The 144,179-nt window shown below is 37.7% G+C and overlaps 5 protein-coding genes across 10 annotated transcripts; 2 read left to right on the forward strand and 3 right to left on the reverse strand.

Moving 5' to 3' along the window:
* Window positions 1–5,096: 5,096 nt before the first annotated feature.
* stxbp6 (syntaxin binding protein 6 (amisyn)) lies at window positions 5,097–36,535 on the reverse strand. The gene is made up of 6 exons (XM_056768502.1): window positions 36,330–36,535; window positions 29,854–30,031; window positions 11,588–11,718; window positions 11,332–11,497; window positions 7,228–7,385; window positions 5,097–7,045 (listed from the first exon to the last, which is right to left on the reverse strand). Exons 2-6 carry the CDS (start codon window positions 30,005–30,007, stop codon window positions 7,022–7,024), a joined length of 633 nt encoding a protein of 210 aa, XP_056624480.1. The 5' UTR covers window positions 30,008–30,031; window positions 36,330–36,535; the 3' UTR covers window positions 5,097–7,021.
* Window positions 36,536–38,739: 2,204 nt separating this feature from the next.
* fermt2 (FERM domain containing kindlin 2) lies at window positions 38,740–73,309 on the reverse strand. Of its 4 annotated transcripts, XM_056767258.1 has the most exons (17): window positions 73,049–73,309; window positions 72,097–72,254; window positions 61,807–62,040; window positions 58,878–59,006; window positions 56,854–56,880; window positions 54,407–54,632; window positions 54,228–54,330; window positions 53,754–53,861; window positions 50,799–50,933; window positions 50,210–50,259; window positions 47,167–47,291; window positions 46,956–47,062; window positions 46,459–46,677; window positions 43,997–44,017; window positions 41,406–41,530; window positions 41,181–41,322; window positions 38,740–40,549 (listed from the first exon to the last, which is right to left on the reverse strand). In XM_056767258.1, the coding sequence occupies exons 2-17, from the start codon at window positions 72,251–72,253 to the stop codon at window positions 40,376–40,378; spliced, it is 2,082 nt and encodes a 693-aa protein (XP_056623236.1). In that variant the 5' UTR covers window position 72,254; window positions 73,049–73,309; the 3' UTR covers window positions 38,740–40,375. The 4 variants fall into 4 exon arrangements, with proteins under 4 accessions (XP_056623236.1, XP_056623237.1, XP_056623238.1 ...); XM_056767259.1 differs by lacking the exon at window positions 43,997–44,017 and having other exon boundaries at window positions 73,049–73,308; XM_056767260.1 differs by lacking the exon at window positions 56,854–56,880 and having other exon boundaries at window positions 73,049–73,307.
* Window positions 73,310–75,096: 1,787 nt separating this feature from the next.
* On the reverse strand, window positions 75,097–89,538 carry ddhd1a (DDHD domain containing 1a). Of its 2 annotated transcripts, XM_056767698.1 has the most exons (14): window positions 88,355–89,538; window positions 87,692–87,868; window positions 85,706–85,801; window positions 80,724–80,852; window positions 80,387–80,534; window positions 80,006–80,115; window positions 79,655–79,761; window positions 79,279–79,541; window positions 79,089–79,164; window positions 78,854–79,003; window positions 78,698–78,762; window positions 78,347–78,519; window positions 78,020–78,187; window positions 75,097–77,763 (listed from the first exon to the last, which is right to left on the reverse strand). In XM_056767698.1, exons 1-14 carry the CDS (start codon window positions 89,022–89,024, stop codon window positions 77,597–77,599), a joined length of 2,499 nt encoding a protein of 832 aa, XP_056623676.1. In that variant the 5' UTR covers window positions 89,025–89,538; the 3' UTR covers window positions 75,097–77,596. The 2 variants fall into 2 exon arrangements, with proteins under 2 accessions (XP_056623676.1, XP_056623677.1); XM_056767699.1 differs by lacking the exon at window positions 85,706–85,801 and having other exon boundaries at window positions 77,368–77,763.
* Window positions 89,539–89,851: 313 nt separating this feature from the next.
* On the forward strand, window positions 89,852–102,967 carry vps39 (VPS39 subunit of HOPS complex). 2 transcript variants are annotated; one of them, XM_056768382.1, is made up of 24 exons: window positions 89,852–91,329; window positions 91,663–91,728; window positions 91,807–91,871; window positions 91,999–92,041; window positions 92,194–92,288; window positions 92,411–92,506; window positions 92,915–93,007; window positions 93,231–93,414; window positions 93,582–93,702; window positions 94,300–94,420; window positions 94,522–94,651; window positions 94,944–95,086; window positions 95,161–95,301; window positions 95,387–95,528; window positions 95,754–95,840; window positions 95,984–96,057; window positions 96,137–96,353; window positions 97,160–97,288; window positions 97,369–97,471; window positions 97,994–98,039; window positions 98,122–98,271; window positions 101,383–101,517; window positions 101,806–101,897; window positions 102,006–102,967. In XM_056768382.1, the coding sequence occupies exons 1-24, from the start codon at window positions 91,257–91,259 to the stop codon at window positions 102,082–102,084; spliced, it is 2,625 nt and encodes an 874-aa protein (XP_056624360.1). In that variant the 5' UTR covers window positions 89,852–91,256; the 3' UTR covers window positions 102,085–102,967. The 2 variants fall into 2 exon arrangements, with proteins under 2 accessions (XP_056624360.1, XP_056624359.1); XM_056768381.1 differs by having other exon boundaries at window positions 89,858–91,329; window positions 92,408–92,506.
* Window positions 102,968–117,974: 15,007 nt separating this feature from the next.
* LOC130437163 (polypeptide N-acetylgalactosaminyltransferase 16-like) lies at window positions 117,975–133,059 on the forward strand. The gene is made up of 7 exons (XM_056768366.1): window positions 117,975–118,387; window positions 123,986–124,167; window positions 124,875–124,973; window positions 126,052–126,119; window positions 128,771–128,836; window positions 129,141–129,262; window positions 131,843–133,059. The coding sequence occupies exons 1-7, from the start codon at window positions 118,229–118,231 to the stop codon at window positions 131,996–131,998; spliced, it is 852 nt and encodes a 283-aa protein (XP_056624344.1). The 5' UTR covers window positions 117,975–118,228; the 3' UTR covers window positions 131,999–133,059.
* Window positions 133,060–144,179: the final 11,120 nt, after the last annotated feature.

The raw sequence follows: 144,179 nt of genomic DNA on the forward strand, positions 1-144,179 counted from the left end.
AGAACACTTGCTAATGGCATTCATGAAGGAATTCATGTGGAACGACCCTTCACACCGTGTTCTTTAAGTGTATAAAGATGCCATTAGGAATTCCCCCATGTTTGTTTTAACTAGATGGCTGTGGTTACACTTTTATGTTTGCCAAGAGCTTCTTTCAGCACCAAATATATCAATCAGCACAGTAATCACATTTTGAATCAAATGCTTATTTCTCTTTTAAGGACCATTGTGTCATTTTAAGTTGCGAATTGCAACCACCGGCTGACTCCACCCCTGCCTTTCCAGGCATTCTGGAGCCTGAGAGAGGACTTAGATGCCGTCACGTTTTCGCTTCTTTCCAGAATGAGATAACGTATTTACGCAACGTGTTCTGTTGAGCAGTTTGTCTGTTTAGGGCTACTGTAGAAACAACATGGCGGTGTGGTAACAACATTCCATGCAAGCAGTCCTGCGCTGTATATGGATAGAAATTGCTAATCCTAAGGTCTGAGGTAAGAAATACATAACCCTGCATTACATGAGGTCTTTATATAACTATGAATAGTTATGTATATCATATTCCATTTCTGTCAATATATCCTCCAAAATGTTACACACTGAACCTTTAAGAGAACCGAAAATACAGGAAGATTTCAGGAATGTAACCACAGATTTAAATACTATATTAAAATATGTTACACTATATAATAATGGTCCTATTGAAAATAGGATCTTTATGGCAATGATCAAATAATTAATTCAGCGTCAGAAATGTGGCAAAGATCCAACAGATTCATACATTTGTCTTAGCCTGGCACCTTATCTCATCAAATGCAAAGGTGTAAAAAAAGAGTAAGAGACCAAAATGTGCAGGAAAGCTGACTGTAAAGTGATACCGCAGAGAGAGAATGAAACAGCTCAGCTCAATTCTGCACCCTGTGAACTTCTCGACTGACGCCACTGCTGCTGCTGAAGCTCAAGTGAAACACTGCTGCCCCTTAGCGGTGAAGAGTAGAAACACAAGAGCAAACATTTATCTTGGCAATGAGTGATCAGGACACAAAAAAGTGCTGTTTTATTAAATTAATATAACTTGTTGTAGAGTGGGTATTTAGTCTTATGTCACAGGCTGCAAAGAAGTTTTATTTAATAACGCAAAAAGGCTGTTTAAACATTAGCCATATATGTACCAAAAAAATTGAACTTATAGTTCACCGAAGAATGGAAAATGTGTCTCTAGTGTCTTTGCGCACACAAAGTATTCTCATTGCTTTATAAAAACCACTGGACTTTTCTAATGATGTAACTAACTTAAAGCTCCCGGACATCTTCGAAACTTTCTTCATGTTTGAGTTCAGATAACAAATGTTGTGGCTACTTCCAGTTGTGGAAGAACGTGAGGGATTATTCACGACAGCATTTTCATTCTTCTGTGACATTTGGGCCCTCACGAATATAGCTAAACCGTGTTTCTGAGTTGGTGTGCAGTGTTGCACATGCAGTGGATTAATGATTTGTCCAGCACAGCTGACATTGCACACATCAGGAAGTCAAAGACACTATGGCCGCCCTGGTGCTCGTGTAGAGATGCCAGCTGCTTAACGCCGTGTCACTTCTCACACCTGCCAGATAACACACTGGGCAGACTTTATAAGTATCCAAGTCCACCCACAGTTTCAATGCACATAAACACACACATTAAAAAAAATTGTGCTCATGCGTGAATATCTGCCGCTAAACAACACAAATACATTATGAAAAAATAAAGAGAATTGTTTGATGCCAGATATCCATCCATCCATTTTCTACCGCTTATCCGAACTACCTCGGGTCACGGGGAGCCTGCGCCTATATCAGGAGTCATCGGGCATCAAGGCAGGATACAGCCTGGATGGAGTGCCAACCCATCGCAGGGCACACACACTCACTCATTCACTCACACCCTACGGACAATTTTTCCAGAGATGCCAATCAACCTACCATGCATGTCTTTGAACCAGGGGAGGAAACCGGAGTACCCGGAGGAAACCCCCGAGGCACGGGGAGAACATGCAAACTCCACACACACAAGTCGGAAGCGGGAATCGAACCCCCAACCCTGGAGGTGTAAGGCGAACGTGCTAACCACTAAGCCACCGTGCCGGTTTATTTAAATAAACACTCTAAAGATGCTATCGTTTAATGTGACCACAAATATTAATATTAATCTATTATAAATATATTGCATGTTGCAGTGGCACCGCCATCTTGGGAGGATAATACTCCACTGCCATTATTGTTGTGATATGTACCGTTACTCCGTTTGTTTGATACATGGAGAAATCGAAAGGGAAAGAACCATGGGCTTTCCTCCCAAGATAGCGTGCCCTCCTGGGTGGCAAAACATTCAGTAAAATGACTGCTTACAATATCAGGAAACGCAATTCCGCGTAACATTTCAGTGTCCATGATCACCTGATTCCTCTGTAAGTCGAAGTGAAGCAGTAAGCGTAACTTAAGAAGGGCCGTTTCTAGCTGTTTGGGGGCCCTATGCGAGATACTATTTGGGGGCCCCTATTTTTTCAAACTCTGAGGTAGAGATTCCTAACTTTTTCATATTCTGTGACGATGCAGCAGTCTGTTAAAAATAAGTAACTAAACTTACTTAAATAAGTAAATATGTTTATCTCTACATTATACTAGTTAATTAATCAAAATGAATTTTGAACGAGTGATGAGCACCATATGATATGAAGGGAATATTTTTGCAAACATCGTGAGGTGCATTACAAAGTGGACAACTAGCAGTGAAGTACAGGACACTTTAAATGTACAGGTTTGTTCAAATGAGTAAACTACATCGTCACAATAAATATCCTAATAAATTTAGCAAAGGGAATATAATGAAGTCAACAGATTTGTCCAGTAACCAAACCACAGTAAATAAAAATACAATAGAGCAAAGAATTGAATAATATTTCATTAAGTGATCATTTAGAATTCATAGTGCTATAAAAATAACCCACTGTTATACTTCTACTACTACTACTACTAAAAGTAACAATAATCAGTCTGATGATTATTGGTTTTATTTATAAAATTGTAGCACAGTTATATGCTTGAGACACGTTTATTTGAGCCTTTTTGTAAAGCAAACTCTGGATAAAGCTGACTTTTTGACATACAAACAAACAATCATAGCCCGTTAGCTGAGGTAGCTCACATTTATCTGAGGCTATGACAGCATGACAAAAGTAGCTTGTTCACTAACTTGTTCAAAAGTTAGCATTATGTGTCCCCCTCCACCCACATCAAACGCCTCACCTTTATACTGTGATCGTTTTTCTTCTTTGTGCGTTTCTCTGCACCAGACGAATAAGTATGTTTCGATGACATTGTAATTAGCGTCTACCGATATTCTCATCACTTCAGTGGAAGGTGGGCGGCTGTCAATCATCCCGTTAGACCTGTCGGCAGACGTCACTTACCACGTGACAGCCCAAAGGTGATTTTGACCTGATTACCCCATGAACACCCACATGCTTTGCAAATGAATGCATGCGATACATGCAAATAAATACAGTTACTTTTAATTCTACAAAATATAAAAAATATGAGGCTGAACCTGCAGTTTAGGGGCCCCTGGTGGCTGCGGGGCCCTATCCAGCCGCATAATATAGAATGCATGAAACTAATTCATAAGAGAATAAGGGTGCATTTAATAATTCATGTTCAAAGTGAAGTGATCAACCTTGTCGCTACCCGATCCGTCCCGGAAACACGATTTGTTCCGCGCATGCGCGAAAGTGCGTCTACTTCCGGTAATTCCCATTTTAACGACAGTCGACTCGATGCGTTCTAATTGGCGCCACTTCCTGTTATCTTAGATGTTTTACGACAGTCTGTTAGTGGCGATGTTGGAGAGTACAAAAATGGTTGACAGCGCTATGGATTCGTTTGTGTTTTATGAACGACTTCAGAAATTTCTCTAGTCAGTCCTTCAGAGCGTCGTTAGGTTGACTGAGTGGGTGGGTGGGGTTTGGGTGGTTGTTTGGAATAACCAAATGTGTAAATAAATGTAATAAATACATAAATAACTTTTTCTGTGTGTTTCTTAAATGCAGACATTTGTTAAAATATTAGAAAAGTAAGGTCAATGCCCTGTTCCTTAATCAGCAATTTAAGTAAATGAATAGATGTTTGATTGTGTGACTGAGAGAGGCTGGGTGGGAGGTTGAGATTTAGAGAATGACTAAAGAAAATAAGGAACAAATGTAAAAATAAATTGGATGAATTCTGAAAATCCTGCTTGTCAAGGGCAACCATGTAAGAATTTCAATAATCTAATTAGGTTATCAATTTGTGCCACATATTAACCTTGACATATTTTGCCAAAAAAAAGGTTTTAAGAGAATCACTAATAAACATATTCATTTTAAGTTTTATAGTTTTTCTATAAATAAAGCAGTATTTTTATATATAAAAATCAGTTTCTCACTCCTGACATATAATATTTTGTCATATTGTATTTTCTTGGAATCAAAAAATATAATAAAAAGAAAGATAAAGATTATTAGAGAAAAACTACTTTTCACTCTTTACAGGATTCCTTGTGTATCCCTCCGTACGTTTCACCAAACCATTATCATTTGTAATATGTTTGATGTCTTTTGATGTTAATTGCTCTTTTTTATACAGAGTTTATTTTAAAAAATATTTCCGGTATGGACAAACAACTTTTTTATTAAAACTGCCGTAAATTGTTTGAACAGAAGTAGACGGAGTTAAACGCATGCGCGGAACAAATCGTGTTTGCCGTAAATTATTTCGGCCGGAAGTAGACGCACTTTCGCGCATGCGCGGAACAAATCGTGTTTCCGGGACGGATCAGGTAGCGACAAACCTCATTCACGAGTTCCGCTGGTACGGCACTCGTGCAACGTAAGCAATGACGCACATCCGAGTCAACGAGACTGAGGGAAGTTTGCGTAAAACCGTAAGTCAAAACCGTTACACTAGGATGCATACGTCACGATACGGAAAAGAAGTCTATCGCAACTTCCGCTTCATGGTGACTAAATGCGACCGAATTACAATTCAACATATTGTATATTTAATAAAATGAACATACAACAAAATTCAACAAATAATTTATTTGATACAATTATTATACAGTTAAATTATACAAATTAATATGAACTAATAAAATATAGATAGTTATCATTAGACACTAGCTGAACACAAACCGTAGGTTTACTGTGGGTCTTATGAAACGGTCTAAAGACAAATATTATTAAAATATAGTTATGGACAAATAATGAAACATAAATATAAAAGGGTTAGGTATTAAAAAAGTACACATTTTAGTATGACAAATAATAAGGCAATGCATTTTACTGTGATACAGGAGCTAGGTACAATACTAACAAAACTTTGGTCCTTTTCATTCCCTTTAATGTATTTGCACTCAAATGATTTCACTTTGCTCACTCCCCCGCCCCCCCCCCCCAAAAAAACGCATTTAGACGTATGAAAAATTATTATGAGAATGTATAAAGAAAAAAGTTGATTTTATTATGTTAGTCATGCGTTTCATGTGTGCTCTTATAAAAAGACACACGGGCACATAATGAAGAAAAATAAAGGCAGTCTTTTGATATCTGCATATTTTGAAAAATTGTGAGAAAACAGATGTTTTTTTCTAACTTCTCAGAGATCATCAGAATTTCCCAAGACCATGATGAAAATTAATATTCTGCCGTTCTTGTGGTGTGAGAGCATGTGTTTATACAGTAGCACATCTAATGAAAATATACACATAGAGACCACCCATGAAAACCTCTTACTGTCACATCATTCCAATTTGAAACAGATGTTTTTATTACAAATGTTATTTGCTGAATTACGCCTTGAGTTGAAGAAGCGGAATTGCAAACAGTACTTAAATGTCAATATTGACAGCACTAGAGCATTCAGAGATTCCAAATGTGTGTGCTGAATCCGTTGATATACAGTATGTTATTCCAGCATCATCTAAAAAGGATCTACAGAGCAAGAAAACGTGACCTTTTCTAAACTGTTAACAGAAACTGAGTGTATTGCAGAAACATCCTAACATAGAAATATATCTGTTTAGAATTCTATCCATTTGGAAAGTCCAGTGATTTCAATCTCCCATTTCAAAAATTAAAATTGAGAAGTTTCTTTAACGTGACCCTGATTTAAAAATATCTTTTGATCTAAAGCTGTCAGATTTAATGTTTCAAATTAGTTCTATAGACAAAAATGCAATTGTACAAATTTGTCATTTCATTACAAACTAAAATCTTTATTCTTAAAAAATGTTTATGGATGACATGGACCAAATAATGAGTAAAAGCTGTCAATTGGAGGTCATAGATGTAAACTTTTTCAATACTGTTATTTATATAAAAATTGCCATAAAGCTAAACTCACTTTTTTGTTTATGAATACAGTAATTTGACATATTTCTGTCATGAATAGGGATGATCTCAAAGTACAATCTCATGACAGTTAATCAATATGTATTTTATGAGGTGGATAATTCGTATGAATTCATATTCATATCTTTTACAATTCCTGTTTATTTGAATAATACAATTAAATCAGCAAAATACATTATTTACCACAACTAAAACCAACTAAATGATGTAACGTTTTGGGTTGTCTTTATAAACGAATGTTACTGTGAAATGTTTCTGTGATGGCACTTTTCAAACACATCATATTAAACAAGAACACAAATCATTTAAAGAAAACCATGGTCAGCAGACATTTAAAAAGACTCTTTCAAAGGACTTTGAAAGATCAGTTCGGATCTTTTAAAAATATCATTATCAAGTTATGATGAGAAGACTAGAATACTTCTGAAGTGATTAGTAAACTCCATCCACCATTAGAAGATTAACCATCTTATGTTAAAATCTTAAGTCACAGCGTGACGTACATCTTCAACGGTTCATGACATTCTATACAAATCCACAACAGTCTCTGACAGTAGATGTTGAGCATAGAAACAGTAGCCCAAACATCCCAAAACATCTTAACACTTGTGCTTCATGGCGAGCTAGAGAGAGAGAGAGAGAGAGAGAGTTAATGTATAATTAACATATAAAAACCTCTCTCTCCAGTACATAGACTACACATTTAATACAAAATAAACACAAAATGTGATAAAATAACACTGCACCACTAATGCCGATTTTATTTTTTTTTGAGAATAAATTAAAAAATTTGTATTTGTTTGACCTTGTGTGCTGTATCAGCGAAGTGTTGAGCGCTGTTCATCATCTCTCCCGTTTTCTCTTCGACTCGTCCCAGTTTCTCGCCACGTTCATTCAGAGCCTGACTGGCCTTCTGTACGGCGCTGCTCACACTGTCTGCTGCATTGTGCAGGAGGCTGTTACCTGCGCAGACACACGTCACGAGAGGTACATTAAAAAAAGTATATTGCTTAAGCATTACATTTACATCACATTTAAACAGATTCAGTTTTCTATATTGTTTGTCACATCTGTATGTATAACTAGTTTTAACTGTGTATACTAAACTTTTGCGATACTAAATAAATACATTTGTAAATGCAGAAATCTTGCCACCATGATCTCTTGAAAATACCCAAATAAACAGCACAAGCAGCACCATATGGCTATTTGAAGCTGACACAGACTTTTTTTCATCAGTCTTTAAAAATGGCAAAACACACAAAACTAATGGATTTATTATACTTGGAATGTTTAATTTTTTCTACATACAGCACATGCACATTCTACAATCTACAACTGTTATATACATTTACATTTAGTCATTTGGACTTCTATCCAAAGCGACTTACAGTGCACTTATTACAGGGACAATCCCCCTGGAGCAACATGGAGTAACGTGTCTTGCTCAAGGACACACTGGTGGTGGCTGCTGGGATCGAACCAGCAACCTTTGATATACTTTCTTTGTATCATAGTTCAAACACAAGAAAATATGGCAAGATTTTCAAAGCTTTACAGAATTCTCCCAACTGTTGTTCCAGTTTTTAGCCAGCAGAGGGTGCTCTTTGATACACATTTGAAATTTGGAATAAAGAAAGAATTCAGAAGACAAACTTTTAACCTCTTTTTATTGTGTCTGGATTTGCGTATAATAAATAATTCATTGCAATACTAGGATTTTATCGAGTTTTTCAAAGCCAACATATACAGCTCAGTCTCGTCTCACTCAAAAACTTTGTTTCAGACGTTCGGACTGTGTGAATGAGAACAGGATACTGGTGGGCTGCGACAGATGTAGCCAAACATTCTTTATTCACATCATCAATAACATCACTGTTCAGGAGTTATCCAGGGGTCCTCAGTGGAAAATGATAAATGGATTTCTGAAAAATATGAGCAGATCCAGGCCATAGAAGCTGGACACAGCTGTTTGACTCAAGCTCACTCAACAGTCCGAGTAAACCTAGTCAGAGTATGCAATTCAACAGAAGTCCTTTTCAAACTTGCCTGCAAAAAGCATTATGAAATCACCTCCAAGCACAAGCACATTTGTGGCTTTACATCATTTATATACGGTAGAAAATAGAACAGGGCAAAAATATTCATGCTGTCTGAAAGGAGCAAATAGCTGACTTATGGTGTTCAAGATAAAAGAAGACCTCAAAAGAGACCTCAACTGTAATTTTAGCTAAATTTCAGATGTTTGTTGTTTAATGCGATGTGCAGAATAAAGCTGATCGTGTGGGGACGTCCCCCACAGTTTTGGTCTCACACCTGAGCAGCGTCACAGTGTTTGTTTTGCACTGGTGTGAGACTTAGACCGGAGGGGCCATGTCTTCTTCAGCAGAACTGCGTTCATCATCATTCCTTGACAAATAATATTCAAGTGATTCTGGAGTCACTGTGAAATGTGACATTTATATTTTGATCAGACTCTCAGCTTGAACGGACCGATTTCTTACAATGAGCTCTATTCAAGCTGGTTGCAGCTACAACAGAACAACATAAAACACTGTACATTATGATACAGGATGTGAGCTGTATTGTGAATTTTTTATGCCTGTATTGAACAGGTCATCGAGTTCTGCCAGGCAACACAATGTGAGCATGTGACCACATAGAGACCTTCTGTTTCACTTCTCACACTGACAGTCTCAAAGCCTGAAAACTCAAGACAACCAGCAGCACTAAACTCTGTTATTTTTGAAGTAGGAGGTTACTGAAGAACAACTAACAGTGAAGTGAAGCTTCTTCCTCCAGACTGTTTAAATAGCATCAGCACACATGGAGGAACCTTCCTTAACATTCATATTCACTAAAACTGTACTAACTGTGTGCAAATATGTGTCTGTGTGCAGCATTACAGATATTACCATAGTTTTAATAAACAAATGACATAATAAAAAAAATCAAATCTGTGGATTTTAAGAAATCCTGTAATTCGTAAATATGATTAATAAGAAGTTTAGGCATTTTACAAGTATTTTATAAGGTGGATCATTTCAATAATTCAAGCACTGTGTATTGACAGAAATGTATGACTATTTGAAAAAAAATCAGATGAAGCCCCCCGCGCCTTAACGAAATGTCTCTAGTGCAAAAGCAGATGTGAAGAATCTTGAATTGATTCACCTTGCAAAACTGTTTTGAAGTGGCATGAAATTGTTGAATCTATTTTACATACTTAACCGTTTACAACTTGTTTAACTCTGTTATATACACTGTTATAATATTGTTATTTCGTAGCCATTTTCGCGACCGCGTCGCCCCCATTTGCACGCTCCTGCCTCGCATCTACATTTAAAATAACCAATATGCGCACGGAAAAGGGGCAAAATGTGAATCGGGCCTAAGGGAGTTTCAGGCACTCCGCTACGTGTCATGCCACAACGCCCTTAGCTGTTATAAAATGCACTGTAAACCACTGCTTCTTGGGGCTTATTACCAAAGTGGGCACCAGAAAGTAACAAAGCTGCAAATTCAGCCTAAAATAAACATCATTATTAAAATAACTACTTGATGGAACCAAGCGTAGGTTATGATAAATCGGTAGCACTTTCCAATAAGGTGCTACTTGATAACAAGTAGTAGCTAACATTAGCTAATAATAAATAGTTTAGTATTTCAGCATTTATTAATCTTTGTTAAAGGGAAACTAAATTTCCCCATGTTTTACTTACCCTCAAGGCACCCTCACTAAAATATGACTTTCTTCTTGAAGAATAATGCAGTTGGATTTATAATACCACGTATCCTTTTACTTCCAAGTGGTAGAATGGGAGTGAATGGGGGACACATTTTTTTATCAATTGATCAAAAAAACGTCTCGACACGGCTCCGTGGTCTTAACAAAGGGCATTGGAGACGCATCGCTGCATTTGTTTAAGAGAAATATGCATATTGACAACGCTATAAACGATAATGTCTAGCTTCGGTTGTGTGAACCAGAGGCTTGTTTTTCCAGCAAATGAAGCAGGTGTGTTGTAAGTTCCGGTTTCTTTCTGTTCCAATAGGATACCGTCTCCTCTGTACAAGAGCTTTAGTCACCATCATTTGCCGGAAAAACAAGCCTCTGGTTCACGTACAGCCGAGGGATAATGGATGCCAGCATTATCGTTAAACAAACACACAAACTAACAAATGCATGGATTCGCTTCAGACCATGGAGCTGTGTCAAGCCGTTCTTTGATCGATTGATGCACTTTTTGAAGCTTAATTTTTTTCTCCCCAATTCACTCCCATTCTAGCGCTTGGAAGTAAGTGATATTATAACGACTATATTATTCTTCAAGAAGAAAGTCATATTCAGTTAGGGTGCCTTGAGGGTGAATAAAACAAGGGGAAGTTTAGTTACTCGGCTGAAGTATCCCTTTAATGTTAATTCACGTCAATACAGTTATTCATGTTATATATAACTAGTTCATGGGGCATTAACTAATGTTAACAGACACAACATTTGATTTTTGCTGAAATGCTGAAATTAACATGAACTAAGATTAATAAATGCTTAAGAAGTATTTTTCACTGTTAGTTAATGTCAGCTGATGTATTAACTAATTGTTAACAAATAGTCCCTTGTGGTGAAGTGTTACCGATAAATCATGAGCGCTTTTTTCCGTTCTCGGCTCGGAATCTTGCAGAGCTCAGTCTCTTGTTACAAAGGCAGTGCGTGACACGTTTGTGTTTACATTGTAAAGATTTCCGTTATCAGCTTCATTTAAGTGGAATCATTAAGCAACGAGAACGAATCGATGCGATGGTGGAAAAGCGCTCTCTATTCCCTATAACCTAGCAAAATAAGTCATGGAGCATAAAAGGACATATTTTAATGAAAGAAAAGGTGGCATGTAAGAAAGAGACTCATCACCTCCCGTGACTTTGGGATCGCAGTTGATAAAGTCAGGTTTTTTCCCAGACGTGTGCCGCTGACAGGTGTGATGGAGGATCTGGATAAACATGCTCTTCTCTCCGGCTGAGCTGGCGGTCCACTGGTCTGTTCCATTCTCAAATGTCAGGTCAAACTCTGGACAGTCCTACATTGTGTGGATGACAAGGGAGAACGTCAGAAACGTACATCTGACAGAGACTGTAAAAACGATCCAGAGAAGAATGTTTGTACTCACTCGGGAGGAGTCGACTGCGTTCACCACACGCAGCTGAATGATGCTCCACTGTGACCGTCTCACAAACGACGACAAGCCCTGAAACTGCTTCACTTTAGTGATATTAACTTGTGTTGGTTTCTTATTGGTCACTGAAATTAAAGAAAAAAATGACAAATACAATATAAACATAGACATGATATGTCATTTTAAGGTCAGTTATTTACACAGATTTTGTCAATAAACTTATTAAGAAGGTCATAGATGGATAATGTTGGGTTGCCAGGTCCATGGTTTTCCCATAGAATTGAGCTATCTTCTCATTACTATTAAACTTTTGATGTGTGTTGTTTTTCATTCTGCAGGTTTTAGGTGGATAAACGTGGATCGATTTTGTTCGACAACTGTCATTACTAAGATAAGATGAAGTTATTAATGAAAAACAGTGAGTTTATGATCACTGTTATACAGTGATTCTCGAGACAAATTTGTGTAATGCTTAACAGTGACTGTAAAATGTGTATTTTAGGTTTGAGAGGAACATGTTTTGAGTTTTGGTATTTGTACTAGGGTCACTGGTTTTGACTGGCCGTTGGTCTTTTTTGTTATGCAGATCTGGCAACCCTGATTACAATAGTGTCACTCTCTGTAAACACAATAGAGTTCTCATGTCCGTATCAAACAGTAGTGTGTGCAGAAAACACCACGCCTTCTTCTGCTGGACTGAAGGACATCCGGCACACAGTGAACCGTTTGAGGAATTCCAGATGAAACTGTTTATTCAGGCCTCTGTGCACAACACTCCCTTTTTCCTCTCTCATTCTCTCTCTTTCCCTCTCTCTCTCTCCCACACACAAACACACACAGTTTGAACCCACATAAGACATTTTCAGTTTGATGCAAATTATTAAACAATGCTACCTCATCTGAACCTTCTGAGAAAAGTTTTCTCTAAACAACACAAACTCATCCATTCTGCTGCCTTCCTACAAAGTCAAAAAACTAAGATAACTTTAAAGGGAAAGTCTCTTATCAACATTCTCTACAGCTTTAGTAAACTTTACTAGCTTCTTGGCTACAGCAAACAGTCATTAAAGCTGTACGTTCCAGCACCAGCGGCTATCACAGTTGTTTTGTGGGTAGTCAACAAATGTCTACGAATTAAAATGTGAATTTAATTTACTGAAATCGTTCATGTAATAAGAAATTAAATCATTGCGCTTTTTTTACAAAATACTGTAAAACCAGCGTGTTTGCCAACAAATCTGAGCAAATATACAAAGTAATTGCAAACTGCATCCCTTAGCAACACAAAACTGTGTTTCATTACTGAATAAAAAGTTTTTAAACAAATCAGTTGAGTGAATGATTCAGTGTATTGTTTCTAAAGACAGTAGCTGAATTTGGAACCGCATGTACCAATACTACTCTTTCTATTTCCTATTTTTGTATTTAAAGGGATAATTCACCCAAAAATTTAAATTCTGTAATCATTTACTCACCCTCAAGTTGTTCAAAACCTGTATGAATTTAGGAAAACAAACAGTTCTGGGGCACCTTTGACTTCCAATTTAGTTTTCCGACTATGGTAGTCAATGATATCCCCGAACTAAAAATTGATAATATCTTTATGTTCATCAGAACAAAGTAATTTATACAGGTTTGGAACAACTTGAGGGTGAGTAATTGTTTGGAATATATCCGCTAACCCTAATATCCGCTAATTGATTACCTTTTTTATTTATTTTTACACAAGACTACAATATCAATGTCTGGTTTGTGAGATTATACCTACCTGTACATTTACAAATGTACCAATGAACTGCAGCAATAAATAGATTTATGAAAACAAGGTATTCTCAAAATGCGGGTTTATTTTAATGGTTGGATGAAAAGGAACCAACCTAACCGTTGGGTTATAAATGCTAGTTGTTGGGTAAGATATAAAAATGTTTGTGTTAATATAAAGAAAACTATTAAACTACTACAACTATTTCAATATCATTAAATTTAATTTAATCCTTTTTCATGCAGTGTCTATTGTTACTGTGTCTAAATGCAAGCAGTCTGCCAAGTTGTAAAGCAGAAAGTGAACAAATAACAACGCTATTGGCTTGGGGAAAAAAAGGAGTCGACTCTGAATCACACGAACAAGTTGTCTGTCGTTCTAATTTCAGTTCCCTGTCAGATTTGCGTCACTCCTTGTAATGCCCGCCTACGTTCCATTTGCAACACTGCACGTGGTAAACCAATCACAGAAGACTAGACCATCTGGCCAATCAGAGTAGAGTGACAGAATAAAGGAAATAAGATAGATGAATCGCCGAATGAATCATTTGAGAGTCAGTCACGAAGAAAGGTAATAATAACTGCCTATTATTAGAAAATTAAAGGGTTTTTACACTGAGTAAACTTGTTTTTGACACTTCATAAACAAAAGTAGGACCATAAACATCACAAAATATTAACTGCTGTGGTTGTTCTTTTTTGTTGTAGACTATCAAAAAAAGAAAAGTGCATTTTGGAAATGTTTCACATAGACGACAATTCGGTCAAAGCGAGTTTTCCATTCACACTGATGCATTAAAACGACTAAAACACTATTATAGTTGACGATGTCACTTTGCTAAGAAACATGCGATACGGTAACCGGTCATTTGTTTTTACGAATTTGTCGATAAATGTATTGTTTTTTAGAAACCTTGACTTTGAAACCATTTTCAAAAGATTGCGTTTTCATGGTTCGCAAAATGCAGCTGTTGTGTAAATGAAAAGCTGAAACGCATAAAAGGTTTATGGCTGAAAGTGTTGTGTCAAGTTACAGTAACTCTAAATACGTATTGTCATAATTTTCGGGTGGTTTTATTATCTGAGAGCTTTGGGGATCTTCTGAAGATCAGCAGTAGATAGTTTGCTGAGGGCTACTGGTAAGAACTCGCAGTAGGAGGGCTTTTAAACTCTACACGGCTCCTTTGATTCCCAGAGTCACACTATCATCCCTGCTGAGCTCTGAAAACATTAGTCTTTAGTTTTGCTGTGCCTTCTGTAGGCATGAAGATCTGGAATGCAGAGAAGAAACGTTCTCCACCCAACGCTTGGGTTGGGTATCCAGAACCGGTTCCATTTTAGAACCGGTTCAAATTTCAAAGAACAAGGGATTCGATAAGACGCGCTCATTTCGGTTCTATTTATTTGATTCCTGACTTTATCAATCACTTGCGAACAGCAGTGAGCATTTTACCGTTGTATCTGTCTGCCAGGACCTGCGACAAGGACCTTATCTCATTATGCACACAGGCAGTTCATTACCATCGGCACTATAAACGCAGCAAATGTACAAAGGTTTTATTAAACAAGATGATAGCATTGCCACATGCAATACGTGTAGTAAAGATCTTACTAATTAATCTTAAGGACCTTGTTCAAGTCTCTCAGCCTCGAGTCCTCCTGCTACAACGCACCAGATGACTTACAGCTATTAGCAGCATCTCAGCAGCAAAAATAAATAAATACATAAATAAATAAATACATTTAAAAAAATAGTGATCACAATAAAATCCATCCGGGAAGCTACAGGACAACATGTTCTAGTTTATTTTAAATGATATTAACTTGAATTATTAATTCAATCACTTTCTAAAAATAAATTAATTCAGTATTTTATTCACAAATAATTTTTTAGCTAATGGACGATGTAGCAACTGCATGTTATTGGTTTTATGTTGTATTTTTGTATTATACTTGTACTTAAATAGTTTGGGTTTGTAAATAGTATTTTCTTCTGATTATTCCTCAATGGAAGTGTTGTTCATTTCATTAATCAACAAATTGGCACAGTTTACAGTTACAGCCTACTGGTTATTGCCAATAATATTATAATATTATAAAAGGTAAAAACTGTTTTCTTCAAGTATTTGCTATTTTTCTCTCATAAATATTGGAATCGGAAAAGAGAAACGATAAGAACCGGATTCGATAAGCAGAATCGGAATCGCTTAAATTAAAACGATAGCCAACTCTAACCAACGCTGATGTTTTGACCGTTTCTCCCTCATGGTGGGAGGGATTCTGAGGGTCTCATTTCGAGTCCTGAGCCCTAGAGCTGCTGTGATAGGCTTTAACTTCATTAATGTCAGTACCACCCAGCTCACGTTTACAAAAAAAGAAATTCTAATATTCATAATCATGATATATTATAAGGTATATATCAGGACAGAGGTGAAGTCAATGCAGCTTAAATCTTAAATCCAAATGAATCTTCAAGTAAACGGATAAATGATAACATAATGTTCCTGTTTATTTTAAATGATATTAACTTGAATTATTAATTCAATCACTTTCTAAAAATAAACGAATACAGTATTTTATTCACAAATAATTGTTTAGCTAATGGACGATGTAGCAACTGCATGTTATATGTTGTATGCAAACAATTAAGTAAAAGCCCATTTACACAGAGAACAATAACTATATTAGCCACACCATTACATTACAGTTTACTAAAACTAAATCTATTAAAAAATATATATATATTCAAATGAAATAAAACCTCTTCCAAAATATTATTTTGAAAACTTTTCATTAGAAAATTTGAAATTGAAATAAGTCAAATTGAGCCACTAATTATATGAAAATAAATAAAAACCAAGTCAAAAAAATGTTTTTAAAATCACAAATTAAGACAAGTAAATAACAAAATTGCTAAATACAAAAATACAAACAACTAAATACTAATAAAAGTACAAATACCCTAAAAATTATAAATTCTGTATCGTTACTGTTATAGTTGTGATTTACAGTTACCAGTCGTGGTGTGAATCTGAAAACACACCGTGTTGCTTAGTGCTAAATGCTACACATTAAAAAGTACTGTCAGCTTTAGACACATGGCATGTGTTAACTGAACCGCTTAACTGCCTGTTATTAGTACAGTTAATAAATAGTTGAGTCACATTCCTGATACATTACAGCAAGTGTTTGCTTTACATCCGCAAAACACATGTTTAATTTAAAAAGACGTCAGACTGGTGTCAGCCGATCAACACTGTTAACTTGACCAACCATTAGCTATGATGTATCTTACACAATTTCACTCAAAGACCGCTAGACTTTACACAAAATCTCATGGGCCAAATAGTTCAAGCTTACACCAAGATGGACCATCTGAACATAAAAAGAGCAGATCTCAGCAACAGATCAAGATTTATTTTGATAATCATTCAGATCAAGCGAATCAATGAATCAGCATGAAAGAGTCTGTGGAACATCTCCAACCGAACCATTAACCCGACAGGACCTCCGGCACCAGTCTGCTGATGCTAAACAACAACTTTTAAGCACACAAACTATTTGTGTACTGTCACTGTGTGTAAACGGCAAGATGTTATTAGGCTCATCTGGAGAACGGCTTTTTTAAAATAGAGTTTAATTACACAGTCAGTGTCTCTGAATCACACTCACAACAACTTTAGCTTTAACAATTTCACAGATTTAATACAGCCTGAGCTCTACTGAAAGTGTTGGACTGCTGATCTTTATCACAGAAGAAAAGGTACACCAGACCATGCTTCATATAGAATAATAATAAGTATCAAATAAAAAAAATATTTACTTAAGATTTTGTAAGCTACAATTGGCTTATGAAAGACCTTGGTTTCAAGATGTCAAACATAAATTTCAACAAATTTCCTTTCAATTCATTAAAAACATTTTTTACAAGAATTCTCATTACCCTTACCATTTAAAATACTGTCTATCCCATTGCATGTTTTGCTAAAAAAAAGGAAGCCATGATGTTTAACAATCGACGCGAAAAGTGAATACAATTAAAAATTTGTCCACACTGAATGCGGCGTGTCAATTCCATTAGATAAAGCCGTGTGTCGCGTCATGTGCAGTGAAGACACAGTGTAAGTACGCTTTTATTAAAAAAACATAAGACATCAATGAAGGATAGTGTAATACAAAATTATATATGAAACATTTTTTTAAATAGAGAAAATTACTTGTATCGGTAATGAGGATGAAAAACCTTGTGTACACAGTGTGACGAGAATGTTATGCTTTTAACTAGAAAAATATAAAGTAATCTGTTAACATGTTAGTCTTTTAAAAGGAACTGCCGGACATGTTTTTGTCACATAAAATCAAACTGTGTTTTTTGAGTAATTAAGTGATAAAGAGGATAAAAATGGACCAGGAGCGTAGCCAGAACATTTTTTTAGAGGTTGCCTGGAAAGACCCAGTTATTTGAATAGGGTGACCAAAAAAATCCTTATAGACAGAAATTCTTTTGTTTCTACCTTTTACACCAATTCTTCATTACACATAGTTTGCTGGTCAAAAACATACAAAAAGAACGTAAAATAAACAATTTATTTAAAAAGCTTTCATAGGTCTTTTCCTGCTTACTCTTAAACATGTTTGTTTTTTGTTTGGCGAATTAAAAATTTGCCATACAAAATGATAACTGTAGGAACATTACAAAAAGATAAGATTTTACAAATTACAAGAACATACGCAAGGGATTATATGAAACAAAGTGTGTAAAACAAGAAACTGAAGTCATTTTCTGTTATCAACCGCATGTACATTCTTTTATCAATTAGACATATATTATAGTGCTGTAAATGCACTTTTTTAAATCAAGAAAAATCCAACACCTACATTCTTTGCAAGACTACATGGAACTGAATTATATAAATAAAATGACATCATTACATTTCTACAAAATATCAGTACACTGTCACGAAACAGTTAGCAGCTTTTCAGCTATAGCGCTCAGACTGTTTGTGTCAGTGCGTCGGCGTATGACATCATAATAACGTGAGAGTAATTTCCTCGCATTACTTTCAGGGTATACGTCAAATGATCTGTGCAGCACTCCGTAAACTCCGACACATCTTAAAACTGCTTCGCACAACAGAGGGGGCCAGATAGGTGGCCACCATGTAGCTACGCCCCTGCAATGGACACTCCTTTTTTCCACTATTTCTTCATTTTTATAATACATTAAGATTCTGTCCCTTTTTTGTCATTTGTGAACAGAATAACTCTACATTTTTCAGAATGTTTAAAATATTTCTCAGTTTTAATAACAATGTATAATGCATGTAATACGGCAATGAGAATTTCAGCAAAAAAAGCACTAAAATACATAAATACTTTATTTCTATGTTACAATTCTGCTTTGCGCAAGGTGGAGAACACAATTATGTTTATTATGATCATTTTTTCGGTTACCGAATCCTTTTTATAATTAAAATCTTTACTGCCTTGATGTTTCAGTGGTTTCATGAGACCTTTGAAACTGAAGTGCCTCTACAGATACCCAACCACCAACACAACTTTTGACAAACATTTAGACTACTAGACAATGCCATTTCGTGATTTTTAGAAAAACATCACAAGATTAATGGTCTATAATATACCCTGCTGACTCAAAACTACTTGATTCCACATGATTTTACTCCTCACTGCTGTGATTTTAATTAGGGCTTTTTTAAAAGAGCATTTAAATAAAGCTGAAGATGTTTTCAGCACCTCGGGATGTCACATGCGTGATCAAACACTATTACAGACAACAGAAAAACATTGAAGATACTTCCAGTAATGCATACTGTGGTATCTGAAAAACATCATATCATATAGCACATAATGATCATCAACAAACATAACATGTAAGATAAAGACAAAACTTATTAAATAACGATGTTATCATGTACATTTTTACTTCTGCTCAGTGTTCTCAGTCAAATCTGAGAAACACTCTTGTTCACAGGTGTGTGGAAGATCTGAGATTTCCAGATGTATCATTTATAAAGCATTTACAGTGCTCTACAGTACTGTGAGAAATCCAGCATAATAAAAAATAATAAAGTGATTTGTGCCACATACAAGTTATGGCGGGAATTTGACTTCACATCGATCTGACTGCTCATGAATCCCCTCTCCCCAAAATTTGTAGTCATTGAAAGTTGAGTAATTCCTCTATAAGGAAATGAAAATCTGACTGGTGATCTATCGAAACACAGAACTATTTGCTCGACCGAGGTGTAATGTTTCACTTTGATTGTAGATTTGTCATGTGATTGGCTCTTAAAATGAAATCTAAGGTAAAATGTGTAGTATGTGTGTTCACGTCTTTGTGTTTTCAGTCCTGCCTGCATTCTGATCATTCCTGTAAAGCCTTAGAGAACAACAGCAAAGGCCAAACCCTCCTCACAGCGCTTGATCCTCTTTCAGTTTGGCTTGAAAAAACACTGTCGAGTCCAGATTAACTTTCCTACATGAATACAAATCTCATTAACAATGCTGGAACTGTAAACCAATAACGTCCCAACACCTGAATCTTTGATGTTTATGTAATGAGAACATTTTCTTGGATAACTTGTTTCTTAGATCATCTTTATACACACAATATTTCACATTTATTTATTATTATCATTTCATTCTGAAATACAGAAAAACATGTTATGAACTCATGAGTGTGACGTCAGTTTGGATTACACTACAGGATATATCTTTAAATACAAGACAGTCACCTGAATCCAAGACTTAACACTGAATAAAATATAAGAATAAAAGCACAAAAAAGTTGCTTTTCAATATCACAGAAAACTTTCTATCGTTATCATTAAAGGGCTGGACAATAATTCAATAACAATCCCGATATAATTAATTGCGAAAACAATGATATGAAAAATATATATATATATAAAAAGATAACACTAACCATTTCTCTCAACATGTAATGGTCTAGCTTTTGTTGAAACCAGTAACTTTGTATTGGCACCTACTGTATTAATGCTCCTTTATGACATATTGCTTATTGCTCCCTAAACTCCTTGTAAGTCGCTTTGGATAAAAGTATCTGCTAAATGACTACATTTAAATGTATATGGCTTTTAAACACATTTTCGAAATTTCAATATACATTACACGTCCGGGTCTGAGCCCTCGCTATGCTCCGTGGCTACTGGTGTTATGGAATGCCACTCCATCTTGCCCCAGTATAAATATCTAGTTTAGTCGGTGTTCACACTTAACTTCTTTTTTTAGAAGAAAAAGTTGACCAAGTCGCTTTTTTGGTAAAAAAAACGCTGGCAGCGTTTGGTTAGAAACAGCAGTCGAACACCATGAATTCGTCATCAGCATCTGTGCACGAAGGCAGCCCAGAGAAACAGATAGGCAGTGTAACGGAAGTCTACTTAAATTACAAACAGAGAGTGTATTTGCAATAACCAATTACATATTTATAAACTACAAGGCAAATTTCTCGCTTTTTTTAACCTCAAAAGACGCTCTGAGCTGCAGAAAAGGCATTTTAAAAGCAGAATAACGTTACATTTTTCAGAATGTTTAACATTTTTCTCTGTGTATAACGCATGTATTACGGTAATGAGAATTTCAGCAAATTAAAGCACCAAAATACATAAATAATTTATTTCTATATTACAATTCTGCCCAAGGTAGAGAACACAATTATGGTTATTATGATAATTTTTTGTGTTACCGAATCTGTTTTATAATTAAAATCTTTACTGCCTTGATGTTTCAGTGGTTTCTGGAGACCTTTTAAACTGAAGCGCGTCTACAGATACCCAACCTCCAACACAACTTTTACAAAAATTAAGACTAGACAATGCCATTCGTGATTTTTAGAAAAACGTCATAAGATAAAAGGTCTATAATATACCGGCTGACAGAAAAAGACGCGTTTAAAAATGCCCTCAAGAAGTTTTTGAAAACATGGTTTACTCCATAGGACTATAATGTAAAACAGACGCTAGCAGCTTCGAAAAAGAATTCAAGTGTTAACAGGCTAAGTTTAATATCGATCATTTTTGTCCGTATATTCATTTACAAAATGGATCTGCAATTTACTAATGCTTGCTTTCGGAAAATTAAAACCGTTCTCACTGTCAATTTCGAGGACAGAATGACAAATTTCATAGTTTTTTATAGCTAACTGAAGCACACTGTAGGGCCTTTGAAAAACACTGAAATTAATGAAAACAGTTCTTAATGTCAGCTTGCAGGATAGCGTTGCAGAGCTTTTATTTTTTATTGGAAATAAAATCATTAAGATAAAATTCAGTGGATGTTAATAATGGAAAATTATTAATTTAGAAGAATATGTCAAAAGAAAAAAGTGTCAAGTAAAGGGAGACCTGTGCCCCTGTAGAGCTTGAAAATATCCCAATGCTTTAAAGCGCATTTGAAGTTCTGGAATAAGGAAGCACATTTAGAAAAGTTATTCTCAATTTTATTGGTAAACATGATTCTAATATTTGAAACTTATACAAGGTAAGGGCACAGTCCTATACAAAAATATTGTATTCTAATAATCATATGTAGCTTTTGCACACTGCTGGCATCATTGAATTATATCGTATAGACCAAAACGCATGAATGTATTTCAATATAAATTTTGGCCATATCGTCCAGCCCCGTTTCCCCAGAAACAAATTAACTTTTACAACATTCATAATGTTCACATCAGAAGGTAAAAGCTAATGTAAATTGCTATTACGCAGCTGTCTGAGATACTAAGCAAACATTGATATCTCAAAGTGCTGAGCAGAATGAATCCCATTTAACCTTAAAATGCTTCAGAGTCAACAGCAGGCCATCGTGAACATCATCAATCCGTTTCGAGTCACATTGTCCCAGAATAATGTTAAAAGTACTGTCTTTCTGAAAAAATATGCCAGTTTGAATTTTCATTTTATATTTTTGTGGAATTTGAGAGTAAAACACTAGTATAAATCCACAGGTCTTTGCTGTAAACCAGTGAGGTAGTAATGAGTGTATGGGCTGTGGCACGTATAATGTTTCATGTTCTGTCTTTAGATGATAGATTTAGACATCATCATTTCATGATACAGTGTTTGATTCCAGGCCCACATCTGGAAATGTTTAGATGCAACAAAAGATTCTAAAGGAAAAAACCGCGAAGACATGAACAATACTATGAATGTCAAAAAAAAGATTAAATCACCACAGCCCAAAGAATAAAGACTGTAAAACTTTTGAAAAGCCAATTCAAAAGTATAAGCGATATTGATACGTTCCCATAATATTTTATTTAGCACATCAATTCCTCTTCATTCCACGTTAGCACCCGATATTTTTTTTTAAGATTTTATGTGGCTCTTTATTTTGTGAAAACGTCGTGTTGTTTGGTAAGGAATCTTTAAACTCTGATCTTATTAATGTTGGGATATACAATAAGTAAACAAAAAAAGTGTTGACATTCAGAACTACAATTTAAATTAAATTATAATAAAAAAGTGGGATTTCAAAAGCAAGTTTAAAAAACTTGTGGCTTTGTGTTTCAGCAACTTAGCAAAAAAGAAAATAAACAACCGTCTTAAAGAGAAGATGTTTGACTTTGAAGAACTGAAACATGAAAAAGCTGATTTGTGAAGTGCAGGGATTACAGGCCAACATTCCGGAACAGCTGCTGGACACAGACATGTTTGTATTTGTTATCTGAGCCTCAAATAAATATTTAATGAGGGCGATTCTTAGAATTACACTGAAAGGAATAAAGTCATAACTAAAGATTAGTCTGGTATTTGACTTCATACACAATAAGCTGCAGTACTTATAACTTATTAAGAGAACCTCAATAAAAAAGAATAAAAGCAGTCAGTTTGAGACAGAAGTTTTTTTCTTTCAGTGTGTTCACTGGGAAGAAGAGCTAGAAAGGGTGATACATTTATTTCGATGTTAATATTAAATATTTAATAAAACTTTAAATGAAAAGTGCAGACTACTGAACAACACTACTAACAATTATAATTAGAAAACAGCTAGAGAAAACAAGACATTTGTTAGGACATTAACAAGCAGTTTAAACAGATCTCACACTCAGCTCTAGCTTAATTCTGGTATTAAACAACCAATTTTTACAATAAAATAATTTCACATGGTTAAAATGTCGTTGAATACCCTGTTTAACTCTGAAATGCATCACATTACAGAAGAATATTTTTCGAAGGCCCTTTCGTGTCCGAGTCAAAACACTGAATGTGATGTTTACTGTCAAAACTAGTAAAACTTTCTTCAAAGTTTGCTTTTGAACAAATGTGTACAGTTCATTGTGTTGATCATAAAACAATGTATTCATGGCTTGATTCCCCGTAGTGTCATCTCTTCATGCCTGTGTCAGAAACATTGAAGCATTTGAAAAGCGGTGAGGTCTTAGAACTTCTGTTTTTCATCTACTCCCGTGTTTTGGATTGTCGTACGGTATAACACAACTTCCTTTGAATCCGAGTTCACAGAAACATGCACACATATTTTAAGTTTCCTAATGCCGAATTCATGAGTCCCCCGGTGAGCGTGAGGTAGTCTAGCAGCCCCACATCATTTATTCCTCTACTATGATTCACAGTTGGAATGAGATTTTGTGTTGGCATTGCGAGGGAGGAAACGCCTCCGCTCACTGTTGCCTCGTGCCTTATTCATTGTAGTAATGCTTTGTTTTCTCTTTCAAGTTTAGTAATTTTCGTCTGATAGCTCCAGAAACACAGGTGTTACCCATTGCAGCCCACGGCAGAGACCCCCTCTGTGCTCACACAGAGCAAGACTGTAGAACACCATTTATCAATATGTGAAATAAACAGTACAGATGGACCTTATATTATTTTTCAAAATTAACATCTTGTAACTAGAGCTGTCTGAAACCACTCCCTATCTCCTATAAAGTGCACTCTATTGGGTGTCTGCCATTTTGTTGTGGTGTCCGAAACCTGAGTAACTACTTTTTACCCACGATGCACTCTGATTTTGAGTGTACATCTGATGTACACTTGCTCTGTGACTATTTCCCATGATACAACATGAATCACCCGCTTCAGCTGGAGAAGAGTGACCCAATCATAAGCCTTGTTTTTATGAGCATTCTGCATCAGAAACTAATCCTACGAAACCTCAGTATGCAAAAAACCGTAGGCGAGAAATAACTGGATCAAATTTCAAAAGTAAATCAAGTAAAAATAGCAGAAAACTGGTGGATGTCTGTTTTTCAAATGTAAGTATCGATAAATTAATTTATGTTTATATCAACACCTACGTACAGGTTTTTGTTAATACGTCATAGGTCAAAGAGCATACGGGTCACATGACAATAAAAAAATGGCAGATGAAGTATGTAGACATTTTTTCTTGTTATTTTATCAAGCAGCATCAAGTGTCAGAGCCCTTTTTAAAGCCAATACTTGTAAACACATGTTGGAACTAAAATGGCGGTAGCTCATGATACATGATGACTTGCGGTTGGTCTCGTTTAAAAAAAGAAAAGTAGCTTACTATTGCTAATAAAAAATAACACACACAAAAAAAAGGAAAAATTAAAGGTATGTTGTTAGGTTTATTGTAAAAAATAAATAAAAAAGATTTATGTTTTTCTTTGATTAAAAAATACTTAAAAAAATACGGTTCGCAAAAGGATAACAAAAATCTAAGCACACTCTTTATAAAAAAGAATTTCCTACATAAATTATTGGAAAAAAAAAACACCAAAGAAAGCTGTATTCTAGAGTCTTAGAACTTTCCTATGATATATAGTTTGTATATATAGATTGGAAATTTCACAATATTGACGCAAAGGCTACGACAAAGATCTATTCTGGACTTTATTTTCATTATTCACTCGAGGTATATATTATTTAAAAAATAAAATTTCAAGTAGTTCTAACAAAAGAAATGAGTATGTTTACAAAATAATATTTTTGTGAAAACATTTACACATACCTGTATGTCTTCGTAATAAAAGATTTTTAAGGTAATGAGTAGAGGTGGGCGATATATATCGTCTGCGATAATATCGAGTTTGTTGTGTAAACGATGTGCAAATTCTCATTATCGAGTATTTAAATTACTCCGAAAAAACACGCATTAAAACGCCACACATTCAGAGGCTGTAGCAGGGCGTCACGTGATTGCTGTTCTGCGCATACACGTCGTCATCTCTCTCACAGGCATGGTAAGCGAATGGCCGCCCGCAAGTTGAACACCGGCGCTGTGCCGAAATCTGTGACCCATCGAAATCTGTGACTAGAGAGCTGTTTCGTAATTATTCACGCGAGAACGTGCCTGTCACGTGAACGCGAGCGCGGAAGGGGAGTTTCTTAACTGTTTACCTGACCGCCCACTCCACGATGACGTCATGTTGCCTCTGTTTGTGTAGCTTATGCGCGAAGCCGACTTCTGGAGAAACAGAAGCGGCGACTGAATACTGCACAACAAGCTCTTTCATTTAAAAGACAAGACCCGAGTACATTCTGTATTATCATGACGGATTTGTCTTGGCTCATAATTTGAACTAAATCTACATGTGAACAGTGAGCAGTTTGCCTATAATGTTCTATAAAGTTTCAGAATCTGTCCATGCCAGTGTGTGCTTTAATAATAGTGACTATAGTTTATTTGTCTGTAAATTGTGGACCTTGTTTACTTTGATGTCATTTGTTAACAAATGTATATTATATTATTTAAGATAATCTGATTTGGAAGTGCACCTTTTGGGCAGATTTTCCTTTTTATTTTTGTGCAATCTTTGTACTGGGCAGTACTTGAAGTTAGGTATTTGTTCAATAAGGCCATAGGTGGTAAGGCAATAAGGCCCTAAGGACACATGGTTGTGTGCAATATGTTACAGATCAGAGTACTTTATTTACAGATGCTATTTGTTCATTATTATTATTATTTCATCTTGCTTGTATGCTGCACAATTTACATTACAGCAGAGGTGTACAACTGAATGTTTACTCAGAGTTTGATGTTCTTACACTAGTTCAATTAGTATTTTGTATGTCTTTGAATTGTTTTTACTTCAATACTTACATGTTAAAGAAAATAAATAAGCAATGTTTTCATTTTACATTGTGCCCATTATTATCATCAGTGATGAATTAACTCTTTTTTTTAAATCTATTTAAATTGCCTTTTTAAATCACATTTTTAATGGATATCGTGTAATTATCGTTATCGTTAAAATCACCAAAAATATCTAGATATTATTTTTTGTCCATATCGCCCACCCCTAGTAATGAGAGACATTTCAGAAAGGAAATTTAAATTAGAAGTGTGAAAATTGCTGACACTGTCTTCTCTGATCACAAGCCCTACTTCCCACGTGTTATGCAGAGTATGAATGTTTCTGTCTTTGTTGTTTCTCGCGTTCTCACTCCTTGTACTGCTAGTGAATTTTCAGCGGCTTTTGACGATTCTCCTTTAACTACATTGATTGAATCTCCATTTTGAAAATCAGGAAGAAAAAGGTAAAGACACAGCTCTCAGGTAAAAGTGTAGCAAGGCTGAACGCAAACGGCTCAAAGATAAATTACAGGTTTCTCATGGGAATTTGAAGAGTTGTTTGAGCAAGTACGAAAGAGCTGTAAAATTAGCTAGATCAAATTATTTCCCTGATATTATCTTGAAGAACTGCCATAACTCTAGAGTGATTTTTCTTCTGTTAAAGCTGTACTCCATCCCCTTGCTATGCCATTACGCTCTCCTTCTGTCGATACATGTGAAAAGTTTAAATAATATTATTGATAAGATCCCAGATTTAATCTGTTCCTAATGATTTTATCGTACCTTCTGTCCTCTTAAATCATTTGACTTGTTTTACACCTGTCTCTCTTCCACAGCTAAAAGAAATAATTGCGCACATGAAGCCCCCTGTGATGTGATTCCGTCTCGTTTATTTAAAGAGGTGGTTAATACTATTGGTACAAGCATCTTAACCATTATACAGCAGCCAGACATCTGGGGTTGTCCCAGCTAGCTTAAAACATCCAGTCATCCAGCCTCTTCTTTAAAAAGCCGGCTTAGAGGCTTTTATCCAAAGCGACTTACAAAGACTTTTCGTCCCATCTCAAAATTGTCTTTTATATCTAAGGTGTATGCACAGCTTAATGATTTTTTGGTGAAGAACAACATTTTGGATAGATTCCAGTCAGGGTTTAGAACCGGCCATAGTACAGAGTTAGCTCTTTTGAGGGTTACTGATAATATTCTACATGGAGCTGATTCTGGAAGTTGCGTTGTTCTGTTACTTTTAGATCAGGAATATTCAATTAATGTTCCAAGAGGTCTAGTCTTAATATTATCTTCCAAACGGAGGTCCAGACAACATGCTTTTTTTTTAAATAACAAATAATAAATACTTAATCAATTTAGCCCACATGGATATATCCACTCACATAAAGGACTATTAGGAACACCAGTTCAATTTCTCATTAATGCAATTATGGTGGTGGTGTAATGGTGTGGGGGATGTTTTCTTGGCACACTTTAGGCCCTTTAGTGCCAATTGGGCATCGTTTAAATGCCATGGCCTACTTGAGCATTGTATCTGACCATGTCCATCCCTTTATGACCACCATGTACCCATCCTCTGATGGCTACTTCCAGCAGGATAATGCACTATGTCACAAAGCTCGAATCATTTCAAATTGGTTTCTTGAACATGACAATGAGTTCACTGTACTAAAATGGCCCCCACAGTCACCAGATCTCAACCCAATAGAGCATCTTTGGGATGTGGTGGAACGGGAGCTTCGTGCATCCCACAAATCTCCATCAACTGCAAGATGCTATCCTATCAATATGGGCCAACATTTCTAAAGAATGCTTTCAGCACCTTGTTGAATCAATGCCATGTAGAATTAAGGCAGTTCTGAAGGAGAAAGGGGGTCAAACACAGTATTAGTATGGTGATCCTAATAATCATTTAGGTGAGTGTATATATATATATATATATATATATAAATAAAATATTTGATATTGGGTGTCTCTTATATATTTTGACATCCACTTATCAAGTCTCATAATTAATATTGGTAATTAAAAAAATGTACTGACAACATACAAACAACAAATGTTCTCTACAATGATCCTTCTAGGATTGATCTTTGAAAAACATGGCATTCATTGTCATTTGTATGCTGAAGACTGACACATTTATTTGCCATTGAAACTCAAGGATAAATCATACCATTAATCTCTGTATGATTGTTTGGCTGAGGTCAAGTGTTAGTTGGCTAGCAATTTTCTCCAACTAAATGACATTTAAAAGTCTGAACTTATTTAATTTGTTAAAAAGGGATGTGTGGAGGATGTCATTAACTGCCTGAGGTTACTTTCAGGGGAAAATCTTTCTAGTGTGAAAAACCTTGATGTCATTTTTGACTCTGAGCTCAAATTTGATCGTCAAATTAATGCCATAGTAAAAAATTGCTTTTTCCATCTTAGATCTATATCTAAGTTGAAGTCTATCCTTTCTTTTGAGGACTTGCAGAAAGTTGTGCATGCATTTGCATTCCAATAATCCAAACGAGATGACACATTGTATTGTGAATAAGGCCTCTCTATCTCGCCTGGAGTTTGTTCAGAATTCAGCTGCTAGGCTTCTAACGGGTACCAAGAAGAGAGAGCACATTACACATCAAACTACACTCATATTCATTACAAAGTGCTGTTATATGTTTTTAAAGCTTTGCATGGTTTAACACCAGGTTATATTTCTGATCTAATCAGTTTGCATAAATCCAATAGGTCTTTACGATCAAATGATCAATTACATCTGATGGTTCCTCAAACTCGCTTAAAATGCAAAGGTGAACGAGCCTGTTCTGTTGCTGCCCCAAGGCTTTGGAATGACCTTCCTATGTCTGTCAAATCTTCTCCTACACTTCATGTTTTTCAGAGTGCGCTAAAATCTTTTCATTAGCATTTGAAAATGTGTTCATTGTTGTTGTGTGGCATGTTTAAATGTTCTTTTTCTGCTTTTTAGTCTTTCTACACAGCACAGCACTGGTTTCTACTTTGTGGTCTTGAAAGTGCTTTTTAATAAAGTTTGAGTTGAGTTGAGGAGATCCTAAACTTTTGGTTGGAAGTGTATAAGAAATTGATGCCACTGAAAACCACCAAAGGGAATGGCTACGGTATGGACTGTAGTTGATTAGACATTGCTGATAAGACAAAGTGTTTTTTTTCACAAATCATTTTGTTAAGATGAGTCACCATAACATTCTGATCTCAAAATATTGCTGGAATCCCTCTGCTGGAGTTTCTCACCCGACAAAAATCATCCATTTACTTAATTATGTAATAACACACCTCTAGCGGTTAGATTTTATGCATCATTCACTTTGGTAATGACCAAACAGGGTTTAGTGCTTTATGGTCTTTTAAAGCAATAACCCCTATGAACAACACTCATAATGAGAGTGATGTGTGTAAGCAAAGAGATGTAGGACAATCTTTACCTGATAAGCAAATGAATGTGGTGTAGTCCCCTTGACCTCCTGTAGCCAAGAAAGGGATTTTCTTCTTCGTCCTTCTCTTCACCTGCACGGCAGCCAGCATCCGTTCATCGTTGGGAACAAAGACTTCCTTGTTGAGGGCCAGTTTTCCACTCATTGTTGCCTAGTGCTGGCTGGATCACTTAAATATAATAAGAGGGAAATTGTGATGAAAGTTAATATCAAACTTTAATTGTAATTCGTTTCACTGTTTCTGGCGCCTGTATTGATATCATTTTCCTGAAAGTCCTTAAACTGAACACGTTATCACCATTGTCTTGTTGACTTTAGAACACTGTTGACTCTGATGGATCTAGGTCACCAACAGTGTAAGCTGTTCTTAGCACTACAGCTGTAAAATCAACACTAATGAAATCTTTCAAAAACTTTTCAATTGGACATGAGACAGATTCTTTTTCGGCAGACGTTGAGTGTGCTACTGGCAGTGACTAAATACAAATATGTATGGAAACGTGAGGAGCGCTTAAGGGGATAATTCTCCCCAAAATGAAAATTCTATCATCATTTACTCACCATCGAGTTGTTTCAAATCTGTATAAATGTATTTGTTCTGATGAAAACAGAGAAAGATATCTGGAAGATGTTTATAACCAGACAGATTTCCCCCCCTTTGACAACCATAGTAGGAAAAAATACAATGGTAGTCAAAAGTGCCCCAGACCCTACATTCTTCAAAACGTCTTCTTTTGTCTTCAACAGAAAATGATGAAGTAATTTTGGTAACACTTTCCTTGAAGCATGTATGTATAATGTATTATAAAGAGAGTTATTAAAGGGTAAAATGCATTATAATTCTTCATAGTGTGTTTAAAACTCAATGCTTTAAAATGACTTTTATAATGCATTATACATACATGCTTCAAGGAAAGTGTTACTGTAATGTTTCCTCCTATGGGAGTCAATGGGGGTCAAGATCTGTTTGGTTATAAACATTCTTCCAAATATCTTTCTCTGTGTTCATCAGAACAAGTAAATGTATACAGATTTGGAACAACTCGAAGGCGAGTCAATTATGACAGAATTTAAATTATTGGGTGAAGTATCCATTTAATGTAAAGAGTATTTGGAGAAACCAGTAGAACCGCTCCAAGTCAAGCATATGGATTATTGGATTTTCAATGATTATTAATCCTCTGTCTAACAGGGCTAACGCTGCCGTGAATAATGTCTACAAAAAAACCTTTGTGATAGGTGTCATTTATTCACATCAAGTCTGCTATGCTTACATTTAAAATGTATGAACATGTCATATATTATACATGAAGAGTGACACTTCATTTAAAAGGGAACTAAAGAGCAGAAATGAAATAATTAAACAATGGACCAAAAAGTGTACCTTTAAAATTAGATCTTTATATCACAAGTACAAAGAAAAACAAAAAACAATTGTGTTATAGCAGATGGCACTTGTTTAAAATGGTTGACACGACAGACAACAGACACAGACACAAAGCAGACACACAAATCCCAAAAGCATACAAACAAGTTCATCCTGTCAACACTTATTGTGGACTGGCAGCAAAAATGCATAATTAAATAATTCATCATAAAACAGTTATTGGCATTTGTAAAAGGTATTCATTCACCCAGAGGGAATATTGTCTTATACCACCAACAATCTGATGTTGTTAAATCTTATTCAAATAAATATTGTAGAAAACTCATTTCAGACATGGTATTGGTATTTAAAAGTTATTTTAGACAGACTTTAGTTGTGGTTCCGGCTAAGAAAAATAAGAATAGTGTTTATTCATCACTTCAAAATGTTTTATAAATCTGCTCAGGTGATTTTAAAGGTCGTTACACTTCTGCATTAAAACTTTGCTGTATAGGCTTTATGCATTTGCTTTTTTTATATTCATGTTTCTATGGGATTTTTTTGCATTTATGTTGTGTCTAAAAAAAGTTCAAACCATATTGATGCATCATGATTTAAGCTAAAAATGATCAACTCCGCATGCCCGTGAGGTACTTAGTCTTGACAAACACAAAATTTCTCTGATAGAAATATTCTTTATAAAACTTTGTTATATTAAACGTTAACATATTTATACAACAAAATATTCTGGGGGCCATGAATGTTCTGCGAATATGATCAAAAGCTGCAGCGCTGCCTTGTAACGTTTCTGAAAACCCTGGCGGGGAAAGCGAATTTATCCAGTTTTTGTTTTGTAATGGTTTAGTTATTTTGAAGGCTTGTCAGCAGACAACTGCATTGCAAGCCTGTTTCATACAGGATTTTTTAGGTTGTGGAAATCACCAGAACTTTCAGTTGAAGAAGTTTGTTGCAGGAACAGTCTCAGTCGCTGAGGCCGACACGCCTACACAGACTTCCTTAAAGTGATAGTTCACCCAAATTAACAATCTATCATCATTTACCCCTCTTGTCATTTCAAAACTGTCTGACTTTCTTTCTTCTGCAGAACCCAAAAGAAAATTAACTTGAATTAAATTTCTGTCCATACATTAGAAGTGAATGGGTGCCGCCTTTTGTTCGGTTACCAACTTTCTTCAAAATTTCTTCTTTTCTGTTCTGCATGTTTGAAACGACAAGAGGGTTAGTAAATGATGAATTGATTTTCATTTTTGGGTTAACTATCCCTTTAAAATCAACACAAGACAAATCACAAACTTAACAAGCAGACCAAAGAAGACACTTGATGTTAGTGTACTGTACAACACTCTAATATCACAAACTATCAACTGAACAACAACTGTGGTTTCATCTTGTAATAAAGTATTTTGCTTTAACCTTAATTCATACTTCCTGAACACAACTAATTTATTAAAAACAGAAGCTATTGTACGTTTTTGGTCTCATTATGTTATTTTTATTCTGAACTGCCTTTACCATAATAATTGCGTATGTTATGTCTAATTCAAATGTCCTGTCCAAAAACGGCCATTCCACCAAAATCATTTGGATAAAAAAAGTATAAAAATTATAATTTTTAAGCTATGACCAGTAATAACATGGCAGAAGTACATGCAAAGGCAGAAATAGCTAAAATGCTAAAATGCTTAAATTTCCATGAGAGACAGAAAAGCTGGACGTTAACGGCTGTGAGTTTATACCACAGTGTGGAAAATCTGACAATGTGAGCTCAGAATCCAGAGAAACAGAGGAAAAACATGAAGCTTGTGTCTGGATACTGTTTCAGACATCAGCAGTGTAAAAAAAATCCTAAACCAAAAACGTTGTCCATTCCTGCTTTTAACATATATTTTTACGAACATTTAACATTTTGTCAAATATGACTTAAAGGAGGCATGAATTAAAATCACAATTTTACCCGAACTTGAATTGTTTTCACGTGAACATCATGCAAGTGTCAGAACTGAAAACGCACTTGTTACTGAGATTAAATCTGTAATTGACACAAGGCCCAGCAAATGCCAGGATCTGGAATGCACCCATCTATGACGACATTGAATGGTTGAACACCGCCTCCACAGAAAAATATCAACGAGTACTTCTCTGGTTCACGCATGACAATTCTGAAGTCACACAGGTGGCACGGAACCAGATAGAGCGAGCAAGCAATAAACAAACATGCCATTAATGATAGCTAAATATTGTGCCATCCCTGGTTGGGGAAGAATAAAGTCGCTGCATAACCTTCCTTTGGATTCTGATATTAGTGAATCGTGGTTAAAGTTATTTTTTTAAAGACTTTGGGAAAACATGGAGCATTTGCTTGTTTCCGTTCTCCGAGGATTCCTTCGTGAACAAGGCAGAGATCTGTGGAATATTGTACTATGCGTCACTATACTTTGTTAGAGATCGCTTGATGTGCCCTGAGCACTAAACACACAAAATTGGTATTACATAGGGACCTCTAGTCATTTGTATTAATTGCTGAGCTTGACTGTGATCTTAAGCTCGTGCGAATCGGCATCTCTGTGATTTGGCGGGCTCATATATATTTTTTTTGTCCGGATTATTACATTTTTTAAATCGCTGCAGTAGCTTTACAAAAGTAGATTTTATTCAATATTTTCAACTATTTCTTTGTTAAAGTAAATGGGTAAATGTAATTATTGGTATTATAACCCAAAATAAAAACTCCCCTCCTAGGATCACCACTTTGACAAAGTGGAGACTATGTATTATTGAACAAAGACAATGAAGATCTAAGCCTGGAGGACCCATCCAAAGTCATATGATATTATATTATGTCTATGTAAAGTCCTCGATTTAAAGTCCTCGGGTTTATTGTCAGAATTACAGACTGTAGCGGTTGGAAAGCGGCGTGTTAATGGCAGGATATTATATATGTAACGTTTATGAGTCTGAGCTAGCTTCCAAAATTGAAGGTTAACATCCAGCCCACACATGCGCATCTTCATCCTTCAGAGAATGCCTCCACCCATTGCTGTCATGTCTTAAAGAAAAGACGTTTGTGAATAAAAACGAACGCAGCAAGTTCAGGTTTATTTTAGTGACTGGGAACAATGCAGCACGGGAGCTTAAAATAAAAATATTGTTATCGTCCGCTGGTGTGGACGCAAATATGTTTAAAGTAAAAAAAACCTGGCTGTTGGCCCAGAGCAATTCTGCCTTCACGTGCTCTCGGAAATTTGGTAATTCCCACTTCTGATGTCATGACTCCACGCTGGTTTTGGTCAGGTGCTTTGTTGTCGGAAAGATTCATTCTTGCGTGTGTTTTGGAAAATGTTATATGGCATAGGTTTTCAATCCTACATTCTGCATAGTCTTACTAGTCAGCTTGCTGACTATTCTGCAATATTGGTGAAAAACTTGCTATTTTCTCAGTGTATAAAACATACAGTATGCTTCAAATGGTTACTCATATATGTAAATGTGTACTAATTTAACGATAAGGCAATGAAGCTGTTGCCGAAAAACTAATAAATCATACATGTCACAGCAGAAATCCTTCTCCCATCCGCCATGTTGGTTGTGTAAGGCCCAACCATCTCGGGAACTCAGGTTTCAAAATTTTTAACTGTGAAAACCCTGGCCCACACTAGTATAAAAAAAGTTGGGTAATGATAATCTAATTTGTATCTCACAAAATGTTTCCTGAAAGATATAAACAACATTCTCTGAGATAATCACGAGACAGCATTCTTCACCACTACGGAAGGTAAAGGTTTGAGTTCCTGCAGGACTACAAATAAACTGTATGAACGTCTAATGTAAACCTCACATGACTGTCACATGCCCCTCACTGTATGCACTTTCTGTTTCTATTTATTGATTTTTGCACGTCAAGTGCCTGTTCAGCTCTTAAAAAAATGGAAAAACCTTAACAATTTGATGTGGTCTAGTCTGTGGTTGAATTAGGACAATGTTTGAGGATCTTATGAAAACCTTACTTGCGGGTATTTTATTTTGGTGGCATAAGATATCCAAAACTAAAATATACATAACAGGTCTGACTTTTATGTTCTCTGAATGTGAACCTGACATTTCATGTATATGTTAAATTGTTATTTGACATTTTAAGTGCCGTGCAGTATGTTTCTGTAATGTTACTTTTCGAAGGGAGAGTTCACCCACAAAAAATCTGACATCATTTACTCATATGTGATTCCAAACATGTATAGCCTACTTACTTTTTCAGAACAAGGGTGTTTACCTAATAATAAAGATGATTTCATGTTAAATCAATGCTGAACTGAACCAATTCGATGTTGATGAAACATTAAATCAATAAGCCTACATTTGCATTCGTCTAAACATTGGCACCCACTGGATGGACACAAATCCACAGAGACATTTCTCCAAGTATCTTCTTTTGTATTCCACAGCCAAAAGAGTCATATACAGGTTTCAAACCACTTGAGGGTGAAAAACTATAACAGATTTTCTTGAAGACTACACCTTTATAGAAAAAATCCACAATGTAAATTCAAGGCTGCAACCAACATGTAAGGTTGTGCATATGTTGGCCATTCAGTAAGTAAAAATGAAGACTTTGTTGCAACACTAGTGACCAAAACTCCTGTCTAGACAGACAGCTCACAATGTTTCGACATGCAGCCCAAGTCACATTTTTTGTGATAGTTTCGTCTGTTCTTTCAACGCTTGTCTGCTGTTTGTTCTCAGGAAAAACTAGCAGCTGTAACGTTTCAACGAGTTTAAAGGCTGTAATAAAATAAGTGTGAACGCACGTAACGCTGAGTTTGTTTTCCTGAAGAACCGCACATCACAAGTAAGTGAGTAAAAAGCGGAAGAGAGTGTTTGTCAGTTTATAAAGTGCTATTGTCAACAAATAAGCGGTCCAGCAACTGAGTTGTCACGTTGTTTTCGTGAACGACGTCGCGCTCTGTTAACGTTACAATGAACACAAATGACAGAAAAAAGTTGCTTAACGAACACATACTTGTGTAAATATACATAGTAACTAAACTACTATACGAGACAGACTGCATGAGAGTTTGTTTCTTACCTCAATGCGTGTTTTCTCGTCGCGTGCTCCGCCTCCGCTCAGGTTTGTCCATCTGCAAACGCGCCAGTTTTAACACACAGACACACACACACGCACACACACACACACACACACACTATCTGTTCAGCGTGTTTCGTTTCTTCATGTGTATCAGTCCCCGTGTTTCATATGATTCATCTGCTCGTGTGTGTGTGTCCGTGTTTCTATATCACAGCTGGTTCTCTGTTCGTCTGCGTGGAAATCTCCGTGACGTGGATAAGACGCGGAGACTCCTGACATCTTTGATTCACATCACTGTACCTGATTCTGATTCAATTACCAACTTTTTGTTTTATTAATGCCAATAAACTATTATAACATACAGAAACTATTGAAAAAAATATTGAGTTAGACTTCACAAAAATCATAATCATACAATGAAGAAGAAAAAAATGTCAAGAGTGGGAATTATGTAGATTAAACATTATTTTTTGTTTGTTATACCCACCAACGACGAGAGGGTTTACTAAAACCTGTTTTAAACATTTTATAACAGAGCCGCACTTTTTGTCCTTGATTAAAGGTGTTTTTCTGAAATATTTTGTATACTAAAAGTCATATTGTGCAAATCAATTTAGAAAACTAAATAACAATATTTAATAATACCTTTTTCAAGAAGCATGACGGTGGAAAAGTAGCCAAAAGATCTCAGAATTGAATTCCTTCAATAGGCCACTGTTTAAAGAGAATCTTTATCTGATACTTAATACTAATGGCCCAATAATCTCATTTGTTTTTGTTGCATGTCTTGTGAAGAAATTGTAAACACGTTTGTTTTAATAAACAAATGCGTGTATTAGTTTTCATTTCACTTGATAGTGACGTGCTATAAACATGCTATTGAATCAAAAGTGCCTTGTGCAAATCACATCAAGTGTCTAAATTATGTATCTGTAAAGTTTTTCTAAACTGTATCTGGACTCAAGACAAGTAAATCATTTCAAATCTGCATTCATCAAGCCGTTTTCAACTTTTTATGCAGAGTTTGCAATCTTGTTGAGCTGTTAATTTGACCCATCTTTATTGAAAAAGCACAAATGTGCAATATGTGTTTGGATAACACTTAAGAAAAGTTGAAACTGACAAAGCACGTTTACTAAGCCAATTTTATGTGTTAAATAATAAATACTGACATCTCTGTGTTGTGCTCATGTTTCAGTGAATTGTGTAAAGCAGAATAAACGGTGAGATGTGAGTGTTGTGTAATCTGCATATCAGAACTCAAAAGCATTAACAAATGCGTGACAGCCACTGAGTTTACATTTACATTTATGCATTTGGCAGACACTTCTATCCAAAGCGACTTACATTGCATTATCCTATACATTTATACATATGTTTTTGCAATCCCCTGGGAATGAACCCACACAATGTTCTTACCACTGAGCTACAGGAAAGCAAAACTGAAAGAGTTTGTCAGTTTCTCAAAGTAAATGTGACCCGATGACCCAATGCAGCCTAACCACATTTCTGACATACCTATGGAAACACAGATGACAAACATCGAGTAGAGGTATTTTGTATAGATCATTTGTGTAAATGTTGACATTTAAAATAAGTGTCTCTTAGCCTGAACACATGGGAGACCATCTTGGTTATCTTCTTATCTCATTGATAGACCATACATTGCAAAATGATAAATTTCGCACTACTCTACTCAAACAGGGTGTTCCTCAGGGCTTAGTTCTCGGCCCGTTTCTATTCATTTTGAATGGTCAGAGGTTTTTTAGAATCTCAATGGAATAAGATACTTATGCTTGTCAAGTGAATAACAAACATGGCTGGTAGGAACTAAAAGGTTTCTTAGTCGGACATATATTATGTAAACATTTTAAATAAACTGTAAAACTGTTAAAGCAAACTTTGATTCTGGATGCGGATCACAATTAATTGTATGACACCTCTAGTATAATTGTGTTAATGTATGTTTACTCATTGTGTCTTTGTATATTCGTGCTGCGTCACATTTGTTAAATGCTTGATGTAAAGGTTAGTACTGTCAGTGTATCTATCATCTTCAATGGCATTCATGTCTTGTACACATTAACGCAAATCCTGTCGCATGCGCAAAAGGATTTACAAAAATGTATCTTAGCAGCAAAAACAAAAAAATAGCATTTTTCTGGGGGGTTTTGTGGTGACAGAGAAAAGTATGCATTTTCTGAATGTCGTCAACACTACAGTTTAACAGAAAGAAATCTCAAGATATTAACAGAATTTTGGAGATGCCTTCATTTATTTAATGAAAGCCTTGCATTAGATCATTTTGCCAGTAACACTGCGCTCTAGTGGTAAGGATGGAACACACGACGTGGATGATGGAACAACCCTTAATATTAAATAAAAGCATTCAGCTAAATCATCTTCTTCATATTTTAAATAAAATGATTTTATTATTTCTTTCTTTAGGTAAATGGCATTTTACAATCATAAAACAGCAGGCCATGCAATACACTGCTGGCATCTGAGGAAACAAAACTAAACCAAAACGCCTAACTGCTGAAACCACCTTCATATGGGAAACAATGAAAAATACTGACAATACGTGCTGCTCTACAAAAGTCACAGAAAATACAAAACAGAATCTGCTGCACTTGATTAGTGTTTAAGTGTAGGAAACACGTTCTTAAAGGACATGCGTTTCAGCAGTCGCATCAAACGAATATGGACATTTATTTGTCAGTTAAGGCAACAAACACAACAGGAAAAAAATCAAAAGCTCCTCATATCAGAGATATAAAATTATCTAAATTATTTTATTCCAACCAGAAGCTTAAAACATTTCCCATTTCTTCATATGCATTTATATATATATTTATAAAAGTCAGTTAGACCGTAACATCGAAGGCATCAGATTCTAAATGATTCTCAAAAAATGGCTTTTTTCCCTCTTTCTGGAAAAAATACACTTCCGAAAAATGACAGAAAAAAGCAGCAACATAACTGTACAATTCTTTAAAACCTGTGTTTTTACATTAGATACAAAAACGTATACTTCATTTAGCGTTCCTTCATGTTGAAAAGAAAAAATGGAAATGGATGTTTTTATTGTTTTTTTTTACAGTGACCTATCGCTGGTGCATTTTAAAGAACTGCTTTTTGAATAATACTATATTGGTGATAATAAAATAGCTTCATAGAAAGAAAAAAGAAAACTCCTACATATGGAAATCAATGACCTTCAAAATAATCTTTTTGAGGAACAGATTCAATTCTTCATGACCGTTCTCCTATGTTGCTGCATTGGAAGCCATTCGCTACAAAAAAAGTGGGTGACCCACCGTCAATAGTGTAAAAAAAGATATGTCCTAAAATTTAGTGTTGAACACACATGACAGCTAAAAGCAGAGGTACGTTCGCACCCCATACAAACAAGGACACTTCATACTAAAGCTTATAGATGCAAAGACGGTAGAAGTGCTTACTAATGACTTCATCTCATGATCAGACTGAATTGATGTAGTGTTATATCCTTCATTCATCTTTTCACAAGCAGCAACATCACAACAAGTGTAACAAGTTCCTTCTGTAGTGTCTGACATGAATGCACTGCAGTTAGAATATAAAAGATTAATAGGCACAATGAGCACTGCAGCATCCAACAAATATCCAGAAACAATGTAAATGTAACAAAAGTTTGTGATAAATAAATAAATTGGCATTTTCTTGGTGCACAAAGCTGGCATATTTCTATTCGGGGTGAAAGATCATACATATATCGTGCTAGCCATAACTACTATTGTTTCATTCTGACAGCTCAATCATTGCTGGGGAGACGCAGTAAACCGTTTTTTTTTCTTCAAAAACTTTCTTCTCAAAGAAACTTGGGGACAGTCAATCTTCTATCAGGCTAGTGTTATGCACGCATTTAGGAGCGCAAATGCAACAAACATGTCAGTCTTTAAGCAATTATGATGTGACCATGTTGGAGTAGTTCAAAAAAAAGAACAAGTGTTAAAGTAAAATAAAGTCAGTCCCCTTCCCCGATGCTAAAGGATAAGCAGAGCTCAAATCCAACCGCTGGTCAGCTTGTAGAACATCTCTTCATCTAGAGATTCGTTCTGGTCCTTGGCACGTGTGGACAGGAATATGTAGCCGCCGATGAACTCGTGCACCACTTTGCAGTCGACTTCCGCGCAGATGAAAGACAGACTGGGCTCGTCGGCAAACTCAACCGTGACCTGACTCGAGGAAAGAGAGTAAGATCAATAAACATTTCTGAGTAAAAAAGTGCTGTTCTCAGGCATTTTGTTCATATGCAGGCAAAAAAAGTGTCATGGCTTTCATTTATCACTTACAAATTTGTTCCAAACAACAGCAATAGTAAGTAGATATGAAGAGTTGCATTTGAGACGCAAAACCCTCTTAATCCATCAGACGTCTTTTTGTTCAAATTAGCATTTTTCATCACATTCCTACATTTACTTATGATATTTCAGACCAGGCAGTGCGTGTTCACCTTCCCCTAATGTGTGAGCTCTTCTCTTGGGAGATATTCTTCTCTTGGGTGTTCATTTACCATCATGCTTAATGTTTTAGCCAGATGCTAACATGATTTAAAATGATGCTAACATGTTGGAATGTTTTCCTATAACACTTACAGGATTTAACAATGCGGTAAAATTATGCTAGCATGATGCTAACATGTTTAACATGATGCTTACATGTTTTTTAGCACAACAACTAGAAAAATGTCAACATGTTATGATAAACAAGAAACATATGTTAATAGGTAACCTGTTTGGTGTAAGCTAAAGTTAGGAACCAGGGAAATAACATTCTCAAAACACTGAAATAAGAATAGCGTTGTACCATCTTTATCTCCCAGTTGACGTTCCACTGTTTCATGTTACTGAAGCGCCAAGTCTTGATGGCGTCTCCTGTGCCAGCGTCCATGCGGATCAGTCTGTTGTAGGTGATGCCGATCAACTCGTCCCTTTTTCCCCCCTGAAACCTTATTTGACCAAATCAACAATAATCAGTTAAAAGGAACTACATGCAAACATGTATCGAGACATCGGACAGAAAGTTACTGACTTGGCAAGAAAATGGGTGATTCCAAACTCTGGCAAGGACTGCCAGGCCTGAATGAAGCGCATCTTTGCCTCAATCAGGCTCATCTGTGCCACATTCTGATGGGCTTCCAGGATACGGGCAGAAATCTGTGGACCATCACACACATTAGTCTTTAATCAAAAGAACATGAAGATTCACAACCTGACGGCGAGAAACACTCAACACAGACACACTGTACAACATGATGAAGTCCCCAAACGCAGTGAGACGATCCAGCAGTGAATTCACACAGTTCAACATGACACTTAGTCAGAAAGTCTTCATGGTTCAAGTGCTGCTGTAATCAGTCATGACAGATTTCACAGTAAACAAATGTTTGTTAAAGCATCGTTTATGATCCGTGTTATACATGCTGTGTAACATCGGTACATTCACAGAAGCCATTACAATCCCAGCAATCCCGAGTTTTATACCATCCGCAACATGAAACATTTTCACATGTACGAGAATGAAAAATGTCACTGGAGTCTCCCCGATGTTTAAAAGATTTAAATTCACTATAATGGTCATTCTATAAAACGAGCGAAAACGAGGAAAAAGACGATTTTAAATATTTTTTACATTACATAAAAAAAGAAAGTGTACACACTTTTAATAGCATTAATACATGACTGAGACTACAGTAAGAGGGTTGCTCATTCTTTACAGGTTAATTCCACTTGTGCACACTAAACAACAGATCGTTTCTGAGAACGTTATCATGAATCTTTTACCGAAAATACCCTTTTCAGGTATCAGTCATTTCCTTTGTAAAACCAAAATAACAGCGTTGATATTCTAAGATAAAATGATAAGCATAAAATAAAAACTGATAAACATAACATACAAATAAATGAGAATTAAAAGAGACATGGAAATATCCCTAGTGTTCACTTTTTATTGTCAATTAATGGATTAATAAAAATAAATTGAGAAAATAAGTTGGTAACTGGGTACATTTAAAAGACGTAAAATATAACAGGACTTTGGAAACAGTGGTGGGGACAGGCCAAAAAATTTATTTCTGGAATAGGAATAAATGAATAACGTTGTTGAATTTTAGTAAGATGCTGGATACCAACATAGTCACCAATATAGGAGGGACGTAAATTAAACAAATTGCACCCATTTTGTAGAATGACCTTTATGAATTCAACAAGCAACAGTTTATCTTGTTCAATCTGTGATGTTGCGTCTTAAAGGAGTAGTTCACTTTAAAATAAAAATTTCATGATAATTCACTCACCCACATATCATACGTCTGTGTGTTTATTTCTTATGTCGAAAACAAATTGATTCTTTTAAAGAAAGCTTTCATTGCTCTTCTCCATATAATGCACTTCAACGGGTGGCTGTTGGTTAAGGTCCAAATTTCAGTTTTATCGCAGCTTCAAAAGGCTGTACACTTCACCAGCCAATGAATAAGGGAGTTGTCTGGGGAAACGATTGGTCATTTTCCATGAACACGAAAAAAAAAAAGTTTTGCTCTGCCTCGGCGGTCCTCCACGATGAGAGTCTATGACTCTTTCACGTTGGAATGATTATGCATGACGTAGATTTCAAAAGATTTAAACATCCCTGATATGCACACGAACTGATCATTTTAAACAATCATCTTGCACAAAGACACAGTATAACCTGTCATTTTCTTGGAAAATGACTAATCGTTTCGCTAGACAAAATTTTTCTCATCAGCTGGTGTCATGTAGAGCATCTTTGAAGCTGTGATGAAACTGAAATTTGGACCTCAACCAACAGCCCCCCGTTAAAGTCCATGGAGAAGAACCCTGGAAATCTTTCCTGATAAGCCTCAATTTGTTTTCAACAGAAGAAATAAACACACGAACGGCTTGTATGACATGTGGGTGAATTATCCTGAAATTTCTATTTTAAAGTGAACTGCTCCTTAAAAACAACATTTTAGCGTCTTGATTTTTTTATTGTTTTGGAGAGATGCCAGTGACTCTTAAAGGAATAGTTCAATCAAAAATGAAAATCTCATCATTTACTAACCCTCATGCTATTCCATAAAAAGTCTTAATCACTTTCTGACTGCAACTAAACAGAAAGATCACTGCACATGTATGTCCTCAATATGTGGAAGCTACATTCTTTTGCAAGACATTTTCTTGCATTTGTGCAGAGGCCATTAGAATTTATCTACATGATTTGAGTGCTTCTGTTGTTGATGATTTAGTTTTTTCTTGTCCTCTTTGGGACAAAATAAGACATTTGGATATCATATAAATAAAACGTATAGTGATGGCATTTATTTTTTACTTTCTGTTCAAATGAAGAAATTTTGCCATACATACGTCATATCTGGGATGGCGTGAAGGTTAGTAACACTGAGAGAATGTTTCAATTTTAAGTGAACTATTCCTTTAAAGGTGAGAAAACAATATGACATTTTTGGTAAGCTACTTCCAAAAACAGCAAAGTGGTTAAAGGAAGACGCGTTGGAACAAAAAACCAGACTGAATGACTTCATGATAGCCGGTGTTAGTGGAATGATGTCTAGCATGAATAGACGTGGACATTTACCACAACCCACTATCAAATGATTGACTTACCAGGTCCCTGACAAAGCCTGGCTGAGGAGGTTGGAAACAGCAAGGAACACAGAAGAAACAGAGGAAAAGCAAATAAATGAATGAGGCAGCAAAACAAGCAGACACAGCAGGTTCAAAACAACAGTTAATAAACAGAGAGAGAGAAATCGTCAGATTGCACATGTGAGTATACGGCAGGGGAGGTTCATGTAAGCAGCTGGAGAGAAGAGAGCAGAGGAATACTGTATTCACATCAGCACAGGTGACATTTGCTAAGAGGAATCTGCAATAGCAAAATACTTCATTACTTACAAAAACGCAACAAAATGTTGTGAAGTAAACTGTGGTATACAGTAAAACAACACGGTACTCTTCAATATTGCTAACTGTGATGAAACATGTTGTTCATACTTTGTCCAAATTCACATAAACATTACACACAGAACTGACAAACATTTGATTTCCACAATAGTCACAATCTATTCAGCTGATGAGAGATCTTTCTGTGAGGAGTCTCTGAAGATGCAAACTAGAGATGTTAACAATTAATGGATGAGCGATTAATCGGTCGATTGCAACAATTTTAACATCTTCTCCATTAATCTTAAACACAAAAGCATCGGGATGCATATTATGCAGGAAAAATCATTCAAGTGACCCTGAACTTTGTGGAACTCTTGTGTGTTTTGTTGCATTAAGATTAAATTATTAATAATTGTAATTATAATTGCCTAAAATTTCCTTGAAACTTTACTTCCTACTTTCCTTCCTTAACACACACAAATATGCCACTTTAAAGGGGTGCTGCAACGATGTGTCATGCCTTCTGACTTCTTTACAATGTTTAACGTGCCATCTTCTCATGGTTAACATTGTCAACTTGTAAAAAAAACATGGATATGACGCTGGATTTGGAGAACGTTTGAAACTGTTATATGGAGGCGTCCCAGGGCTAAAAGATGCCGGACATGAACTGCATGAGCGGAGTGAAACTGACGTCTGTGTTTTGTTGATAATGTGCTTTTGTTCAGCCTACCCCAACCCCGCACGGGACGTATGATTTCGGAAGTAATCGTACAACTGTATCTATCTTTTATAAATGTGATCAAACTAAATACTCTTCAAATACTCTTATGCAATACTACTCTATGTACTCAAGATTGATATGAGATTGGCAGCAACTAACAAAAAACAAAAAAACTAAAGAGGAAAACATTAGCAGAATAAAAGGCGGTTTACAATCAGGCACGAAGTAGGACCCGTGTGAATATCGGATCAGCTTTCAGCTATGAAAGAGAACTCGAAAAACAGGAAGTCCTGCGATCACACGGCGAAGTTACTCGATAGGTGAGTAACATTGATTTTGCTTTGTTTCACAGAGCTAATATATACTGGCTTTTGCTTGAATATGCTAACGTATCATGTTTGCTTGTTTGTTCATTTGCCGTCAAGAAGCTATCAAAATAGGGGCTTGACCCTTTCGGGCTAGGGGCATGTTTGTTTTAGTGATTTGAAACATCAGCTACCAGACATCGCTTAGCCTGCCTTTAACTTGAGAAATGGTGAACAAACGCAGATGCTCAATATTCCACAAGGTGGCGCCACATACACATCAAGCCCCAAAGAAATCTCTGAAATCCCCCGCCATCTGGATGACTACATTCAACTTACATAATGGCTTTAAAGTTCACTGCTTTCTGTCCCATATCATCAGGGAATATCTCCATAGCACGCCTTTGAAGGGAAGAAATTGACCTTGTAATGAGTAGACGAGTGTAAAAAAACCTTCAAGCTATTAACGTCGCTCTCACATCTCAGCCAAACTGCCGTCCCTTCCCAGACAGCCTCTCGGAATTCCCAGCATGCTTTGCTTCCTGTATTCTTTTCCCGCCTGTTTCTGAAGACCCCACCCCAACTCCTCGAGCGCTGAGATGGTGGAGGAGCGTTTGAGAAGGGAGGACAGGAAGCCAACCATCCCCCCAGCATCACAGGAGCTGGAGGGAGTCCAGAGGCGCTGTAAGAGGATACCAGCGACACACAGGAGCCTCTGTTGACTACCACTCAACTGTCCCTCCCTCAATACTTTCACTTTGTATCTCAATGACCAGCATAAAAACTACACCGTCCCACCGAATGCTCTTCCATATATGTCACAGCTAATATATTACTATTATATAATAAATGTTTTTGTTTTCGTATGGCTTTTCCTTACTTTGTACAGTTGGGTGAATTTCTGTTTATTAGATCGAGATTGCAATTTCTGAATAATTGAGACTATACATTTTAATAATATTATAAACGAATATTATAAATTGTAGATATATTTACAATCTTTGTGGAGACATCCAGATAGGAGCCAATAAACTGAAGACTCTTTCTCTTTCAGTTTAATTCCCTGTCCACCCGTACATTCCCTTGGATCTTTGTCTGTCTTCTGTATCCATCTGTCTTTCTCTCTCTTTATGTCCCGAAGCCTCATTTACCTGCTTGTTCTTGTACTTCTTCAGGTAGCGTGGTGACACCAGACACTCAGGGTTAATGTCTGTGGTGATGGGCTCTATGATCTGTGGGTCCGGGTTCAGGTGTTGCATCTTCAGGAAGGACAGAATGTTCTGAACCTCCAGGTTGTAAGAACTGTCTGCCATGGTCTTCCCTTTAGAGGCCAGGCGACAGGCGGCCATCCACTGAGCGTACTGCTTCTCCTGAAAGACAAAATTGGCTATGAACACTGCTGATAATGACTTTCAAGCCTGTTTTAGACCTGCAGTATGAAACTTGTGGAGTCAATCCAGGTCAAACATGTGTGTATGCACGCAACCCCAAGTCTACGCTGCAAGCTAGTTAAATCTCAATTCTAAGTGCTGCAACATGTCCTCCAGGAGACTATGCTGAGTTGACAAACGTGTGTCCATCAAAGCAAAAAACAAAGCGGGCAGGCCAAAAACAGTGGTATCACTTTGAAAGAGTTTGACTCACTCACCATATCACATCTCAGCCAGATCTCATTCATACCATCCGCTACAGGGATTAGCAGTTTGATGTTGAATTTCTGACCCGAGATGTTCACATCTGGTGTGACTTCACAACCTATAGAGAAACGATGCAGATGCAGAACACATGTGGTAAACAAAATTCCAGAAGTTCATCATGTGTTCAAAGAGACAAACAGTGGAGTGTGCAGTCAGCGTCACCTCTCAGGTTCATCTGGTGTGCTGGTGTGCCGTGCGCCTCCTCGCGAGTCTTGTAGCAGGAGATTGTGATGTCCTTAAACGTGCACCAATACTGCTTGTATCCTTTAAGGGTGAGTTTCTTTGGTCTAAGGTAGAAAGCAGAAAAGTTGTTCAAAATCACAATGGACTCTGTAATCCACAAAAACACGAGATCCATAATTCAGCTCTTGGATGCTCACTCTGAATAATTTAGAACTAGAGGAAAGAGAATCGCACACAATTTGTCAGCACAAACACTGCAGTGAATATAAAATTAGTTGAATGCAATTTTACTGTAAGAAACTGACTGCTAGTGCAAACATACTATCCATTGTTACAACTCTGTGTACTGTTGGTCTTTTAGTAGTATATTTCACTACCTGCAGGATTTTGCGAATGACAGAATTTAACGCATAATCAAACAAACTCTTTTTACGCATAATTTATCCGATCTCGCATTCGCTCAAAACCTGCCCCAAAAGTCAAGCGGAGATACTATAGAAGGGGTCTGTAACATTTACAATTAGCTAACAACATCCATTGCCATCTATTTAAAAAAACAGCCTCTGGTATTCTTTCCTTCGTTCCGCTGAAGGCGTTAGCATTAGCCATTACGTTTATTTGGCCTATACGCAAGGTTGCAGGCTAGTGGCTTTGAGTCACATCAGCCTCACAGATGTGTGCGTCACGTTCTTAAACAACACACCTGGAAACAACATAAAGCCAATTGATCTATGAAGAAAGCTGTCATGTTTATTTCGGTGTCAATAAACATTCATCACAATCAAATAAACGGGGATTTCTTAAAAGTATGTAAGGTTCATGGTATAAACTCATAAACGTTCTTACAAAGACAAGTCCAAAACCAAATGTGATTGATTGCTTGACCTGTCAGTCAAAATGGCCTTCTAGGCGGGCCTTAAACTGGCCAAGATTTCCAGACCTTCAGTTTGAATCTGCTGCATGTCTATTAATCATAGGAAATGCATAAATAATGTTTTCAAAGATGTTAGTTTTAAAGAAGAAAACTATTTTTCAATTCAAGTTGTATTTTAAATTCTATTTTTATCGTAAATTTTGAATAAAGCAGCTACAAAATTAAGCATTTTCGGCCGCAGATATCACAAAAAATCTCTGCAAAATCCCGTGGGGACAGATTTTTTATGAAATTTCAACTATTTAAAAAAAACATTGCTCAACCTGTACTAGCGAAACCATGGCTTGAAATTAAGCATTGCCATGTGGTTGTCCTTTCGCACCCATGACCTTGGCGTTTGCAGTGCAGGGTATGTACGCGTATACCCTCTATAATTTTTCCATATTGTGTCATAAAAGTCGTGAGTAACAGGACAAACTGAATAAAATGCTTCTAATATTGTAGAAGACGCCTATGACTGATCTCAGATCTGATCTACCTCATCGATTTACAAGCGCTCATCAATCTAATTGAGATGGCCAATCAAATGAATGAAGCTGAGCATTACTGTCCAATCAAATGAACGAAGGAGGGACTTGCTTTTGACAGAAGCCCAGCTTGAGGTCAGTTTAACTGTGAAAGAGCGCAATGTAGGAAGCTAAATGTTTTATCATAGAAATGTCAGGGGTAGTTCCAGGCCAGGTTTAATTGCAAATCTGCACCACTTCTGTTGCCATCACTCTTTATGATACAAAACTTAAATGTGCATAAAACCACGGTGGAAACCTGGCTACATTATAAAACCGAGGCGTTCATCGTTTGCTGGGCCTCTTTAAAAATGGGAGCATAAATAAACAGTATGCCCACTTCTCAAGGCAGCACTACACCACTGCTTATAACCGTTTTATCTAGTGTCCGCTGCAGCCAGAAAAAATTGTTAACACTCTCCATGATTGCTATAGAACAAAGGCAAACAGTATTAAGGGTTAGTGCACTGGTGCTACAGAGGTCACCATTAAATCAAACAGGAACATTCTAGTGTTTTACACAGAGTTGCAGTGGTTATCACAAATGATAAATCCGTGCACACCATTATTTTTTCAAAATTAATTTGCACTTGAAATCTTTAATTAAAAACCGTATGGTCCTCTCCCACTCTCAACAACAACTTTTCATCACATGACATAAGCCACGAAAAAGAGGTAGGACTATACTGACAGGAATTTTTAGCCCCCCCTGCAGGACCGACTTATAACAAACCAATCACAAAGGTAAGGGCAAAATAAAGCCACGCCCAACATTTTTTTTCAAATTTCAGAAAGCCTTTTCACTTAGATATACATCACGAAATGGAAAATAAGTCAATCGTAACTTACATCTCATGGTGACTTTAAAGTTTTGTAGCACAGGCAAAAGAGTTGTAGCACAAGTATAAGTATATGTCTGTTGTCATCATTAAAAAATATACAAGTGCCCTTCATCCCATGAATAGGCAGGTCACTGACAAATGACATTAATGTTACATACATGTGAATAAATAAGGCCCATATAAGGTTTCTTTTTCATTCTGTTTATTTCCTTTTTTTACTATAGAATAGATATATATTTGTCCACATAAATAACTGTAGTATCCTATAGTGTTATTTACTATAGCAAAATTCAGTAAAATTCCTTGATACTATAGTTCCTTTGAACCTTTCTGTAGTATGCTACAGTGTTTACTACTGTTTATCAATTTAAGTATGTTAATCTGTGCACATCAATAACACGCAGAACAGCCAGATTAGATGTTTAAATAACAAGTTGCTTGACCGTTCGGGCAAGTAAAATTCTCTCTCACTTGCCCATGAAAAAAAATCACTTGTTCCGGACAAGAGTTAATTTCGAGCCCTGAAAACCCTAGCGACTATTGTCAAAGGTCCAGGTCCAAAACATAAAGCTTCATTATGTTAGGTCTTTATACACCTTTGAAGACATAGATCTATTTATTATATTGTATTTCTGTCAATAGATCCTCCAAAGAATTTCACACTGGACTTTTAACAACCACCCAGATAACCTTGCAAATCATATCAATTATAAAACGCAATCTGTTCGTGTTTAACTCACTTGAAGACTTTCACATAGTCAGCCAATTCAGGAATAGATGTGATGTCACCCTGAGAACAACAAAAAATGCAATCAATAACAATAACATGTAAAATGTGGCAAAAACGCTGTTGCATCACCATTATTGAGAAACCTTTCTACAGCTATCAGACGGTTTAGGCACATCTCATATGATATTTTGCAGAGTTAACATTCCGTTTCCTAAAATGGTAAGAAATCTAAACCTAACAGTTGTCTGTGTCATTATTCGGTTTTACAACTTGTGTAGATCACACTATTAATGATGGTTTTTCACTTATGGAAGATAATTTCTGTTGAGCCCTGATGATAATTACATTTGTCTTCCATGAAGTAATTGCATTTACTGATAATTGGGTGTGACGCGTAGGACTGTGTGTTTGTGTGTGTGTGTACGGAGGAGACACTTGCACTGACCTTTCCAGTCAATTATTAGAAATCACACAGAACATTACAACAACTAAAGTGTCATAATGAATAAATGCATTATCAGTGATGAACATATTTAATCACATTCGTTATCGTGTTGATATTGACAGCATTTGTATGTGTGCGCGTATGTGTCCAGTACCAGCGCGTTGGAAGTCTTTCCTCCCTCCAGCGTGATCTCCAGGTCTGACAGAGCAGCGTCCACCTCATCCACCTCCTTCTCGCTGTTGTTCATGTGATTGTCTGAAGACATGATGGACAGCTTGTTGATGTGGTACTGCAATGAAAACACGAGCACAGAAATCATCAATGCTGTATGTCCTGCTGACATCAGCTCCCCGCGGTTGTGATGCATACGATTTCATCGTAAAGGATCCAGTATGTAGATTTGCATGTGCGATAGTATTATATACATTTTGCGATTGTATGAACACATAAAGCTCCATTTGTTTTTAAATTTGGATTTTCTGGACTCACCACACCAGATCTAAATCTTCAACATAGCTTGTATCAGCTAAAAAGCCTGTGACTCAATATTGCTAATTAAAACGTGCTGTCAATGATATTTATACAATGGTCCCTCTGGTACTGCAGTGAACAACTGGCTTTAGGGATTACAGAGGCTTATTACAGTCATACATGTACCACACACTGATGACAGCTGCAGCTGCAGTCTTTGTGCTCAGGAGTGGTTAGTAGGTGAATGATGTACTACGTACCCCCACGGTTAAAGACTCACTATACCTCTAGAGAGCTGGCATCTAAACTTAGACTTGACAGCCATGAGCTCTTCTACCCAGATACACCGTCCAGAGGCGAAGCGGACCACATCTCCACTGACTGGGAGGGACAGACCTGACTTATTTAAACACAATCTTCATAAACAGAAATACTACACCAGCTCGAGAAACCAACACCAGTAAGCTGATGTAGGAAATGATGGGTGGTCCTTATTGCCCGTCCCCCTCAAACATACACCAACTCTATATATACATGATGTTAAGACAGTGAGGCGTCGTGAAGTGTTGTCACTCAACATTTATGTGGGGCTGAAATAGCTGGGTCTTTAGCCAAGAGGGTACAGCGCTGGAGGATATACACACAGTGGCCAAACGTCGGCATACTGCGGAAAGCTGAACCCTAGGCACAAAGCCCATCCATTTCATTAATGGGGAGAGGACCTGAGTAAAGACTGCAAGCTGTCATTTCTCAGGCTTACACAGCATTACTAGGAGACAGTGCCATTAAATAAAGAGGATATCCGTAAGAGTTTCTAACCATAATTGAAAAAGAATTCATTAGCATGAAGTTTTTTTTTTTTTTTTTTTTTAACTGACACTGCACTCCGGGCTTTTAATGTCACTATCTGTGATCTTGACTGACTAAAGTTAAATTAGCAGAATTAGTTAAATTAGTAGGAAAAGATTTATATCTCATCTTTTACAAAAATACAGTTGAAAGAAAATGTATATGAACCCTTTGGGCTTACTTGGATTTCCTCATAAATTGGTCATAAAATGTGTTCTGATCTTCATCTAAGTCACAACAATAGAGAAACACAGTCTGCTTAAACTAATACCGCACAAACATTATACGTTTTCATGTTTTTATTGAACACAACATGTAAACATTCATAGTGCAGGGTGGAAAATGTATGTGAACCTTTGGGTTTAATAACTGGTTGACCCTCCTTCGGCAGCAATAACTTCAACCAAACGTTTCCTATAATTGCAGACCAGACCTGCACAACGGTCAGGAGAAATTTTGGACCATTCCTCTTTACAAAAGTGTTTCAGTTCAGCAATATTCTTGGGACGTCTGGTGTGAATCGCTCTCTTGAGGTCATGCCACAGCATCTCAATCGGGTTGAGGTCAGGACTCTGACTGGGCCACTCCAGAAGGCGTATTTTCTTCTGTTGAAGCCATTCTGTTGTTGATTTACTTCTATGCTTTGGGTTGTTGTCCTGTTGCATCGTCCATCCTCTGTTAAGCTTCAGTTGGCGGACAGATGGTCTTAAGTTTTCCTGCAAAATGTCTTGATAAACTTTGGAATTAATTTTTCCATCGATGACAGTAATCCGTCCAGGGCCTGAGGCAGCAAAGCAGCCCCAAATCATGATGCCCCCTCCACCATATTTCACAGTTGGGATGAGGTTTTCATGTTGGTGTGCTGTGCCTTTTGTTCTTCACACATAGCGTTGTGTGTTCTTTCCAAACAACTCAATTTTGGTTTCATCTGTCCACAGAATGTTTTGCCAGTTGTGCTGTGGAACATCCAGGTGCTCTTTTGCAAACTTCAAACGTGCTGCAATGTTTTTTTTGGACAGCAGTGGCTTCCTCCGTTGTGTCCTCCAATGAAGTCCATTCTTGTTTAATGTTTTCCTTATTGTAGATTTGTCAACAAAAATGTTTAGCTGACACTCTAGGATTCTTCTTCACCTCATTGAGCATTCTGCGCTGTGCTCTTGCAGTCATCTTTACAGGACGACCACGACTAGGGAGTGTAGCAACAGTGCTGAACTTTCTCCATTTGTAGACAATCTGTCTTACCGTGGACACATGGACATCAAGGCTTTTAGATATACTTTTGTAGCCCTTTATAGCTTTATGTAAGTCAACAATTCTTGATCTTAGGTCTTCTGAGAGCTCTTTTGTGCGAGGCATGGTTCACATCAGACAACGCTTCTTCAGAACAGCAAACTCAAAACTGGTGTGTGTTTTTTATTGGACAGGCCAGCTTTAATCAACACATCCAATCTCATCACATTGATTGGACCCCAGGTTGGCTGACTCTTGGCTCAAATTAGCTCTTGGAGAAGTCATTAGCCTAGGGTTTCACATACTTTTTCCACCCTGTACTATGAATGTTTACATGTTGTGTTCAATAAAAACATGAAAACGTATAATGTTTGTGCGGTATTAGTTTAAGCAGACTGTGTTTCTCTATTGTTGTGACTTAGATGAAGATCAGAACACATTTTATGACCAATTTATGAAGAAATCCAAGTAAGCCCAAAGGGTTCACATACTTTTTCTTTCAACTGTACATTTGAATGCTTTTTAAAGACCCACAGCTCCCCTGTATATTGCAGTATACCTGTAGAGCGGCAAACATCATCATCTCTTCCTCGGTGCATTCGATCTCCTCCAGCAGGATGGCCCACTTCGCCTGTTCGTACAGCTGGTTCACCCTGATGGCATCATACTGCAGAGGTCAAAAGAATGTTAACCTGTTAGCATTCAGCTAAATTGAGAAAAAGCACTCAACAACCGCCCCACCTGCTCACAGAATGAGTACTGCGATATATATAACTCAATTCAAATTTGTATTTCTACAGCATTTCAAATTTCAGTCAAGCGGAAAGAAAAACAACTTTAACCTCAATTTATCTATTCATCTTATGTTTATTTGATTAATTATTGAAACATTTTGTAACAGATTTATTTCCTTAAAAACATATTCATTTAATTATGCTAGTGTCTCCACATCACAATAGCTTTAAGAATAATGCACTGAAATGCAGGAGAATCATGAACGTGCGATTCATGTGGAAATGTGAAGCACACTGACCTTAGGATTGAGGTCGAAGAAGCTGTGATACTTGAACCGCAGTAAAAGCACCTCATTTTCCTTCACGTCCTGCTCCATCAGTGATCTCGAGGAATCCAGCCACCTTCACAAACACACTGTTAAATATGAAAAAAATCTAAAGCATGAGAATGTCTTTAGAGAGCAAATCTTACACTCACCCCTGGTTAATCTTGGCCTTGTCCAACAAAGTCTGTGATTTATAGAGCTTAACCACAATGTCAGGTGAGGAGATGGGTTGGCTAACAGCGAGGATGCTGGGATTGCCCTCTGACAGCGGGCTGTCTCCAAACCACGCTGTGGTGGGAGACAGAGGACTGCCATCACGAGAGTCATAAGTAGGTGTCATGGTTTTGCTGTAAAGTCCAGGACTGGAGTAGATGCTTCCTGAAATAAAAAAGACCATCAGTAATGACCTCACACAGCCGCCACCCAAATCCACTTGAAGAAACTGACATAGAGCTATGGGGTATGGCATTTGGTGTAGTGTTTTTTTCATACCGCTCACCCCAACACAGATGATTGAACTGCACAAACCGGTATCTGAATAAATGTTGTTCACACAATCATTCACATGACTGCACACCTCTGATCAAGGCAGCATGCAGATGCGCACGAAAACATAACCCAACTCTGCGAATGCACAAAACAGCAGCCAGCACAACCAGCAGCATGAAGGGCCTGGAGGTGAATGAAATATTATAAACTCAGTGAACTGACACCTTAGCATTCACATGAAGCTCTAGCTGTTATCACAGGTCATTAACACAAATCTCTATAACTGAAGAGGTACGATGTTAGCTTCAAAGTGCACACAAGGGATGTATTCTTGCCATCTAATCCGGCTAAACTAACCAGCACCATGTAATAGAACTGAATGTGCCTTTAGGGGAAAAATATTAACATGTCGAGGTCATCAAAACATCAATTCAACATAAACAAAAAGTTTAATATTAAAAAGAGGCTCATTTTAAATCTCAGGATAATCATTAACTTTAAAAACAGGAGATTTTAACGATAGTAGGAAGTCACAAAAATAAGTAAATAGTGGTTTGAGCAGGCAAGAAGTCGCATTACATCTTTAAAAATCAACTACATTGATTTCTTTGACCTTGAACACAACACAGTATATCCATGTCGCCATGACACAGAAGTACCGATTGTCTTTTTTTCCGTATCATGCCGTTTATCCAAGTGAAACAACTTCTGAAGTAAGAAAAAAAGGTAGGGAGGGCCATAATTTCGTTCATCGAGTACTGATTGGATAATTGAAAGTTGGGCGTTGCCAACAAAATGGAGTCCGATTTGTAAGGTAGTCAGACACTGAATCCCTGCGCTCGCGCCATTCCTCGTGACCAGAAGTGAAGAGAGGTCGTTTCGAGGAGGGAAGGAGGTTATGGTTTTTGATTAAAGATTGCAAGAAAAAAATAATGATGTGTACGGATAAATAATTGCTAATAAATCCTGCAACAATGTGTAAAAACATTAAAATAATCATGTTTAATTTCATGCCATCTTTAAAATTATTTAAACATGTTCTTATTATTTGTCCCTTACCAATTTGTCGTTTCTATAAAAATCATATGTATGAACAACAACGCCATGGAAATGAAATGTCTTTTCCATGCTTACTGCTCAACTAATTTTTACAGTTTAGACACACCATAACCATCGCATTGTTTATTTACCGTCAAACCCCCCATAACCAAACAATCACATAGTTACACCACACATTCTTCTGTAACCACTTAAGTGACCAATCAGACAGTAAGAACACAAAAGTGTTACGTGGCAGTGTGAGGCCACAGTCGTGTGTGGAGGGACGGGAAGTGCTTCTGGCCGGGTAGAGGTCATGAGAAAAGAGAGAGGGCAGGAAGACGCATGAGGGAGGGCTTAAAGCCATTCTCAGAAACTCAAGGGAAGGTGACTGAACGGCTTTTCTGCTCCCGTAGGGAACTGAGGAGTCCTGCCCATGGGTATTAGGATGTTTTCTTGACTATTTGAGAACATACTCGGAATAAGCAAACTGCTTTTTGTCTGAATGAGAGTGAATAGGTATAAAACAAGTTATACAAGAGAATTCACCTTTTCAATATGCCAAATATTGTCCACACAACATTTTGAGAAGGACCACTCCCTCCAAACCCCAGCTTACTCTTAAAAGGGGAATTCATTTCCAGGCAAAAATAAACAGTCTAGCAAGTTACCTGAACATTACCCCCATCTGCAATTGGTCAGGCAAACAGACAGCACCACCCCAAACTCATGCCATTGGTTAAGCTAAGGTTTTCGTTATAGAGCATCAGTGTTTACCAATGCTGGGGAAAAAAATCAACCTATGAACAGACTTAACCTAACACGTCTAGTTTTTTGGATTTTAGGACAAAGCATCCAAGCTGTGAAGCGATGGAAATTCCAGCACTCCCAGATGGTGTCTGGGCAAAGCTCATCTCATGACCCCCATCAGCTGAGGTTCTCACACTCAAGCAGACAGTCAGGTGACCAGAGCCGAGGATTTCCTCGAGTCAGCAGTGGTCAGGTGACTGCTCCAGCTGTGAAGGGGAGGTGAAGGAAGCAATGCAAGAGACAGAAAAAAAGTGACTCTTACCTTTCACCGGTCCAATGTATATTACATCTTGAGGACAGGAGGAAATGTAGAGGAAAAGAAAACAGAGAGAGATCAAGAGTGAAGGGACAGATTAAAAAGATGGATTAACTGATTGAAGGAAAGGAAAGAATTTAAGAACATGCAAAATAAGACAAGATTTTAGAGGTAAACAAAGTTTAAGAAAAAGTTATGTTCCCTCATCGGCAGGAAGCCCGTTACAGGATGTACCCAGACATCCTTAATAAATGCCATTCACACAGTCACATTCTCTCCTTATTCAACATAAACCCTGCTCACGGAAACAATGACAACTTCATGAGTTTTCTAGTCTAAAGTGTCAGTAAATAAAGGTGCTACTGAAAACACTGTTTCTCTGTTTCTCCTTCTTAAGCCCTGTTCACATAAACAACGATAACCATAAAGATCTCTACATTGGCATTCACACCAACAGTCTTCAGACAACAACACATTTCACAAATTACCCTAGACCCCTTTGTAACGTGAACCGATTGTTACAGGCTGTCCCCGTTTATAGCTCATTATCTGAAAAATAATCTATTTAAATGAGATCCCGATAATATTGTTCCTTTGTATTGCTGAAGTTGTGGAACTCAGAGCTAATTTTAAAACCATCTTTAGTTATCATTCTTGGTGTGAAGGTGCCTTTTAAATGGTAAAAGTAAAAACAAATTATCTTTTTATTTAATATATCTAAAATATCTAAAAAAAATATTACTTTCATGTTATGTCACTTTTTATAAAGCTTTTTATTTCACAATTTCATGGAATGCCAATACGAATCTGTTGAATTTATATTTCATTTAATTAAAAAGGCAGCTATGTCTGTGTACCAGTTGACAATGTGGTTATATAATATATAGACATTACATAATTGTTGCAAACAAAAGCACTGTTTAAATGCAACATGTTTGAATTCTTCAATAGTACCAAAACCACATATGATTAACGCACAGCTTAATGGGCACAATTAAAATGAATGAATTAAATTGAAGGTGCTCAAAAGGGACACAACCCAATCCCAGCGTAGGCTGGGAACAAAGAGGAAGACAGACCTCTACTACAGCAGATCCTGACAACAATACAACAGCATCTGAATGGGTGAAGCTCGTATCCTCCTCGTACTATTATCAAAGCGATTCCTATCAAGCATTTTGACCCTTCTGAGAGGGGACCAAGCTGTGATTCTTCAACTCATTTCCTGTGTGAGCTAATATGGCTCATAGCAGCTCCTGTTTCAATCTCTCCTTCCTAAAAGCACCTTTGTGCAGCAAAAACAAGCTTCTTAACAGGCTCTTTATAGCCTGCACTGTTTTAATGAGGGGCGCTGTGAGGTTAAATGCTACTAATGAAAGAACAAGTGTAGCGTAGATACTGGAAATAGTCACCACACACAAGCCTAATAGTCTGTGTGTTCAGTTTGTGCAGAAGATGCTGGAGCGCATGGGGGGCTCAGGGTGAGATGGGACAATAGACCCTATTCATCATGACCTCGGATGAAAATTGTCCTGTGTGCATCTTAAATGGATTTTCCTGCATGATGTGTGGGGTGTTCGGGCAATGTGGCCGACTGGTATTTCAAAATGGCAGCGTGACCAAATATGTCCGGAATCTGAACCATTCGCGCACTGAAGTTAGAGCGGGAAGAGCGTGTCTGCAAATGATACACTAGCAACTTTTCTCATCTCTAAACCATTTCAACATAACAATGCTTGTGTTTTCCTGATCTTCACCACACACTCACCATAATGGACAGTCATGGGTTCCAAAGCATCAAATCCTATATCTACGCTGCAATACAGCAATGGAAAGTGAAGCAGCAATGCTAGAATCCTCCTGATATAATTACCATTATGTAATTACAGTGCTATGGCAAGCATGACTGTTTCTACCGCTTATATTTATGGTAAAGGATTTCAACAAACCTCTTACCCTAAATATCATATTTCAGCTTGAGAAGATATGCTGTTATTTTAAAAATCCCATGAGGATCCTGTAAATAGTACCTGATCCCGGGGTGAGCAGGGGTCCATCTAGCTCCAGCGTCTCCTCCTCAGCTTCCTCCAGCTTTTTCTTTTTCTTCTTCGGGTCGCGTGGCTTGAGCAGTAGAGAGAGCTCCTCAGGATGACGGATGTCTGGAGATAAGACACTCACTGTTATTAAAGCTCAGTAAAACAGGTCAATAAAACAAAGGCCTGAGAGGCATTTCATAATGAAAAGACCAGAGAAGTAGACCAAGGTAAATTAACAACTAAATAGTTGACTAGTTAGTGTATAAAGAGGCTTTATATCCAGAGAGTATATAAAAGGCTTTTGTGTTTCTGTGCCTAACTAGATGCGACAAATGTGTGGGCAGCATTCCTATAGTCCACATTCAAAACATATTTACTCTGCATTTAGTTTAAATACTTGTCAGTAATTGATGTTCACAAGTGTATCACTAACTGTATTTTTCCAAAGATTTTTTTGGTTTAAATTCTTGCTCCTTGCATGCTACTTGGGAGTACGATTCACCCGCCCTGATTTTTCCAGTCGCAGAGAAATACGACTATGACGCAGCATGAGTGTAATGGGGAAGGGTCTTCTAGGCTTGGCGAGTACAGCTTGTTTAGTTGTGTTACTAAAGCAAAAGCATTCCAGAGGTTTTAAGAACTACCAGATGGCAGCTCTCTCTCTCTGAGCCTGCCCTTTTACAGCCATATGAGAGCGGAGCAGGTCGCTAGAGCGCAGGGAGTGAGCGAGCGCCTCCTCTGACATTCCAGTCAACAAACAGAAGATCCTTCAGCAGGCGCTCCCGAGTCGAACAGCCACAGCTCTGTGAGAGCACCCCATTTTCTCTTGTTTTGTTCAGTCTCTGATGGGCACACGCAGGGCTTATGGCCGGTCGGCTCATTGGTAAATTATAATCAGACTCATGCGTCATTTGATAAAGCCGCAGTCATGAGTAGTGAAGTCATCCCAGGAGAGAGAGAGAGAGAGAGAGAGAGAGAGAGAGAGAGAGAGAGAGAGAGAGAGAGAGAGAGAGGGAGAGAAAAGCTAGTGCTGAATAATCACTCTGAATCACAACTGAGGCTAATTTAAATCACAAGTATTTACATCCATGACACCTCCTCACATCACTTGTGATGGTTATTTTACATCAAGTCCAGCAAAATGGAAATCATAATCTGCTATTAAGAAAGAGAGAGGTCATTGGCCTCATTTTCTCTAGATCTACAGCAAAAGTGCACATAAAGGCCTTGTTTTCTATATATGGACTCAACAACAGTCTCAACCCTGGAGTGATATTGATAAAAACGGTTTGTTAAAAAGGATTTAGAGTGAAGTTCAAGGGCATGCTGGCTTTCTACACTATGCTAACTAGACAGAAAAGTCATGACCGCTTACAGTTTGTTTAGCAAACAATGAGGAGCTGACAACAAAAGTGCAAGTGTAACAGCACAAATACAGCTTGATCTTCGATTAAAGACTAAATGCCTTGTAGCTTTAATGTCACATATGTTGACAAAATAACTAAGCAGATATATACAGTTCAGAATCAAGTTCGCAGGGACGCCTACAGTTTTTCATTTCATAAATGCTCTGTAAAAATCTGAATCTCTCCTTCCTTTAGACTTTCCACTAAGTAAATTGGTGCCAGACAATATGCCCAAGAATGATACAGTTTGCCAAGCAAATAGGAAAAAATTGGTTGTCTCAGTCAATTTGCTTTACTCTGTAACTTTATGAACCATGCAGTGTTAGCATAAAAGTTTTTTGTTATTGTTTTTCAACCAAAATCACAACTTGGATACAATTTACAAATAAAGAAAGATCTCTTCTTCAAACAAATATCTTTCTTTAAACAAGGGTGAGCAAAATAGTAAGCATCCAAACACAATTTTCTTTCTGAATGCATTACTTTGATATTGTGCACGGGCTGAGAGAATAAAAACGTAAAACAGGAGAAAAGATAAGCGGGAGCTGTTCAATTCAAAGATTCACTGTAGTTGTAGTTTCCCTCAGTCTACTACTGCATGATCATGTTCAATTGGCATGTGTCCGGTCATGGAATGTTTGAGCAGTGTGATATCATTTTCAAACAAACGGCAACAACCCCTTTTGTAACCTGACCTGATCCTGAACTGCTATTTTGTTCGGGAAATAAGGTATTTCTCCAAATCATACAGCCTTATGTAGAACTACAAATAATGTTTACCTTATTTGTAAGCCGCTTTGAATAAAAGCGTCTGCTAATTGACTAAATGTAAATGTAATGATTACCCATCCAGGGCTTACAGTGCACCATACATGTATACATAAAAGAGACTGTGTGTGATGGCTTGCTTATCACAAATGCAAGTGTTAAAGTTTGCATTATTTTAGTGCAAAAGCTCTGCGAGAAGGTGTTTTTACTATCAATGTAGTTTGTGTTGTCCACAGTGTTTTTTCGTTCAGTTTTTGTCAATGTTTGGGGCAGTCATGGACTTATGGTTAGAGAGTCGGACTAGTGACCAGAAGGTTGTCGGGTTGTCTCTTCTCTGTGCTGAGCTCAAAAAAATATTAAGCTGCTGCATATTTCAGTTACAGCCCATTCGTAAAACTACATTTTATAGTGAAAATTCATAAAATAATCAACAATGATGCATTCCAGCATTAAAACAAGAATTTAAAAAGACTCTGGATTATGTCAGTCTGACTGTTTATGTGGGACATATCTGAAATCTTTCCGCCCACTAGAATTAGGGGGGTGGTTTAGAGGGACAGCTTGTTATCACCAAACAGGCAGTAATCTATTAATATGATTGAGGTCAAAAGTCGAAAAAATATAGAAACCAAGTGTTTATAGCATCTTTTCATAAAGTTATGTGTTTAAAAGGTTTGGAACCCAGTTTTATAAAAAATAATTCAATGGAGTTTAAACAGAAAGTCATATTTGAAATAGGCAGCACTCACTAAAGGTTTTGCAGATGTCGGACACAGCCTTGAAGACGCGGTCAGAGAAGTTGACTTTTACCCTCATGTGTTTCATGTTGGGCAGCTGCAGCCGTAACAGCTTGTGCTGCGGCGTGAACAGCAGCCTGGCGTCGGCCTGAATGCCGTACTTATCAAGAGTCCAGTGAGTCTTCAGCAGCCAGGTCTTCTTCTTCTCCCACCACAGGGCATGATCAGACCAATCCTTCTTCACATCTGCACAGAGAAAGAAACATGCCAAGGTTATGAATTTTACGCTGGAAAAGACAGGAGGTAGAGCTAGATGAAAAGTAGCCCTGCTAATAGCATTCTTTACTTTGGCTGCACAAACAGTAGTGCAATAGAGTTGAGAGAGAGGACAACTGCAAGAAAATAGAGCAAAGTATGAAATATGTTTGTGTGTGAAACTGAATTTGCAGCATTTTGGCCCGGATAAACACAAGAGGACAACTATTCCTCAGCAGACAGGCTAAAAACATCGGAGTGGTTGGTGTTTGTGTGTATAAGAAAGAGGATCAGGTTCCAGCATTTGTCTTTGTTCCAGACTCACGCTGTAATCTCAGTCTGACACCCTAAACCTGCCTTTGATTTACAAGCTGTGCACAAACAACAAGAGATGTGGATTCAACAAAGAATGTGGATTTAACTATCACACACACACACTATACTACTGCATTAAAGTTGATGAAATCTGTGTTGGATGGTGTGTATTATACATTAAAACAAGTGAACCTGTATTGCCAGGGCTGTGTCTTGAATCAAAGCATGTGAATGACTTTGTGCCTTTGTGCTACTGGCGTGAACAGACCTTTTGTCCATTCGTTCAGCTTTGTGTTTAGGGGAAGGTGTAAATGGGCCATTACTCCAAGCTACCCAATCAAATTTAACAGGGCTTCAGTTTCAAATGGAAGTGGACGTCAGTGCAAGTGATGTCAATACACAGGTATGAGCAGACAAAGGAAATAGTATTTCACTTAGGAGACTGCTATCAAGTTTCTCAACCTTCTGTGTGTTTGTAAGAGAGAATGAGCATGTATTCCTTTCGATCCCAACCAAACATTGAGCAAATTATTTTTCCGTTCTAAATCTCTTTTCTATGGGCCGAAAAATTGAATTTAATGTATTTGTAGTACCTTTGCTTTTCAAAAACTGCATTAGTTATTTATGATAAAGAATATCTACATTTTTATTCTAATAAGATTTTATTTAATTCAACACAGGGAAAACACCTTTTCTACCTCAAAACTGGCAAGAAAAATAACAAGGTATATAAAAGTAGAGGGTAAAAATCAAATAACTGACTTGAGGCATGCGCAGGTGATGCAGACAGAACTGAAACGATTACAGGCTGTAAGGTAAGAGGTTTTTGTTCAAAAAATGGTGTACAGAAGATATTCATGACAATAATAATATTCTTATTTCCGAATTAGTCATAGTTGCGATGATGTTTCAGCAGACAGACCGACTCAGTTTTTCTTCTCTATGACCTAATAAAAGAGCTTCACACTGGTTCAATACTATTTCAATAACTGCCTCTCGTTCACAACCCAACCATGGCTTTAATTTCCATAACAACATAACACAGTTTACATGACAACAGAATGCAATCTCCTGCTGTGATTGGTCTACCGCGAATGAGGCTCACAAGCTAAAGTGTTTGGGGGGAGAAGAGTGAAGTTGTCATGAGCAGTCCTAGCAAAACGTAGGCGGGGACTATATGGAGTTATGTAACCGCGGCGGTTTGCGAATCGGACCAAGGGCGCTACTCATTCGCGTGGTTAAGATTATGAGTTGTTCAGTCTTATTATGATTTGAGAAAATAAATGCAATTGCTCTCCTCACGAATTAACCGTTTCTTGTTTTTCACTGAAATGTCTCTTAAGTGTAGAGTTCTTTGAGCATACATTCAGTACGAGTAAAATACTCAAGTACTGTTAAAATTTGATACTTTTAGACTTTTACTGAAGTCGTTTTGGAATTGGCGAGTTGTAATAGAATAATTTCGCTGCAAGGTATCTGTACTTTTACTTAAGTATGGTTTTCAGGTACTCTTTACACCTCTGGAGTCGACTGCCTTTTTTCCAAGCCAATAAATTTGTTATTCATTCACCTTCGGCTTTACAACTTGTTAGACTCCTTACATTCACACAAGGCAACAAACACAGACTGCATGAAACTTAATTTACATGATCTCGTAATATGTTACCTTTAATATGATAAATTTGCACATGGTTTGTCTTTAAGCATATTAAAAGCAGGTAGTGCAAAATGTTGTTGGTTCGATTCCCAACAAACAAACATACTGATAAAATGTATATCCAAAAGTGTAAATATAAGACACAATGTAGTAAAATACTCTCTTTTAGAAGAAAGGTCTACATTGTCAGGTAGGTCAGGTCCATTGCTTAAATAAGCCAAGTCAAACATACGGCTCATTCAACAACACGGCACCATGACAACCACACGGCAGGTGTTCATAGTAAACACACAGGGCAGTCCATCCAATAAGAGGACACAGCTGTTTTTACATCATTTTTTTCACTACCTCTGTTTATGATTAAGAGTGAGATCTACATTGTACGCTGTAAGTTGTAAGTATGGATCTCAAAGCTTTAGTTGCATTTATATCAACTTTTGAAATTAAGTGGTGTTTAGCAACATAGTCTGTGTTTTTCGATACAAGAATGATATAGAGACATTTGTGTAATATTTTTTTTCATAGTAAGCTATAGATATGAGGGTAGGGGCAAATGTGTGTGGTTATAAGACACGTCACAGTGATTCACTGCTGCACGTAGCCTTGCCCTTAACATTTTCAACCATCCCCTGATAAATTTAAATGAAATCCATCCACCAGTACATCTTTGGGAGTAATATGATTTACTCTCCCAGCAGCATGAGTCATTCATACGGTCACGTCCAGGCTTTGAAACACGTAGACAGACACACAGTGAGTCTCATTTTCCAGAGAATCCCCAATGAATTCCCTCCTCAGACTGTCATTGGTGGTCCCTCCTCAGCCCCACCCTGCTGTCAGATGGAGTGTGGGGGGACGGTCGCTCAATGACCTTCTATCAAGCATCCTAAATAGAGGCCTGTAATTTAATTAGCTGGCAGCCAATTGCATTTCTTGGCTAAAAATACAGCCTGCCCAGCAGATGATGTAATGCTGTAAGAAAATGAATCCAAGCTAAGTAATAGGATGCATTAAACAGCGCTTGAGCTATCATGACCATGAAACACAAACTTACACATTCTCTGCAAATCGTACACCTTCCTCTGCGAAGACCCAATTTAACAATATTTCTTTTCTTTCAAAAAAGCTCTTATTTAACACACAAGGTTTATTATTTAGTAAAATACCTTAATATTCAACAACAATGAACATACATCATAGATAGACTATAAACAGATTGTGTCCATATCAGACTATTTCCGAGATGTAGACAACAACACATTAAGCCACTGCAGTATGTAACAATTCAAGACCTTGACTTGTGCAGCTTCATTCATGATAGTTAAAGGAATCTAAAGGGCTCTTTTATATATTCTCACTTAAAGGCTGAATAGGCAATCCTGTCCAGAAACGTTTTTCGTCATGCTGGTTGGAAGTCTCTTAACATCCTCCTGATAGCAATCAATAAGTAAAGCGAAACATTGTTTTTCTCTATAAAAATAGTATTATCTTCTGTGAAAGGCATAGGGTCAAAAAACGTTGGACCAATTACATACGTCATGTGTACATTTTCAGTCAGCGTATTTTGCATCCCACTGCGCAAGCATCATATGCCATCAGCGCACTCATGTGCGATGTGCAGGCAGCAGGACATCGGCAGACAGAGAGCAGGTACCTGGAGATGTTCCTGATTGAAGTAATGTAATTCACTTTGTACTGTAATGTTTTCTCACCGGTGAATGTGAAATGACTTCAATGGAACCGATCCAACAGCTTCTGGTCTGTGCGCGTGCTCATGTGTTTTGGAGGAGGCATGGTTTTGGATGGTGATTTGCGAGAGGGAGGGATCGTATGACTGCACTAGTGGTCGACCGATTATCGAACTGGTTGATTATCAGGGTCGATATTAAGGATTTAGCCGATAATTGATATCGGTCATTTTCAAAGCCGATTTGACGATAGAGTCGTTTAATTTGATTGAAATGCGCTATTTGGCTCTGATGCAACCAAGGATTTAGTGAGAGCAGTCGGAACACGTTACTCTAGTTTGTTGCGTAGAGTAATGTCCGCCCACTGCCCCTCTGATTTGTTGGGACTAAGTCACGAGTCTGGCCAATCAATGCGGGAGGCTGCGGAACAGAACGTTTTTTTTCACTCTCACACCGAAGGCCCTTACTAACTGGAGCTGCTTCGGGTTCATGCTGTCTGAGGTAAGACAGCATCAGAAGTCGAAATAAATCACAATCCAGTACAGATGCAAAACACTTCAATATAATAAGTGCCTTAATTTCAGAGCAGCTTTTCGGGTTTCCTGCAGATTCCGCAGGATTTACGCATTATTACCATGTAGATCTAATTCACATCCATAGTATAACAATGATTTTGCTCTGCAAGCGAGCAGCACACTGCACACATGTTTCTTGTAATTGATCAAGCTGGCGTTTTGCACGTCATTTTAAGTTACGCCATTTCAAAAATACAAACCATTTTAAAGCATAAAGAACTTGAATCACGACAAATATTAGATTGAGTTATTTTTCGCAATTTATTTATACACATAAATGTTCAGAGACACACATGAGTGTGATTAAATGCCTGTCTTGCCGACAATAAACTCAAGGAATAGGCTTAAGTACTAACTAAGTGTGCCTAAAATATGCTCTTAATGTTATAGCTTCATGAAAACATTTGCGGTCTTTTCAACAACATAAACAATAAAGCTATGAAGGCAATTCAATTATTCACACTTATTATATATATTCAGATTGTGCTAGTTAGTCCAATGATGAGCAAAATCATTAATTGAATAGTTCTAGTATTGTATGCAATGTTTAAGTCTTCAGAACATATTTTTCTTTTGTTATTATTAATATAAGTGTTATGATTAAGATTTCTCAGTCAGAATTAAAAATGTTTCAAATGTTTCAGAGCCTGTGTTCTTAATTTTTATATAAATTTTCGTTTTTACACCATATATATATATATCGGTTCAAAATGTTGGTTATCGGCCTAATTCACATGGAAATAATCGGTATCGGCCCTGAAAAAAGCATATCGGTCGACCTCTAGATTGCACTGCTAGCTGGCAAACGTTAGCATTTTCCAAATGATCTACTCTGCCTTTAACCAGTTAGATGAAGACTACAGTAACACAAAAATTTGTACATGCAGGCCACGGGGCATTAAAAAGTGTTATGTTAGAAATAATAATGTGTTCACATTCTATGACACAAATTTCTGTCAAGAGTATGTAACAGTAAACATATATGCTACTGACAACTTATAACCACATTTCTTTCGGCCCCATTTGTTGACCATCTTTTCTGTGTGTGCATTAGAAAACAGACATGTGTCAAGCGTTTAGTTAAGCATTGGTGCCCAATGTATGAACCTTAAACTTCAGGAGCTCTGAGCTCACACTGTTTATTGATCTTACTAAACAAGATATATCTGAGCAGGTGACAACTAAAATAGTCATTAGTCACACCCACCAGCATTTACTGAACCAGACCTAAAAATGTTTCATCATACAAAAACTAAAATTTAATAGCAGCTATTTTCAGACTTGTTAGATATAGAGGATGTTTAGAAGACATATTATAGTAAGGCTGCTGGAAAATTGGGACAGACTGATACATTTCATTCCATTGTAAAAATTTAAAAAAGTGTAAGAGCTGAACCTCTACATTCACTTCTTTCATTTAGTGAGGCAAATCACAAATTACATAATTTGAAAAACATTTTCGACAATACTGGTTGTAAATTCCTTTTGTTAAAAGGCAAACATACATTAAATGCCATTGAAGAACTTTTTGATTCCATATAGAATCTTTACCATCTGAAGAACCTTTCTGTTTCAAAAAAGGTTCTTTGTAGCGAAAAAAGGTTCTTCAGATTGTAAAAAAGTAAGAAAGAGATGGTTCTTTGTGGAACCAAAATTGTACTTCTATGGCATCGTTGTGAAGAACCTTTAAGCACATTTATTTTTACACTTAAGAGTGTTACCTCAGAGCAAACATTGTGCTGTTTTCTCTTAGCAGGTGGGTCCTGTCTATGTAAGCAAATCTCAAAACACTAAATCACAGGCAGATTTGATCAATGCAACAGGAAAGCTCTGTGTTGGGTAGGGCTGCCTCTTAGTGTAACTACTTCCTGTATCATAGATTAGAGAGCCCTAAAGACCACTACATCACGTGACAGAGTACAAACATCCGAACATGATGGGCATGGAAGGGAAACCAAAAACAAGCTTAGTGTAACCGGAAAAAAATATACAGAAATATACCTATAATTTTCTTTCAAGGATATAAATAAATTGTTGTTTCATAACACATTTCCTTTATTTACACCTGATCATTAAAAATCCCATAAACAGCGAAGAACAATTATATTCAATTGTTTATTTTTTATAATATAACAAAAACCATAGGATACAAATGTTCAAAAAATGGCTACGTTCTAAAGCCACACCCTTTAATGGCCAAACAGCAAAATCATAGCAAGCGTAGTGAATATTTAAAATACCGAACAGACCTAGTTGGGGGGGATCAAGAACATAGACAAATCTCTAGATACAAGGAAGGAAAGGGGAAACACGACACAGGAAAAGATGCATCCTCTGATAAATGATACGCATTTCCCTATAGTCCCTACATGCCTCTCACTGCAGCTATACTAGGATTAGAGTAGGACATCAGAATAGGAAGTAGCTATGGCTTATTCAGCCTATAGCCAACAATTTTCTTGATGGCTAATATATAAATTTGTTATGTATTATTCACTCTCTAACTTCATTCTTTAGTTATTTCAAGTAATAAGTATTGCTAGAGTCTCAGCAAACCCTTAGAGCTGATAAGGCACATTTCTTATAGTAAACACTGTTATAGCTACTGTCCTGACAAAACTTGCTAAAATTGTGTTTAAAGCACACACTCAAGTACTCACTACAAATACTCACAACAAGTACTCAAGTGATCACTGCTAAGCAATGAGGACTACTCTGCGCTACTTCCGAGAGAAGATATTTTAGTAGAATGCACTTCACAAACTTGTTTGTGCATCAGGCTTTAGTATCGAGGCTACTTGGAGAAAAAAAAAAAAACTGCAATGCAAGAATCTGAGAGCTGCAGCAAACATTTCGGAATGACACCAGCATCCAGAGAACAAGCCAAACGTTTGAAGTCATTTCCTGTTTGCCAGAAGACTTTTATGGATTTTTAAACAACTGGGCTTGTCATTCGCGTACAACCCCACCTAAACCCCTTCTTCCAATAGCAGAGAGTTGATATCCTCAGCTAAACCTCACCATTTTCCCTTCAATCTTCACGGAGGATCTTCAAGGCTGACCCAATATGTGGAACAAATGACTTCGGTCAAGAGGCTCAAATAAATGTGCTATAACGGCCTGTGATGTTATTTTGCCCTGTCGTTCATTTTAGGGTTTCCTTTTCACATTCTAATAATACACCTTTCTCTCACCAGTATCAGCGAAGGGGTGTTTGGCCTGTGAAGACATCTGTGTATTACTCAGTTCCTTACGAGCACACCAGGTTTCTTTTGGCCACCACACACATTATGACTACACACTCCTGATGCTTACACTGTTATAGACTCACAGTAAGTGCCACGGAGTCTGAACAAAATGTGCCTCTGTCTCTGCTTACTCATAAGAAAAAATATGATTTAAACACCACTGAGCTGAGTTAGAAGAATAAAGGTGGGCTGTGTTAAGTCTTTAAACATGATTTGATATTTCAGATCTCATTCTATTCAACTACAACAAGCTATAGAACAACTCTTCATAGTCTTATCTTGCTTTGTGTTCTCCAGGTAAAACTAATGTAACTTGAAAGTAAGGTACATAATGTTAACAACATGAGCAGTCAAAACTAAAGGTTTTAGGTCAATGGCAAATATAAAAGCTATCATGGCCCCTCATCATTAATTATTAAATAGAATCTGCTGAAATGCTTTTTCAGGAAATGGCCAAAGTGATCAATAACAGAGTGCCTTCCTGGCATTCTTATTTATTGCATTAGAGCTAAAATCAGGGCTTTAGATGTACAAGAGATGTGAGCGTGGTAGAATATATAGAGGCTTAATACGTATACCTTGCATTTACACATAACAAACTATGGAGACTTTGTCTCTAAGTGGGACCGACAGGTTGGGCTCAAATCTGACAAGGGCAAAATCAAAGTCACAAAAGAAGAGACATTTGACCCCATTCCACCAATCACAGACCTCATGTGACAACAGTCACTTGAGACCAATTAAGAGTTGTATGTCCTCAAATATGCATGAGATTTATAGCAGAGGTACAGTAAGTGAATGTTTCAAATGAGAGAGTTAGAGATACAGCACGTTTTAATTACAAGAGTCCGATTTACTCTGTCTTGTACCTCTTGTATTCTACAATACTCAGAGCATAACAACTGATTTTCTTTCTAGATTTTCAAAGCTTCAACAAAAAGGGATCTTATTGAGAACCATGAATACCCAAAAATGTGTTGTTTGTTTATGTTTGATTAGGCAATAGAGCACAGAGAGCATGTCTTTAAACTGTGACTACATTCAATTGTTTTATTTTTCCCCTTTGCTGCCTTTTAACAGCAAATACAAAACTTTGCCTGCTGTCTAAGATTAAGCCATACAACACCACTGGAAAGCAACTGTGAAAAAATAGCACTATTTTATTACAAAAAAACAAAATGGACTACATTTAAACTACAGACAGCATAGTACATTCAATGTTAATTATCATGGTCTGGGCTGGATTTAAAACTCTCTGATAGTTAAAGTCTTTGAAATTCTATGAGGTGACAGCATCTCAAACAATTACATTACAAAGGTACAAAAAATACCTACTAACAGTCAGACCAAAACATCTAACAGATACTGAATCTTCAAACTGCATTTTTTGTTTACATAACACTCCATTGAAAAGCTTAGTTCCAAAATTTTAAACTTACACCTTGATTTAAGTTAGATACTTGTCAGAGGGTTATCAGCTAGCATGTGGCTAAAACTAGCACCTCTTCGAACCACCACACATACATCCACACTTAATACAGGGTTAATGCATGAACATTCACAAGTAAGTGACATAACTGCTACTTGCTAATGACCAAAACAAGACAATCTTCAAGGTGACCCCGTTTTTCACATCTGTGCTCAAAGATGAAGGACCAGCCACAGGAGGTCCTGGTGTGACCCATGGCAAAGTAAAAACACATGTCATGCATGATTTAAACAACACTGTTTTTAGCCACTATCAAGCGCTGACTGCATTTAAGAGGTCAAGATTTCTTATTATTTCACAAAACCGAACAGCGAAACCTTTGTCAACTCTGTTGAAATCCACAAGAACTGGAATGTAGCTTCTATTACAGCAATGCCTCCACATGAGAGGGTCAGTAGACATGTGTTCTCTATCTGCTTTTCCATATGACCCTGTCTTCAAGGAGTGGGATGGGATCCTCAGTGGGATCCCGACCATGGAAAACAAAGGCTGATGTGTTCTATGCAACAATCTGTTCTAAACAAGGATGGATCTCAGGAAAATGGCAGAAAAGCAGAACTGTTGCTAGCTCAAATAGTAAAATTTCACAGGCACAAATTCACTAAATATGTATGGAAATGTATGCAGGGAAAGCCCCACAAAATGTCAAGTTTATATGAAGCTAATAAAGCATGTTTGAATTCCCTGCATGACAGAAATAAACATGAATCAGTGTTACTTGTTTAGTTTCCAGTGAATAATCATTTGTAAGAAAACCATGAGTCAAAAAATCCTCAAAAAGATTCCCAAACCTTTGAGAAACTTCCATGACTTTTCATGACTAATATTTATGCTTGATTTCTGTATGAGGACAAGACATTTGATACTATTTATTCAATACAGGAATTTCAATTCCTGTATTGGAATACAGTCACCTTGAACAGGGTCAATGATTAAAATCACAATCTTAGGATTCCCAGATAATTTCAGGTTTTCCATGACCCACAAACCCTAAAGACACGACCGGCTTCATCCATCTCTCTTCGAACACAATCACAGTGGACAAACATCCTGAAGGGTGATACCGTGCACATACCGAGTTTCTCCACGAGTTTGAGCATCACACCGCCGATGTGAATCTCCCCGGTGACTCTCAGCGACACATCCCTCTTGAGGTCAGTCACATGCATCTTCAGTTCCCATGTGCCGTCTGCATAGCAGCCATCTGGCATTCGTATACCATCCAACGCCATCCTTTACAAACAGTGTCATAAGAGAAAACCCATTATAAGACATCAGTCAAGAAGTCTAAATCGATGTAAAGTAAAACTCTTTAGAATGAGATATAGTTGGTGGCTCAAAAGACATGTGATGCCTAGCTGGACAACACTTAAGAAAACATGGGGTACACAGTTTAGTTAGGAAGCTGACACAGATAACAAATGCTTGAATGTCAGTATATTGAGAAAGTAACAAGTAGAAAGAATAAATGTGACCCTGTCTGTGAAATCCAAGCTAAAGTCTCAATCAAATTTTAAGATAAGAAGCATCAAAGTTCGACTTCAAACTTTAAATATCCCATTAGCCGAGTTTTCACATGCAAGGTCACAAATATGTGAAAGGCAAATTAAAAGTCCGCCCATTTAACAACTTTAACAACTGATTTGACTTCACAAAAAGTCCTTGATAGGAATGACATGAGGTTAATAAAATATATGTATGATAAATCGTGTTAATAAACGTAATGAGGACTGTAAAACATAGAGCTTTAGTGAGATTTATGACAAAACCCGCAGCTCGCACAACTAACGGTCAAACACAGGCGCCGATGACGTCAGCAACCCGTTCCCAATGCCAACTCAATAAAGACAGTCAAGTCAACGCATACAAAAGACGAAAAACGCACTCAAAGTTATATTTTACAGTCCGTCTGATAAAATTAAGTACATATTTAGAGCAAAGCACCCAGTGAGCTGTGAAGTGTGCAACAGTAGGGATTTTATTCAGAGTTGTGGAGTACGCCAGCTGAAATCATAGCGTTCACTAACCTTCACCAATACACCGAATGAAATCCACGCAACACCGATTAAACGTCCAGAACTTCAACAGTCAGCGAGTTTTCTTTTCTTCAGACGCCTATTTAATCCTTTCATGGGGAAAAATCCGGGAAAAAAGTGTTAAAGTCCTGCGGCGGACCTCCTGACGGGATTCGCGTTAATGGAGTCCAGTGGCCGCTAGCGCTCTCTCGTTCACTCTCTCTTTCTTTCTGCGTGTGTGTCTTTCTCACTGTGTGTGTGTGTGTGTGTGTGTGCGTGTGTGTGTGTGTGTCCTTCTTTCCGCCCTCAGGTGACGTCACTCTCGGTCCGCTCGCGCGCTGTCCATCACACCGGTCACCATTCGCGCCTTCGTATGTGACGTATTTCTGTACAAATATTGACGTCAGTTCATTAATACTCATAAACAAAACTTTAAAATGTCTTACAGAAGCTTTCACTCCATTCACGCATTTATTTGATTACACACTGGCGTCATTATTCACTAACGAGGGGTGTGGCTTTGAGGGTTAAGACAATTGCATTTAGAACATTGACTAAAATTAATTAATTAAGTTTAAATGTAATTGTTTATTTATTTAACTAATTACTGTAAAACCAAACAACGTCTGATATTTAGCTCTTGTGATTATTATAATTTTTCTTTACATGTTCATAAGGGCCGAGGTTCAAAAGCAATTGGGTTAAAGTTTAAAAAGCAACCTTGACATGTAATAATGAAACTTTAAATGAAATGCCTCCTGATTTCTTTTAAAATTAGAATTAAGTCCAATTTAATTCATTTAGTTTAATTGGAACTAATAATTGTGTAATTTGCAGCTGCAAAATAACCATTTACAAATACACTTAATTCATGAACTTATACTAAAGCCTAAATTGACAAAAAATATTAGTGCACTGCAACAAATTTATTAATGCAATTATTATTATTATATTAAATTGTTTGGAGTAATTTATTTTTGCCTATACATGCTGTTTTGGGTCACTCCAGCACAGGAATTTGGTGCACAGTCGTGGACTGCATCAGAAGAATTTATAACCCCAGCGCTCTGACCTCCTCCACTGCGTCTGGCAAGGGAGCCATTGCCTTTTTAGGCTGTGTTTTAATTACCGTGTAAACAGCAGAAGACAGTGTGCAGGGGAATGAAGTGGATGGGGTGGTGTTAGTCACAGTATAGTGTTTGTAAGAGCAATGATGTTACACACACAGCTCATCTGGTTGACAGAAGAGCAGACCATTCTAAATACTTTACAATTGTGTTTTACTCTAAAATGTCCCACAGAAGCCCTTAAATTATTCAGAAATATTTATTTAAACACTCTGTTAATGTGAAATACAAATTCTTTATTTAGGAATTGTAACACGACCAAATCTCAAAGCATTTAAAGAATCAATAGGAACGTTGACTCTATGTAAAGACTCTTGCCTTTACGTTATGGAAAGTAGGCTAAATGCAAATCTGCTAGTAGCTGTTTGGACAGATGTGTAAAAGGAGCAGCAACTTGGACTGCTTAGAAAATGAAGTGACATTAAAACATAAAGTGGCTGGCATCTAGTGGCCAAGGTTGACATTACAGGAATCTGGTGTCAAAAGATAGCTATTTACCATCCAGTTTATTAAATACATGCTGAAAGACATTTATCTTTTTTTTAAACGTGTGTGATATATTGATTAGCTAATGTTAAAGCTAGTGTAACTTATCCCACACCAGGATTATTTTAACTAAAATTATAAAAAAATTATCTCTAATTGAAATCATATAAAATTAAGGACTAATTTGAAGAACTTTTAATTTATTCAGAAAAAAATAAGCTTCTTCAAACTAAATAAAAATGTTGCGGCATTAAATATATGAATTGGAAAAAAAGAAACTGGATTAAATTATAAATAAAAATACACTTCACCATTTTAAATACACAGTAAATATAAAACCATTATCAAAATGACGAAAGATACTAAATTAATATGTACACAATAAGAAAAAAAATCATATAACCTCTTTTAACATATTATTCAAACTAAAATAAAACCCCTACTCGGTCCATTATATTTTCCTTTATTTTGAACTGAACAAAACAATCACGATAAAAAGCAAAGTTGTTCGAGTATCAAGTAACTTTGTATCCAAAACAGGTTTTCAAATACAGTAAAATAATTTTATGTAACCTTTACTCTAGATCTTTAAATGACCATCTATATGTTGTTTTCAAGTTTTTAGCTCTAGTGCCATTGTAATTGTTGACATTTATAGGATAGCACAATAGAGACTGGATATCCTTTACTTAATAAATAAACCAAGACATGATTATGCAACAGAGTGAGATGACTATGAAGAAAATACATAAGAAAAACAGTCTAGTTCAATTGGACTAAATCTGAACCATTTCAATTGTTATCAAACTTCTAAGACATCTGAAACCTCTTAAAAGTACAGCAGCTGTACAAATCTGTAGGAGCATCAATACATTTCAATCAACATGACCACTCTATAACATCGGCTTTTCATGTCAATAAACTTGTGCTTCACGGTCAAACGCTTCCTGAACACATGAACAGAGGCATCAAATTAACAAGTTTTGAACAGTTTCGAGAACCCATCACGTACAAATCTTCCATACAGCTACAGTACATTATAGAAAGCCAAGAGGAAGCTTCAACACTGGTGCTAAAGCATCAATGTCAAAAACATGTTCAGGTAACATCACACCAAAATCTTAATGATACTTTTATATATATATAATACGTTTATATATATATATATATATATATATATATATATATATATATATAATACGTTTATATATATATATATAGAACATAGATTTTGTTTCCTCAATAAAGCTTCCTAATCCTAACAAACAATGAGTAGGATTTGGACTCAAATAAAAAAAATTGCTTAGTGATTCATAAATATTTATCGATGGGTCTATTGTAAGGCTCAATAATGCCGCAATGATGCACGCCTTAAGTACCTTTTGTAGGGATAAAAAGATTAAAACTTTTAGAATTATATGAAATATGTTAAAAGAATCGCGATACGTGTTTTGGACAGCAGGGGACGCTGTGTTTACTGCAAACTTGGTAAACGTGGATATGCTGATTGGCCTATTTCTTAAAAAGAAATTAGGAAAGGTTAGGAAAAGCACAGACAAAGGCTTACAATGTTTATATTAAAGAGACTTTTGTATTACTCATTTTTATTTGATTTGGAAGTTGTTTTAAAATTGCCATTTAGTTTAGTTATTTGACACAAAATATATTTTTATTCTACCAAATGTCCAGCATTTTAAAAATAATGAAAGGGCTCTTGTTTATTTCTCATTTGTCTCAACTCATTATGTGAAAAAACAGTGTTAGGTGGTACCGTGTCCGAATATATTATTGCATATGCTTTTGCAATAAATAGATACTGATCACACACATTTTGATTTAGAAAAACAAACGAAATAATCTAAAAAATATCTTCATGTACACATTACATAAATGCCAGCATTTAATAGGGCATATATGTATTACAGTCTAGGTCAGGGGTTCTCAAACTTTTCAGCCCACGAACCCCTAAAGAACAGTGCCAGTGACTCGAGACCCCCACTATCCACAGAGGTTGTTAAAGTATACAAAAGTTACACGCAACTGTGCACATGCACTTATTAGGTCTATAAAAACACAGGCATAATGACAACACAACAGAAGTCGAACATAACATTATTTTAGAGTAATTGGCTCATTACTTTACTTGTTGTTATACATAAACCATTAACTATAGGTCACATTTCATCAAACTGATTCGAGTGTTGATAGATGTCCTTTTAATGCAAACGCCAGTCTCTTTTTGTACCTGAGATCGATGGCTTTTCTGACTGCGGCGCTTCACCGATGGCCTCCCTGTGTTGTCTTTGGTCGATATTAACCAACGTTTGCCAACCCTAAAGTCTGACAAATAATCTGCGTGAACATATGGGGATGTTTAACATGGAGTTGTAAATTGAATTGCTGCACCTAACCTAATGGGGTTGCTGATGTCGTTAATGTGACGTAATCACCTCAGGGGTCATGATCGAGGCGAAGCAAATTGAAAGGCGGTCGGCTTTCTATTTGCTTAGTTTTATTTTTGACTTTTTGTCAAAAAGAAAAAAATATTTTAATATTTTGTTACACTAATTGATCATGTTTCTAATAATAAATAAAAAAATCTTGAAATCATCTTGCGGCCCCACCTTCGCCTTGCATCCCTCACTTTGGGAAACCCCTGGCCTGGGTAAAGAAATATCTCTTTTTCGCGAATTTTGTGCAGGACACAGACGAGTCTCATTGTGTTTCAGAGTTCTTTGGACTCGAGCTTTATTAAAGTCATTCCAGATTTAGAGTATAAACCTGCACATGCTTTTTCCATAGTCCGGCATTACCTCTGTCTGTTTGGGAAGACATACAAACAAACTCATTCTGGTAAGTCTTCTTGAAAGTGCCAGAGCCGATGTTAAAGTGCAACAGGTGACAAGTGTGTCTGTTTCATCTGGAGAGTTTGTAAAAGCCACGTGTGCTACACAGCTTCGCCGTTCACCATCTGCTGTCTGTATATAAAGGTGAGAAGAAACAAAGCGACATCGTGAGAGCACCAATAGGCCGTGTGTGAGGTAACAGCTGACCAATAGCGGCTCTCCACCAAACCCTCCCGAAGTTCAAAGTCAATGCGGTGCTCCATCTCCACTGTAACACAAAACAACCAAAATTACTCAGACCGATTATAAATGTCAAAGTGTGAAAATGCATGCTATTATGCTCTTCTAAGACTTGAAACTTGAGACTTAAAAACACCAGTGTACAAAAATAAACCAATACTAGTACTTAAGAGTGAAATAAATTTTAATTTTAGTGATTTAGGGATCAAATTTAATTCTTTCCAAGACTCACATACTTGTTTATTATTTCTCGCTATTAAGACAACAAAAAACAGTGTACACACCTGTTGTATCAAAAGGAGAGGATGATGGAGATATGGATGAAAATGCAAAATCGTTTTGGCTTTCTTCTGTGTCACACATCACAGAATCCACTGCTGCTGGCAGACTGGGAGAGCGAGAGAAACGAGAGAACAAAATCCCTCCAATGCCTTTTCCTATACTCGCAGCACCTATGCAAACAAGGTTAAAAGTTACGCAAATATACACAAGATGTATGTTCCATACATTTAATTTAAAGTTGCATTAAAAGTGACTTGGTTGATAATTATTTTAATCACTTTAAACATTTCTCTCTTTACAAAAATGATGCAGTATGTTGTCAGATGTACCCAGTATGCTGGCTTTTCCCAGGCTGGTAATGGAATCTCCGTAATGTCTCCTGGCTAACACAGGCGAGGTGCTGGGGCTGGAAACGCTCTCTATGTCAGACACGCCGTCCTTACTCACGTTTAAGTATGTAGGTCTGATCTCATCATATGGAGTGGGGATGATGGTGTTACACCTACAGAGAACAAAGTGTCATCAATGTTCATGGTTTGTCATAAAAAGAATAATCTTAAGAATTCATATTTTTAATAAATCATTCTATTTCTAAATATATCTCAAATATTTCTACGTTCTTACTGATTCTAAGTGGATTTATTTTCGAGTTTAAGTTAGACTGACCAATCAAGACTCACCAGTGTATCTGTAAAGGTGCAATATTGCGGTAATGTTTCAAAACAAGCGGCTCCAGTCGATAAGCCTATCAGACAGAAAAAAACATGACGGATCAAATCAATCTCCTCCACTCCACATCACATTGACCCACAGTACACACAGTCATGTGATCTGACCACAGGATCCGTCGGGTGGAAGATGTTGAAGAGACGAGGGCAGATGGACTTGGGCATGATGTGGTCCTGCTTTCCTGTGTTTCCAGGACGAATCCCTCTCAGAGCCAGAAACACGGCCAAAGGTGAACCCATGCAGAAGAAATTCTCCACCTGCAATTCAACTTTGAACTTTAGTCAAAGGCAGAAGTCTTTGTCAAACCTCCTCATCATCAACATGTGAGTTTTATTACATCACCTTAAACTTTAACTTAGGTGAGGGTGTGAGCGTGGAGGCCTTCAGTCTCTGAAGTTGATCTTGTAGTTCTCGTAACCTGGTAAACATTTATATGATTTATTATTGTTTACTTGCAGTTGTTTTGAAAGGTTGTTTACCATTGTCAAATTGCAATGCTTTGATTCCTCACAGAACTGTAAAACACTGTCACCTCTGTCTAGTAAGCTGCATTTCGTCCAGCAGGTGGCGCTCATCGTTGGTCGTCCAGCGCAGATCTTCTCCTTCCAGGTGCTCGTGATGTTCCTGCAGGCAGAAGCTCACTGGATCCCAGCCTGTCATGATGTCGAAGGTGATGACGCAGCCCAGCGAGTGCGAGATGATGGACACTTTCCCACCACTTGTCTCAAACTCAGGGTTACGGGAGCAGAAGAGAGAGTACAGACGATTCAGCTCCTGTGTTAAACCTTTAGTGATCTGAGGGGAAGACAATCGGAGAGTTCAAACCTTTCTGTTGTTATTTTCGTTCTGGGAAATTATTCAATGAAAATCCTTCTTCTGACTTTCGCTTTGGTAAACCTTCATGTTACCTCGTCTCTATAAAGAGGGCTTGTGTAGTACATGATGTCCATGGCGCTGCTGTTGAGCAGATCTCTCAGACCTCTCACCTTATCTGGTGTGATGGACTCCACCGTATCTGCACAAGGAGAAAATCAAACACCAAATACAAGCATGAACTGCTGCTTTCTAACATCATCACACTCTTCATCTTAATGCATTTCATTGTTTGCTCTGTTTCATTTGCACAGCTGCTACAAGTGTGAAAGCAAACATTTTTATGTTGTTCATTAAGACTGTGTGTGTGCTTGTGGACAAAAGGGAGATGGAGAGAGTTTGTGTTATGTGTGATAGGAGCAGCTGTGGTCTGGCGACTGTCTCACCGCCGTCCAAAGCCAGTTCGGATCGCCACTCCACCGGCAGAAACTCCACATGCTCCTGCATTTGCTCTGCGAAGTGTTTCTCCTCCATCTTCCTCGCCGCCTCCCTCAACCTGAACACACACACACAAACAAATGCAACTGAAATCCTTACAGAACGTTTTAATATTCCAAAGATCAGAAAGACACACAAGAAACCAAACTATGACTTGTGTCTTTAAGAAACATTATGGACAAAAAACTGACTGCACATGTGGTTTGATTAAAGAATCTTCAAACTAACGGCAACTTCTTTAGAAAAAGATGCTGCCGTGTAGAGTTCTAAACTTCTGATGCTGCTGTGTGATGTCGTGAGCCAGACGAATAACTTCAAAAAGCACTCACATGCCCGTGTTCTTGATGATTCGATCTTTGTCCATCTTCTGACCGATCCCATGAATCACAAACACAATGTGTGTCGTCTGAGGAGGTTTGTCATCTAGCGAGGCCTCTTCTACATATCCACGATGCAGTCTGGTCCCGCTGCTGGAGGCTGACACAAATTACATCACAACGTTATATTATATATAATTACAGGTACGGTATACTATCACAGAGAACAAAACTACACATTAACTGAGAAGTATCCCTGTTAAGGAAGTATTCCATTAATTATATCAGTAGTAAGTCATACGCAGTGTTGGTTTCTTCTTGAACAACATGCAGCACTGCAGCTACTCACCTTTAGAAAAGCCCAACTTCTGTGTGACGGTGCGAGCGATCTTAGATGTAGTGGCGTCACTATACAGATACACCTCATCGGTGCTGTACCAGTCCACATGATTGTTGCTCAGCTGCAGGCTGTGAATGGCTGCACAGTGACAGAGAGAGCTGTAACATTCATATCACTGCAATGGCTAAAGTTCGCTGTTCACACAGAGGAAGTAACACAGAACCGCAGGAAGTGTAGCTTCATGGAACTACAGGAAATACAGTGTCACAGAATAACAGGAACTACAGATAGCGCAAAACTACATTCTGTCTTTTCAGTGTACCAGTTTTGGCCCATGGGTCCTGTTTCAATTTCATTTACAAAATAAGATCATATCCTTATGAAATTATTAATGATGTAAATGCAAATAAATGTCACAGAAGTGTTACGAAAAAGCATGAACATAGAATCACCTGTAGAAATCTTCTGTTGTCGTTGACAGAAGAAGGAAAATGACGCAATCGTATACAATTTTAAATGTTAAATGTTAAAGACAGTATAATATCTTTTACAGTGAGCACACTGAAAAGCAGCCTGTTATTCTCTCTAAGAATGTAGAGGAAACAGGTGAAAATGCATCTGACCGGGTGGATCACATGAGAAAACATTCACCTGTTGCAGAGCGGCTCTGAGTTACCAACATTTTCATAACATACATTCGAAAATTCAAATGTTGGGGGTTTGGTTCAAGTTAAACTCAGATATACAGAAATACTGAAAACTCTTTAGGGCTAGCTCCCGGTTTGTAAAATTTTGTAAAAACACAGAGCAAATAACATGCCTTTACAGAATTGATGTAAGTGCTTCACACTTTTAGCATTGCCCCATAAAGGGCCATTACAAGAGCACTGCAGTAAACGTAACTTCAATAAACAGTTTTTACAAACTGAGGTATTATTATTGATAGAGATGCGCAGATACTTCATTTCTCCACCGATACCGATGCTGTCTACCCAAAACTGATTCTGAAATTAATGTTTTTTAATATTACGAGAACAATTTAGATAATACGAAAATACTAAATAAGTGAAGAATGAATGTTGTTTACACAGAGCTGCTCTTCTGCACAGGTGTCTAAGGCTCAGTGCCCTAGAATTACAGCAACTCAAACAAGGATTACAGCTCACACACACATAAAATGTATAACATTTTTAGTTCAAAAGTGTTTTACTTGTTATCTTTTGACAAGGGTGTAAAGCTATTTTTGGAAGTGATACAATAGTGAATAAAACTTTTGAAACTGTAAATCCTTTATAATGACCCTGCAACAAAGTGTCGTGCATTCTGACTTCTTTACAATGTTAAATGTGCTGTCTTCTCATGGTTAAAATGGTCAACTTGTCAAAAAACTAATTGGGCGTATTACGTAGTATTTCTGTGCTCGATACACTCCCCCAACGATCGTACAGGTTTCTGTTTTTTTAGAACATATAAAACAGAATTTTTCCAACATATAAAACTTTTCTTAGTCCCTAATTGGACAATTCTCCCGGAAAACCACGCGGCACGGCCACATGAGAGCAGGAGAATTAGCATGTGCAGACATCACTTTCACTTGTAAGCAGGAGAGAGAGAGAGAGAGAGAGAGAGAGAGCATACATTTCGCGAAGTTCAGGTGTTTGCTTGTTCACTGCATTTGGGTGATGATTGTTATATAAACTGTGGATGCTTAATCTGGAGATCGTTTGAAACTGATATATGGAACCGTCCCAGCGCTAAAAAATGCTGGACATGAACCGCATGCGGTGAGTGAAGCTGATGTCTGTGTTGACAAGGGATGCGCACTTGCTTTGGTTCAGCCTACCCCTCCCCCCCCCACGTGCGCCGTATGTTTTCGGAAACAATCGTAAAGCTGTATCTATCTATCTTTTATAGATGTGATCACACCAAATACTCTTCGAAGATATCGCAATACCAATCTATAGGTCCTCAAGATTAATATGAGATTGGCAGTAACCCAGTGTGTTACGCCCGCTTTAAAACATGGCTATTGGCCAACAATAATCTCAAAAGTCAAAACGGACAAAACTAGTCAATTAATCAGTCAAATACAGCATTATTGCATTGAATAGTTTGTAAAATGTCTATACAATGAAAATGTGTATTGATTTCACTTTAGGTTAATGCATCTAAAATGAGGTTTAACAGTCCTATTGACATAAAACAAATAAAATACTTTCAGACAATATTTAAATCACTTGTTTAATAATTGTTTATATTGATAATATCACGCGTATTAAGTTTCTCACAAAGCACACTATAAATAGGTATTTATGGTTAAAAGTTGCATATACGTTTTAGAAAAAGGATCCTTTGTAAAGGCATCATCATTTTGGAAGTCCTTGTAATAACGAAGTTAAACACATGCATTGGGTGTTTTCCATAGGACACACAATTATAGACATGTGGTACTATTCTACTGACCTACATACACAACATAAGCCCATTATGCAGCAAAGAGCCAAACTAAAAGCCACAGAGGGGTTCCTCAGGACTGTTTAGTTTGGATAGACTGTTTGAATACGTTATGGAGTACCCTTGTGGATCTTTGGAATAAATGACCTGTAAGATAAAATCAACCCTAAACCTTTTCAAACAGCATCTATGTGAGACTATAACAGAACACACTTGACTCAGTAGGATTAGTAAGTCAATGAGGGTTAACTGGGTTTGTGTCAAAAACCAGCTCATCGGGATTTTACTGCTGCAGTATACACAGGGTTCTCTGTACGTTTGACTGCATGCCGTCTCTGTATGATACGAAAGCTCACAGTAGACCAAAAACAAGTGATTTAAAAAGAAGCTTTAAGGTGCTGTTTGTAAACTCAGGCTGGGGGCTGTTTAACTATAACTTAATTAAATTTCACATTCCACATTGTTTGCACACGATCACAAATAGTTCATCAAATCATTTGGTTTGTCGAGTAGAGATGTGATTTTACTTTTCTAAGTGAACCAATTTGTCGTTTTTGCGTGGCAGGTGATAAAACAGGCAGAATATCAGGAGATCAAAATATAAGGGAAAAGGGTGCTTTCGTCCTGATTTACTGATCAGCTTGTGAACTTTCGGCCTTATGTTGTGTTATTTAGCAATAAAACACTGCCCATTTTGTGTGTACGCAACATATGTTCATCAGGGCCCGCAGGTGTATTCCAGAAAGCAGAGTTAATTTACAGTCAGCTAAACCCTGAATCTTGAAACCCAAAACCCAAACCTTGCGTACTCGTTTAAAAACAACATCCTTTAAGATACACAGAGTTAACACACGCACTCACGGGAACATTTGAATGTAAAACAACGTTATAAATTAGAATTTTCACAGAAGACTTAAATCTGCATCAGTTTATAAAGTATGGGATTAAAAACCATAAAATGTAATTATTTAAATGATGTCTTTAACGCTATACGTTAATTATTTTATTAAATATTTTAAATATATATGCACTATTTTAATACTACCATAAAATATATACTCATCATGGCTATCTTTGTTACATACTGTTTATATTTGTTGAGATCTTCGTAACTGTTATTTTAACGTGTCTAGCATGGTATTTGACCAAAATTGTCTTGTGTGTATGTACTTGGTCATATAGCTTATTTTGAGGGCAGTATTAAACCTCTTTGTTTCTTCTCTGTATGTTCCTTAAAAAATCTGCCTTTATTCTGAAATGCCTTTATTGCTGATGTAGTCATATTAAACATTGGTCAGGGTTTTGGAAAAACAAGTGTAATGCTTTTCAGTACACTTCACTATGTATGATAATTAATGTCTGCTGTGACAGAAGTAGAGGTATAAAATGTTAGGCCTAGTCACATGTCCAATATATCATGTTGCCTATATTGTCCCTTTCAAATACATATACATTTAGTTTGTTTGTTTCTTTGACTTTGTTTGCTAAAAGGCCATGGCTTTCCAAATGGTAAAAACGGTGGAAACAGCCTATCATTGTAATTTGGAGAAAGGCCATTCAATCCTAAACTGTAGGAGGAGGCTGCGTATCAGAAAGACATTTTTAAGGAATAAAGTGAGTATGAAAAAACTTAAGTCTAAGTTTTTAATGTATTTCTTTATTATGCATTTAAAATTAAAATAAGAATGGAATTATGTGAACAGTATGCCATAGGTGATCCCATTGGGGATAGCCTTGGTAACTGCAAGCCTGGGAATGGCACTTGCAACCTCTGAGTTTTAAATCTGGCTCTCTAACGATTAGGGCACAACTATCTTTTGTCCACTTTAGGCAATATTTGAGTAATAATATGCAATTGCTCTGCAGTTAAAATACTTCACAATTAACATCCTTTACAAATTGTAACGTGTATATTTATCCAGTGATATTTTGGAGATGTTTTAATAAACCTAATTCAAAGTATATACAGTATTTAATATAAATACATAAAGTTTAACAATAACAGCTTATCATTTATTTTAAAAGGTTAAATAATATAGTTAATAATAAAATGTGTTGTGAATTCTGAATTGCGATGGAAATGAAATTGTAATAAAGGTGTAAAATTATAATATACATAATCTGTGCTTTCACACCCACTTGACCCTCATCAAAAAACCACACATGCGCAGACAACCACTAAAGCTTAGTAACATAACATTCCCTTAAAATGAATTTACCCTGGAACATAACCTGCTCCGGAGTAGGTTATCTTCAGAGAAAATTTGGGGTTATCAGCTAACTAACCCTTAAACCTAACCCGGGGATGTCACATAACCAGCTTTCTGAAATACCCCCGGTCTAAAGTTCAACATTACAAACATTGTATGCATCCATGTTACATACAATTCTAATTAAAGCAGCCTTAGAAAATGAACAACAGTAGGGAACAGAGTGGCGATTTAAAATAACACCAGGTGAAATGGGATTAAAGCTAATGGGGGGGGGGGGGCATGAAAAGGTCAAATGAGGATCTACATAGAGCGCTGCTGCAATACCTTGACATCTCTTTCTCTTGTGACCTTTAGCACCAGCCTGATATCCGCTCCATTTGAACAGAAAGGGAAGGTAGAATGGGGGGAGGTGGGACAAAACTGACAAACCAAAACACAGTTATGATGTTATTGACAAATGTCACACTCTCAATCACACTACACAATCACTACAGACACCCGAATGAAAACAAGCAGAGCTTTTAGCTTGTAAGAGAACCGTTCACCCCAAAATAAACATTCTGTCATCATTTACTCACCTTCAAGTTGTTCTTAATCTGTATAAATGTCTTTGTTCTGATGAACACAAAAGAAGATATTTTGAAGAATGCAGGACAGCAAACAGTTCTGGAGCACTTTTGACTACCATTGTTATTTTTCCTATTATTATAGTCAACGGGGTCCAAGAACTGTTAAGTTATAAGCATCCATCCAGATATCTTTCTCTGTGCTCGACCAAGAGTACTAGAGAGTGAGAAATTCATGACAGAATTTTCATTTTTGGGGAACTCTTCCTTTAATGTATGTTTAGCTCAGAGCAAAAAAACATGAATGTCAGTGTTATTATCCTCAGAATAGCACACCGCTGCTTACACAAACAGTCCTTTATAAAGTATATATAGTTATAAAAGCATTTGGTATGAAACTGTACGGACTTTGTATGGGAGACATATTTCTCAAATCATAACGTAACAGTTTGACACACAAAATCAGACTTACCTCCAGTTAACATAATTTGTGGTCAAAAAAATAAAGAATAGAAACAATCATAAAAAACTGACCTTCTTCTTAGTATTTTGATAATTCAAATAAGAGAGCTTCAAAAATGTATGTTTTTTGTTGCACATTGTATGTGTGTGAACCCCTTTATAATACAGGCCTGACCAGATTATGGCCTGAGTGAGAGAATGTGCATGTAAATATGATCAATAATTGATGAAAGAAGTATAACATGCAGTTTAACAGAGAGTCATGCCCCTTGTGAGGCTGTATTATTTGTACCATTTGGATCTCAACACGGCCAATAGGATCTATCATCTTGACAGGATGTAAATCAAAATAAAGATCAAAGATTTGTTCTGAGTGGTGTGGAACATGTTGTTCAGGGAGAGATAGATAGTGTTACAAACTATGTACAAAACATACCATACCTGAAGAATGTGAAACTTGTTATGGTCCAATACTAATATTAGCGTGATAAAGTATTAAAGTTTCATTAGCACAGATACAATGCAGTATCATCACAAGCCACAAGTAACTGTAAAGTCCTAAGAGACTTTCATTTTAAGCAAGTAATTGACTGAAGATTTAATGTGAAAAGCAGAGACTGTCATTGAATAAGACTGAGGTCCCTTTGGTACTATTAGCAGTCATGTGACTCCCAATTTTTAGATAAATGGCACTGTGATAATTAAAGCAGACCTACATTCAGCTTCTCTCATGGGTTACTCTTGTGGGTAACTCCCATGACAAAAGTTCCCTACACTTCAAATAAAACACGTTTTATTAGGAATTTATACAGAGCAAAAGCTTCAAAAAAGAGGAAACCTTAAATAGATCTTGACATGAAATCTTTCGTGATATCCCTTTACCTGAATATCCACTAGAAAGCCTGACTGTCATTTCTTTAATAAAGATTTCACTCTTGACCAGAGCTTTGAGAGCATTCAAACAATGACCTGAATATAATATAATTGCATTGGTGAATACAAATGTTCATTTTATAACTATAAATTGATGAAAAAGGACATGAACTATCAACTATGAGAAACGGCAATAAAGGATGTTGTTGTCACATCAAATATCAGTCAAACTGTTTTTAGTAGAAAACAACACTGTCAGGTGTGACCTTGTCAGGAATTGACAGCCTGCCAAAGATGCGATAATGAAGTGTTGTTTAATACGTTGCATCATCCTCACACACGGGAGGAATGATCTCTCTATACTTTTACCTTCATTAGATAAAACAAATGTGAAAAAACGCTATCTCACCATCCTGCTTGTCCACGGTCCTGGTCAGCACGTCCGTCTCAAAACCGTCCTGTAACTGTTCCCCTTTGAAACAAGCCAGGTGTTCTTTCTCAATGAGGTCGCTCTCATCTTCTTCTACAGGGGTCCACGTGCCATCAGTGAACCACTGGCCTCTCATGACGGGGATACCATCCTGTTCTACATGGAGGGGATACAAGACAGGCAACGTTACCACAACATTACAGGACACTGAATATATAACACAAAAGGTAGAAAGATCACAAGAATAATACTGATGGGATAGTTCAGAGAAAATATTAATTCTGTTCACACAATGGAAGTCAATGGGGTTCAATGCTGTTGGTGTTTACCAATATTCTTCAAAACATCCTTTTTTTGTGTTCTGCAGAAGACAAAAAGTCCACCGGGTTTAAAATGATATGAGGGCGAGTAAATCTTTTTTTGGTGAACAATAAGTCCACGCGTTAATAATTTAGAGAACAGGTCAGTGTGTGATGACCAAGAAGTGTCCATTAACCTGTCAGTAGAGCTAACAGACAGGAAATAACATCTGACATCACCATATAACAACCAGATTTCAGAGAACAATGAAAAATAGTGTGTGTTTAATAGTTTTGCTACTCAGTACTTGAAGAACAAAAACCACCAAGGAGCTAAACTTACGGTTCCAGTATACCGGCGAACACTCTTTATTTTTAACGTCCACTTCATACAGTCCTCCTCGAACACACACCGCATCAACAGTCATGTTCTCAGTGGAAACAGACGTCTCCATTAATGCTCTGGACCCAGCCGGCTCCTGTTCACCTCCATCTCTGGGCATCTCCTCTGCACCGTGGCTCTCGTAGAATCTGCGGTAAATCATTTCTATTCGGAGAGAATCGTGTCCCATGAAGGGCTTCCACGTTTTTTTGTCCTCCTTGTAAAACCATCTCACTTCTTCAGGTCCAAGCTCTGTGGTCACTTCGAAACGGTGTCTGGGACAGCTGGAGCGGTTCCCTTTCCGGACGTCCGGACCCACGCTGTTATTGAGGTAGTCTGCTGGGCTTATATTGCTGGTGTGGATGTCATCGGAAACAGGGCTTTTGCTGGGGTCCATGTTGCATGTAGGGTCTGAAGCGGGGCCCTTGTTATCTAAAGGGTCCCGGAGTCTCAGGGTCATGTTGTCCTGTGGCAATGGATGCCCATCCAAATCTGACTGCGTGGTATAGATTCCTTCGCAAATGGACTCGTTGTAGAGTCCGAGGAGGGCATCATCAAACAAGGGTTTGTTGTCAAAGGACAGCCGGTTTGCGGCATCAGTAAAACGTGTCTTTTTGGTAAGACTGCTCATTACGTCCTCATGATATCATCTAAGACGTAAATAACAGGAACTTACCCATGATACCCCTAAAACACCCACACCGTGTCGGGTAATGCAGTTTGTCTTTACGAAGGTGTCCTGAATACACTGACGTCACGCACCTAGAAATGTGACGTCATTCCAAAACAAAAAAGTAGCGGAAAACCCAACTGCTCATGTATATGAATAAATATACGACACTATGTCATGTTATCTTTCCGTTTCGTGATTGACTGCAGCAACAAGGTTGAAATGAAGAGTTTTATCCGCACTGAAATCTGTACTACCGGAATCGACTGTGGTCTGTCGTCACCCAACCGGTTCGCGTCACTTTATAAAAACTTGTTCTCCCGCCGTCTGTGTGTCCATAAATGTGTCCGTGTCTCATATAGAAAAAGCGCTGTTTTCTAATCACTATTCCAGTCAGGATACAGGTTGAGCTGAATCTGGCATGGCATAGGAAGTAGCGGGGTGTGCTGGGCGAGTGACGTCAGACGTAAGAGGCGATGTAATGCGTATCAGGTTACGCATGCACGCACAAGAACGTCCTGCGTCCAGTACTGTATTGGATGGATTGACGTATTTTTTTATTTTTCAGAACGATATTTTGAAAGTAAATAACAGTATATTATGAAATAAATAATTCAATAAATATATATAAAAACAAAAAACGCCTGGAAACACGAAAGCACCAAAATGTTTGTTTTTTATTTAACACTATTTAACTAATGCAAATAATGTTATGTAACACCTGACATAGATGTGTATGGCATCTATGGTCCTTCTGCCGTACGAGTGAATGTCAGTGAAGCAATTCATGGCAAAATAAATAGGAACCAATTGAATCGACTTTATATTCTGTTTGGATGATGCAGCTTCCTGGTAAACAGTGGAACAATGGAAACCACTAGAATTTTGACTAAGAAAATGACAAAGATCTTAATTTTGACTAAGAAAATGACAAAGATCTTAAAAAGATAAACACGTAGCAAGTCTCTGCAGAGATATTTATGAGCACATGTCTTACTTAAGCGCTATTCGGAAAGTAATTGTTTTTCATAAGGACGTGTTTAAAAATATATCTGCATGGCTCCTTGGTGATAAAACTCATTATAAATCATAATATAATTTTTAAAAAACATAAAATCACGGTGTAGTTTGACTTTGTAATTCTGCGAACCCGGATAATGCATTGTCACGTGCTCAGTCACATGAGAATTCGCATGTATTTAATAATTATAATGGAATAAAATCCTGATCCTGATCTATCGGTCAAGTTAGCTAACTTGTGTAAACTTTTTATGTGATAATGCGTTGATCTAAGATAGCCACAAAACATCGTGCTTTTGTAAAATAAAGAAAGTCAAAACGTTTTCTTTCCGTTAGCAGAAGCGCGCGTCGGCTGATCTCGAATATAACTTCTCACTTTCTGTCTTGACTGTAACGTAAGGCCTTATATGTAATAAGGAGGAAGGAAATCCATTATCTGTCACATGGTCACAGTCACACATACGTTACGTGTGTCCTATACTTTCAGAAAGTGATTAAGCATATGCACTGTTAATAAAAGTATTTTAAATGGACAGTTTCATGTACGTGGATACCCATACATGATGTACAGCATGTCGTCTTCTATTTTTCGGATTCAAATTTTTCTTTTCTATTTATTTCTCTAATTCAGCGCAACGATAATTTATTACATTACTGTAAGCGATTGCACGGGCTTCTCGAACAGTTTGTTTTTAATGGTACTCTCGTGAGTCACGTGATCGTCACGTGCTTGTCACAGCAGCTCCCGGAAGCTCGCGCAATTTACTGTCACGCGCTGAATCCTGTCAGAAGTCGCTTGAAATTCACCGACAGATAAACGCTTCAAACCGGTGTACATCACATCACAACAATGGGATGAGATATGCTTGAAGTCAATGTTTTGGGCGGGTTTGCAGAGCGAAACATTGAGGCTAACTAGCATCGCTCCTATGACAAGCGGAAAACAACAACAGAATTGAAGTGGTTTTCTTTCTCATTATTAGACATTGAGAGCACAGAAGGATGTGACTGTGTGACTTACCTCAGTCAGACCAAAATGCTCTTTAAAAGCGAGACTGGATAGGATTGCTCTTGACTGGAATTGCTAACTTCTGGCTGTTTATTGTTAAGTCAGTGTTTAATGTTTATGTCACTATAGTTTGGGTGTGTTATATACTAAATAAAGTCTTCAGTATGCATGACGCTTATGAGCCGGTTCCTATTTTGGAGAAATTACCTCTTCAGATCGAATGTCTGGCGGCCTGGGGTGAGTTCAGCTCCTTTTACGTTCACATTAACTGCTTTCTGCCCTACTTCATCATGACTTTGTGGCATAATGCAGTGAACTGCCTACAACAACAAGTTTTTTTGGTCACTTAAAATGAAAAAGCAGTTGAACTGAACTTATTCACAGACAGTGTTGTGTTGTTTTATGCATGTTTGACATCTCTACTACATATCACTGTTGTCGTTTACCTTTATATTCAGAGGTGTGGGGTCAGTCAAGGTCTTTGAATTGTTTAGATTATAGCAATATCATAAATTGCGTAATAGTGCATATCAGTGTTCAGTCAATGTGATGGTCATTATGTGTTTTCAGATGATTGGCTCCTTGTTGGGACCAAACCGGGTCACCTCCTGCTTTACAGGATCATGAAAGATGCAGGTGTGTAGTTGTTCTGCCTTTTTTAATGTTGATCTTCTGCGTGTGATTTATGGGGTTTCATTGTCAATTCTGTTACAGGTACAAATAGATTCGAAGTTACCTTGGAGAAATCCAATAAGAACTTCTCAAAGAAGATTCAGCAGGTCTGTTGATTATAGCTGGATAGTAAATGCACCCACAATTGTATGCCCCCCACAATGTAAAATCAAACTAAAATGAATTTGCCGAAACATCATTTGTGCCTTTGTGATGATCTGTTTTCACTCGCAGCTGTTTGTGGTGTCCCAGTACAAGATTTTGGTTAGTCTGTTGGGTGAGTGTTTTAATCTTGAATAGTCACTCTGATGTATATTTAAAAATTGGATGTGAAGAATACGTATGTTAAAGATTGTTTCGTTTTAAAGTGCGGTATTGCTTACAGAACAGTTTCAGTGTCATCAGACTCTTCTGCTTCTTCCATTACAGAAAATAACATCCACGTTCACGACCTGCTCACGTTCCAGCAGATCACAGTGGTGTCCAAAGCCAAAGGGGCAACACTTTTTGCCTGTGACTTGCAGGTACACATCAAACAAAGCTTCTGGCCTGTTTATATTATTATTCATATGGCTTAGTAACGGTCCTTATTTCTGCCTCCACCTCTTCCTTTCTCTCTCCCTCCATCACTTTTTCTCTGCAGCAGTCCAGCTCAGGTGAGGCCAAACTGCGAATGTGTGTGGCAGTCAAGAGGAAAATCCAGCTGTATTACTGGAAGGACAGAGATTTTCATGAATTACAGGTTGGTTTGCGTCTAGATATGGAGAACAAGCAACAGGGCTTAGCAGTAAATGTATCATGTGTACTTCTGCTTCCCGTAATCTTACCAAATTTGTGTTTTTGTTTAGCCTAATACGCAACATGAGGCAACACATTCAGATAAAAAACCTTGTTACAAATATTTAGCATAGAACATTTCATGTACAGTAATAATGAATAAAACAGGATGGTTCCATTTAAATACATTTTAAACTCTTAATATAATTTACATGTCATACTTTGTTTATGAACCCACACCTCTAATCTAACAAATAAACAAACAAACAAACAAATAAATAAATTATTATTGTTGAGCTTTGAAATAGTGGTTATAAATACCTAGAGGTCAATGGATTATTGAAACCTAAATGATATTTGCTCACCACTGCAGGGAGATTTTGCTGCTCCAGATATTCCTAAATCCATGGCTTGGTGTGAGAACTCAATATGTGTGGGTTTCAAACGAGACTACTATCTCATTCGGGTAAGTAAATGTCTAGACAGAAAGTTCATGACATATACATTCACGCATTATACTACACATTTGTTTCTAAGCATGGGTTACATGACCTTGGCATTGCTAGCGGTATGCTCTAACCACTGATTCACTGAGTAAAGGAACTGGGTTCTTCTTTTATATTTAGGAATTCATGGACGAGTTTAGTAAATAATTTTTTTTTTTTTTATCTGCATTTTCTCTGTGTCAGATGGATGGCCGTGGCACTGTAAAGGAGCTCTTTCCCACAGGGAAACAGCTGGAACCATTGGTCGCCCCACTGGCTGATGGGAAGGTGGCAGTAGGTCAGGATGACCTCACGGTGGTCCTGAATGAAGAAGGGGTCTGCACTCAGAAATGTGCCCTCAACTGGACAGACATTCCTGTTGCAATGGGTATGATGTCACTCTTAACTGGTTTTCACCTGATGTGTGCTGCGTCCCCATTTAGATTTTTTTTTGGCAGCTTTTTGACAAATAGTTCTGTATGTGTAACAGGGATGTAGACGCCGTGCGTGTATACTTGACATCAGACTCACAGGTTTCTAATCTCTGTTTCTCAGAGCACCAGCCACCGTACATAATCGCAGTCCTGCCGCGGTACGTGGAGATCCGCACGCTGGAGCCCAGACTGCTGGTGCAGAGCGTGGAACTGCAGAGACCCCGATTCATCACTTCAGCCGGGTAACAGCTTCACACATATCACAACATTGACTAAAGAACCCTTTTTACATTCTGTACGTCTGTTAAGAGCTCTGATGCTGAAGTGAGTTTCACATGTTAACTCATATTTAGGCGTGCATATTCTGCATTGAGCAGAATTTCAGGTTGGGTTTCTTTCAGCCTGTCCAAAAATATATCACTTCTGAGCAGCAAGGATAGTTGTGAAAATGCGTTGACATTTTGAATTTGTGTGATTGAATAGAAACCAGTATTTTCAAGCTTAAGGGAAGTGTGTAGTTTCTGTGTCACCAAACAGAATTGCCAAAAGCTACCAACAACAATTCTTACCTTTCATCTCTCTATAAGGAAATCCTAGATGACAGCCCTTTTTGATAAATTATTAAAAAAAAATGTTTATCCCTGGTGCTTAATTGTGCAATGATTTCTGTGATACTTAATTTGGACTATCTGTGTGATGGGCATGAGATTTACAAAAGCACCTTTACAGATCGATTGGTTCATTTATTTGTGGATTCATTGATTGAGGCTTTTCTGTGTGGTTGAAACATTGAATATTGATAAACAACACGCTAACTCATTCTTTTCTTTCTGACACAGGTCAAATGTTGTGTATGTAGCAAGCAATCATTTTGTTTGGCGTTTGGTGCCAGTGTCTATAGCCAGCCAGATCCGACAGCTGTTACAGGACAAACAGTTTGAGCTGGCGCTTCAGCTGGCGGTGAGGAATTCACATCATGCGTTTGCTCTTTACGCATGTGAACCTTTTCTTGCCTCTTCCTTCCATTTGTCTAATTGAATTATTCTGCATTATACTCAAAGAAAATGAAGGACGACTCGGATGCAGACAAGAGACAACAGATCCATCACATTCAGAACCTGTTTGCCTTCAATCTGTTCTGTCAGAAACGCTTCGATGACTCCATGCAGGTGTTTGCAAAGTTAGGCACAGGTGAGATCTGCAGGGTTGAGAACAGTAATCTAAAATAATTGACCAGTGTAAATGAATTGTGTCATGATGGACAGACCTGTTGAATTATGTTTAAAGTGACCATTTACCCAATCTCATGCTTTTCCAAACATAAATAAGAAGAGGCTTGTATCCAAACTGTTGAAAGCCATGGCAGGCAGTTCCCTGTCAAGAGTTTACTGTTACAAATATCGTTCACCAGGTGGCGCCACTTGATCAGACTAGTCAGACAAATGCATTGTGTTATGTTTAACGCTCTTGTTGTCTCTTACAGATCCTACTCATGTTATTGGACTGTATCCAGACCTGCTTCCCTCTGACTATCGTAAACAGTTGCATTACCCCAATCCTCTGCCCACACTGTCTGGAGCTGAACTGGAGAAAGCTCATTTGGCACTCATAGACTACCTAACACAGGTGCTCACGCTGTCACAGCAGAATGAGAAGTCACTGTGTTCTCTGGTTGTTAACTCTGTATGTGTTTGGTGTAGAAACGCAGTCATCTGGTGAAGCAACTGAACGACTCGGATCCCTCCACCACATCTCCTCTCATGGAGGGAACACCGACCATCAAGAGCCGCAAGAAACTCCTTCAGATCATCGATACCACACTGCTCAAATGTTATCTCCATGTAAGACCTTCTTAAATGTTTCACTCATATAGCTAAACATATAAGCAACACAGTCCAAGACTTTGGCTTTCGTTGTTTTATACAGACAAACGTGGCCTTAGTTTCGCCTCTCCTGCGACTGGAGAACAATCACTGTCACATAGAGGAGAGCGAGTATGTGCTGAAGAAAGCCCACAAATATAGCGAGCTCATCATTCTCTATGAGAAGAAAGGCCTTCATCAGAAAGGTAAGCGCCTCAGCCGAACATCCCTGTGAACCCACAGAGCTCTTTATATTGTCATGTATGTGGATGTGTTTCGATCTTCAGGATGCTCAGATGTATACTGAGCTCTTCTGCTGATTGAACACTAATAAGTTCCTGTTTTCTTAAATAAATAAAAGTTGGTCCTGTACCATCACTTTACAATAGTCGTCTAAAGTACTATAGACTGACAGAAGTGTTAATGTCCAGCTCTGCAGGTTCTGCTGGATCAGTCCACTAAAGCCAACTCACCTCTGAAAGGTCATGAGAGGACAGTCCAGTATCTTCAGAGACTCTGTGAGATTATCACACATAAAAACATATTTACATAAAAATAAACTTTCCTCGGTCAGTGTTATGTAGATATAGCTAAAATCTCTCCAGGATTTGAACACACACATGATTTAAGTACTCAATGACATCCCTCTTTCTCTATATAGGTGTTGAGAACCTGGGCATTATTTTCGAGTTTTCGCCTTGGGTTTTGAAGATATGTCCAGAGGACGGCCTGAAGGTGAGACATGCATGTGGTGACTTTATTTTTATGTCACGTAGTTGTCGCCCTCATCTTTCTAAGATTTTGCTGTTTTCAGATCTTCACAGAGGACCTGACGGAGGTGGAGACTTTACCCAGAGATAAGGTGCTGAACTTTCTGAAGGAGGGTTTTAAGGAACTGGCCATCCCGTACCTGGAGCACATCATATACGTATGGGAGGAGAAAAGGGCAGAGTTTCACAACGTTCTGATTCAGCTCTATCTGGAGAAGGTGCAGGGTCTCATGAAAGAGTATCTGAACTCACTGCCTGAAGGTGACACGCTCAACTCTATGCTCCATTACTACAAACTACAAGGGCTCCAGACTGCGACCAGTTTAGTTTTAGATAAGTTTTTGCATGTGCGACCTGACAATTAGGATTATTTTCTAGTAGTTATATCTCATGTGAAAATAGGGGTAGATTTAGAGCCCACCAGTGTAGGTCTGTGTGTGAGAAGGGGGAGTCCAAAGCTGCGCGGCTGGGTGACTGATTTTTCTCGCTGTCGTCATGTCGGTCACAGCTCAGCTCATCATTGACAAGTTTACATACTCAATGTGAGCGTACTACAATTTGCTGTGACAGATTTTTTTGAGCCTGAGAACGAACGATTTGATATTTGAGACGTATAAAACGAAACTTCACAGTATTTGTCAGTAATACTGCTATTTTGGGAAAAATGTTAAGAATTGCAATGCAGGCTGATTTAAGGTGTGCCCCTAAATTTCAGTCAGGGGCGACAGTGCTCCTATTAAAAAAAGTTAGTCTGGAGCCCTGCGTATGACCTTGAATACTATCCATTAATGTCACAATAAACACCTCAAATGGTAAATCTGAATCAACTATGTTGAAAAAAACTCATATTCATCATCAAAATTATTTAGTCTAAATATCAAAACTAAGTCTTTTAGCAATATTCATTTCTTACAGTAGCTGTTTTGGATAAGTTTGTCCTGTTGTTCTATCATTTAGTCATCATCTAGTGCTGCCCTTCTGTTTTATCTTAAACCACAGGATCAAACCGCTGAGGTTTGTAATGTGTCTTAAACTTAATTCTGCTTGATTCTCGTTTGCGTGTCCAGGAGTTCCCGCCGTGTCTGCAGGAAAGGAGAACGGGGAGCTCGGGGAGTTCCGCAACAAGCTTCTGTCGTTTCTGGAAATTTCCAGCACTTATGAGCCTGAGAGACTCATCAGCGATTTCCCGTTTGACGGTGAGCGCAGCGGTCAAAGACAGATTGTTTTTGGTACTAAAAGAGAATTGAAATAAACTGTGTGTCTGGGTTTGTCTCAGGACTGCTGGAGGAGAGAGCTCTGCTCTTGGGTCGGATGGGCAAACACGAGCAGGCTCTCTTCATCTATGTTCACATTCTGAAAGACACACACATGGCTGAAGAGTGAGTATCAATCTGTAGTCCATCGCTCGAAGTTAAAAGCCGTCTAATGAAAACCAGACTTTAAAGAGATTTTTTGTTCTGTGACATGACATATTTGTTTCTGCAGTTCCCAACATCTTTTTACATTAACATTCATTCACATAGCAGGCAATTTAATTTGAAGTCACTTACAAATGAGACCGCATTACAAATTTGGCCCACCTATGAAGCATTTGTTGCTTTTAAGATTATTTAGGCTTGAAGATAAAGCTTATCATTTCTCAGCAAAAAAACATGACCAATAACATGAAGCTTCGGAGTCTTGTTCCTGACACTGGCACTCAAAGGGACTTGAGCTTGAAAGTGTTGTTCGTGTCTAATTATCAGAAAACGTATATAGGCGAGCAAACAAAAGTTATGCAGAAAACAACTGTTGCAGACAGAATGGGATTTATTTGGAATAAAAGTCTAATAATTGTCATTATAATCTGATGTACATGTTTCTTACTGCTCAGCCGTCACTAATGTTGTGATCTTCTTCAGGTACTGCCACAGTCATTATGACCCTGACACTAACGGCCATAAAGATGTGAGTTCTGCTCTTTCATCTTCATGAGGACAAACATCAGTGAATTTAGCCGTATTTTACGACAAGTGTTTTCTGTCTGCAGGTGTATCTGTCTCTGCTGCGCATGTATCTGTCTCCTCCAGACGTGCACTTCTTGGGTCCCATCAAGATGGAGCTGTGTGAGCCACAAGCCAATCTTCAGGCAGCCCTGACGGTTCTTCAGCTTCACCACAGCAAACTCAACACCACCAAAGTGAGCGTCCGTCAACAGATACTAACAAACACCTTTGTTTTGTTATATACACTGCCCGTCCAAAAAAAGTCACTCATTCTATTATATCACTGGACCGCCTTAAGCTTTGATTACGGCAACCATGCACCTAGGCATCATATTGATCAACTTCTGCAATGTCCAGAGTTGCTTTAATTTTTAACCAAGATCTTGTATTGATGATGGGAGAGTCGGACCGCTGCGCAAAGTCTTCTCCAGCACATCCCAAAGGGGTTCTCAAAGGGGTTAAGGTCTGGACTCTCTGATGGCCAATCCATGTGTGAAAATGATGTCTCATGCACCCTGAACCACTCTTTCACAATTTGAGCCCGATGAATCCTGGCATTGTCATTTTGGAATATGCCCGTGCCATCAGGGAAGAAATAACCCATTGATGGAATAACCTGGTCATTAAGTATACTCAGGTAGTCAGCTGACCTCACACAACGCTGAACCTAGACCTCCAATCCAATGGTAGGATCTTACCTATTTGCATAGTAAAATCCAGGTGGTGACTTTTTGGACGGGCAGTGTATATTAAAGGGCCGCTAATCCAGGGGTTATCTGCAATGTAAAGATAGTTAGTGGTATCCCCAGAATGTCTCTGTAAAGTTTCAGCTCAAAATACACCACATATCTTTCATTACAATATGTTGAACATGACCATTTGTGGCTCCAATGGAAAACTCTCTTTAAATGAAAATGAGCTTCTGCACCCCTCCCCGTATGCAAAATATGATGTAGAGCGCTTACACATGCACTTTGGATGACATCAAGACAGTCTGTTAAGCCTTACCCAACCAAAACCATACACTAACTGCAATAAAAATCACCTTAATGCCTTGTTCATGAATGCAAATTAAATGGAAAAGAAAAAAAAACATAACTTTCATTCGTTGTGATGAATAAGCTTAAAGAGTAGGTAGCATGAGATCATAAAAATGACATTTCATGCAGTCTGTTATGTTGCCGTGTTTGAAAGTAAGCTGTCTGCCAAGTTGTAAATCCGAAGGTAAATAAATAACAAAGTTATTTGCTTGTAAAAATGGGAGTCGACTCTGAATCACGCAAACGAGACGTGGAATAGTTCACCCGCATATCTACGTCACCATACATAGTCCCCGCCAACGTTTTGCAGAGACTGACGCGAAAACTTATTTCTCCTCATTTTTGTCTTAACTTCAAGAAATATTTTCGTACCTTATGTCTGTGTTTAGCTAATGTATATAACGCTAACGTTAGCATGTACCGTTATTTCTGGGGTGTTACAGTTTGTTTATCTGGCTATTAACTTTACATTTTGACACATTTGCCGCACGTGCACCTATATAGATATATTTGGGTGATACTACAATAATTTTTCATAACGTCGACTTTCTGAAATGCTCTATGTACCATGACAACGCACAGACAAAAGACAAAATAATAGCATTACTAACGTATTAACGGTATTTTAGGAAAAAAAAAAAATATTTCATTAATGAGCAAAAGCACAACATGCCTGTTGTCACACTGGGAGTTTTTATGACAAGAGTTGTCACCTGCCACTGACAAACATCCTGCTCCAGTCGTGGTGTAGTTTGTTTTGGATTAGCGTCTTCTGATGCTTCCTCGTCAGACTCGGGCTCAAATTGGTACCGTAAAATCGCCACCATCTCTAGCTACACATATAATATACATGAAATCCAACCACATATAAACCGTAATACTGTAATGATGGTAGTGGGGTTCCATTTGCGACAAATGTTGAACGCGTTTGACCAATAACAACAGACTACACCATCTGACCAATTACATGACATAAGGTTAGCGGGTAGGCGGAGCCTAGACGGATGAATCGCGGAACGAATCATTTGAGAGTCAGTCAAGAAGTAAGGTACGAATAACTGCCTATTATTATGACATTATAGTGTTTAAATGCATTGTATGTACATAAACTTGTTGTTGGACACTCCATAAACCAAAGTAGGGCCTAAAAAACATATGCTAGGTACTCTTTAACAGAAATTATGTCGGTCACAAGTCTTCTGAATCTATGGGCGCGATGCGTTCTACCACTAACGTTACGACATAACACATGTCTTTAGACCATGTCTCAGGTTTAGTCGCGAATATGTCGCTGCTAACATGCTAAACACATTATTTAAGAAAGGCGATTCAAAAACGATGTGTAATACTTACTTCTTTCGGAGATGAAGCTTGATCGCGACCAGCTGATTGATCAACTCTTGAGAATCTTTTTTTTTTTTTTGCCGAAACCCATGCTATACTGACAGGCCACCAGGTCCCAGAGCTTTGATTTTTCAAACTTTCCGGCTACAGGGAGCTCCAGCTCCCGACCTAGGGATCGAATCGACTCGCGGTTGGCGTCGTTCGAATGCCCCGGTGGAGATATTTCCAACGAGTCCTACCTTTTTTTTTTCTGAAGTTTTTCTGGACCGGAGATATGGACCGGTGAATGTTGGTTTGTCAATCCGAAATAGGTTAATATTTCCCAAATCTTAAATCATCATCGTCCCACCCGGGATTTTCGATCGTTTTAACTCCAGCCCGGGACGAACCTGGGATCATCGGAAAGGTCTCCTCCCGGCCTACTCTTTAGTTCCATTTTACAACTACAGCACACATTTATTGTTTCTTAGACATTTTTGTAGCTGGCTAGTGGCTACATCTGCTCTTGCCTGAAAATGACTGACAGCGTGTCTCTGGCTGAAGGTGGACCTAAGCGCTCATAAGGCGGAGTCTGTGAGTGGTCATTGGCAGGAGTAAACAATGTGACATCAGATTGTTAGGGGATCGCCAACAGCCTGTTTTGTGTCACTGTTGTGGTTTAAAGGATATTACAAAAAGAAGAATGGATGGATTTGTATAATTACAGGGTGTTTCTGCTCACACGCTGATGACTTTGCATTTTCTTGGATTGCAGCCCTTTAAGACTCTGCAGGGGTTTTGTTTTATCTTTGTTATTTACTTTCTGTTGTACCGTCATCTTTTTGATGTTGGCAGCGAAATACATTTGGACATTGTGATCCTGGATAAAGATCTCGCACACAAATGATTTAATGGCATTCTCTCGTGTCTGAATTTCCTCAGGCCATAAATCTATTGCCAGCCAACACACAGATCAGAGAGATCCAGGTCTTTCTGGAGAATGTGTTGGAGGAGAAAGCTGGACGGAAGCGATTTGATCAGATCCTGAAGAGTCTCCTGCAGGCAGAGTTTCTGCGAGTATGTTCTACTGTTTTTTTTATATATACAATCATAAAGTGTAACATATTTGTCAGCTTTTTGCAATGAGGAAATTGATGTAAAGTTGCACAGAAATATCAGTAATAGATGTGGGATTAAAGTCACCAGAAGTGTTTTCTATAGACTGACAAAGATTTTCTCTAGTCTAAGTTTTTGACCACCAAAACCCAGCTAGTGATTTTTATATGTAATAAAGCAAACATTTGTTTATAACTATATGAAGACACGCAATTTAATCTAATATTGATTGTGAAACTCTTTGTGCAGGTTCAGGAGGAGCGAATCTTTCACCAGCAGGTGAAGTGTGTCATCACAGATGAGAAGATCTGTCGAGTGTGTAAGAAGAAGATCGGTAACAGGTGATTATTGATTATGTGAAGCTCCGCCCCTTACATGTTTTATTGTTCCTGACAGTTTGAAGTGTACGTGTGTGAGTTTTTAAACGTGTGTGTCCTCGACTTCTCCAGTGCCTTTGCCAGGTATCCCAACGGTGTGGTGGTTCACTACTTCTGCTGTAAAGACCGCAGCACGTGTCCCAGCGAATAGGACGGCCTGGAGATGCTCGGCACGATGCAGTTGAAGGCAGACACCTCACGTCTGCATAAAGATACCACACTCTAAAGCTCTAGAAATGAAGGCCTGGATGTCTTTTCTCTCTAGAAATGACAAAGGCACATCTTTCTGAAAAAAAAATCTAGTGTAGGAAACTAAACACAACACAAACTTAAGAACAGCTTATCTTCTCTTCTATACTCACAGAGAAGCTTTTCATCCAACACAGCGCTTTGTCCGATGCCTTGAGAGGGCCGGGGGTTTGTAAGCACCCTGTGCTTTCACATGACTGTTATTTTACGCTGGGCTTGTAGGCACTTCTCCACTTTGCTCTGTAAATTTCAGATGAAATCAGACCTTTGATAAAACTCTTAATGTGTCTCCGCTACAAAAAGAGTCAGCACAGACACACATCATGGAAATCTGATGGAGGAATAATAGCGTTCTCTAGTTTCCATGAACTCCAACTTTCCTAGTGCTGTACATTGAAGTTTAAAGAGAACGTGTTTACAGCCAGAACTGGATGTGTAACGTTTTTTAAGCAATGCCAAACATGTTGCTTGGTATTATGTTTTTTTTTTTCTAGTGTTTTGTAAGATTTTTGAGAGCATTAGCATGACACTTTAGTTTCTTATGGTTTAATTTATTACACACAGTTTAAACGTGTGCTTCGGTTCATTAATGTTTCATCTACGTATGCGATCAGTATTTCACTGGCTTTCTAAGTGTTCTTTAATACATCTGTCTATTTAACACTCTTATGGGATGATCATCTCTGCGTTTAACTGTAAATCATGAGCTTAAGTGTTGTCCAGCGAGACAGACCTGAAGATTGTACAGCTGCAAGTCACTTCTAATAAATATGCATCTTCTCTAATGCACAGAGTCAAGTGTCATTTATTTGAACGGAAGCTTTTAGATTTATAGTTTTGCACATTTGTGATCTGATAGCATTTGTGAAAACGACATCCTTGGGACCCATCATACAGGCTTCTCGTATCACTGTTATTCTGTAATCTCAAGGTTGGACTACTGCAATGCTCTCTTTGCTGGTCTTCCTGCAAAGGCTATCAAACCGCTCCAGCTGGTTCAGAACGCAACTTTGTATTGGCACCTAATGTATTATGGCTCCTGTATGACATAAAGCTTGTTGCTCCCTAAACTCTTTGTAAGTCGCATTGGATAATGCGTCTGCTAAATGACTAAATGTAAATGTAAATCTTGTGCACTGTGCACATACGCATTTTATTTGTAAACACATTCAGTATTTGTTGTCGTCTTAGTCAATATCATCACATAATCCTTCAGAAACTGTTTTTGTGGAGCAACGTTTCCGTAATTCAGGATTTGAGTTTCAGTGGATCTGCCTCAGCCCAAACGGCAGCATCTGGATGAGTAAGAAACCAAGGTTGATTTTCATTGGGGCAGATCTCCCCTTTGGAGATTAACATGTATATTTCAGTATAATCTCTCCCCTTACACTGCCTCCAGCACAAATGAAGCACAGTACAGAAAGGTGTTTTTTAACGTGGATTGATCACATTTGTGCTGTACAGATGCTGTGTAACTTGATAACTGAAATCACTGAAGAGTGGTCTCACAAAACGACCATCTCTGAACAATAATGTGAAGATGTTATCACAAAAAAAGACAACAATCAAAATACTTAATGTGTTCATGATGAAAACGTGAATTTCGCAGCAATTTACACCCTGTGTGAAAATTGAAGTGAAATCCTAAATGTTCAACTTGTTAATGGATTTAGGGAAAATAACAATCGAATTTTCATTTTGCTACTGTTTTGCTCGACTATCTTAAAAATATGTAATTAATATGGGGAATGCATTTTCATTGCAATTTTACAACTTTAAGAGCGTTAAAAATATATATTTAAATTCCTAACTCAGTCCGGTCAACAAAATCTCTAACAAAATTCAAAAAACAGTTTAAAACCCATCTCTTCGGTGAAAACTTGACAGACAAATGGAAAAAAACCCTCTCTTTCTCTCAACAGGTAGTGGTCTAACTTTTGCTAAAACTATTAACTTTGTATTAGGAACAATTGTCTCATTGCTCTCTGAACTCTCTTTAAGTCGCTTTGGATAAAAGCCTCTTCTAAATGACTAAATGTAAATGACATATTAAAACTAGTGTAATATTAAACCTAATGTTGCAAAAATTGAATTATTTAAAATGTATATTTAAAAACGTAATTGCATTGTCATTTTACGTACTGCATCGCCATTATGCACATTGCATTTCAAATTGAAAATTGCTACCAATATGTTTCCATAGCGGAGGCGGAATATGGAGGGCCCTGAATGCTCTCACTACTTGGGCTGTGTCCCAATTCAGGGGCTCTGTGCTCTGAAGACTGAATTGGAAGACCGATTGCATCACAGCAGCTGAAAGCTGGTAAGACTGTCTCGGGATTCACTTTGACTGGCAAAACAATGTCTAAACATTCCAGGAGAAACAACCCTTGATCAGACTGCATTGAGTGCACCATAAGACATGGATTTTTCTTTACAGAAAGTTCAGGGAGCAATAATCGATATGTCATACAGGAGAAATAATATAATAGGTACGAATACAAAGTTACTAGTTTCAGCATGCTGTCTCGATTCAAAGGTTGCTTCAAAAGCAGCAAAATGCGCCCTTATTTTCTGCGGCTATCCCTAAATCCTTGGTGTTTCGAGTCAGATATTGCAACATGGCGGCAGAAAGCGCTTGAGAATGAAGGGACACTAATGTGTTTAATGTGAAAAACGAATATTGAACCGTGTTTGGACTTCCTCCCTTGAACTCTTGTGTTCCCTTCCATTGGACTCTTGTGCTCCCCCCCTTATGGTTACTGTATTTATCTTGTTGCCCTGTTTTTGTCCTGGTCACAGTCTGTCTTGTTTGTACCTTGGGCTTCTGTCAAGGTTCTTCCACTAGACAAAGAGAGACATGACATGAAGAGGCAGAACCATGGCAGATCCTCATGTTTTATCTGGAGAGAGGCAATGATGGCACATATGGCTTTCCATACTCTCCAGTCTCGTCTTTGTCCCTGCCCTCTTGTTTCCTCATTATTGCTCGTTATTGATTCCCTGCCCTACAACTGCTCCCTCTTGGTTTGATCCCTTATTCAATGCCCCTGTATTTTCTGTCCTGTGCTGTTTCAAATCGTTTCATGTGGGTGAGTTCCTGTCTCTGTTAGTCTAGTCTAGTTAAATTATTTGTATTCCATGGTAATTGTTATACTTAGTCTTGTTGGGTGTAGTTAGTCCTTATTCCTGTTCTCATGTTCTGTTATACCCTTGTTATTGTTTTACCTCTTGGTTTCGATTCGAATTTAAGGATGACATGGACATTTTCCTGAATGAGTGTGTGGACAAAACATGGATAATTGCCGCATGTTTTTAGAATATTGATTTATTTTAGGTTTAATATCATTTAGTTAGGTTTAACTTGTGTTATTTTTAATTATTTTTGTTAAATGTGTGCATTCTGTGCTGACTTTAATTAGATTTGTAATGTTAGTTTAAAATGTGTGATTGTTAGTTTGTTATGTTGTATTGTTAGTTTATGACGTGTGAATTATGATTGTTAAGTAAAGATATAGTTTAACTAAATAAAGTGTTTATCTGTTCTCCCCGTGCCTCGGGGGTTTCCTCCGGGTACTCCGGTTTCCTCCCCTGGTCCAAAGACATGCATGGTAGGTTGATTGGCATCTCTGGAAAAAATTGTCCGTAGGGTGTGAGTGCGTGAGTGAGTGAATGAGTGAGTGTGTGTGCACTGCGATGGGTTGGCACTCCATCCAGGGTGTATCCTGCCTTCATGCCCGATGACTCCTGAGATAGGCGCAGGCTCCCCGTGACCCGAGGTAGTTCGGATAAGCGGTAGAAAATGGAATGGAATGGAAAAAAAAGTGTTTATCTTTTAAGACACCGCTGTTAACAATAGGATATGAATGTATTATACATACGCGAACACACAACACGCACGTATATATTTATAAATGCGTATATGTATATACATGGACATCTTTTCTATTTAAATCTTTTTTATTTAAAACTGATTTAACATTAACAGCTTACAACATTGAAACTCTCCACAACGCAGCGTTTATTGTTGATGATATATATTTATATATAAAGACTCGATGCAGCATTAGCATCTCTGTTTCTATTTACCGCTAAACGTAGGTCGTCCGCCATATTGAAACGGTGCGAGCCACTACATTAACACTAAAGATTTTTCACTACAGTTTTTCATTCCATTTAAATTCCAGTGGTTTTCACAGCCATGACGGCGCAGTGTTGGGCCATTCTAGCAAAATGGTGACGTCAGTGGACCACGTCAGTGGACCGTTCCAAGATGGCGGACCTATCAACTACGTGCCTGCGACTCAGACAACTTTTGGTAAAAACATGGGTACACAAACAGTACAACCTGTTTCATTTATGCCGCATGTGCTCGGTCGCGCATACTCATCGAAGGTCCCGCGCATTGCAATTTTAACCTGCGTGCTTACGAAAATGTTCATTCAGGCTGCAGAAGAGATAGAAGAAACATTACTGCCCAACACTGTCATCATTTACTCATCATTTCTTAGTTCTGATGAACAGCAAGAAAAATATTTGGAAGAACGCTTATAACCAAACAGATCTCAACCACCATTAACTCCCATAGTAGGATAAATGACTTTTATAATTTTTTAGTTCTTTTAAACAAAAAGAAAACGTTTTGAAGAATGTGAGACAGCAAACAGTTCCGGGGCACTTTTGACTACAGTTGTTTTTTTCCTACCCCTGGGCCCAGTTTTTCAAAAAATGTAATCTGGATCAAATTGATCCGGATTTGGAAGTCCTATGTTTTGCTATCCAGGATCATGTGATCCATGGAACATTGGATTGGATCACTGTGAACTAAATACCAAATTTCAGGATTACCAAATCCTGTTTACCAGAGCCTTTTTTTTAATTGTGAGAAACAGAAACACTGTTATAAACAGAAACATTTGACACTCCTTCTTTTGTTAAAATGTTAAATAACAAAACAAAAATAATACTATCCAATAGTCAAAAATATGTTTACAAAATATATCAGCTCTTTCCATCTCTGCCTTTAGGAGATGTATTTCCATCTGCACTTTTTTCTAGAAGCAACTCGTGGCCGTCACCAGCCTGTTTTGTATCTGAGGAACGTTATATGATGTATATATCATCAGTAAACATTGGTTTTGTGATCATTCACTTAAAAAAACCTCTCTGATTTTATTTGGTTTGAAAAATCACAACTGAATCTACCCTTCTTATGGGATCAGGATAATCCTGTTTTTTTTTAATCAAATAGATCCCAAACCGAGTCAAAAGTTTTTAAAAACCCAAACGGCAGGTTTAATCCAGATCAAATGCTAGATCGGATTACATGATCTGATCTTACTTCGGAATCCCTCTTTTGCTATTAAAAACCCATTTCCAAGAATTGATCCAATCCGTGATCCGAAATCCCACTGGATTACTTTTGAAAAACTGGGCCCAGAGGCTCTGGCCACGGTTGAGCCAAAGCTTGAGGTGACATCCTCTCAGAATGAAGACAGCTTTGAGACATCACCACCCCTTCGGGTCCAGTTCTGAGTCTTTTTACTTCTTGCGTTTAAGGACAGAATGTGACTTCTTACTTTGATAGTGTTTATTTGTACTTTTAGGAGCTCTGACAGCTGTGGATGCTATGAACACTGCAATAAAGCTGCAAATTATTATAGAAATATTCTCCTTTTGTATTTCACAGAAAAATCATATTTTTATGAATAATACTAACACTGTTAACATCTGAGCAGGTGAGATTACAAGCGGTTTGATCAGAAATGATAAAAACATTCTGGCAGTCAGAGAGGAAGATTTTATAAAGAAAGAAAATATTCATTTTATAAGAAAATGTTACTGTGGTCTTACTACAGAGCACCACCCTCTCTATATACCTTTTTCAAAAACTTTTCTTTGGTGGGTGAATTCTGGTAGTTCAAAAGATTGCCATTGTGTCATTATTATAGTAGTAGAACACTGGGTTCTACCTGGATTTGGCTTGTTTTCATAAGATTTACTTTAAAAGTTCTATAACTGTCATAAAATTTGTATGTTCTCAGTTTAAAATAATTGCTTACTGAATCTGTGCAATGCAATACCATGCACACACAAACGGACATGTTAGAGGGGGCCTAGAGGTGGAACATGAGCGGGGTAAAAGAAGTTGTATCTGTGGTTGGGGCCTCAACACTCAGGGCATTCAATGTCTGCTTAATGTCTCATTTAAACAGCATGAGCCTTGGTCAGGTTCTGATGCCAGAATTTACCCCTCCAGGAAAACCCAGTGGTAAGATATCTCTCTGCAATGCTGAGCATTGGAATATTCTTCCCTCTCTCCTGTGTGTGTGTGTCCTCTCCCCATAAACAAAAACAACGTCTTTTCTTATGATTATTATTATTAATAAACTATGTACTAAATTATTGATGTACAATCAAAATAATTACAACAAAACTGTTTATATTTATAGGACTGTGGTTGGATTTTTCTTAGTTTTCAGAGTAAACAGTGTGAATCCATAGATGTCTTTGGCTGGGAGGCAGTTAATGCCCTGGCAGCCTACCTGGTTGGCCTAAACCGAATGATCATTGCCTTGTCATCACAAGAGGAGGCCATCATAGTCCAGCTGTACATGGCTCAGCATATAATGGATAAGACACCATCAAAATATAGCCAAAGAGTTGCCAGGACCTTGGAGAGCGTCCAGGAAGCGGAATGGCTCTTCTCCAGGACAGCAGGCAGCAGAGAGGTAATTTGACTATTTGTATCTTCACTAGTTTAAAACCCAGTATACAGTCAATGTCAGTCAGAGAGGAAGAGACAGTCATAGAGGAAACTAGAGTGTGACACGTACATAAGACCCCGCTACCCTGTACAGAGTTAAACATCTGTCCATTTATCTAAACAAACATTTTTAATGTCTAATTATACTTTAAAAACAAAATGGTAGGAAAAAAACAATGGTAATCAAAAATGCCCCTTAAATTGTTTGCTGTCTCACATTCTTCAAAATGTCTTCTTTTGTGTTCAACAAGAGCAAGAACATATTGAGTAATTTTTCCTACTATTGGAGTCAATGGGGGTTGAGATCTGTTTGGTAATAAGTATTCTTCCAAATATCTTTCTTTGTGTTAATCAGAACTGCCACCTTAAGCTAAAAACTCGTAACGGCTAATATAATCGCCGTGGAATGAGCTGAACGCAGGAAAGGAGACTAGACACCAGATATGATTTGTTGAGGTTCCTCTTGTAACCGATGTTAGCCTTTATGCTCCAATTGTAATTATTACAGATCCATACATCACCCCATCACAACACAATCTTTGGTACTACCAGCGAAAACAAAATCAGTATGGAATTGTTGTGGGTTGTCGTTCATGTGGAGGTTAGCAAAATCCTCTCTCCTGCGCAAAACAACCTGAAGGGGCAGTACAGCACGGTTAAACTTCTGGAGAAAGTAATGTTACAGGGCGCGGAGAGCAATGAATCAACTTCTACTGTCGAGTGACGGGCTGGTATTACCAACATGTTGTGTTTTGTCAGACTAGTTTTTGCTGCTCTTACGCTGTTATATATGTTATATGCCGAAAAAAGCATCATAAAAATATGCAGAAGCATTCTTTAAGATATACAAGCTATACGAAACTAAGGAGAGACTTTTTACATTGTGGATTATGCAGGTTTATAAATTTTACTTTTTAATTTAAAATGTCAAAGAGTTTTATTATTGTTATCTATGACAGGCATTAGTACGGAATAAGCAGAAAGAAAGTATTCAAATAATTAAAGACGAGATGGAGTGCAGAAGAGCATGCCATTGCCAATAAAGTCATGAGAAGGCTAAAGAGGTTATTTTGTTTTTTTGAGGGGTGGGGTAGTAATCTAACAAGCAATGTAACTAATTACTTTTGAAATAAAGTGAGCAGACCAGTAACTTGATTACTTTTAAAAGTAGTAATCAGTACTTTAATCACATAACACTGAGGATGAAAAAAGTTTAGTTTTTGGGTGAAGTATCCCTTTAATATGAGTTTCCTGAAAACGTTCTTATGTATCTTAGGTTGGTCTACAGCCCTCTCAGCTAGCTATACCTTATAACTTTTGACTGAGATCACTCCGCTATAGTGGCCACTGTGGAAAAAGTCTTCTTTACATCGAAATCTAAATAAATTCTAAAGTTAAATACACCATATATAGACGTGTATTCTTGATGTGCATTTACACTTTAAAACTGGAATGAGGAAAGATCAATCCTACAGGACTGTTAAAGCAGTAAAAGTACAAAACATTTATGTATGTGACACAGTTCACAGCTCAACCAATAGGATTAAACTGATCACATTATCACATTAGCAGTTTTTTGTAGCTCAGTTTGTCATGCAACAAAATCTACCACTTTAATGTTGTATAGTACAGTAAAGTACATCAGCGGTGTCCAGTCCTGTTCCTGGAGAGCTTGTGTCCTGCAGAGTTTAGCTCATCAAGATCATGTCTTGGTTGAGCAAAACTCTGCAGGACAGTGGACTGACTTTGGACACCCCTGAAGTGTGTGAACTAAACTTTTCATGTTACACTTAAGAATGTCTGCTAATAACTGAAATAAGAAGAAGTGTGTGTGTTGGGTCAAGGTCTGCAGAGTTTCAATACGAAGGGAACTGGCAGAGAGCGAAGAAAATCCATGTAGAGTCTGTCATGAGACAAATGGAGCAGGTAATGGTAGCAAACTACACACAAACACTACTGTGTGCATTCAAACAACTTTAGTGTGTTCTTCCGGTACCTGGAATCTGTCCAGCCCTTATGACATTAAAACCCCTTAAATCGCTGCATGCATTTGGGTTCTTTCCCCGTCTCTTCCACCCCTGTCTTAAGTTCTCCTGTGACCTCCAACCCTGCCTTCAACCCTCCCTTGATTTCCGCCCCTGCCACCCCTACCTCCTCTGTCTCCGGCTACAATGTGTCACCAAAGGCTAAAAACTAAACCAATGCTTTGTTTTACCGAAGAATTTCTCAGCATCCCATTTCATATGGAGCGATTGGACAAAACTGCCAAGCAGCTTTCACGTTAGTGTTAAATTGTCGTTTCAATGTTTCTACTGTAAAAAGAAATTAGTGATATAACTTTTACTCTTTCATTCTGAAACACACTTTAACACCAACAACATGCAGGATCTGGGTTTTAATATTTTTATGAGTTTATAGTCTTTTGTGTTTCTTAAACGTTTATAATGTTTGCTAGTTCCATGTTATTTATTGTTCAAAATTTATATTTATTTATAGGTTTAAAAAGTATTTTGAATGAATTCTTGATGCGTTTTTTATATGAATTGTCTTCTAAATTTTCTATGAAATAAATGTGATATTAGTGAATGCATTGTCTCTTTTATGTAACATATAAAATGCTTTTATATTTCGCTGTTGTTCAAAAGTTATGATGTCGCAAACTTTTCAAAGTTGACCCGAACAGGGATCTGAGGGTGTTTCCTGGCTATTCTTCGATCTATCGTTACGAAACTCTGTATGCTTCATTGACACCTTGGACTGGGGGTCTGTGCCAAAATATGTGAACAGTGCCGCCAATGCTATCTTTGCTCGTAACTTAGGACATGTTTGTCAGAAAATCTTGATCTCGGTGTCTACGGATTCCTCGGGTCATGCTGGATTCTGTAACGATTGGATAAACAGCCTGTCCGCCATTTGGAAATTTGTCATAAATTGTCATATCTTTTGAATCGGATGATATATTGGCAGCAAATTTGGAACAATTTTGTTAATAGACAGTACCATCTAGCTTGAGATTGCTTATAACTTTTGAATGCTTTCTTTGAAATTCGATTTCTGATGGTAATTATTTCTCCTGGTCCCTGCAGGCATCATGCCCATTCATCCCTTCCACCAGGGGGCCCCCTTCCCTTATGCACTATGGACTCTCTCACTTTTTTTTTCACTACATTTTCTAACATTCGGTTAATAACTTATTGTAAAGCATTTAAAAAACGTTCTGCTGAAAAATGTGTCCTTTTACTTTCCAAGCTCCTCTCGTATGATCTTTGGACCAAGCTGAACAGAACTGGCCAAATTAATTTGTTCTTGTTCTTCAAAGTTGACTGTGCCTGTGACATTGTATCTTTCTCATATTCTGACCGGATGTAACTATTTCAACAAGCACGTCAACCAGATGCCTCTGGTACAAGAGGTCACGGGTTTGAAGCCCGAGTGTTGCATTTAAACGTAAAGTCTACAGTTTGATTTCATTCTCATATATCCTTTAAATCCTGTTCGCTTCTCACATACATTTGATACCTGCCTCTTGTTGGCCTATGGTGCTCTGGCTCTGTGGTGATATAGCTCCAGTGGTGTAACATGTTAAATCCCATACATGAAGACCTTGAGGTTGGAGGTTCAAACCCTGTGTGCGGCACATGTAATGTTATGAGGTCTTTGATTTCATTTCATTGTCACCTTCTTTTCCGAACCTATTTGTTTCTCACGTATACTCTATATCTACATGTCATTATTTAATCTCACGCCTTTCCAAACCTCTATGACAACTTTTTTTTGAATGACACACAAAAAAACTGTTTGTCCAGTTAATGACTGGCAATAACAATGGCTTTGATATTTTACCATTAGATATATGGTACTGCAGCTCAAATTTAATTTATTCTATTGAGGTAATATAAAAACCCTTCTGACCAGAGGACGGCCTGAAGGTGAGACATGCATATCCTGAATATTTTTTATAACATGTCGTAATGTCTTCATTCTGCTTTATTTCTCGTATCCAGGAGTTCCAGTCGTGTCTGCAGGAATGGAGGACGGGAGTCTCGGAACAAGCTTTTGTCATTTCTGGAAATTTCCAGCAGTTAAGTGGAAGTAGAAGTATCCCTTTAAAACCATTGAGGCTTGAAAAAAAAGCATGTCATTTTCCTCAGCAAAAACACATTACTGACCAATAAGATTGAAGTTTCTGAGTCATGTTCCTGGAACTAGCATTCAACATATTGGTGAGAAAACAGAAGTTATGCACAAAAAACTGTTGCAGACAGAATGGGATTTATTTGGAATAAAAGTCTAATAATTGTCATTATAATCTGATGTACATGTGTCTTACTGCTCAGCCGTCACTAATGTTGTGATTTTCTTCAGGTACTGCCACAGTCATTATGACCCTGACACTAACGGCCATAAAGATGTGAGTTCTGCTCTTTCATCTTCATGAGGACAAACATCAGTGAATGTAGCTGTATCTCACGACACGTGTTTTCTGTCTGCAGGTGTATCTGTCTCTGCTGCGCATCTCCTCCAGACGTGCACTTCTTGGGTCCCATCAAGATGGAGCTGTGTGAGCCACAAGCCAATCTTCAGGCAGCCCTGACGGTTCTTCAGCTTCACCACAGCAAACTCAACACCACCAAAGTGAGTGTCCGTCAACAGATACTAACACACACCTCTGACAGACGGCCTAGAACCGATCTTAGTGTAGGACTTCAGACCAGAATATTTAACAAGTAATGTTTCGTTATTTAAGACTGTAGTTTTGTTTTTATCTTTGTTATCTACTCTCGCATAGTGTTGTATTGTCATCTTTTTAAAGGTTTGTGGTTTTGACATTCAGGTGCAGATCCTGCACAGAGATCTCATACAAAATGATTTTTGTGTTTGACTTCACTTCTTCTGCTGTAAAGACCACAGCACGTGTCCCAGCGAATAGCACGGCCCGGGGATGCCCGACACGCTGAACACAGACACTTCACATCTGCACAAAGAGACCAGACTCTAAAGGTTTGGAAATGAAGGTCTGGATGTCTTTTCACTGTCTGATAAAAAAATCTATAAACTCCAGAGTTCTTGTGAGACTAAATTCAGATTGTGAACACAACACAAACTGTGACATCTCTCTTGCCCTTGAGAACAGCTTATCTTCTGTACTCACAGAGAAGCTTTTCATCCATCACGGCGCTTTGTCCGATGCCTTGAGAGGGCCGGGGATTTGTAAGCACCCTGTGCTTTCACATGACTGTTATTTTACGCTGGGCTTGTAGGCGCTGCTTTGCTTCGCTCTGTAACTTTCAGATGAAATCAGACCCTATAGATAAAACCCTTAATGTGTCTCCGATACAAAAAGAGTCAGCACAGACACACAGCAAGGCCATCTGATGGAGGAATAATAGCGTTCTCTAGTTTCCATGAACTCTTCCTTTAAGCAATGCCAAACATGTTGGTTGGTATTGTGGATTTTTTTGTGTTTTGTATGATTTTGGAGAGCAGTACAATGACCCTTCAGTTTCTTTTGGTTCAATTTATGACACGCTGTGTAAACACGTGCTTCGGGTCAGGAATGTTTCATCTACATGTGTGATCAGTATTTCACTGGCTTTCTAAGTGTCCTGCAATACATTTGACTATTTAACGCTCTTATGAGATGCTCATATCTGTTTTTAACTGTAAATCATGAGTTAAGACCTGAAGATTTTGCAGCTGGAAGTCACTTCTAATAAATGTGCATCTTCGTCACGTGTCATCTGTTTGAACAGAAACTTTCAGATAAATAGTTTTGCATATTTTGACAGACTGATTTCTCTCTTATTCCGGATGATCCTTAAACTTTGTGAAATGTTATGTCGACTGAAATTCTAATTGTAAACAAAAACAGTGTTTATGTGTAGATAAGGTAACATGATATAAGCTTTTTAATACACAATTACAGTGGCCAAAATAATTCACGATAATGATATTATTGACACTTTTTAAATATAAAAAATTCATCATTCCTTTTGTGTCTTCTCTTTTTGGCCAATGAATCACACCTAAAACACGAGTGGTGGGAGGGATTTTCTGCAGAAACAGAGTGGATTTTTGTGTGATAGCGATGACAAAATCCCATAGATACGGTATATTATTAATTGATAATTCCATCCATTCTCCAAACTGCTTGTCCTCTGTAGGACGGATTGAGCCTGTCCCAACAGTCGAACTGATGGTCAGTCCATCACAGACAGAATAAATGACTCAAAGGTTTTGATTGTAAGGAAAAAAAACACTGTACTATATTTTTATAATGTTTGCTTATTGTGGTGTGGAGACTTTTGAAATATGTAAAATATGTTTATTTGATTTAGTTTCAATTTTTTATATTTCTCTGAAAAGACAACCTCACAATGTTAACTTTACAATAACTTGTGATTCTGTGTTCGGATATAACAGCTGTGGTGTATTATAAAGAGCCGGCTGAATTCGTCACATATGAGTAAAGAGAAACATAAGCCGCACAGAAACAGAAAGTCCTGTTCCACTGCCAAACGCTCACTGCAAGAACAGCTGTGTGTGCTTTTACCCTAGACAACCTAAAACCCATACGAGCCGTCTGACATCACTGTGAAACAACACATTTTTGCTGTGATTCGGATTCTTGCAGCTCCATCATTTCAGGATGATCACTGCGTTCTGTCTGGGACATTACACTTAAAGTCCAGACATAAGTTTTGTAGAATTAGTACTGTAAAAGGACTCTTACCCCTTAAAACACACAGTTTCTGTTTTTAAACAACAATAATATAAAAGAGTAACAGAGTTTCACCTTTATCACTCAGTAAATTGTTATGAGTGTAAAACCTGCCAGGTGAAGAACAGCCATCTTTATGCTGCTATTCTTTCCAAAGGACATTAAAAATGAATCTCTCGTGATCTAACACACACACAGACATACACTCACTTATATTTGTACAGTTATCTATAAACATCTCCAATATGAAGTTTTTGCTTCGCTAGAGTCTTCTGTCCCAAGTACATAGGACAATCAGTTTTAAGATTGTAATTGTTCCCTTGGGCCAGAGCATCTCACATTAGATCCAAACTGAAAGTGTTGACCGATTCTAAACACAAAATCCGTCGAAATGTAATACCAGTAATGACGTCCAGTCACGTCAGTCACAGTTTGCTATAGATCACATTATTGTGTTGTGTGAATATGCAAAATCACTGGCAGACACTGTAATGTTCTCTACCCCCCTCCCTGCTATCGAAGGAAGAAGACACATCATAGATTAATATCATTGCACGACCGGATGCCGGAGTGGAGTCCTTGCATGATCAAGAGAGATGGTCTCCATCCCTCCCAGGTATCTGTCATCCTTTTCTAAAAATCAGGGCCGTATTTTTTAAAGCTTCTAAGAATCCTCTAAGAAAGCTCTTAATTTCGCTTAAAAATGATTTCAACGTAGGAGTCTTCGCTTAAAAGTGATTCAGGATCAATCTGAGAGCAAGTCTGAGCAAGTGAAAAACAAAAACTTTTAGTATAGAGGGTAGGCGGGCTGACCCCGTTGCTATGTCTTTTGAAGACTGTGATTGGTTGGTTGACCAAGAAGGAAAAAAGAGCGCTTTTAAGTAGGCTATAGGGTCATTCATTTGAAATTGCATTTGTTTGAAATTGCATGTCATTTTTTTCTGTTTTACCATACTCACGGACACACATATATATTCTTTATTTTTTGTTTACCATGCTGTTATGTCAACGTATTTGAACAGTGACACAATACGCTCCTGTAAGTGCTGTAATTGTGTGTGTTCTCACTATAGAAGATTGTGACAGAACCAAATCATCTCTGTTGCATAGCTGCATTTCTCCAGTTGAAAAATATGTTAATGTAGTGATTTCTTCTATTTCTGGCGCTATGGGATTTCTTCGTTGTCTTGGAGATGTTAGCGTGTCTCTAATAGGATCGGTCACAAACATGAACCCTGCACGATCTAATGTGTTGTGTCTTATTAACTCACTGTCAAACAATTCAATGTAATTTAATGTTTTAGCGCGTTTACAATTTGCATTGCATCAAAGCAGCTATACAAGAAAACCAAAACCAAGATAAACAAAAGTTGAACACACACACATACACACACACACACACACACACACACAAATCAATAAGAATGAAGAATCTGATAAACCTGATATATAAAAATAATATGGAAATTGTCATGCATTGCAACACATTTCTTCCCACTTTGTGTTTCGTCCATTTTCTCTGCTCCTAAAGAAAAGCTTAACTCACTGCCTGCTAGATCGGCCATCACATTAATTTGATTGCATATATTTAACATTGGCTACGTAAATATAAAATATATAAACATGAATGAATATTAACTATTATTTACAATACAATTCAATACACAAAACCATTATATACAAAATATTGTGGTGCCTTTGTGTGTTGTTTCAGTTTAATTCCGAGTAGTAGTTTGGTTTGGTTTATTCAGAGTTTAATATAGTCTGTCTGTTTGGCGATCTTATCATCCGCTGTGTAATGCATTTAAATTCATATCTGTCTCATGCGGTATAAATCAGCATCTATTATTACAGTATGTATAGTATTTAGTGTATATAAGATTGCTTTTTGCACTTTTGTCTAATTATTTTGGTTGTATCGTTTGAATTTTATCGATTTCAATTCCAATTCCGCTTATCGATTCCGATTCTTATCAATTCCCAGTTTCGATTCCACAGTTGAAGTCTAAAATCCATATATACATATGCCTATAATATCTGGTTTTAGATGTTAATGCAGGCTACTTTGAGGGGAGGTTTGACCACTTATCAGCTCCAGCTGAACACCTAGATTTACAAGCAACATGAGTGATTTTATTGCTCATTTTTCATAAATAATATATCAAAACTCTGCATACCCTGCACCATGTACAACCATGTTTACAGTGACTAAACAATGAAAAATTCGAATCAAGTAATGTGACCCACATACTCAAACCAGACACAGGAGTTAGTGGAATAACGTTCTAATGTTAAAGAGTTTTAATCTGGTAATAATGTGGTAATTTCTAAAAAATAAACTCTAGCCTATTGTTTCATTGTTGAGTGAGATGAATCACCCGGACTTGGCGGGCGCTAGGACCTCCGCGCCCCCCGACAGAGATCCGCTCGATCAGATCGGCTAGAGTCTGGGAGGCTGTCGACTGCGCACAGCTTCATCCTCGCCATCATCATCGTCATCATCACCAGTTCGCGCATCAGCGACAGCAGACGCATCCCAGACGCGCTCCAGAGCCGCACATGATGCGCAGGGTTCGGGCCAACGCCATCCTCATCCTCACCGTGGCCTGGATCCTGGGCACCTTTTATTACCTGTGGCAGGACAGCAAAGCATCCTCATCCTCCCAGCTGAAGAAATCTGCCTCCGGGAGGTTGGAGGAGCGTACTCTGCCTCTCATCGTAAGTCATGATGTATAGCTCACCGTTACTCCATTGTGTGTGTGTGCGTGCGTGCGTGTGGGTGTGTGTGTGTGCGCGCGCGCGCGATATGTCATGACATGTAATGTAGCGCTTGTGCGTGCGCGTGTAGATCTGCCCGTGTCAGGTGCATGTAAGAGGCTTTCTCTTAAGCCACCTGCAGTTTGTGTGTTCAGTCTTTCGTGTGTAACATAACGTTCGTGTTTATAGATGGCAAATACAGTAATGTCGAGGAGGTAAACCATTGTGTGTATGTATTATGAATGCTGCTGAAAAGATGCTGATGTTAGTGTTTAGCGTCGCCAGAATTAATCTCCTGTGCTGTTTTTAACACAGCCTAATAAATAGATAAACACGATGCTGGTCTGCTGGAAAATGCTTAACATGTCAGCTATTCACAAGCTATCAATAAACGGGCTAAAATCGATATTTAAAAAAATCTGAAGAAACCCTGCACAATATATCGAAATGATTGTAATATTGTGATATTCATTCAAATGGTTTGCAGGAACAGATTTGTTTTGATGTACTAAAATAGTCAAACTGTCTGTTCTGTTATCCGTGAAAGATATGAAGTGTGCATGTTTATTACAAAAAAATCGTATAATTCAATTAGCATATATTTTAACTATAATTTAAATTGATTTTGTTTATTTTGTATATTGTGCTGCACTAGTTGGAACCAACATAACATGACCGGCGTCTTTAAAAACATACAATTCCTGTTATAACTGTCATGCACTGTAAAAAATGACACTGATATTGACTTAAAAAAGGATGGTTATAATATTACACTAAATATTTGTAAGTACTTTAAAGCATCTTTTTAACGCACTATGCCATGAATAAAATCAAGTAAAGTTAACTTAATTACCTAAACTCATGTAGCAAGAGAAAGTTAAAAAAATCAAGAAGAAATACTAATTTGAGCATTGGAGTTAACTTCTTAATCTTTTTTAACTTAAATGTAACATTTATTATTGTTTACTACATAAATGATGTGCAAGTAAGCTGAGAGTTGTCTCGGCACTGGCACCATTACTGTTCACTGATTGAGAAAAACACACATCATGAGCTCTCCCATAAACTAAGAACAAGCACCGCTCTTCTGAACGATGGTATCCACGAAACTCAAAAATACAAACAGAATCTCTTCTGAATCTTAAAGACACATGAACAATAAACACTATCAAGTCTTTCATTTTATTGTAAAGCACATCAAATGACTCTCCTAATGCTGTCGCATGCAAAGCATGCTGCAAACTCTCTAAATTCACTGCTCAGTTAGGGAAATTAACCTAAAGAATTCATGTTAAGAATTAAGTAAAGATCCAGATGCAAGTTTAAGTGGGTTGACATGATAATATTAAGTTGAATCCACTCAATAATTTATCCATTTAGAATTCCACATTTTTTTCTGTAATTTTAACTTAAGTTTGGTAAAGAAAACAGAAGACAATGTTTTAAGTAAAGTTTACAGAAATCTACAACGACACAAATTAATTGTTTCGTTCATCAATAGAAAAAAAAGATTTTCTTGAAAGACTTTCATGTGCTTTTTTCTGTCCGGTAGCAAAACATGAATGCTGTAGAATATAAAGCGTGTTATTGTGGTCTTCTGTAATGTGATTCTAATCTAACAGCATTCCATTAATCGGATACTATCCTGTGGGCTGAACTGACATTTCTGCAGAGGTTTTCTTTTGAAACAGGTGATATAATCTCGAACAGTTCATGTTGTTGTGCAGAATTCTTACATGACCTACATGCTGGATACAATATACCAAAATACAATATTAGGTGTAACGCTTGTCAAAGTATTCCACAGCCGATGAAAAGGTACATTTCTCTCAGCATGTGGTTTGTAGTTTTTGACATCTGTAATTGTTAAACAAATCTGAGTGTGAACAGCTCAGATTGGATCATTCTGGGTTTCTGGGACATTTGGAGGAGATGTGAGGCAGCTGGACTGGAGGACACATGTTTGTTGTTTGGTTTCTCTTCACAGTTTGACGCCACATTCGGCAGGTAGAAGGGAAACGCTTTGATTCCTCAACTGTCTGCCACAGAGAATCTGTGATGCGTGTTGGGATTTCCATCGGAAGGATTCGTCACATGCGGAAACATGCGATTCAGTTGTATTTTATTCTTGCTCTTTTGCATTGTTGCAGGAGAGAGAATAGAAGGATGAATTCTGTATCCTTATGCTGTGTCCTGTATCTCCATGGCAACAGAGCATTACTCCAAGCCACAGACACACGTGACAGCCATTGATGTCTATAGAGACTTGAGAGAAACAAAAATACATATATAGCCATGTGTTTACTTGGACTAACATTGTAAAGCACCTTTCGAACCTCCTTTTTTATATACATATATCTAGCTGCGTTTGCTTCAAATGAATAAAATGTGGCCTGCAATTTCCTGATATTTACAAATAAATCTTCAGCCAAAAATGAACTTTTATTCACCTTCAAGTCATTGAAAACCGGTATGGCTTTCTTCTATGGCACACAAAAGAAGATATTTTGAAGAACGTTGGTAACTGGGCTGCCTTGATTTCCATTGTAAGGACACAAAATCACATTTCTCAAAATATCTTCTTTTGTGTCCAAGAGAAAAAAGTCTTATACAGGTTTTAGACAACACAAGGATGAATAAATTATTGCAGAATTTTTATTTTTGGGTAAACTGTCCCTTAAATAACACTTTTTTTTTATCACTTTAAACATCAGATTTTCCTCATAGTATCCATTAGTTGACCCCCGGCTTTATGCTCTCTGCTGTGAAAGTAAATGTCTAAATGTCAAATTTATATCATCTGTAAAACGGTCAAGCACTCCGCAGTGGATCTATTCACTCTATTAATGACAGAAGTGCATGAATGTAAAACCTTAATGTGTACGGATAAAATGCTTCAGCAGTTACTCAAGCTGAGCTTTTATTGAGACAGTCTCTGGAGCATCGTATTGCACAACGCATTTATTTATCTTCCGTGAGCCAATGGCGCATTTCCCTCCCTCTCCTACGGCCTCTGTGCATCCGTCTCGACTGAAATTCACGTTAGGAGAGAAACAAATACTACAATATCAGTTCAACCGTCTCGGTGATGTTCTGCTGTGAAAAGTAACGTATGTCATGCTGTCATGCATGTATTTAGGTGATGGTATTAGACGTGTTTCTTGCAGTGCGCAGTGTTTGGTTTTGGGACTGCCCGGTTCCCAGCATCATTTATGCGTTACATCATCACACATGCAGTGTGTGTAGGTCTGTGCATGGCCCAGTCCGATTTTGTTGTTTTATCACGTTTAAAAAAGCCAAAGAGCATGTACACACACAATACAAACCAGATGTGTGTATCAGAAGTCTCTTTGGTTCTTGGAAAACAATTGTTCCTATGAGAGCTGCTTATATGTTTGTTATATATATATATAAATATATATATATAGGAATTAGAAGTTGTGACATAAGATGAAGAAATTTCATTTAATCTTGAAGACTGATGAAATGTAACATTTGCACGTTTAAAAACGGGTTAGATTTGCTTCCATTGCACACAAGAGTCTGTTTGTTTCTTGAGTTCTCAGATAGACGTCAGCATGTTGTCACAGAGTCGTGTTTATTTGTCAAACTCCCCATGTTAAGTGACACACAAACATACTTTATTCCAAAACAAACTCCTCCACTCACAGTCTTTAGAGTCAGTTTATTCCCTGCACTGTATGTCTGTAAGCAGAAAAGTTTATTGTAGTATATCCTGTCTTCTGTGAAACTCACTGCAATCTGTAATGAACATTGTCTTTGGCTCTATTTTAGTTTCTACCACATCTTTTTTTTTTAAACCTGTGGAGTCTATGGCAGTATTTGATAAGTACATTAAGCACAAATATTTTTTAAATATTATAAAGCAAAGTACGTTTTAAAATGTTACACTGTCTAGAAAATACAATAGCTAACATGAAGTAACAGTATTTTCTGTATTTACTAAAACAAATACATGCACAAAACGTTGAATCTGTTAATAATTAATGTTTAAAACAAATAAAACTTTATTGTCACAAATACAGTATTCTGATCATTTATTTATGATAAATAGTTATTATATAATTATGATGTAATTTGAAATGAAGATCATTTTGTTAATTATTGCACAGTTGAAAGTCAAATAGTTTTTGTCTTAATTTCTCTTATATTGACTGAACGTCTGAGTGCTGAAATTTACAGCGATAATGTGTATTTACTCAAAATAAGTCTGTCATTTGTTATTTTTGTTCACTTTTAGTCTGGGTTCAGTAGAAGAGCACCATTCATTTCCTAAAAAAACACACTGTTTTATCTTAACTTAAAGTACTGTAAAAAGAGCTTGTTCAAACAAAGGTGTTAGCTGTCACATTGGGATGATGTTTAGATGTTTTTTAGAAGTTTCATTTAGAAGTTTCATTTTCCATTTTTATCTATTTTTATACTATGGACAGCATCATGCCACGTCGGGTGTGGACAAAATGCAAAATTATAATGGGTTCTAATGTATCTTATTGTCTCTGTGTAGACACGGTGCAACTATTCATAAAATCCCTTGTAGACTTTATTAATGTGTGCTATTATTAATTTTCAAGTCAACATAAAAGTCCTTTTCGTCAACTTTTTATCTACTTGAAATAATACTTCTCAGTATACTTGACTTATACTGACAGAAAAGTATAGTTTGACTTTACTTATTCTCTCTCAATAATTTGATCGAGATATAGTTAAAATCTACTTCAAGTACAGTTAAGGTGCATTATATTTTAATTATGAAAATGAATACCTAAATAGGAATTAACATTTACATTTAGGCATTTGGCAGACACTTTTATCCAAAACGACTTAAACTGCTTTATCCTATACATTTTACATAGGTATATGCAATCCTCTGGGATTGAACCTAGTAATAATGCAAAAATAAAACTTGAATAGTGGACAATAACTATGTTAAGTTACAGTATCTAGTAGTTTACTTAGAGTATACCTCAAAGTGTACTTTAACCAAAAAAATAAATAAATAAAGGGGCGGTTTCCCGGACTAACTGAAATGTCAGAGGCGTCTTAAATGAGAACAATTGACACTGGCATATCTTAAAATATATCAGTGTGATTATTTTGTCTCTAGATGCACATCAGTAATGTTTTTTGTAAAGTATGTGTTTTAACACAATTTAAATATCCTAATTTAACTAAAACCTAGTCCTAGTTTAAGATAATCCTTGTTCGGGAAACCGCCCCATAGTGTACTTAAAACATAGACACATTTTAATTAAGAATACTTAATGAAATTTACATAAAGTATATATTTTGTAAGGGATGTGACAACTAAATGCAGCTTTTATTTCTCAGTAAATCTTGTGGAAGTTCTCAATTGGCTGCGTGCAGACGACACTTATATGCAACACCACCCTGCGAAGTATCCACTTGAGTAATGTGACAACTTGCCCCGGGGCCCTCTGTGTTTCTCTTATGTAGCTACTTATGAAAACCAATCTCTTTCCCAGCACATGAGCAGGTCATTAAGAATGTACAATTCAGTCTCTCTCTCTTTGTCAGGTGACCCATGCACCGAACGGCGAGCCAGCGGGTCAGCTTTTGGGCTTGTTTGATGAAAAGGCTTTTCTAGCCAGTAAGCAGCTGAAAGCTGGTCAAGATCCATACAGAGAACATGCGTTTAACCTGCAAGAGAGCGACCGGCTGGGCAGCGAGCGTGCCATCAGAGATACACGACATTATAGGTAAAACACACACGCATTACCTCATCAGCGCTTTTTGAAACCAGTCCATTTTAGGAATGTAGTAAACAGCCAATTATATTTGGACCAGAATGAAATGAGCATTGAGTCATGGGAAGCTCCACACACAGTTTCTCAAACACACGTTTTTCATATACTGTAGGTCTACACTTTCCAGACGGGCTGAATGTTCTTTCAGTTTTTGACAAAATTTGCCCTCCAGTTAATGCATGTCGTTTATGTATATAAATGTATTTTGTAGAATTTCAACAAAATCTGCAAAAATTTGTCCAGCTAAATCCGTCTGGATTTGATTAAGGACCGGTGTTTATGTGTTGAGCTAAAGTATATTTAAAGGAGTAGTTCAGGCCAAAATGAAAATTCTTGAACTTAAAGCTCCAAAAATCACATCCATCCATCATTAAAGTAATCCAACTGACTCAAGAGGGTTATTAAATGTATTCTTAAGTGAAATGATACTTTTAATAGTCAAAATACGACAACACTTATAACTTCAAATCTCATTTGCATGTCCATTGCATATTTTAACATATTTAAAATACTTACAGTATCATATTTGAAATGTGTTTTTTGGAGCTAAATAATGAGAGAATTACATTTTTTGTGTGACAACTCCTTTAATATTGTCCTGACATAGCCTGCACATCTGCGGCGATAAAATGTCAATGTCTCGTTTGCTGTCTCAACAGATGTGCCTCCGTGCTCTTTGACCCTGACTTGCCGCCCACCAGCATCATCATCACGTTTCACAACGAGGCGCGCTCCACCCTGCTGAGAACTATTAAAAGGTAAAACTAAACTGCAACAAACAAACACATTATTATAAAACATATACTGCACGTACATAACACATGGTTGGACAAACCAACCAGGGTCAAAAATCTTCTTTTTCCAAACACCTGACAACGTTTGGTAAAATAAAAATGACTCACTAAAAATATTTGTTGCCAGCAGTCAATGAACCTGGAGCCACATTATTTCAGAAAAAACGTAAAGTATCTTTTGTCATATTAGTGTCAGATTATAATGCATAGAATGTAATATTTAATAATCAAAATTGTCAGTCTCATTCAAACATTACCCTTTCTTAACTCTTTCCGTGTTTTGATTATTGTTTAAAGTAATAGTCCACCAAAAAATAACAAGACAATATTTGTTGACCAAAAAAACACTTGTCTTTCTATCAACTGGTATTGTTCTGGCTTTTGTGGAAACTAGTAACTTGCTATTAGCACCTATTGTATTATTGCTCCTCTATGACATATCGCTTTATTGCTCCCTGAACTCTCTGTAAGTCGCTTTGGATAAAAACTGCTAAATGACTAAATGTAAATATTTCATCATACTGTAAAGCACACAATGAGATTTAAAGTTCCTATACCATTTTAGATAAAAGCTCAAAATATTAATCATTTTCTCTCACAACGTGTTGTTTGGCTTCAGAAGACATATTCAGCCACTAAAGTTGTAAGGATTACTTTAACGAACCATGTTTGTGCTTTTTGGAGCTTCGCCATAATGAATCCCACATGTGACATGACAGTATTGTAATGTAAAAGTAATTGAAGAAAGTAAGTCATACACTTTTGTGAAAGTGTGATGGTGAGAGAATATTCATTTTGGGATGAATGACTCCTTTATAGTGACAATTCTAAGGATGATGTTTCCACTGATTGTAACTGACATGTCTTAGGATACGTTCTCTTATAAAGGTAACAGTTAATTGGATGAAGTTTAATACTTGGCACCTGTTTAAGCCCTCAGGTCAATATGAGCTTTACAGCCTTCAGCGCTACAGTCAATCGAGCTATTATTAATAAAACAGCATTTTTAAGAGCATTTTTCCTTTATCTGATTTTGTTTTAGTGTGTTGATGAGAAGCCCAGCTCATCTGATTCAGGAGATCATTCTGGTGGATGACTTTAGCTCTGGCCGTAAGTACACCTTCATTTCGCACACACATACACATGTTGGGTACCCATGTTTAATGATAAATGTAAGGACTTTTATTCTGTACAAACTGTATATTGTATACCTGTCGCAGGATTTCAGGGTCTCAAGTGTTCCTAAATGTTGTTTTCTGTGTCTGTTTGAGTCAAACTGTTGTCATGGTGAAGAAAACACTCGTAGTGATTAATGCTTTGGAGTCATAGAACTGGAAACTGTGATTTTCCACTTTACAGAGTCCATGTGTTGAGTGTGTGTTCAGATGCTGCCGTACATTCACATTGGCTAACACACACGTATGCACACGTACACACACAGACATGCTAGTTTGCTGAAGTTTGTAGCGTGATTTATTAAAGTAAGACAACTGATCCCAGTCTAATGTGATGTGTGTTTCTGAACTCCAATTCCTGCTTCTAATGTATACAAGATTGAAAAATCTAAATACTGGATGTCCATGACTTTTATAATAGAAACATTTGTATTTATTCATAAAATCCATGTGTAAACAAACCTTTTTGATCAGCTCTCTGTTTTTCATTTGAATTACTGTACCACTATCACATTAGCCGGAGATGTGTAGTCCCGCAGCTGTTGGGTTCACTGGATCAGTCTGAATCTGTGCCATTTTGTATACTGTAACTGCAGTGTTTTCTTTCTGCCCGCTCTGTCTGTGTTTAAGAGAATACGGCTGTGCAGCGAGGTGTGAAAATCTGCAGGCAAATGAACTTTGGTGTCCTTTAAATCCTGTTAACGCTGGGCTTAAACAAGACCCCTGAGCTCTGCTTTTATCAGCAGTACCATGTGACAAAAAGCTCTGAAGACCTCAGCGTTTGGACACATATGCAGATCTTCACAAACACCTATTCCCACAGCAAATGCCTTGCTTTACATTTGACAAAAAAAATGTTGTTATAATGGACTGAAAGTAGATTTTGGATATGTGGATTGACTGGGACAAATGTGATTTCATGGGATTAAAGGGATATTACACCATCAAACAAAATTTCCCCATGTTTTAATCACCCTCAAGGCTTCCTGACTGAATATTTCTTGAAGAATAATGCAGTCTGAGTTATAATACCACATATCATTTTACTTTACTACAGTAGAATGGGAGTGAATGGGTGTTGATTTTTTGAAGCTCCAAAAAGTGCATCCATCGATCAAAGATCTGCTCGACACAGCTCCATGGTCTTAACAAAGGTCTTCTGAAGCGAATCATTACGTTTGTTTAAGAGTAATATCCATATTGACAGCGCTATTAACTTCGAGGTCTAGCTTTCATCATCTCTCGAGTGCGCATGAACCAGAGGCTTGTTTTGCCGGCAAATGACAGTGACGAAAGCTCCTGCCAGATTAGACGCTATCCTATTGGAACAAAACGAAAAATGCAGCGTTCGTCACCGGAATTTACGACATGCCTGCGTCATCTGTAGTAATAAACAAAAATATGTCTTTTTTCTGTGTTGCTAGGTGCATAAACTCTTTACTTCAAGTAATTCAAACTTAAGTAAAAAATTAAATGTCACGCAATCCGAACTCAGAGAGAGTGCCAGAGCAGCTGTAGCATTGGTATTGACAGTGCAGTGGTCAAACAATAATTTCAACAACAGTGAGTCAGGAGGCCCGTTAACTGCAACAAAACGTGCTAACCAACAACATGTCACCGCTAACGTTATCGCTTCCTCACTGTCGTTATGCTGCCAAATCCAAAAATAAGACACAAGAGCAGCACTCGCCTAGTCCAGCTGTGCAATCCAAGTGGGCTCCTAACACAACCCTATCGTGTCTGACCACCACTCATGGCTTCAATGGAGGGTCATCTAGTTTTTTGGGAATATTTAACCTGCAAGATCAGTGATATAGTGAAAGTGACCTATTTGTCAGATATGGTGACCCATACCTAAAAAGTGACCTCATTTTAACCCTTGCACGGCAAGTAGAGTAGGTGCCTTGCTCAATGGCACCTCAGTCATTATTGCAGTCCGACTCTCTAACCTTTGGGCCACGACTGCCCGTTATAGCATATAGCATATAGCGATGCTTGATAAATAAGTAAATGCCAGACTCCCGGCAAAAACAACAGTTTTGGCAATGTACGGAAATGACCCAGCAACCAAATTAATATCAAAACACTTCAAAACAGCCTCCATTATTCGCAAACGGTGGATAAAACCTTGAAAAATGATTTATGATCACAGAGAGTGTTCGTCAAAATATGGTAGGTGGTTTGTGAGGGAATTTTTACTTTACAATCACAGACATGACCGATTCGCACGGGATTAAGATCACAGACAATCCCTGCCATTATTACAAATGACCAGAGGTCCCCAGGTAATACTAATCCCGTGCGAATAGGGCTTTAGACACATACTTTGCAATCATCACTGTCTTGACTTCTCTTCTTACAGTAAGCTGTGATCCCCCATTACCATCTGTCACTCTCTCTGTCCCTCTCTCTCAAACAAACAAACCAAAGCTTTATGTGTGAACAAACAGGTGAATGACCCTGTATGTATGTCCTTATGCCGTCCTCTGAGATCGCAAATGATCCCATGTGGTCACCCACGGTTTACGTTGCGTTTGTGCGTGTTAGATATACTTTCATTCACAGATTCTCTCTCTTTGTCTGCAGCTGAAGACTGCCGGCTGCTCTCTCAGATCCCAAAGGTGCGCTGTCTGCGCAACGAACGCAGAGAAGGTATGTCTGTGAAATGAGAGTTACTCTCGTCAGATTAGATACGTTCAGCAATCACACTGATGCGGTTCATAACAATTTATGAATTACAGCATCACTCACACCGCAAGAGCCACAGAACAGCTGTTCTCTTGTGCAACACTTAAAGGAACAGATCGCCCCAAAATTAGCAAATAAATGAGGCGCGTAATGAATGGTGAAATGAATAACAGCAGTACAGACTGTCTTGAAATGGAAAATGCCATGAGATAAACTCTGTCTGTACATTATGCCTTATGTAATGTGGTTTGGGCTGCTTGTTGATCAGGTCTCATAAGGTCTCGTGTGAGGGGAGCGTCGGCGGCCTCAGCCTCCATCCTGACGTTCCTGGACAGTCACTGTGAGGTGAACACAGACTGGCTACAGCCCATGATCCAGAGAGTTAAAGAGGTGTGTCATCTGCACAACACACATCACAGCGCTCGCTGGTTCTTCTCTCTCACCGTACGACGTGTTTCGAGAGTTATTAATGAGTCACGAATGATCTGAATCCAGACTGAGGGATATTTTCCCAGAATCAGAGGGAGACAAAGGCAGTTTGTCTTGTCACAGCTGCACCGTGTCTCTCTCGCTCTTCCTAAATCATCAAGAGATTATCTTCATCCTCCTCATGTCCTCTGCTTTTTCCTCCACAAGAGGTCATACGCATAGGCTTAAATCCCAGAGGTAACGGAGGGGACAGGTCCCCCTCCATCCAAGGGTTGCCCCCTCAAATCAATTAAACTCATACTTTCTATTGTGGTTAATATATTTATGTTAACCTATTCTAATGGTATGATTAGAAAAAATACAAACGCAAAAAATGTGTTTTAAATTTAGAAACAGTTGCGTTCCCCCTCCCCTGCCTCACAGGAGTTTGGCCGACTTCCTGCTCTCCCCGTTCATTTCACCTGCACTACACAGTACACACATAAGTCAGGTATGCAGCTCAGTTCATCAGTTTTTTTATTTTTAATGTACTGTTATCTGAGATTTACGCCCATTGTCATACGCCGTAAAATACTAATACTGTAAATCTTCGCACACATGCTGGTTTAAGAGTGTAGACACAAGACACATATATGATGTTAGCATGATTTTAGTGTAATTAAATATGTAGAAGCCATTAATATGGTTTAATTCAATTGTTTCATTTTGTGCTGAATGCTTATCTTTGTATGCCCCTTCAATTGAGTTGTTTGTATAAATGCCTAAGCTGTAGGAGGCGCTATTTTGTTTTTAAGGTGAGCAGATGGTTTTCGAACCATACAATTTCAAACAGAGAAATAATAAACACAGGTAAAATAGATCCGTTTTATTGGGAATATGTGAGTTGGAATAAACACCTCAGAACCCAAATGGATGGCGAAATCTTACTAGTTTTTAGAGATGGAATTCACAGTTGCCTCTTGTTTAAAAACAAGATATAAAACCACTACTAGACATATAGCCTTTGTGACAACTAGCCCCAGTCACCCTACAGTATATAAATATATATAGTACTCATTTAATGTTACATGCTGTCGGAACACCCTACCGAACACATAGCAATGTCTTGACCCTAGGTAGGCCTATTTTAAAACCTCCTGCTCTTTATATAATGTAGGGGGACTGGGGCTAGTTGTCACAATGGCTGTATGTCAGTGACCACAAGGTTTTGAGTAAAAACTCTCTGTTTTTCTAGTAGTGGTTTTATCTTGTTTTTAAACAAGAGGAAACAGTGGTTTTATAGTAGATGACAAGTTGGGGCAGGTTGTCCCATTAGAATTATCATTGTCAGATGCGTTTCAATATCGATCGTTATTGTTCTATTTTTTATATAATTATAATATTTATTAGCCAAAACAGTAAGCTTGTAAACGTTTTGGTGTTTTATAGTTGTTCTCTTGAAAAGCAGGGGTCGGGTTAAGCAGGATCTGTTGTGACAACTGACCATGTGTAGTGTAATGCCATTGGGGCACGTTGTCACAAGAGACTTCTTCATCTAAAGAACTAAAAATAATTCCCCAGTGGAAAGAACTGTGGAAATTTAAGTGGACTTTAAGGTGTTTGCACATACACCAAAGGATTCATAAAAGTATACCCACCCTTTAAAATTTTCACAGAGGTTGAAAGTGTGACAACTTTTATTTTAAACAACTTACAACTTCAAGTTTTATTTACTTGTGTTTTTAAACAGCCAGACATCTGTGGGCTGTTCTGAGGCATGTCTCTGTTCCAGTCATTAATAATATGTTAGCTTCAATGTCACGTCACATATCAGCCAATGAAGAACAATAAATGTAACATTTACATTTATATTTTAAAGACTTAACATTTTCTTGTTAAAAGTGACCAAGATGTAAGGGATTGTGAAGTGACCCTTTGTGAGATCAAGTTTGGACATAGCACGGTGTTTTATACACAGTAATAACTTAATACCCTTTGAATAATTTAGAGTACCATGTACATAAATATTTCACAGGAAAAGTGGAGGATGGATGGATTTAAAATACAGTAAATCAAAGTTTTTCCATCTAACAGTATCACCGTACTGTTGGACAATCACACGGTTGTTTGGTAAGGGTGGGAATCGTGGTCTTGTGACGGACCCTCATTAACCGCTGTAATGTATGAAACTGCGGTGTATGGAATGTGTTGCAGATGGCGGTCTGGGTTTCCCCCACCCATACTGAATCTCTCCAGACTCCAGAATCTTCACAGATTGCGCCAAGTCTAATTGAAACCACTCGTTTTCTTATACGGTTGTAATATGAACTTCCCAAACACAAGTTTTTTTTATGTGACACACTTGCTTACATGCTCATAAATAGTTTTCTGTATGCAGTGTATATTCACCAAGAGTCACGTTGACATGAGATTTCGTGTTTAAGTGTTGTGTTGATGTGTAGCTCAGGTTATTCTGAGACACTTTCCACATAGATGCTAACAGTAATAATAAAGTGATACTTATTTAAATGTTTAATGCAGATGATGTCTTGTGGTTTGTAGGATCACACTCGTGTCGTCAGTCCTATCATTGATGTCATCAGTCTGGATAACTTTGCCTATCTGGCCGCCTCTGCAGACCTGAGGGGAGGTGAGAGAGCTCAACATCTGAAGATCTCAGTGTGTGACCAACGGATCAGCACAGGGTTAAGGGTTTAAAGTCCTAAATGTCTCAATTATTTGGAGATAAAAAAACCTTTTCTTAAATTTTCTGTTCCTTAGATATATCTCATAAAAGTCATATAAGTAATATCATTGGAATTCTGGTGTAATCTCAGTGTAATCTTAGTAATATCATTGTAATTTTAGTAATTCCATTATAATCTCAATGCAATCTGTGTAAATTCATCATAAATTCAGTCATTCCAGACAGTGTAATCTCAGTACTGTGTAATCTCAGTAAAATGAGTGTAATCTCAGTACTGTGGGTGTAGTCTCGGTGTAATCTCGGTAAAAAGTGTAATATAAATACTTTTAGTGTCATGTCAATGTAATCTCTATACTGTGAATGTATTATCAGTGTAATATGAGTACTATGAGTGTAATATCTGAAATCTGAAATCCTATGAGTGTAACCTCAGTGTTATTTCAATAATTTTTGTAAAAATGTTTGTAAAATCAATGTAATCTGTGCATACTATGAATATTCTTACTCTATTTTGAGTAATCCCAGTGTAATATCAGTATATTCTCACTATAATCCTAGTGTAATTTAAGTAATCTTAGTGTAATTTCAGTGTTCAGTGTTCAATCTGAGTCATTTCTGAGTACTTTTAGTGTTATCTTTAGTATAATGTCTGTTTACAATTACTGTACTCTCAGTGGAATCTAAGTATAATATAAATGTTCTTTGAATAATCTCAGTGTAATCTCTATACTCTTTTGTATCAGAAAAGATGTATCAGAAGACACACAGAAGTTAACAGTGTCTTAAACGAAACGTAATCTTAATGTTTAGTGTTTCTCTTCAAGATCTCCCAAGATCAAATCATCTTCTTCCTGTTTCTCGTTCAGTGGAGCATGAAGGTCATGGGTTCCGTGCCCATATACTACATACTGATTAAATACATACGTCTGCCAAACCCTTTTTTTCTCCTGAAGAATATTAGGAGCAGGGCAAAATTGATCCTTAAATTAAGCACAACTGAGGTCTCTTAAACTTTGAAAGTGTGACATCTGATCATTGATGTTTTTATGACGGTTCTCTTTGTGATTCTCTCTTCTGCTGCAGGATTTGACTGGAGTTTACATTTCAAGTGGGAACAAATTCCTATAGAACAGAAAATGGCAAGAAACGACCCCACTCAACCAATAAGGTCTCGCTCTCTTCTAAATACAATATATATTATGAAAAGTGTTTATAATATATAGATGATACTGAAAATATCTGTCTGAAAACAGCTGTCATATCTTTTGTAGGACTCCAGTCATTGCTGGAGGAATCTTTGTAATGGACAAAGGCTGGTTTAACCACCTGGGCCAGTATGACACTCACATGGACATATGGGGTGGTGAGAATTTTGGTAAGTCCATTGTTGAACTCGCACATGTATGTCCTTACAATGTGTACTGTAATAGGTGGTTGCCAGGTAGTTGCTATAGATTTGTAATGTTTCTCAGGTGGATGCTAGTGCATTGCTGAGGGTTTATTAGGTTGTTGTTGTACCGGGCCAGGAGAAAAGAACACAATCATAAAGATTTACAAACCACTAATCCTGAGAGTGAGGCTTGATGTAGTAAATAATGTCTCTATGAGGGACAATGTTTGTGTTGACCTCGGTTGAACTCTTTGAATCGTGTTTTGTGAAAGATAAAGCTGATGGTTTTGCACCGGCTGTCAGATTTGATTAACCGTTGCTTTCAAAATAATTGATGGCTAAGGAAATAAGCGTCCAGGGAAGAGTTTTTCGAAAGACAAGTTACAGAAACCTGTCTGAATGCCCAGGGTGGGATCAAGATAATTATGATCAGATTCTGTGTGTGGGGGGATTTGGGGTCATGTTTGGAGCCCCCTGCTGGATAAAACAGATTTTTGCCTCTGTTATTGTTTTCTCATTGCTCTTTCCACGTGTTTTGTTATCTCACCTTTCTTTGTTTGATGCTGTAGAGCTGTCGTTCCGAGTGTGGATGTGTGGCGGCAGTCTGGAGATTCTGCCCTGCAGTCGCGTCGGACACGTCTTTAGGAAACGTCACCCCTATGACTTCCCAGAGGGCAATGCGCTCACCTACATCAAGTAATTTGACTTTGATTTAACGTTGGATCCGCACCATTTCAGGCGTGAGGTGTCAGAGGTCTCTGACGGGTTCTTTGTGTGTGTTTCAGGAACACACGGCGAGCCGCTGAGGTTTGGATGGACGATTATAAGCAGTATTACTATTCTGCCAGACCGTCGGCACAGGGCAAGGCCTTCGGGAGGTCAGGCGTCTTTTATTAAGATAGTTAATTGAAAAAATATATTCTGTTAATGAGAATAAATGTAAAAGAATCTCTAACTGTTTTCCTTGCGGCGCTAATATAAAATGTAATTATTTAATCCATTCTTCTCTTTGCAGTATTGCAGATCGTCTCACATTAAGACGGAAGTTGAACTGTAATTCATTTCGCTGGTATCTTGAGAACGTCTACCCTGAGCTCAAGTAAGTCACGCCCACTGCCCTGTGTCTGTGATCTGATTGGCTGCCACACAAATCCAGACAAACGTTATATAAGAATCTGTGTTTAGTCTTTATAATGTATTTTGTGTTTATGTGTTTATAAGAATTCCAGAGCAGGAAGCTCCATACAGTCTCCTGAAACAGAACAGCTTGTGTCTGGAGAGTCATGGCACAGACAGTCTGGGTTTAGCTGAGTGTAAAAGTGTGCCATCCATACCTGCTTCACAGGTGATGCTTTAACTGTGTGTTTGCGTGTGTAAAATGTTATATGAAATATATTGAGTATTTTTATATTTTGATATACAAATCATACATTTGCTCTTCATGCCTGCGTCACTTACACTTTCAATTGCGTGTTGTGGATTGGCAGAAGTGGATTCTGATTGAACCGCTGATCCATCAAAATGATCTATGTTTGGCCATCACAGCTTTCACTGCAGGGTCAAAGGTCAGACTGGATCCCTGCAACTCCAAAGAGTCTAAACAGGTGAGTGTCACACACAGCAGACGAAAAAACAAATGGGTTTTCATCATCTGATGACAATACATTGTGTCAAATTTCAATGTCCGAAGAATATCTTGGTTCTAGTTTATTTAGCTATATCGATTTGGGGATTGTGGACATGTAACTCCTTTGAAACATACTCACTAGTTTAATTGATCTACTGACCGGTTTATTCTAATAGGGTTCGGGTTAAAGGTTGTGATCTCTACCAACTGTTCATATGTGGTACTACACTTTTGATAAATCATTTTACACAATATGTTATCATATAACTTTATTGTTTTAATCAATATGTCAGTTTATATACATTTTATATTAAAATTAACATTCATATTAAAATTATATTAACAGATACATTTATAATTTATGTTAAAAGTAACATTTTTTTATATAAAAGAGGTTACACTAAAATCTTTATACATTTATACATGCATAATAATACATTTTGTAAGTACATAGCTATATGATGACAGTGTTGTAAAAAAAATCAAAGCCATTTAATGTGATATTCATAAAAAACTGTACTGTATAACCCTTGGGGCATAAAGTGCTTGTGATTTCAATTAGATAATTATATAAGGTTATTGGTTTCAATCATATAATTATATATAAGATATATACATATAATTTTTGATTATTAACACCTTTTTATAGATCTGTTCTGAAACCTTTAGAGACTTCTACACTTTTATTACATAGAATGCTGTAACGTACTGAAAGTATACATTAAGCAGAGGTTGTGGGTTTGATGCCCAGGTAACGCACAAAAAATGCAGATATTGAATGCATTGTAAGTCGCTTTGGATAAAAGTGTCTTCCATTTACACGAATGTGAATAATATGTACAATTCATCTATGAATTGTATTCCCTCTGTTTGAAGACGTACATATTTTTCTATGAGCCCACTGCATACGTTTCATCTCACAGGCGTTTTGCTGGTTTTTTCTTGTTTCTTAACGGCCTGACCTTTGATCCTGTCCACTTATTCATGCTCTGTCTGTTTGTACTGCCATGTGATGTCAGCACACACATTGAGGAGATTCACGTTATAATTCCTGAGACACTTCCCTTTCAGAGCGTTAGGAGAAGGGTTAGTTACACTTTAACATGCATTGCATTTTGTTAGCAATTATTGTTCATGAAACATACCGTATTATACTGTATTCAGGAGGTATACAGGCTGTTCTTGGCTCAGTCAGCAGGAGAAAGACTATGGGAGTCTTTCCGCACTGTCTCTCTTGCTGCTTGTCAGCACACACACATAGAGAGAGAGAGAGAGAGAGAGAGAGGATAATACAGCATATGTCAAATTTGGCGAGATTAAACCCACTGACCTCACTCTGCGGCAGTCACACAATGTTAGATGCCAGAACATTGCTGCTTTGGCTCAGTAAGGTTACTTCCAAACAGACACTGTATTTTATAAAATCAATCAGAGCCGTATCATCTGGAATTATACACTATGAGGATTAGGGAAACTATACGGTATAAACAACCTCTTCACTCAACTTACTCATCATAGAGCAAATAATTCTGACTAAAAACCATCAAAATTATTGTTACCAACTTCTTACATTCAGTATATTTGTGGATTGCTTTCTGTGTATTTGTGAAATCATAAAATTATTATGAGGCTCTCTACGTTTATTTGTGGATCATAGTCTGTTCAGTCATGCAGACCACATTGCAAGATGTAAACACTGGTCTAGAAGCACCCCCTCCCCCCCTTTTTCCTTTTTATTTTACATAATGAAATCTTACAGATATTAATTTAACATTTTGATTAGGTTAGACATGTTTTGATGGTTGTATTCTGTTCAAACGTTCGTTTTAATAGTGTTAAAACCTTAAACAGAAAGAGGTCTATACCAGTGGTTCACAACCCTGATCCTAGGGCCCCCTCCCAGAATGGACTTCAAGAATGGACATTTTGGCTCATAAATTGTACATAATAATTGTTTAAATTCTGACGTATTTTGCCACTTTCCATTGTTTTGTTTCATTTACCGTAGTAAACACTGTTACAGCCTCTATTGCATTTATCTAATGACTGCATATGAAGTGTATGTTTTCAAGATGAAATGTAATCTTGATTTTCCCCCCACCCTGTAGAAATGGAGGCCCAGGGGTCCAGCAATGCAGCATATGATCAGCGGCCTGTGTCTGGATAGCCAGCCCCCCTCGGGCCCACCGGTCATAGCACAGTGCCGCCCGCAAATGGCCAGCCAATCCTGGGAGCCGCACCTGATCACCTGACTCCCATGAAGAGCGCATGGGGAAGGAGGGGAAAGGGAAGGAGTCACATAAGGTTGCAGAACTCGAGGGGCTGTATGACCCGAGGGAAAAAGTTTGCAGTGTTTTAGTTAAAAGTGCTGCTTTCAGAAGAATCCATCACGGTCTGGTCCAAATCCAGTTTCATCATGGAATAGCTGGAGAAATCAACAAATTGCTGCCAAATCGAATACCAAGAGGCGACATTCCCAGTTTTCCATTCTCCAGACATGGCTGTGGAGTTCACAAGACGCTGGTTTTGTCAGTTTACTGGAGTGCTTTGTGACACCTTGGTTTTTTTTCTGAACGTTTTTTTTGTTTCAAAAGGGAGAGAATAGATGTATATAAATGCCTCAGAACCGCGAGCTGTATATTCCCTCATTCCCACCAACTGTGGCGTCTGCAGCACAGGCTTTAATATCTCTTCTCATGGGGTCGGAATTGTGTCTCCATCACTGTGGAAAGGTTTCTGCTTGATTCGTTCAGTATTACTGTGGGATAAAGTGCAATTCCTTGTGACTGCATCTACCATGGAAACACATTCAGCGCCAGCAAGACTTTTAGAGGTTTATAATAAACAAAAGTCAAAGGTTAGCTTCAGCGAGCTGTCTCATTGGTGGGCAAACATTGTTTGCTGAAGGCTTATATTGCAGGGAAACACAATGAGATGAGAACATGGGTGCAAAACGCTTGTAAAGAGCTATTTTCTGCATGGTACTGTACATCGAACAAAACAAACAGGCATTTGCTAATATGTCAAGCCCAAAGACTTTTTTGTTTGCTCTTTGGATCTTTGTATTCACTTGAAGCCAACTGTTTTTCATTTTCAACATGTGCTAGATAAATAAAGACTATTGTCAAAACAGACAACAATCCAAAAAATCGTGTCCAAGTTTTCTTTATGCATTACCAAACTTTCACATAAAAATATCAATTCATCACAGTACTGCAAAGCAGTGAGTGGCCACAGTGAAATACTCCTGTATTAAAGTTGAGTTAAATATTAATGCTACGCAGATTCTAATGTTTCCATAAAGGACAACTTATGTCACAAAATATTTGATTTTCCTTTAGATTTAAAAAAAATTCCCGAATATAGGAAATGCACTGCTTTGTTAGAGGATAGAGGGGGAGGACAGCACATGTCAGATAGCAATGGGTGTTTGACTGAATTTCAGTGACTGCAATTCACTTAGTGACCACACGGTGTCAGTCCGTCACTGTCAAAGTGCCTCTTCCTCTCTGTTACATCAACAGCTTCAAATGTCATGACCAGACTGTTTATGAGAAACGTCATGACCTGACCTAACACCTGACCTGAGAGAAGGAAAACATCATTACGTAATTCGTTACAAAATAGATTCACAATATTTGTAAACTCTTCGTATTTTTACTTTATATTCAGTGACAATGAATGTTGACTGAAAAGAAATGAACTCAGTCAAATTAAATCTATGTTTAATTTTGTTTTAGGGATAGTCCATCCGAAAATGAAAAATCTGACATAATTTACTCATCCTCAGGTTGTTTCAAAACTGTACAAAACATAGTAGCTATATCATAGTTCTGTTGAACACATAATGTGATATTTAAGAATTTAGGAAAACAAACCTTTGCACCTTTGAGTACCATTTAATTCTTCCTATTTGGTAGTCAATAATTTTCCGGAATTGAAAATTACTTACATTCTTCCAAATATCTGTCTTTGTGTTCTTCAGAACAAATTAATTTATACAGATTTGGAATAACTTGTTTTTTTTCATTTTCGGGTGAAGTATCCCTTTAACAAAGTTATTTTTCACAATAAAAACATAACATATAGCCTTCTGCTCCATATACTTTTCAAAATCTAGTTTATAATCTTTACAACTACATCAGATTAATCTCATAACACAAATCCAAGTTCACATCCAGAAGGAAAATATATTTGGCTTCAAGACCAATTGCTTCAAAATAGAAAGTAGACACCAAAAAAGTGCCTAGAAAGCTGCCAGACAGTATCCAGGACGCATAGCATGGGAACTCCTTCAACATCTTTCCAGGATCAGCCACATTTCAGGATCAGCTGCATTCCAGAATGAGCTGCATTTCAGGATCAGTTTTATTCCAGGAACAGCAGCATTCAGACGCATTTCAGGATCAGTTGCATTTCAGGATCAGCCGCATTTCAGGATCAGCCGCATTTCAGGATGAGCTGCATTTCAGGATCAGCCGCATTTCAGGATCAGTTGCATTCCAGGAACAGCAGCATTAAGACGCATTTCAGGATCAGCCACATTCCAGGATGAGCTGCATTTCAGGATCAGCCGCATTTCAGGATGAGCTGCATTTCAGGATCAGCAGCATTTCAGGATCAGTTGCATTCCAGGAACAGCAGCATTAAGACGCATTTCAGGATCAGCCACATTTCAGGATGAGCTGCATTTCAGGATCAGCCGCATTTCAGGATCAGTTGCATTCCAGGAACAGCCGCATTCAGGATCAGATGCATTCCAGGATGAGCTGCATTTCAGGATCAGCCGCATTTCAGGATCAATTGCATTCCAGGATTAGCCTCATTCCAGAATTAGACTCATAGGATGAACCTCATTCCAGAATCAGACTTATTCCAGGATCAACACAGCATACTAGGATCTGCTGCATTTAAGGATCAGCCGAATTTCAGGATCAGTTGCATTCCAGGAACAGCCGCAATTCAGGATCAGATGCATTCCAGGATGAGCTGCATTTCAGGATCAGCTGCATTCCAGGACAAGGCGCATTTCAGGATCAGCTGCATTCCAGGATGAGCTGCATTTCAGGATCAGCTGCATTCCAGGAACAGCCGCATTTCAGGATCAGCTGCATTCCAGGATGAGCTGCATTTCAGGATCAGCCGAATTTTAGGATCTGCTGCATTTAACAAAAAATCTGAGAAAGTCTTGTTTTGTGCATTGAGAGCAGTTTGACTGTGTGGCAGCATTCCAGGATGATGAGAGTATTCCTAGTCACATTCAATGTGGAAAATGATGAAGGAGGAAATCATTGGCACGATGAGCATCCAAACCTTTCACAACTAGTTTATGATAATTACAACTGTGACATCTGAGGAAAGACTGTAGTCATCGGGTTATTTGTGTGTGAATACAGCAGTAGCGTAGCCCGTCCAGTGTGATTTAATAAGTGGCAGTGGAGACACAGTGAGGGTAGATTGGTTTTGCGGTGTCGCGTAAGCTCCTCCCAGACTGATGTTGTGAATGATTCATCAGACTGACGCCGCCCAGCACTGAGCTCAGGGCGGGCTGAGGGTGAGCTCGACCCGGTATCCGCGCACACACACAGACCGGAGGGCAGGGTACGGAACCTTACGCGATTTTAGGAATACAATATTTAACTTTGTTCATCGTGAGAATCTCTTAAATCCTCCGTTAGGCTCACTCTCATCCACGGATTACACGAGCAGTTCAACCGAGCCGCTGCTGAACAGGTGAGTCGGTTCACCTTTACCTCTCCATCTGAACCGAAACCGTGATGACGGTCGTGGAGATGGTCTTCATAATGGTTATGTCCGTAGTGATGTTGATGACGACGACGACGTTTAGTTGTGATAATGTTGTTAGCCAGCTAACGAGCTAACTGACTGTTTGACTTTGACTTCAAATAACGTAGCATCCGGCTAGTCAGCTAGCGAGCCCCGGCTGAGGTAAAACCACCCAAAGTCGTGTTTTGTGTGGAAACAACCGCCTAAATGTGATAAAAGTGTCTTCCATTTACACGAATGTGAATAATATGTACAATTCATCTATGAATTGTATTCCCTCTGTTTGAAGACGTACATATTTTTCTATGAGCCCACTGCATACGTTTCATCTCACAGGCGTTTTGCTGGTTTTTTCTTGTTTCTTAACGGCCTGACCTTTGATCCTGTCCACTTATTCATGCTCTGTCTGTTTGTACTGCCATGTGATGTCAGCACACACATTGAGGAGATTCACGTTATAATTCCTGAGACACTTCCCTTTCAGAGCGTTAGGAGAAGGGTTAGTTACACTTTAACATGCATTGCATTTTGTTAGCAATTATTGTTCATGAAACATACCGTATTATACTGTATTCAGGAGGTATACAGGCTGTTCTTGGCTCAGTCAGCAGGAGAAAGACTATGGGAGTCTTTCCGCACTGTCTCTCTTGCTGCTTGTCAGCACACACACATAGAGAGAGAGAGAGAGAGAGAGAGAGGATAATACAGCATATGTCAAATTTGGCGAGATTAAACCCACTGACCTCACTCTGCGGCAGTCACACAATGTTAGATGCCAGAACATTGCTGCTTTGGCTCAGTAAGGTTACTTCCAAACAGACACTGTATTTTATAAAATCAATCAGAGCCGTATCATCTGGAATTATACACTATGAGGATTAGGGAAACTATACGGTATAAACAACCTCTTCACTCAACTTACTCATCATAGAGCAAATAATTCTGACTAAAAACCATCAAAATTATTGTTACCAACTTCTTACATTCAGTATATTTGTGGATTGCTTTCTGTGTATTTGTGAAATCATAAAATTATTATGAGGCTCTCTACGTTTATTTGTGGATCATAGTCTGTTCAGTCATGCAGACCACATTGCAAGATGTAAACACTGGTCTAGAAGCACCCCCTCCCCCCCTTTTTCCTTTTTATTTTACATAATGAAATCTTACAGATATTAATTTAACATTTTGATTAGGTTAGACATGTTTTGATGGTTGTATTCTGTTCAAACGTTCGTTTTAATAGTGTTAAAACCTTAAACAGAAAGAGGTCTATACCAGTGGTTCACAACCCTGATCCTAGGGCCCCCTCCCAGAATGGACTTCAAGAATGGACATTTTGGCTCATAAATTGTACATAATAATTGTTTAAATTCTGACGTATTTTGCCACTTTCCATTGTTTTGTTTCATTTACCGTAGTAAACACTGTTACAGCCTCTATTGCATTTATCTAATGACTGCATATGAAGTGTATGTTTTCAAGATGAAATGTAATCTTGATTTTCCCCCCACCCTGTAGAAATGGAGGCCCAGGGGTCCAGCAATGCAGCATATGATCAGCGGCCTGTGTCTGGATAGCCAGCCCCCCTCGGGCCCACCGGTCATAGCACAGTGCCGCCCGCAAATGGCCAGCCAATCCTGGGAGCCGCACCTGATCACCTGACTCCCATGAAGAGCGCATGGGGAAGGAGGGGAAAGGGAAGGAGTCACATAAGGTTGCAGAACTCGAGGGGCTGTATGACCCGAGGGAAAAAGTTTGCAGTGTTTTAGTTAAAAGTGCTGCTTTCAGAAGAATCCATCACGGTCTGGTCCAAATCCAGTTTCATCATGGAATAGCTGGAGAAATCAACAAATTGCTGCCAAATCGAATACCAAGAGGCGACATTCCCAGTTTTCCATTCTCCAGACATGGCTGTGGAGTTCACAAGACGCTGGTTTTGTCAGTTTACTGGAGTGCTTTGTGACACCTTGGTTTTTTTTCTGAACGTTTTTTTTGTTTCAAAAGGGAGAGAATAGATGTATATAAATGCCTCAGAACCGCGAGCTGTATATTCCCTCATTCCCACCAACTGTGGCGTCTGCAGCACAGGCTTTAATATCTCTTCTCATGGGGTCGGAATTGTGTCTCCATCACTGTGGAAAGGTTTCTGCTTGATTCGTTCAGTATTACTGTGGGATAAAGTGCAATTCCTTGTGACTGCATCTACCATGGAAACACATTCAGCGCCAGCAAGACTTTTAGAGGTTTATAATAAACAAAAGTCAAAGGTTAGCTTCAGCGAGCTGTCTCATTGGTGGGCAAACATTGTTTGCTGAAGGCTTATATTGCAGGGAAACACAATGAGATGAGAACATGGGTGCAAAACGCTTGTAAAGAGCTATTTTCTGCATGGTACTGTACATCGAACAAAACAAACAGGCATTTGCTAATATGTCAAGCCCAAAGACTTTTTTGTTTGCTCTTTGGATCTTTGTATTCACTTGAAGCCAACTGTTTTTCATTTTCAACATGTGCTAGATAAATAAAGACTATTGTCAAAACAGACAACAATCCAAAAAATCGTGTCCAAGTTTTCTTTATGCATTACCAAACTTTCACATAAAAATATCAATTCATCACAGTACTGCAAAGCAGTGAGTGGCCACAGTGAAATACTCCTGTATTAAAGTTGAGTTAAATATTAATGCTACGCAGATTCTAATGTTTCCATAAAGGACAACTTATGTCACAAAATATTTGATTTTCCTTTAGATTTAAAAAAAATTCCCGAATATAGGAAATGCACTGCTTTGTTAGAGGATAGAGGGGGAGGACAGCACATGTCAGATAGCAATGGGTGTTTGACTGAATTTCAGTGACTGCAATTCACTTAGTGACCACACGGTGTCAGTCCGTCACTGTCAAAGTGCCTCTTCCTCTCTGTTACATCAACAGCTTCAAATGTCATGACCAGACTGTTTATGAGAAACGTCATGACCTGACCTAACACCTGACCTGAGAGAAGGAAAACATCATTACGTAATTCGTTACAAAATAGATTCACAATATTTGTAAACTCTTCGTATTTTTACTTTATATTCAGTGACAATGAATGTTGACTGAAAAGAAATGAACTCAGTCAAATTAAATCTATGTTTAATTTTGTTTTAGGGATAGTCCATCCGAAAATGAAAAATCTGACATAATTTACTCATCCTCAGGTTGTTTCAAAACTGTACAAAACATAGTAGCTATATCATAGTTCTGTTGAACACATAATGTGATATTTAAGAATTTAGGAAAACAAACCTTTGCACCTTTGAGTACCATTTAATTCTTCCTATTTGGTAGTCAATAATTTTCCGGAATTGAAAATTACTTACATTCTTCCAAATATCTGTCTTTG

This window comes from Triplophysa dalaica, chromosome 15, assembly GCF_015846415.1.
Source record: "Triplophysa dalaica isolate WHDGS20190420 chromosome 15, ASM1584641v1, whole genome shotgun sequence".
In the NCBI taxonomy this organism is placed as follows: domain Eukaryota; kingdom Metazoa; phylum Chordata; class Actinopteri; order Cypriniformes; family Nemacheilidae; genus Triplophysa; species Triplophysa dalaica.

What these genes read in the sequence shown, in the direction of transcription:
- stxbp6 (XM_056768502.1), bottom strand. Translation starts at nt 30,007, where the DNA reads ATGAGTGGAAAACTGGCCCTCAACAAGGAAGTCTTTGTTCCCAACGAT. An exon ending in CGATCCCAAAGTCACGGGAG is followed by an intron (nt 7,386 to 11,331) that starts GTGATGAGTCTC and finishes GTGTCTGCGCAG; the next exon opens with GTAACAGCCTCCTGCACAAT. An exon ending in TCGCTGATACAGCACACAAG is followed by an intron (nt 7,046 to 7,227) that starts GTCAAACAAATA and finishes CTCTCTCTCTAG; the next exon opens with CTCGCCATGAAGCACAAGTG.
- vps39 (XM_056768381.1), top strand. Translation starts at nt 91,257, where the DNA reads ATGCATGACGCTTATGAGCCGGTTCCTATTTTGGAGAAATTACCTCTT. An exon ending in TTTTTGCCTGTGACTTGCAG is followed by an intron (nt 92,289 to 92,407) that starts GTACACATCAAA and finishes TTTTCTCTGCAG; the next exon opens with CAGTCCAGCTCAGGTGAGGC. An exon ending in AGCTGGCGCTTCAGCTGGCG is followed by an intron (nt 94,421 to 94,521) that starts GTGAGGAATTCA and finishes TTATACTCAAAG; the next exon opens with AAAATGAAGGACGACTCGGA.
- fermt2 (XM_056767258.1), bottom strand. Translation starts at nt 72,253, where the DNA reads ATGGCGTTGGATGGTATACGAATGCCAGATGGCTGCTATGCAGACGGC. An exon ending in ATACATTGGACCGGTGAAAG is followed by an intron (nt 54,633 to 56,853) that starts GTAAGAGTCACT and finishes TTTTTATTTCAG; the next exon opens with GAAGCATCTACTCCAGTCCT. An exon ending in TGATGTTTGCCGCTCTACAG is followed by an intron (nt 50,934 to 53,753) that starts GTATACTGCAAT and finishes TTTTCATTGCAG; the next exon opens with TACCACATCAACAAGCTGTC.
- LOC130437163 (XM_056768366.1), top strand. Translation starts at nt 118,229, where the DNA reads ATGATGCGCAGGGTTCGGGCCAACGCCATCCTCATCCTCACCGTGGCC. An exon ending in CTGCTGAGAACTATTAAAAG is followed by an intron (nt 124,974 to 126,051) that starts GTAAAACTAAAC and finishes ATTTTGTTTTAG; the next exon opens with TGTGTTGATGAGAAGCCCAG. An exon ending in GGATGACTTTAGCTCTGGCC is followed by an intron (nt 126,120 to 128,770) that starts GTAAGTACACCT and finishes CTTTGTCTGCAG; the next exon opens with CTGAAGACTGCCGGCTGCTC.
- ddhd1a (XM_056767698.1), bottom strand. Translation starts at nt 89,024, where the DNA reads ATGAGCAGTCTTACCAAAAAGACACGTTTTACTGATGCCGCAAACCGG. An exon ending in GCCCTCTTTATAGAGACGAG is followed by an intron (nt 79,542 to 79,654) that starts GTAACATGAAGG and finishes TCTTCCCCTCAG; the next exon opens with ATCACTAAAGGTTTAACACA. An exon ending in CACCTAAGTTAAAGTTTAAG is followed by an intron (nt 79,004 to 79,088) that starts GTGATGTAATAA and finishes GTTGAATTGCAG; the next exon opens with GTGGAGAATTTCTTCTGCAT.